This window comes from Megascapheus bottae, chromosome 26 (assembly GCF_031878675.1).
Source record: "Megascapheus bottae isolate mThoBot1 chromosome 26, mThoBot2.hap1, whole genome shotgun sequence".
Taxonomy (NCBI): domain Eukaryota; kingdom Metazoa; phylum Chordata; class Mammalia; order Rodentia; family Geomyidae; genus Megascapheus; species Megascapheus bottae.
The window spans coordinates 394897-537554 of NC_143534.1; the positions used below are offsets into that span (position 1 = coordinate 394897).

The window sequence follows — 142658 nt, forward strand, 5'->3', positions numbered from 1 at the left end:
TCCTAAAGTCTATCTACTGAAGCGGCAGGTGACCAGGTGCTTTGTTTTGTTTTATTTGGTCATTGGTCTGTTGTTTTTGTTTTCAGAGTAAAAACTTCCAGCATAGAATAAGCTAGATCACCTGGGAATAGTGAGATCCTTTTTGTCTGCTAAACTTTTTTTTGAGAACTAGGGTTTTCAGCTACATTCTCAAGGAAGGGTTCTCCGTGAGCCTCCCTGCTGCTGTACATTTCTCCAGCCAGGCCTCTGTCTCAGGAGCAGAAAAGTCATTATTTCTGTTACCAGGAAAATGGAAGAGAGGGGGGGGGAGGGAGGGAAGGAAGGAAGGAGGGAGGGAGGGAGAGAGAGAGAGAGGGGGAGAGAGAGAGGGACAGGGAGAGGGAGAGAGAGAGAGAGAGAGAGGGAGAGGAAGAGAGAGAGAGAGAGGGAGAGGGAGAGAGAGAGGGGGAGAGGGAGAGAGAGAGAGGGAGAGGGAGAGAGAGAGGGGGAGAGGGAGAGAGAGAGAGGGAGAGGGAGAGAGAGAGAGAGAGAGAGAGGGAGAGGGAGAGGGAGAGGGAGAGAGAAGCTGCATCTCATAGCCACCTTCTCTCTGGTGCAGAAAACTCTGGTGTCACACACAAACAGCATTAAATTATTGAAGTTTGTGTCTGCAAAGCTGAGGAGAGGTGAGCATGAACACCTCCGTGACCATTAAATCCACTTTGCTGCGGGCTGTGACTTCATTTTCTTAAATTCATGGTGACGTGCTGCTTTGAATCATGCAGGTAGCGGGCACGCTGCTTTATGGGGTCCTTTCCTGAGTCCAAAATACACGGGGGATTCTGTGGGAGGACGGACAGCAGAAGAGGGCTCTATAGCCTGCAGAGAGCGGGAGGGAGGGAGGAAAGGAGGGAGGCAGCGCCTCGTTGGTGCTCTGAACAGTGTGCTCAGAGTGGGCTAAAATGGGAACTTTTATGTATTGTACATTTTAATACCAAACAAAACAAACAAAAACAAACCATTCTTCTCAGTACAAAGTCAAGGATTTTGCCAGAAACAGGTCTCCCAGACAGTTTCCCGGACTGCAGTTTGCTGCACTCCATCGTCTCTGCAGACATCAGCCTTCCTTGTCTCCCCAGATGCAGGTTCTCCTGGATGGGTCTCACTGTGGGGCCCCGACAAACTCCAACTCTCCGCTAGGCGACCGTCTTTTTATTTTTATGGTTTGTGCCCTATCAACTTATTTTGCTCAATGTGCATATCAATTTATTCCTAATTCCTTGGACAACTTTGTTCTATAATTTTAGAGCTTAAATTTAAATCTGTGGCCCATTCCCCCCCCCTCCCCACATTTTCGGCAGTACGGGGGTTTGAATTCAGGGCCTTTTGTTGCTAAGCAGGTATTCTACCCTTCAGTCAAGCCTCAGTCTTTCAGCTTTACTTCTTTTTTGGATAAACACAAAACTAATTAATTTTGAAGCTGAGTTGCCAGATTCCTTTTGGCCAATCTCCTCTTAACTATTCTGAAGCAATCCCCCAGACTTCCCACTAATTGTAGTGCTTTTTAATTCAGATATCTTTAATTCCTTGCCCCATCATGTCTGTCTTTAACTCTACCTTCTTGTTGGATTACTATATTTACAATACCACTTAATATTCTAACCTGGGCCTGTTTCTATTGCCAGTTTTTGGACGTTGTGGAATTCACTGTTCCTGATGTTAAGTATTTGGGTCCATTTCAAAAATGGCCGGCAGTTAGGTTCCTGGGTGCCATGGCGCTTTGTCCGGGGCGGCCCTGTAAGCTTCTGAGCAGCAGCCTTTGTCTTGGGCCAGTTCATTCAGACCTCTAAGGTGGCACTTCTGGAAGACAACACCCATGTCCTGGGGGCGGGATGGGGGCTGGCACTCCCAGAAGACCTTGTCTATGTCCCGGGACTAAGGTGAGGTGGCACTTTCCCAGGATGGCGCCTGTGTCCTGGGGAGTGGATGGGGGGGGCACTTTCCAAGGATGGTGCTATGTCCTGGGGCCTACAGTCTGCCCTCCTCACTGCTGGGACACGGATGCTCCCTTCAGTTAAGGAATGGTCGCCTTAGCTTTGCAGAGCTGTTCCCTGGCCCTGTGGTCCCCTTACACACAGGGTGGGTCTGTGTTCATCAAAAGACAAGTGCTTCCTGTGTGGACATCTGGCACTCTTTCTCTGGACAGCTCAGCTCTGTTTTTTGCTCTCAACATGCCATCCCAACAGACCTAACCACCTTGACTGTGTGGAGCTCAGACAGAATCTGGGACCCTTTTCTTCATAGTGGAAAAGATGCTGCTGGATGCAGGCGAGAGAGGACGTGCAAAGGACAGAAGCTTTCTGAGATCAGGACTGTAGAACTGGCAGAAAGTTTCTGGAAACCATTCCAGTGACATTTCCTTTCTCTGCGATGTGGTTAAAAATGCCATGGGACACAAGGACTAAGTGTCCAGGCTGTGATTCATAGGCAGCTGGAGGAGGCGGGAGTGCGAATGGACCTGAGTGGGAGGAGGCCAGGCTGCTGGGACCACGGGACTCAAATCACAGCTCTGTGAAGAGGCCAATCAAAGAGAAGGGCAACAGAAGCAGTAGCTGTGTATGTCTGATGTAACACCCTGGCCTGTCTCCACCCCTCAGCAACTCAGGCTGGTGGGCCTGGAGCACTGCTGTCTTGCTTTGGGCACTTAACTACTGAGATCTAGGTGGAATTGAGAGCAAATGCCAACGGTGTGAGGCACTGTGTCTCCAGCCCATTGCCAGGTCCGCCTGTGAAGCCACCCATGACTCTATAGCTCCCTTAAGCAGTGAAAAAAGAGGCCAGTTGTGGTGGTACATAACTGCAATCCTGGCTATGTGGGGGTAAAGAGAGGAGGGCTGTAATCCCAGGCCACGCTGGGGAAAAAATAAGGGAGCTAAGGTACAGCTCAAGTTGTAGAGGTGTAACAGGTGGAAAACTCTGGGTTCAAAGCCCAGTTCTGCCAGAAAGGTGGGCAAGAAGAATAGAACAAAGGGGTCAGAGGCATAACATAGTGGTAGAAAACGCTGGTTCCATCCCCAGCACTGCTCAGACACATAAATATAAAGGAAATAATGGAAAAGGACAGGGAGGGAGGGAAGGTGAGAGGAAGGAAGGAGGGAAAGAAGGGAGGGAAGGAGGAGGATCTCATCCAGTTAGAATGATTATTGAGTCTTGTCTGGAATTATGGGGCAGCACTCTACCCCCCCTGGACCCCAAGGAGAGAGGTCTGTGGCCTCTCGTGCAGTCTCCTTGTGCCTACAGAGAAGCCACTCAGGGTTTGCACTCACTGCCGCGGTAGAAATCATCTGATGATATCACAGCCTCCAAGCCACTGCTTGACTCACCCTGAAGCCCCTAATTTGTCCACAGAACACCTGACCCAGGATGCAGGAAAGAGCCTGAGCAGCACAGAGGGTGCCCCAAGTTGTCTCCAGATTGGCCCTCGACCCCACTTTGCTCTGCAGAGCTGGTGTCAAGTGGGAGATGTGAAACCACGTAGCGTGTTGCTCTTGCCCAGGCCAGCAGGACACAATGGCCAGCACAGAGGTGGGTGGGATGCATCCACACATCAGCAGAACACGTGTCCAGGACACCTCTCACCAGCCGTGACCTACCTGTGGGGCCAGACGGAGAGCGATCCCCTGTGGGATTCTGTGACCCTGGGATGGCAGCCTGGTGTGTCCCAGCACTGGTCCATGGCTCATGCTGTTTCTCAGAAACACCTGGGTTGTAAGTGAAGCAGAACTGTAATTAGATACATGGAAAGAAGAATAGACTTCACCTCGTTAGGTAAATGAGGTTGCATGTTTACTTTCTAGTTCTTGATGAGACGGGCAGGCCACCTCTTCATATGGAGATTTGACTGGCATCCTGATCTAGGCTGCAAAGCAACCAGCAGGGACCTAGCACCCACATGGCTGCGAGGGGTGGTGAGTGACACAGATGGCTGTTCTGAGCCTGCTTTTGACCCCAGGGTGCTCCAGCCACAACCTCTCTCTCCTGGAGACCCAAGCGGCTTTGACTGAAAGGCCAGATCAAAAGTAGTAGGATTAAGGCGAGGAAGCCTCTTTCCACTGAAGCTCCAGGCTTGTTCTCATCATCACCTGCCCTCTCTCAACCATCCTGTCCCGCATTTGCTACTGTATGTACTGCCTTCTATTCCGTTTCCCTGGGTGTCCCAGAGGGCGAGTCCCTTCAAGGGAGATGCTAGTCTAGAAAATGACACCTTGATTAGAACTCCTCAGGAACAAGGCTCAAAGTCAACTGTGCTAAAAAAATTAAGCATACCATCTTCATAAATCCTTCCATGTAGAGCTGCCTGCCTAGAGCTGCAGGTCAACTATGCTAACACATAGTTTGTGTCTGCCTATTTTGGCCAACAGGGCTATCACAGGGGGATCTGGCAGTCCTGAGGTTTGCCTCAGCTTCCCCATTCTCCATCTCCAGCAGCTCTGCTGGGAGGCCTCTGGAAAGGTGCAGAGCTCCAGCTCCCATCCATAGAGCTCCTACAGAGTGGGTGGATCTGGGAGGCCGTCCATCCTTTGTCTTTGCTGGTGAATTAACTCTCCCTCTGTGGGGTGATCTGCATTCTTGAGTTGTCCTAAGCCAGAATGGATACTGGACACAAGTACTCAGTAGTAGTCCTGCAGCCTGTGGCTGTTTTCTCAATGAGCTGTATCTTTTAAGAACTTTATCTTCAGCTGTTGATAAATGTTCAGGAATTGTCTCCCATCTGTGCATTTTTTTTTTGCCAGTCCTGGTGCTTGAACTCAGAGCCTAGACACTGTCCTTGAGCTCTCTCAAGGCTAGCACTCTACCACCTGAGCCACAGCACCACTTCCAGCTTTTTCTCTGCATATGATGAGGAATCGAACCCAGGGCTTTGTCCACGCTAGGTGCGCACTCTACCACTGGGCCATGCTCTGGGCCCCCATCTGCGTATTTTTAAGGGAACATGCTTCTGAAATTCCAGTCAGCTTGTTAGAGTGACTGACCATGCATGCGGCTGGGCTCATGTGCCTCTGGAGGATGCAGCTCCTTCCTTGGCACAGGACACACTGTGGCAGGGCCTGTCTCATCAAGCCCACTCCAGCCTCTTTTGTCCAGGGCTGGCTCCAGTCATTCACCCAGCAGAAGCACAATGGTTTTTCCCTTGCCCTTGACTCCGACCCCCTCTCCTCTCCCTTCTAAGTAGCTTGTCTGGATACACCACTTCCTGCTGGCCCTGTTTGAGATATGATTTAAGGACTTGACTTTGTAAAAAACCTCCTCTTTCTGGCATCCTCTAACATGTTGGATCATTTTCTTCCTGGCTTTCTGGGAAGGATATTCTTCCTGGGAAAGAAGCCTGTTTGCTAACAGAAATGTGACTTTGGTGCTGTTTTGGAACCGCTCAAGGAATGCTCTCCAGAGCAAAAACATTTCCATGGAGCTGAATCTGACCATCAGCATTTCAAGAACAGGAATCACTGGTGTACATTTGTTTCCTTTTCAGTATTTGTAGACTGTTGTGGCCCAGTGCAGGCCTGGAATAAACACCTGTTGAACGATTGATGGACTGATTGACAGACAACTAGGCGATCTAGTCTAGTTGCAGCGTCTAATTCTAATTATATAGCAATATTCTAATTATTTTCACTGCAATCATTCATCAGATTTCTCTTATTTTGTCCCTTAGTTTTCTTTTTCACTTAGGAATGGTAAAATAATACACAAAAGTCAAAAGGAAGGAACATAATACACCACCAGGCTCTACACCAGGACTCAGCCACAACTGTTGCCCATATCTGTTTCTTTCTTTCTTCCCTTTTTCCCAGTCCTGGGCTTGAACTGAGGGCCTGGCCCTGTCCTTGGACACTTTTGCTCATGGCTAGCGTCCTGCCACTTCAGCCACAGCGCCATTTCCGGCTTGTGTATTGATACTGAGGAATTGGGGCTTGGTGCATGCTAGGCAAGCACTCTACCACTAGGCCACACTCCCCGCCCCGCACATCTGTGTTCTCCCTTTCTCTCCCTGTGTCTACGTAATATTCATAACTCTATACATGGGTGTACTTTTTTTTCTGGGCCATCTGAAAGTGAGACGCAGACATGAAGGCACCTCAGGCCCGAGTCCAGCAGCACACAAGAGGTCCTGCACACCTGAGCGCCTTCTCCCTAAAGCTGACTCAAAACCTGGACATCCCGCCGGGATGAGGCCCTCAGACGACCTTGTGTGGCGGAAGGGCGCGGAGAGGCAGCCTGTCCCCAAAAGGCCGCGCTCCGTGCAGGCATGGAAGTGTGCCCGCGAGGCTCCTGTGACCGGCGAGGCTCCTGTGACCGGCGAGGCTCCTGTGCCCGCGGGGCTCCTGTGCCCGATGAGGCTCCTGTGCTCGATGAGGCTCCTGTGCCCGATGAGGCTCCTGTGCCCGCAGGGCTCCTGTGCCCGATGAGGCTCCTGTGCCCGATGAGGCTCCTGTGCCCGCGGGGCTCCTGTGCTCGCGGTGCTCCTGTGCCCGATGAGGCTCCTGTGCCCGATGAGGCTCCTGTGCCCGTGGGGCTCCTGTGCCCGGCGGGGCTCCTGTGCCTGCGAGGGTCCTGTGCCTGATGAGGCTCCTGTGCCCCAGAGGCTCCTGTGCCCGATGAGGCTCCTGTGCCCGATGAGGCTCCTGTGCCCGCGGGGCTCCTGTGCCCGGCGGGGCTCCTGTGCCCGGCGGGGCTCCTGTGCCCGATGAGGCTCCTGTGCCCGCGAGGCTCCTGTGCCCGATGAGGCTCCTGTGCCCGATGAGGCTCCTGTGCCCGCGAGGCTCCTGTGCCCGATGAGGCTCCTGTGCCCGCAGGGCTCCTGTGCCCGATGAGGCTCCTGTGCCCGATGAGGCTCCTGTGCCCGCGGGGCTCCTGTGACCGGCGAGGGTCCTGTGCCCGATGAGGCTCCTGTGCCCGGCGAGGCTCCTGTGCCCACGAGGCTCCTGTGCCCGATGAGGCTCCTGTGCCCGCGAGGCTCCTGTGCCCGATGAGGCTCCTGTGCCCGGCGAGGCTCCTGTGCCCGCGAGGCTCCTGTGCCCGATGTGGCTCCTGTGCCCGATGAGGCTCCTGTGCCCGATGTGGCTCCTGTGCCCGCGAGGCTCCTGTGCCCGATGAGGCTCCTGTGCCCGCGAGGCTGTCACCTCCGTCCCGCTCTGAGGCCTGGAAGCTTCGAGCGCGGCCAGGGCGCGGGCGCGGGGGCCCCCGGCGCGCAGAGCCCGGCGCAGCAGCCTCCTCCCCGCTTCAAGCTGGGCTACAGCGCCCTCCGCCCGGCGAGCGCGCGCTGGGGCCGCGAGCCGGGGATCCGGCCCGGGGGCGGCTCCGACGGGCGGCGGTGGAGGGCGGGCAGGGCGTCCGGGCAGGCGTGCGCGAAGGGCCCGCGCCCGTTCCCACCGCGCCCGGGCCGCCCCGCCGAGCCCCGCCGAGCCCCTGCCGCCCCGCCAGACACGCGGAGCGCGGCGCGCTCGAACCCAGCCGGCCCGGGCGCGCCCGCGCGGCGGCCACCTGCCACTCACGCGGGCGCCGCTGCCATGGAGACGAGGCCCCGCCCCGCGCGGGCCCCGCCCCTCCGCGCCGATTGGTCGCCCTTTGCTCCCTGACCCCGCCGCCGGGGCCGTCGCTTCCTGCCGGGCGCGAGCGCCGCCCGCCCGCCGCGTCCTCTCGCGTCGCCGCGCCCCCGCCCCGTCCCGTCCCGCGCCGCCCGCCGCCGCCGCCGCCGCCGCGCCGGCCAGGCTGCGCTCCCGCGGCCGCGCCGAGAGGGAGGATGCGGCGGCGCTCGCGGATGCTGCTGTGCTTCGCCCTGCTGTGGGTGCTGGGCATCGCCTACTACATGTACTCGGGGGGCGGCTCCGCGCTGGCCGCGGGCGCGGGCGGCGCCGCCAGGAAGGTGAGTGGCGCGCGGCCTGCGCGGCGCGGGGCCGGAGCCCGGGCGGGCCTCGCGGCCGTCCCGCGGCGGAGTTCCGGGCCGCCCGGGGTGCGGGCTGTGGGGCCGGGCGGGCGCGGGGCCCGGCGCCAGGTGTCCCCTCAGCCGCGCCCGAGACTCCGCGGGCCGAATCCCCGGGCTCGGCCCCGCCGGCGCCCCGCCTCTGGGGTGAGAACGGCCGCCCCGGAGCTCGGCCCCGGCCCCGGCCCGCCGCCCGGCCGCCCGCAGGCGCTCTCCCCGCCGCTGGCCCCGCCGGGCGCGGGGGCCCGGCGCCCACGGATGGCCCCGCGTCCCGGGCAGTCCCGCCGCCGCCCAGGCCGGACGGGTCGGGCCACCGGCGGCTCCTCGGTTGTGAAAGCCGTGCTCCGTTTCCAGACTCCCGGAGGGAGCCCCGTTACCGGGCCAGTGAGAGCTCCCGGGGCGCGCGGCCGCCGCTGGCGGGGAGGTGGGGTTCGGGGCAACCTTCTGATAGGTGCAGCCGGCCGGCCGGCGAGGGAGGAGGGAGGCAGAGGGGTCCTGGCGGGACCTCACACACTCGCCTCACTCGGAGCAGCACCCTCGCTGGCCTGGCCCGCCTTGAGCCGATGTGGTGTCACAGCTGCGTCTCCGGACTGGACCGGCGCGCGAAGCCGCTGCCGCACCTTGACCGTACAGCCCGTGGAAGCGCTCTGCGCGTCCTGCTTTTTGTCGTGCGGTTGAACTCTAGGCCTGGGTGCTCAGCTCCAGGCAGGTGCTCCACCATTGGAGCCACACCGGCCACTTCGGGTTTTCTGGTGGTTAACTGGAGATGAATCTCACAGACGTGCATGTCCGGGCTGGCTCTGAACCCTAATCCTCAAATCTCAGCCTCCTGAGTAGGATTACAGGCGTGAGCCGCTGGCACCCAGCTAAGCAGTCTGTCCTTTGAAAACCAAAGTGAGTCGTACAGAGTTTGCTTCCCAGTAGACCAATCCCTGGCATGGCTTGGGAACCCTCTGGCATAGTGAGTGAAGCCTGGCGAAACTTTCTGCCTATCAAACGAAGCACCCAATGTGGCTGCTGAGGTGGGTGCAGGTGTTGTGGAAGGCCGGGTGGCACCAGTTTTCCCAGAGGATGCTTCATTCCAGGGACTTCAGCTGGTTGTCAGTTGTTGGGAAGGTCTCTTCGTTAAGTCTTCAGACACCTGTCAGTGATTATGATCTTGATCTTTAAAAAAAAAAAAAATCCAAGACCATGTAGGGAAAGTGGGCAGTTGAACAATTGGTGACCCAGGATCCTGTGGGTGGACCATAAAATGTAATCCTAGCTGTTAGATTGGCTTAATTTCTCAGTGGAAGAAATTGTAGAAGTCACATTAATCTAGTGATTATTTCTGATACAAATAAAATCCAGAGGGAGTAAGCCCAACTGCTAGAGGAGGTGAATAGAACCCTGCCTAGAATTCCTAATCTGCTTCATCTCCTTTTCTGGATTGTTTCCATGGATTAGACTCTAGAATTCTTTACACATTTAATTCATCATGATAAAGGAATACATTTGGCTTGTAAAATAAAGACATAGAAAGAGTGGGGTATGAATGTAAAAACAATATAAGCACTATAGTTTTTTAGATGTAATGACTTACATTTCTGTGTTCTGTGCTGCTCACATTCTAGCCCATGTTCATTCTGTTTCTCCCTGCATTGACTGTTTTCATGGGCCCCGGGCTTCTGTGTTAGGCTTTGGGGATTGTCTGAGAGAGCTGTGCTAAGATTTCTGCTGCTTCAGCAGCCCAGCCCTTCCCCTCACTGTGTGCCCTGCCTGTTAAGTAACTCATCTCTAAACGGTTATTCTCTGGCAAAACCCAGAAATGCAACTCACTTGGGATTGCAGATTTAGTAAACTAAGGAGGGACTGCTGCACACAGACCCTCCCCCCCATTCTCCAAGCTGTTGCTGAGCTTGTGTGTTAAAGCAGTTTATGCATGCCATTGTTTAAAATTATTTTGTTTACATTTGTAAGTTAACTTCCTTTATTTTGCTCTTTCTTAAATGGATGATTTGCACTTCAAGGTTGCTTTTCCTTTGAGCACAATGCTTTAAATTTTAATCACACGAAGTCTCCCTGGGGTCTTGGTACCTGGGCAGCGGATGCAACTGCCTGTTGATGGAAGTATAGCTGTCTGGGGTGCAAAGGAAAGGTGCCCAGTAGGAGAACTGTGAGTGTTGCTGACAGTCCAACACCCTGCCCTTGCTTCCTACATCCGCAGGTTGGAACCCAGGGCCCACATCATTGCTCTTCCTGGGTACTGTGACTGCTTTGGAGTCTGAGTGGAGGGGTTTGAATGGGGAAAATGGAATGAGAAAACCCTACAAACTTCTGAGAATAGAGTGAGCCAGAAGTGTCATGTGTTGTCTTGAATTCTGGGAAACTGAGCCCCTTTATCCCTCATTTGTACTTCTGAAACTGAACTGATTGGTTCTTCTGTGGCTTGCATAGTGAGCCTTGAATGCCACACATGACTGATTTTTGGAACATCGTCTAGGCACTCTGCTAGTGCTGTGCCCAGCTGTGGTGTCACAGGGAGTTCCCGTTAGCTGTCAGCAGAGAAGGTTGATGTGGTGTGGAGCTTGCCTGGGGAATAAAGTCCACAGTGGTGGGGGTACTGGTGGATGTGCTGGAGCAGGAAGTCTTGGGGAGGGTTCTTGAGTTCCCTGAGTCTCCTGGGGTTTCTTCTCCCCAGGAGTGGTTGTAATTGCTGGAAGCCTCATGTTTGAGGCTGATGTAAGGCTACCACTTGAGGTCAAGTCCAGAGTGGTCCTGTGGGTAGAATAGGGGTTGGGTAAGGGGGCGCCATTCTCTGCCACCTGGGATCAATTTGCAGTCCAGAGAAAGTTCATTGGCAATTGGGAGTTGAAGTGCAGTGGGAAGACAGTAGGAGAGTACCCTGTGGCCTCATTGATCAGAGGGCACTGAAGCCTGCCTCTTTAAGGAAAATAAAGCTCTCTGTTCTGTGATGGCTGCCTGTTGGCACTCAAATACAATACGAACAGATTGTGGCCAGTAAACAGTGCGAAAATAATGAGTTCAACCCTGGGTCTTCCAGCAAAAGTGAAAATGAAGCTGCTGTACCCTGGAGTGGGGTCAACCTGCTCAGCCTGCTTGGCTATCACACTGCAGGGTGGGGTGGGAAGCCCTGGAAGCTGATCAGGGTTTTCCCAGGCATCGGACCCTCTGTTGTCTTTCCAGCCTTGCTCCTGGCTGGGAGAGCGGCGGCTCTTGGACAGAGGAAGAGGTAATTGGAGGTGGCGAGCAGAATAGCTGGAGAAGACATACACACAGGGTGGTTTGGGTGCTTTCTCATTGCTGTGTTCCTGGCTCTCAGGTCTTTGTGGAGAGGAGTCCTTTAGGAAAGATTTCAGCCCCAGATGGGGTGAGGCTGTGCCCATCATGTCCCCAGGTAAGGAGGTGGTGTATGAGGCTGCCTGGGCAGGTTGGAAGGCTTTGGTGGAGGTTGGGGAAGGTGTTCCTGGGAAGAAGTCTCCTGGTAGCCCAGAATCCACAGAAGTTGCCTTCAGCCTTGGCTGGCCACTCACCTCCCATGGGGAAGTTAGTTATTCCTTTCTCCTTGGGAAGCTAGAGCCACAAAAGTCTGGCATTGAGTCCTGTTCACTGTGCCAGTCTTTTGAACTCTGAGGCTCCACCTGTCTTTTCTCTCCTTGGCATCCATTTTCATGTTTAGCAGCTAAAGGTGAACTGCCTGGATGGCTCTGGACCTACTTCTATGCCATGTGTAGGAGTTGGTATAGGTGTGCGCCACTCTGCAGCAGCCCAGAGGTTGGGGCCTCATCCTTATCCTGAAAGATACCTTTCCTTGAACGAGTCACTGGCCCTGTGTTACTGCTGGGAGCAGTCATCCATGGTGGCAGTCTCTAGCTCCTTCCCCATGGTTTCTTGAGGAGGAAGAACCACTCACTGTGTTCCCATGCATATCTGAAGGGTTCCAGGACAGGAAGGCTTGGTGGGGCACTGTGCTACAGAACGGTTACTCCAGATGCATTGAGTGAGCAAACTTACCAAGTGACATCTTGGTAAGTTGCCCTCAGAGGGCAACTTGACCTGTTCTCTAGGGTGTAAATACGCTCTGACCTATGGCCCTGCATCTGAGCTTTAGGATTAACCCCATATGGGGATTTACCAGGAATGTGTAGCTTAGTCAAGCCTCCCCCATTCTTCTCTGTAGACCATGTACCCATTTTCAGGATGCAGAAAACCAAGCCACAGCACTAATGTGCCTTTGCTGCTGGGCCTCCGTTTCTCAGGTTTCAGAGCAAGGCAGGTGACTGGTCCAGCCTCAGTATGGGGTGAAATGCTTTTTGTTTTTGCACTTAGTCACATCTACTAGTGTGGACTTGGGAAATGTGTGTCATTTTGTACAGATCAGGTTCCTTACTGAACCTACATACTGAAATGTAGACCAGTGATTCATCTGGGCTGGATCTAGAAAAAACAAACCCTGTGTTACATAGTCTCACTCATGGGCCTGTAATTAAAGAGTGTTTGCGGCCTTCCAGGTATAGGAGCCCTCCATCTGGTGGAGTCCACTGGTTATACCGTGGAGGGTGACTGCCTGAGGCAGGCCATGTCGGCTACTCACGGCCCATCAGGCCTTTGGAGTATGTGATGTGTTGGTGATCCCTTTTGTCCCTGCCTCTCAGGAGCACCCATTAGTGGGCTCTCTTACCTCTCCTGCTGCCACCTGGTCCTTCAGGGATGACAGCTTCCTGTTCCTCTCAGGGAAGAGTGGCTTTTCTAAAGAATTACTAGGTTTCTAGAGCCCAGATTGAGACTTGCGTTTTGGCAGAGACAGAACACTTAGAGACAGTAGTTGTCCTAGTTTAGGGTTTCTCAGATCTAGCCCAGGTGACATTTGTGGCTGGCAGTTTCTCTTTGTGGAAGCCTGTTGGATGGTCTCTGCCCTCTCAGGAGAGCTCCTCTGGTCTTAAACATATGTACATGTGGGGTGCAGAATAGACTGTACTACTGCAGGCACTATCAACAGTTGTTCTTCTCTCTGTGCCTGTTCTGTGTGTTTAGAAATTCTCAGACGGAAACTGCTGCTGTGTGGTTGACAGGCCCTAAGAAAAGTCATGGCTTTTACTATTTTAAAGGTAATAAATGCTTGCAGGACATGATTGCTTTTAAAGAGTTTTACAGATTGACTCCCTGCTCTCCAGAATAGCTCTTTACCTTTCCCACAGTATCAGTGAGAAAGCTGCAGAGAAAACTGGTAAGAAGGTGGAGAAATATGCTGGGCTGCAGAGGCAGCTGTAGTTGAGGGCATGGCTGTCACTCCCTGGGCTTCCTGGATTCCTTGCTTTGGCAGTGCTCCTATCGAATGTGTTGTTGGGATGTCTGGAAGGCACCCTGAAGCCCATGCACAGTCACGAGTGCTGTGACAGTAGTGTTTGACTTCTGGGCCTGCTGGTACTTTCTCTCCCAGTTTGGAAAGGTAGTTGATGGCAATGTGGATTATATCCAAGCTTTGATCTGAGGTGTTTGTGGGACGTGACAGGGAGCTGCGGCTCAGGAATGTGGTTGCTGAGGAGAGGTATCAGTGGGAACTCATAGGCTAGATGGAGCCAGGTGTATGGCTAGCTGTGTTCTTAGGCTGGCAGCGCCATACAACATCCATATGGTAGCCAGGAATCACTTGGCCTGAGCTAAGAGTGTTGTTGAGATTCCTTGTTCATTTCCAAGGCCAAGTGCACTGAGCTGCTCTGGAAAATCAACAGGCATTAGGTAAAGGTCTACTTTCTCAGCTGATTTGCCCCATGGAAGCTTGAGAAGTTGGTGTAAATTAAAGACCTGTGTTTGGAGTTGCCCCTAAATTAAGCACACTGCTGTTAAGAATAGAGTAAGTGAAGACACTTGCATTGGTTGTTTGTCTGACTGCCATAGGTACTAGGCTCGTTGCCTAGTGTGGATGCATTTAAATCCTACTGTCCTTGTACTTCTCATGTCAAGGCCTTTCCTTTGACCCAGGTAATGAGCCTTTGCCCTCTGACCCCTTTCTCCCATCCATCCTGCTTGTCCCATGTGGTGAGCTCTATGACTGTTTGCCTTCTCAGCTTTATTTTGGTCATCACTAATTGTGTCTTCCCTTCTGATTATTCATTTTTATGAACTCAGATGTCACTTGATAAAATACTCTATTGTTTTATATACTGATAGGAAAGAAAAAAATGCTTCCATTGAACCAAATCACAGTGGTTTCTTAGCAGCTAACATTTTTATTTTCTGCTGATTGAAAGAGCTCTTTCAGACTTAATTAGACATCGATTTTTCCATGTATTACTTTGTGCACAAATACAAAGAAAAATAAAAGTAGGTAAGATGCTCCTAAAACTTTTCAGAGTTGACCTGCTCTGAGTCATGTTTTCCTGCTTCTCAAACAGTTGTCTACTGGGCCACCAAGAGCTTTTATATCATTTCCTAAGAAAAACCATTAAAGCACTAAAGGCTATTGGTCTTTCTGGACCCTTTAGACAGCTTGTCAATTATGTAGTTAGCCAGCCTAAGAGGCTGTGACCTGAAGAGGCCTAAAGTCAACATCTGTCCTGTCCCACATGATTTGTTTTCTAGGAATTTGAGGTTTCCGTCTAAGCTTGTGACATGCTTGAAGCACAGTTAGATGTTTGTGTTGGAGATTATACATCGTGGCCCTTGTCTTGACCTATGACATCTTCAGGTACCATTGGGAGATGTGTCTCAGTTTCTGTGATAAACTTTGGCAGGCAGCTTAGCACCTTGTCCTCAGCTGCATGAGTGCCAGTGACAGTCCCTGTGTCTGTCAGGAAACTGACCCCTTTGAATGTGAATGTCAGCTTTCACCATTCCTGTTCCTGGAGTCATAAAAAGAGAAGTAGTTTTCATAGCACCTGCTGGGCTTGCACCCATTCAGGCCTGTTTGGGTCATTTGGTCATTTGCTGGTCACTCTTCTGCATTGGCAGAATCTTCTCTATTCAGGCAGTTCCCACTCACTGCACAGGCCTACAGGTTTTCGTTTGTTCGTTTGTTTTGTGTTTTTTTTAATTTAATGTTATTTTTTTGCCAGTCCTGGGCTTGATCTCAGGGCCTGAGCACTGTTCTTGGACTTTCTCAAGGCTAGATCTCTACCACTTGAGCCTCAGCACCACTTCTTGCCTTTTTCTATGTATGTGGGACCAAGGAATCGAACCCAGGTCTTCATGCATGCTCGGCAAGCTCTCTACCACTAGGCCAAGCTCCCAGCGAGACCTGTAGTTTTTGAGAAGAGACTCGAGTGGCTCTCAGCCACACTGGGTGCAGATGGTCATCTCGTTGGTTCCTGTATGTTCAGTGAATGGTCTGGTTCTTTCCTTGGCTTGGAAGTACTGCAGAGGATTATCATCTCTTCCTACGGAAAGAGGTGGAATTTCTTGCAGGTTGCTTTCCAAGCCTCATAAGGTCTTGACAGGAAAACATCATTTGTTGGTTGCTTGTAAGAATTTTCTGTAAGAATTGTTTAATTGCTTTGCATTCCTCTCTGGTGAGTGCTTTTAGGGTAGAGTGTGAGTCACCAGGGTAAAGCAGTTCTCAGACCTTCACCCATAGGTCTAGTCATAATGTACAGTAGTCCTGACTATGCCCTTCTTACTACATGCCAGACATCTCTTCCTTGTCCTCAGTATTCTTGCTTGTGGTCACAAACTACACTCTAGAAGACATGGGTGACTTGGAAAGCAGCAGTGGGAGACATAAATATATTTGACCCCTTTTTGCTGAGGATCTTACCGCAGACCCCCATGCATTGCGTTATATTTGTAAATGAGAGATTTTGCAAGGATACCACCACTGCATTATTTTCTGTAAGGTGTAAAAATTCTTGTTAACTTGAGTTTCTATCATCTTTGTGTCTGCATGTTTACAAGGCTTAGAGTTACTGCTCACTTACCCAGCTTCCCAGGCGGGATGTCAGGTAGGCATTCTTTCTCCATTCCCAATGCAGTTTCTGGCAGACCCTCTGCTACCAGGTCTCCCCGAAAGTACTATTGCAAAGCTGTGCTGGAGGTTGAATGTTCTACCAGCTACTGGAAGTCTAACCTGGCTCCCTGGCTTTCCAGCCTGTCCCTGACCATCCATGTCCAAATAGCAGGCTCCTGCTGTGGATGCAGAGCCAAAGCTCCAGACCTGGAAGGTGCTGATTAGGGACCAGTGATCATCTACTTCATCAAAACTGCTAATGTAGGCTTGAAAGAAGTTGGGAGCCTGCAGTGGAACCGTCTGGGTTCTTGGGTGGTCTGAGCTTCAGACACAGGGCCTGGCATCACAAACAGGCTTCCCGAATCGTTCATAGGGAACTAAGTGCAGCAGTGTTGCTGAGATTGCTCTGTGTGCAACTGGGTAAGAGGATGCTGCACACTGATCTGCATTTGCCCAGGAAGACTTGAATCAGATAGATGTCCTTTGTCTTAAAAAGGAGACCAACACAGATATCCCCAGAATGGGGATAAATATTACTTCCATCTGTCATCATTGCAGCAGTCTTATTTTAAGGAGCTTTTTTCCCTAATAGGTGGTGAAGGGCACATGGCTTTGTTTGCCTGCAGTGGCCCAGAAAGGTGTGTCTGATGTATCTGATTGGATAGTATGCTTTTTTTCTCTCCCAGTGTTGGGAGGCGCCAGCCTCATGCCCAGGTGTGTCATATTTGTTTGGAAGCATAGTGGTCATTAGTGCTGTGGGTCCTTTTGTTTTAGGGGAGTGCAGAAAGGAGGAGGGCTGTTCATTCAAGGATGGACCTGTCTCCAGAAATCCCAGGTGCAGAACCCAGGTTGAGTCAGACCTCAGGCTCTGCTGGGAATTCCTCACAGTTTCCAAGTGATTGCTTCGCCACCAGGCCACTAAGGTACTGTTGTGAGTGGTAGGTCCCAGTGCCAGAGGGTGCCATGGCAACTGTAAAGACAGTTGTGGGCCGTTTGAGAGAGTTTTGCCTCTTCCTGTCTTTGTGTCCTGATAGTTGTAGAGCTGTGCATAGGAACTCTTAATTATACAGTTGGCTCTAGAATTTTCTCCAGGGAAGGTGTGGAATTGAGGTCACCGAGTGCAGGGGCTGGGCTTGGACTCTCGCCAGGCTGCTTGGGTGTGAATTCTGGTTTTCTGGGCAGTGTTGTAGCCTCAGGAAAGTCACATAACCTCCTCTGTAGCTTCTTTACTATCGTGATGTGTAAAGTGCTCTGAGTGACACACTGTGAGTGTTAAGGTGGTGACTGCAGCAGGTGGTAGATACTGATGTAGGAAGTAGACTCCCAGCCTTCCCCGTGCCAGGACCTCTGCCTCCATCAGTCTTAGCCTCTGCAGTGCTAGGCAGGATCTCCTCCTACATCAGTCTCAGCTTTCACAGTGGCAGGACCCCCTGCATCCTGTTTCCTCCTTCAGGTGAGGAAACAGCCAAGAAGGGCCAGAGTTCCAGCCAGCTAGGGTGAACTGCCTGTTTGTCCCTGGTCTTGATGAATTGGCTTGAGCCCTTTCCATCCTATCTTCTTCTCTGGTAGTTTGTCTGAATAGTTATATCAGGATGTGGTCTGTATCTGTGTGCTGTATAATTGATATTTAAATCCTGATTGACAATTGGTTTCTCAACATCTTGAGCTGTTATTATCTGAACTTAGCATGTTATTTGAAAAACTTCTTACCAAGGTTTTAATTCGTAAACATTCTTTTAGATTCATTAGTTGAGTTTCTGGCTTGTAGGTGAGTGACAGAGAAGACAGAGTAGCAGTTGTGGCAGCAACAAAGCCCTCACCTGCAAGGCCTGAGTCCTGGCAGTGTCAGGGAGCTTAGTGTGAAAGTAGCTTCCCACAGGCCAGGTTAATAGCTGCACCTCTGGTGATGTTCGGAAGAATCATCAGGGAAAACCCAGTCATTTAGTGATGATGACTGGTATGAGGCAGGTGGTCACCTAGACCTTGCAATACTCCTGGTGGCTGGAACTTTGTCCCCATGGAAGGTGTGTAGGGCATCACCTGGCTGACAGGCTGATACAAAGGAGGCCCAGGAGGCCCCTCCTCCTGCTGCTTCTGTGCTTGTTCTTCCCTTACCCTGCCATTCTGGCTGCATCTTCTCCCCTGGGCGGGTTGCTGGGAGCAGGGCTGGTGCACTCAGCAGCTCTGGGAGGGGGTCTTCCTTTCTTACCTTTCATTCTTTTCTGTCTCCCCCTCTCTTTGGTCTTGCCTTGGATCTAGGAAGACCCCTGTTCTTGGCAAAGGAGAAGCTGAGGCACCGAGTAAGGCCAGAAGCATCCCACATAGGCTCCATTTAAAGTGCTGTAATGAGTCCAAGTGCAGTGTATGGTTCCAGGGGCATAGTGGGCAGCTGAATGAGCTGGTGGGGGGGGGGTCACTGTGTCTGGCTTTCATCACCTTCCAGGTTCATAGACACCCAGGCCCCAGGAGCTGGCCCACACTGAGCTACCCCACTCTCCATTTCCTCCCCAAGTGCCATCATCACCTCCAGCTCCTCTCCTAGTTCCTTGCAGAGCTGAGCTGGAGAAGTGTCTGGAGTGTGATGGTTTTCAGTCCCTCTCAGAGCTCTTCCCACGTAGAAGTAGTATACAAAGCTCAAAACTCTGGCCGGTGTTCAGTACACAGTTAGGAATCCCTACACAGGGACATGCATGCTGAAGTGCTAGCTTGGCTTACAGGGCAGAACAGGAACTGTGGTGACTTTTAAAGGCTGCCTGACCTTCTAAGCCTACGCTATGTTGAAATGTTTCAAGATTTAGAATCCTCATTTGGAAGCATTGATCTGTCCTTTAGAAAGCAGCCTTTGCTGTCCAGCAGTGCTCAGGGGGAGTTGAGCGGTAGACACCATTCCTTGAGAGAGCGGTGTGTCTGGACAGCTTGGGACCAGCTGTGATTGTGTGTACTCCCATGGCCTCAGTCTGTGTCCCCTGACCTGTGTTTGAGATAAGGGACTGTGCTTGCTGAGGGGGGCGGGGGAGGGGGCTCTGCTCCACCCTGTGGGATCTGAGTCAGTTTTGCCTGTTCACTTTGGACTCTGCATGCTTAGTCTCAGTTGGTCCTCATGGCCACACAGGCATGGCAGTTGCATCCTTTCTGGGTGCTGGCTTTTTCTCCAGGTGCAGCAGGAGTAATTAGGAGATATAGCATCAACTTTGGTCTAGAAATTCCACCTTGCCATTTTGGCTGTTTATCCTTTACCCTGAAGTCCTTGTGCTTCCATAGGGAGATGTGCTGTTCACACCTCAGGAGTGTGAAGATGGTGCACCTGTTCAGCTACATAGGGTGCCCTGCTAGACCCCGGATCAGGCATTCTAGGGTCTTTTAGTCATTACGTGCAGGCCTTTGGGCTCTCCTGTTGACTGGTTATTCTAACGTTGTGATCCTCTATGGAATTGTTGTTGTGCTCCTGACTTATGGGATAGAAAGAACTTCTGGGGCTTTCAGACAGGATGGAGATAGAGTTACATCTGAAATGCTAGGGACACATCCAAGGCTGTGTGTAGAGCTCCCTGGGTTCATGCCCAGCCAGTTCTCTTATCAGGGTGGACACTGCATGCAAAAAGCAGTGCTGGCAGTCTGTGGGGCCTATAGAGCCGACCTACTGAGTTAAGGTCAGAAATGTGTTGAAGGGGGCCCGGGAGTTTGGCCTAGCGGTTAAAGTGCTTGCCTAGCATGCACAAGGACCCGGGTTCGACTCCTCGGTATCCCACATGCACAACCAAGCCGGAAGTGGCAGAGACGAGACACAACCAAGCTGGAAGTGACAGAGACGAGACTGCAACAAGCGACAGAGAGTGAAAGCAAGCCGGAGCGAGCGGGGCCAGGAGCGTGAGGGAGCGAGCCTGACCGGAGCGAGCCTGACCGGAGCGAGCGGGGCCAGAAAGAGAGAGAGAAGGGGGCCAAAAAAAAAAAAAAATAGAAAAAAAAGAAATGTGTTGAAGGACTCTGCCTACCTTCATGAAATACAAAAAACAAATGAAGAATATCAAGTATTAGGATTTATCCCAGAGCATGTCCTTGATCATGTATGAGTTTGCAGTTATGGGTCATAGAGACTCCTGGGCGGAGGACTTCTGGAGTTATTTGACCAGAATTTAGGGAGATAGATGGTGGCAGATGTCACCAGACTTCTAGTTGCGAGGGTGCTGCAAATTCTCTAGCTGGGGAGCGAGATGTATGGGCTGGAATGGAAATGTGTCTGTGGAGGGCAGGCAAGGAGGACAGTGAGGCCAGAGACAGGCCCACAGAGAATTTGTCATCTCTGGTTAATCCTGGCCTCCAAGGAAAGCAACTGTGGAAGAAGTCATTCTCTCAGGACACGAGTGGCCGACACATGTAGTCCTGGTTACTCAGGAGGAAGAGATGAAGATCAAGAGTCGAAACTAACCTGGACAGACAAATCCAAGAGATTTTTATCTTCATTTAATGAGCAAAAACCCAGAAGTGAAGGTGTGGCTTAAGTGGTAGAGTACCAACCAGCCTTGAGTGAAAAAGCTATGTGGGCAATTGAACCCCTGAGTTCAAGCACAAGTGCTAGGGCAAAAAGAAAAAAGGGGGGGGGGGAGTCCTTTCCAGTGTATTGAGGGACTTTGTTTTGCTCTGTGTTCTGCCCTGCTTTGGGATCCCTTGCTTGGAGGTAACTTTTGCAGAAGGAAGATTCCCATTGCGGGCTGACTAATCTCCACTCAGTCTTCCATTAGGATGATGTGATTACATAAGGAATCAGATATAATGAGCTGCACCATGTTTGTCCTTTCATGACCTGTTTCACTTACCCCAGTGTCTTTGAGGTTTATCCATTTAGCATATGGCAGGATTTCCTTCTCTTTCAGGGCTAAATTCCATTGTGTGGACATACGTCTTATTTGTTCACCAATTGATTGACGGCTGAGTTGTTTCCACTTCTTTGCTCCTGTGATAATGCTGCTGTGAACATGCATGTGCAGATCTCTCTTGAGACTCTGTTTTCACATCCTTTGGGCACGAATTCAGTGGAATGAGGTATCATAGTAATTCTACTTTCAAGATGGTCTACAGCACCATCTTAATTTCCACTAACACGGGGCACACGTTCCTGTTTCGCTTCATCCTCACCAGTGAGTATTACCTTTTCTCTTTTTTCCTAACAGCCTCCTAATACATGTGCTGATGCCTCATTTCTCTGGAGTCCTATTGAGGGGAGGAGGTTTGACCCCATGGGTGAGTGATCATGGTGTGGTAGATGTAGTGCCCAAGGAAAGACTCCTGAGATCTTCAGGCGATCCTCCTTGGAGATGCCCAAGGAAAGACTCCTGAGATCTTCAGGCGATCCTCCTTGGAGATGCCCAAGGAAAGACTCCTGAGATCTTCAGGCGATCCTCCTTGGAGTTGCCCAAGGAAAGACTCGTGAGATCTTCAGGCGATCCTCCTTGGAGATGCCCAAGGAAAGACTCCTGAGATCTTCAGGCGATCCTCCTTGGAGTTGCCCAAGGAAAGACTCCTGAGATCTTCAGGCGATCCTCCTTGGAGATGCCCAAGGAAAGACTCCTGAGATCTTCAGGCGATCCTCCTTGGAGATGCCCAAGGAAAGACTCCTGAGATCTTCAGGCGATCCTCCTTGGAGATGCCAGCCCCAGTCAGGCAGCTCTCTGGGTGGTGCATTGTCCTGCCCAGCCTTTGCAGAGCACATTCTCTGTAGCTGTTAATCATTTGTATCAGAAAAGCAGAGAGGTGAGATGAGGTATGGAAGTCCCTTTGGTCCTTGGCCTTAGCTATTTCTCTGCTGGGAGAAATGGTCAGATTAGGAAATGCTAGTGGGCCTGTCCAGCAAGCCGAGTCTTCATTCACACTGGACTGGTGTATGTGGCACATTTAAAGAAGTAGTGGAGGCTTCCGTTAGTATTTTCTTCAAGGGACCGGTTGTGTTTTTAGTAGGTTCATTACTGGTGGTCAGAACTGCAGTGAGAGGGCCTTTTAGGCTGCTGTGGAGCAAGCGCCAGACAGACATTATGGTCTGGGGTCTCCCTCAGTTGTAGAGATTTAGAAACTCAGTCACTAATTCTACTGTTATCAATCAAGGATTGAGGTTCACATGGGTCCAAACTGTGTGATATTGCTGACTGAGAAATAACTTTTGACTGATAAGATGTCCTCTGAGGGGCTCCTGACTTGGGGGTGAAATCTCAGCAGTCCACAGTGTGGTTGGGTGAGCATCTACTTTTTTTTGGTCTGTTTCTGTTACTTCCCAGTTCTGGGGATCTTTATATGTTGAATCAGTAATTCCTTCCTTGAGTAATGGTGAATACTCATTTTTCAAATCTCTGGTATACAGTTTATCATACCAGTGTCTCAGCTCCAAACTTGTCTGTGCCTGCAGTGATGAGGAACAGATTGCCTTTGGCATTACCATACCCTTCTGCCTGGCTCCACTGTAGAGGTCTGGAGAGGGACCAGAGAGGTGGAAGCCCAAAACAGGTCTGTTTTGTCCTCCATCCAGGCTGCAGTTTTCCCAGTACTGGTTGATCATGCTCCTTAGCCTTTGAAGGTGCCAGCACCAACTGAGCAGCATCCTGGGGACCCAGGGGTCCTGCACCAGGGGTTTCTACTCTATGCTGCAAAGGCACATAAGCTCAGTCTTCATCCTTCTTTCTCCTCTTCCTTTCTTCCCTCCTTCCCTCCCTCTCCCCCTCCTTCTCCCTTCCTTTGCCTCTGGAGGAAGCTGGCTCTCTGATTCCTCTAATCATTACCTGGTTGCTAATGAATTTACTTGAATGCTCCTGTGTTGGAAAGTTTGCATAGGTTCTAGATTCTGAGTGGATCTGATTGATTCATGCCATGTGCCTTGCAGTGCTGCAGCAATCAGGGAGCAAGAATATTTTGGAGGTCGGGGGAGGAATACTTTGTGGTTGAAGTATCATTCTTGATTAAGTCAAAGTTTCCCTGATGTTCCTGGAGCTCTCAGGCCCCCTGAGAAGGTTGTAGGTATGTTTCTCTGTGGGACATTCTCTTCTCATCAGCCACATCCCTGAGTGTTCGGCAGGATTGATCCGTGTCCTGGAAGAGTCATTGCAGAAGGCTAACAGCATTCGTTCTGCTGGTCTTCTGGCTTTGTTTTTAGAGGGTGATGCTTCCAGTCTTATCCCCACAGTTTCTGTCTGTTAATGAAACTGTGGATGGTTGCTACTGTGCTTTTAAGCTACGTATATTCCTAAAAAGATGTAGGCAGCTTATTAGAAACAGTGTGTGTATGATGTGTAAGTACAGATATGTTGAAGAGTTTAAAACTGTGGGGTTATGTAATTTGGGCAGTGAGGATCAGGAGGAGAATACAGCAAAGAAAGAAGTGGACAAAAACAGTGACGGAGAAGAAACAGAGCACTTTGGGCTGTTCTTGGCCAGTCATTTCTGATATGTGTTAGTTCAGTGCTCCATGTTATCCAGCTTGATAGATTCCTGATGTCTCCAGGAGCCACTTGTACATCTGTATGTCAGCTAACACTGTTCAAGGAAGTACCTTCAGTTAAACATAGGATGTATCCAGTGTCCAAAGCCAGAGAGGACTCAGATGAGCCATATACTTAATTTCCTTGGGAAGACATTTGGTTAGCCTTCCAACTTGGTGAGAATATAAAATGGTTAATGTCCATGAGGGCAGTTAGACTTTTTTTTTCTTGCCAGTCTTGGAGCTTGAACTCAGAGCCTGGGTATTTGGACTTCTCTCAAGACTAGAGTTCTACCACTTGAGCCACAGCACTACTTCCGGGTTTTTTTTGTTTTTGTTTTGTTTGTTTTTTTAGTGTATGTGGTATTGAGGAATGGAAACCAGGTCTTCAAGCATGCTAGGCAAGCACTCTACACTAGGCCTAACTCCTGGCCCCGTGCGGGCAGTTAGAAAAGCTAGGTACAGGGGTGGGAAGAGGGAAATGGGGACCAAGACATGAGGGTATCAGTGTTTATGAAGTAATGCACCTTCTATCTGGTGAATATAATGTAACCCTTTTATTAATTATAATAACATATATGGAAAGAAAAAAGTCAGGTGCAGATAAACACAGGGTGATGGTTAGAAGTCTATACCCAAAGCTACTCCATGCTGGGGTTAGGCCTTGCTTCAGTCACCCAGGAAGACTACTTCATGGGCTTCCTGGGGACTTTGGGCAGGTGTAAGGGAATAAATTGAGGTGTGCTTTATGTCCCCGGAACTTTACTCTCCCATTTCCCTGGACAGGATGAAGTGCAGAGGCCCTGAGCTCTGTCCCCAGCACTGCCTCCCAGTTTTTGGGGCAGCATAAAGTGGAGCTAGGATAGTTGGCTTTGGTGAGCAGCATAGATCAGTCCTGCATTGTGTATAGGCTTGTCAACTTAGTGTCCAGGCCTTAGCCTCTGCACTTTCTATTAGATGAGGAAGTAGCATTTTGTTGTTTTTACATCTCTAAGTTTTTATGCTTGTCCATGAACCTGTTTGGCCAGAGGCAGGTGATCTTCCCTTTTCACAGGCAGAAAGCAAATTTTACTTCAGATTCTTAACTGTATTAGTGTGGTCAGAGTTCCTCATGAGATGATCTGGACATGCAAAACCTTACATAGACTAAAATGCAGAGGCTACCAGAGGCTGGCCCTTTATGTGTTTATGGAGCAGAGAGCTGGCACAGAGTATAGGCAGGAGACTGTAGACAAGGGTGTAAGCGTGTCCATCTGTGGCATGAGTGGACTTTGGACATGCCATCCAGGCAGGGATCCATTCCCATGCACACTTCTTCTCGGTGCCTCCATTAATCTGGGCCTGTCCAGTGAAAAATCAGCACACTGTAGGTGTGGCACTGAGCCTGTGCAGCCCATCTTCGCCGTCCAGAGCCAAGCCCATTGCTCCATTGAAGAAGGAACCTATACAGGTCCTGCAGGACAAGTCTGGGTGGAAGAGGCCAAGACCTTATTTCCAGCAGCCCAAGGCAAGGTACCTAGAGGACATGTAAGGACTTGCTTAAGCCACTGTATTTGGGGAGGACTTCCTGCAGAAATCATCACTGAGCTGCTAGCTCTGGGCTCAGTCCTGCAACTGAACACCCTGCGGCCCAGGTTGTGTAACAGAAGCTTGTTCAGCCATAGCATAGCCACAGGAACTTCTCTAGGGCTCTTCTCAGGACCAGAAAGCTGCTTGGGTGTTTTGGGCTTTAGCAAGTCAGCTGCCTTTGTCTTCTCATTCTAGCACTAGCCAGGTTTGGAGAGAAAAATTTCCCTTTTAAGAAGGGTCTAATTACTGAGCTGAAATATTAACAAGCACTTATCTATGGTAATTATGACTAAAGCAGTCTTATCAGTCGGGCTTAGTCATCTGCTTAAGTGGTTGAATTGTATTTGTTAATAGCACATCTTATCAGGGGAATGTGGAGGGCAGGGCAGATGGTAGAATGGACTCTGCTGGGAGACCTGTGCCTCTCTTTCTCCCCCTTCCCCCTTTGTAAGTCTGCATTTGATCACCATGAGCAATCCACCCTTGGCTTCCCAGTTTATATTAGTTTATATTAGTTCTGTTTCTCTACCCCTATCCACCCTTGTCCTGGACACAGGCAGGGAGCTAGTACACTCAGCCAATATGCCCAGTATCATCTCATTGATCTCTGCTCAGACACAGCTAGTTTGGTAATCTATTGTGATTGATTTGGTGGCCTGAACCTACAAGTCAATTTTTCATTGAGTTTGATTCACATGGAGGTCCTGGCCCAGCCTTTTGCTGGGCAATAGCTCCCTCAGTGACAGAAAGTAACTATATCCTGTTTCCTGTAGCGCCACTAATCCCTTGCTTGAAGCCTAAAAGGTTTGTTTAGAAGCAAACAAAACTGCTCTCTTCTGTTACTGGCTCTCTTTCATATTATTTGCTTTGTCCTGAGACTTTCAGAATCACACTAAATTGCTCTCTAGGTAGTTTTTGGGGAGGAGGGCAAGTGATGAAAAGAGAAAGGGCTTATTCAACAAAATTCAGATTCGGTGGAATAGGTAAGCTCAGTAACTTTAAAAAACTTAAGTTACTGGGACTTAAACCCAGGGCTTTGTATCTTACTTGGCCTTTTTGGTTCAAGGCTAGAGCTCTACCACTTGAGCCTCAGCACCACTTCTGGCTTTTTTCTATGTATGTGGTACTGAGGAATCGAACCTGGGTCTTTGTGCATGCTAGGCAAGGACGCTACCACTAGGCCATACTCCCGGCCCCTTTCCTTAATTTTTAAAATCTCCATTTGTAAAAAAAATAAAATTGTGGTAAAATGTATAACAGAGTTTATTTTTATTTTTTTCTTTTGCTGGTATAGGCATTTAAATTCAGGGGCAGGAACTATCCTTTAGCATTTTTTTGGCCAAGGTTGGCACTCTGCCACCAGAGCCACATCTCCACTTCTGGCTTTTTCCTGATTAATTGGAGGTCAGAGTCTTAGAATCTTAGCCTCTTGAGTATTTAAGACTGTAGATTTGAGCTACCCACACCTGGCCTTAACCATTTTTTTAAGTGTTCATATTGCACTATCCACCTTAGAACTTGCATCTTCCCAAAGGAAACTTGGCCCCATTCCTCACTAATTGCCCCTCTTCCCTGCAGTCCCTGGCAACCTCTATCTTTTTGTCTTTTGAATCTAGCATTCTTGTACCTCTGTATGTAGAATAACAGCATTTGTCCTTTGCAACTGGTTCATTTCACGTAGTGTCCTCAAGATTCTTGTATGTCAGAGTCGTCTTCTTGTTGAGGATGAGTATTAAGGTATAGTTATTTTGTTCATTCCTCTGACTAGCACATTTGCTCCTTATTATTCTTAAGTTTTTAACATTGAAATAAATCATTGTAATTTATATTTGGTATCTTTAGATATTTAAAAAGTTTCTGTTGGTGGAGAATTTTGTACCAAATATACATGGTATCATTAATACTTAAGTGGTTAGCAGTTTGGAACATATTTTCCAAGTCTTTAGATTTGGCCTTTATAAAGTACTTTATAATACAACTAATTGTACTTTGGTTTGGGGAATCAAAATGAGTCAGTATGTATGAATGTACTTTGTAAAAATAAATATATAAATGTTTATATTTGGTATCAGATAACTAGATGATTAATTCTGAATATTAATACCAGACCATAAATTGTGATTTTTTGTTTGCATTCTATAAACATTCACAGTGAAAGTTTGGCATGATTTAATTCTTGTAGAATCAGCAAATACTTTATACTCTATTAGCCGTGGCCTGAACCATAAGAGGGCTATATGTGGCTGTAAGGACTGTGTGTGTATGTGCACGTGCATGCATGCACCAGTCCTGGGACTTGAACTTAGGGCAGCCTGGGTGCTGTCCCTCAGCTTATTTGCTCAAAGCAAGGGCTACACCACTCCTCAGATTTCAGCCTCCTGAGTAGCTAGTGTAGGTATGAGCCACCATACCCAGCAGTTGTGAGTGAAAGCTGTATCTGAGTCTTGTATAGATTCCCTGGTCATTAGAGTGACTTTGTTGTCTCATCTCTCCCTCCCTCTGCTTGACTTAACCCGTTTTCATAAAGTACAAGGTACATTCTGAGGAGTAGCATTCTTTCTTAGACCACATGGACATGAATTATGTAGTTCATAGATTTCTTCCATCTGGTTTTAGAAATGTGTTCATTAAGTGTTGAGGTGCTCAGGGCTGAGGTGAGGCTCAGGGGAATTTAGCCCACACAAAGCTGGAGGTTGGCTAGATACCCCAAACGACAAGGTTCTGCACCAGCTAGACCAGTTTAGGTATTCCTGACTGTACAGAATCACACTTGTGAGATACTGAAGTCAGAGCCCTAGTAGCCTCAGAACTGGACTTTTAGTTTTAGTTTTATTATTTTTTGTCTTAGAAGAGCTAGCTTTTGGCCTCCTGTACATTGTGACATTGGCAACTCTACAAAGCACACATTATGCACACATGGTGTGAGTTTTGCAATTGCTCAGAGGCCTGGAATGTCATAGTCCCCTGCCTAGACTGACTTTCCTTGAAGTCCTTTCTCTGGTTGCCATTCTCCATTTATATGCACGGGGTGTTCCTGTTGTTGACCAGATTCTGGGATCCTGAGCCCAGGATGGACAGAGTGGCATAATTATGATGCACACTTGGTCAGATGTCTTCTGGAGTCAGGTATAAGCACTGTTGATGCATACTCCTCTGTGGATGTGTTTCTTGAATCTCCATCGTGGCTACACAGCTCCTCCACATATCCCAAGATGCTCTCCTGAGAAAGGCCAACTGGGGATACTCGTTGGAGGACAGTGTGTGTCACGTTGCCATGCCTTAGCATTAACCTTGTAGCCACCACACCTGCCTTCAGGTCTCCATGGATGATGTACCCATTTTAGCTTTTGATTCTGTCGGAATCCCTCTTTCCACTACAGTTCAGAGATAAGCGCCAGGCAGTCACTCCCCCTGGGGGATGTGGATGGCATATGGCTCTGCAGACAGTATGGCCAAGCCCAAATGTGCTCAGTCCTTCCCTTGAGCCCAATGTATACAAGAAGGCTGATCTGGGACCCTGGGACCCTGTCTACACTACAGGGTTATAAGATGCTCCCAGTCTAGAATTTGCTTTCCCTGAGTTTGATGTCCCCTGTGCTTCACAAGTGAGTAGTCAATGACATGTTCCTTCCCCATTGGACCTCGATGCCTTCAGGGCCAAGGCTGCAGCTTACCTGCAGATATATTCCCAGCACTGCAGTCTGTAGCACAAAGCTGAAAGCCCATAGTCTGGTCCGTGAATGACTCAAATACAGAGTTGAGTCCTAGCAGCAGTTTTGCTTAGCTACAATCCCAGATGACTTGCCTACAAACTCTGTTTTCTAGATTTTACAGTAGCCCTGGCTTTGGCCACCTGTGCCTGTTGTTGTACATGGTACATGTACCCAGTGCTTGGGGCAGAGTATATGCACAGACCTGAGAGGCTCTTGCCATTCATATTGAGTGTTTCCAGTGTGACAAGTAGGGTCTGTAAGAGGTTCTTGATGCAGTCCTCATGGCCCTAGTGGCTTTCAGGCCTTGGGCAGCCAAGCTCTTGGCCAGTGTGTTTAATGATGGCAAACAGATGGCATTAGGGGTTGTCTGTACACATAACTCTGTACACACAACTACTCATGTTTCTCCTGAGACTTTTTCTTTTCCTCTTGGGATATGCAGCATTCCTCTTCCCCTGGCAGTTTGTGCCATCGGAACTTTTTATTTTCTTTTCAGCTTGTTTTGTGCTTAGATTTCATCCAGGACCATGCACCAGCAGTGAATATCTGTAGGACATTTTCTGTGTTGTGGGCATGAGCAAGAATGTGTGTGTTGCTGTACTTCTCATTGCTCATTGGGCTGAGCTGAGCTGAGCTGCAGAAATCTGGCTGGGGTGGCATAGTTTGTCAACACCCTTGTGAGTCTTGAGTGTTTTTTTCACATGGGGTGGCGTGGGCACCCGTTCATGTTGTCTTCTCACCTTGTGCTGGTCACTGTGCGTGAAAAGGACAGTCTTGTCATCCTGAATGCTCACAATGCGGTGAAAGCCTGTGGTCTATCTGAAGGCCTGGGTGTGACTGGGTAGAGCTCTTGGAGGAACCGGCTCTGAACCCAACCTCAGGATGAACCTGGGGTCCCTAGCCCTTCTTTTCAGAAGGTCTTCCTCTGCCGGAGCCACAGTGTTGGAACATGACACGTAAAGTCTGCGATGAGTGCCACGTAGAGTTGGAGGTGAGGCATGGCGATGGGCCCGTGGGGTCCTCTTGTCTACCACGGGAAAACCAGCTGTGCAAAGAGACTGGGAGAGGCTCTAGCCAGAAATGACTGATTATAAAAGGAATTGTAGGACTTTTTGAGCTCACGATGAAGCATAATTTAAGTGTGATGTAAGCATGGTTTACATTTTGTTGGAGAAGAAATTTTGCAGGGTGGGTTATGTGGATCATTAGGTTGAAAAATCTTCCTGGAATATGTTCATTAGATTTGAAATGTTCAAGTTAAAATCCAGGGTTAGGGAAGAAAGAAGCAGGGCCTGGCAGTGTCTTTGGAGTATCAAAACCAGGCTGAGGTTTCCTTACATGGGTTCTTCACTAGTTCTGAGTCACCCTCTTGCTGTTTGGCAGGGGCAGAGCTGGAGCCCTGTGCTTTGTGAAGGTGCACAGAGTTGAATATCACCACTGTGAGGTGACTGGGGGTGGCAGAATGGGCAGACTCATTCATAGAGCTGGTTCAAGCCCTAACACTGTCGCACATGCACTCATGTGAGCGTGTACATGCACACACGCACACATACACAGATGTAGGCCAAACTCCTGGCCCCCAGGTTTCTGTTTCTTAGCATGTTCTCTTTCCTGCCCTATAGCTTGTTGGCTACTCAGTGAGAGAATCCATATGGAGCTCTGTAGAAAAGGATAGACATGAGTGGCCTATAAGGGCCACATGCACTGTACTGGAAAATTTCTACTTGATACAGAGCACTGGGCTGAAGGGGCATGGACAGCCCTCAGACCACAGCTCAGTAGTGTGACATTAGCTCTGTATATCCTTATCTTAGGGACAGGCAGCACTTGCCCTCTGGGATTCTCTGGGTGGCACAGCTGTAGAACTGCTGCCTCTGAATGTCATTAGAGCCACCCAGACCCATGTGCATGGCCTCAGTGTTGCTCCTCATAAGCTGAGCTGCAGCAAAGAATCCCTGAAGCCCAGGGAGTGGCCCGTAGGCACTCTGGGGGGACTTGGTGGTTCTCATGGCTCACACACGGGCCTTCTCAAACATGTGGAGGCCATTCTCCTGCCCCCCTGCTGCCATGCATCTTCCTTCCATAAGTGAATCCTGATTAATGTCCTTGTAATGGGGGACTCAGCTCTTCTGCCCTCAAAGACGTGGCCTAATGTGCCTTCGTACATCAATGGTGTTTTCTTTGCCCACATCAGTCAGAGCACAAGCCACTGTTGCTGAGTTAATTGAGTGGCTACAGAATAGCACTTAAGGACTCTGGCTGTTAGAAACAAGTTCAATACTTGCTTCTGGATGCTGCTGGGTCATGCCAGGGATGTGTTACGCCTACCTGTGTTTGGAAGCCTGCCATTTACCCTTGCTGTTGGGGTGAGGTACCTTAGGACACCAGTTGACACAGCCATTTGGGGTTCACCGAGAAGACAGCCAGTGAAATCACAGCATCAGGACCATGAAAGGCCTGAACTCACCTTTGTGGGTCCCCAAGAAGGACATTGTCTAGCAGGACTAGGGCTAGTAACCAGGAGCGTCTGCAGAGGGACTCCTGCTACTTCGGGAATTCATACATCGGCACATCTGGAAGTCTCAGCAGCCACTCCTGTATGTTCAAAGTCAAGCTGGCTGACCTTGGATAACCCATTCTTACGAGTTTACCGAACAGCAGCAAAGCAGTAGATGGAGTTGGGATGGAAGGCTCTGGGGGCTTGGAAGACAAGGGATCCAAAATGGGAAGAGAATGGGTGCTGAGGGGCTGAGGCTGAAGCCACAGAGGGCTGCCTGTGCCAGACTGCCCCGCTGCTCAAAGGAGCAGGAATGGGGAGGGGAAGCCCTGGCGAGGAGGAGACCAGAGATCTGCAAGTAACCTGCTGTATCAGAGTAGGCTAAGACCTAAACCCCGGATGACCCAGACTCCCTAGGGAGAGTCTCCCTTGTTTCCTGGCTGGGTGCCCAGGTCTAGCTGGTCCTGGACTGGCTGTATCTGCAGTGTGTTCTGGCTCTCTGGTGTTACACAGGGCTTGATCTTGCTGATGCATCTGAGATCTGTAGCCATAAAGAAGGGACCATGGTGGAATGATTACATAATGTGCATACTGCTTCTGGAGTTTGTTTGGAAAGAAATGGAAAATAGTGAAACTTAATGAAAAAAGCCATCAGTACAGTTCTTAAAGCAGGTAGAAACCAGTGGTTGCAAGAATTACAGCAATGTTTCATTGCTTTTGTGCATTTTTCCAAATAAAAGTCTACTAAATTACCAGATGCCTATTATGTCTGAGGACCCACCCTATTAGAGTGCTAATACTCAGAGGTGGGGAGCAGAAGGAACAGAGAGACGTAACAGATATCCATACCACAGAGCAGCATCCCAGGCATGATTCCAGGGTCTGTTCGCCTTGATTTTAATATACTTGAGATAGTCATACACTACTGGCTTTTTTTTCCACCCTGAAAAACTTAACACTGCCTTATAAGTAGTGATCTTACATGATCAGGCTTTTGTTGACATTTATTAACCCCATTGTGGATTTTACATTTGATTTCCTTAATTCCTGACTTCAAGAGCTTCCCCTATGTGCTTTCTGATCTCATAGCCAGACTTTCTCATCATTTGACCTTGGCTGTTATATATCCCTGGTCTATTTTTAGCAAAATTTTTACGAGAGGACTTCTTCTTCTTCTTTTTTTTTTTTTTTGCCAGTCCTGGGCTTGAGCTCAGGGCCTGAGCACTGTCCTTGGACTTTCTCAAGGCTAGAGCTCTACCACTTGAGCCTCAGCACCACTTCCGGCTTTTTGCTATGTATGTGGTACCGAGGAATTGAACCTGGGTCTTCGTGCATGGTAGGCAAGCACTCTACCACTAGGCCAAACTCCCGGCCTCCCAGACTTCTTTTTAAACAGGGAAACCTAGCTTTATAGAGATCATTGCCTTTAATCTTAGAGCCTTTTTCAGAGCCTGGAAGTCAGAAAGTAGTATTTATTTTTGTTATTATGATAATTGGTTGGTTTGTAGAATTCTGTGTAGTAACTCTTCATTTGTCTGAATTGCTAAATATTTTTGAGAACTGGAGGTATGGTTAGTTGGTTGTTCATTTATTTTGCCAGTCCTGGGCTTCAGCTCAGAGCCTGAGCACTGTCCTTGGGCTTTCTCAAGACTAGAGCTCTACCACTGGAGCCACAACACCCATTTCTGGCTTTTTTTTCTATGTATGTGCTACTGAGGAATCGAGCTGGGGTCTTCATGCGTGCTAGGCAAGCACTCCACCACTAGGCCAAACCTCCCAGCCCTGGTTGGTTTTAAACCCCACTCCTCACCCCATGTGTAACATTATTCAGATGTGAGAGGCTTTGACAGAGTACCCTCCCTCTAGAGTGGTTGTATCCAGTTATCCAGCTGTATTCAACTATCCTAGAAAGGGCTAGGAAGCTGTCCTCTGTAATCCATGCCCTTTCCCTGTGGTGCTCCGGGCATAGTGTAGTGTGACCTTTGCTCTCTGCCATGGCTAAGAGGAGCTGAGTGTGGTGGGGAGCCCTTGAACACGCCAGATCCCTGACAAGCTCCTCATTTCCCTGGTCATGTGCTGTGGGCCTAGTGCTTGGAAAATCCAGAGGCTGGATGGCGCTGCCACTTGTTGAGACGAATCTCTGGGCAGTCTGCCTTGCTAGCTTCTCTGATTTTATGCAAGTATGAATGGTAAGAACTCAGTCTATTTGGCTTTCCTGCTGTACACCTTAAATGAGACGGAAAGGGAGCATTCAGTCATCTTGAGTGCTGGATCATTTCAGAGCAGTGCTGGTATTAATTTGAATCTCAGGTGTTAAGAGCTTGGATGACCTGTCACTTCCTCTCAAGGGAAACGAATGTCCTGTCACCTTCATTTCAGAGAAAGCGGAGAGGAGAAGCCATGTATTCTGGGCCCACTGGCTGGTAAGCAGCATCTGACCTACTATTTGTGAGGGTGAGAATGGATGGAGGCGCGGGTACCCAGGCACCGGCGAGGACCATCACTGATGTCTCATGTATTGTCTCACAGTACAGTCTTTATTTGATGCTATGCCAAAGGCTTGTTTGTTTGTTTGTATAATTACATTTTTGTGCCCATTGTCTCACTTTCTGATTTCTGGTATGTGACAGTTGCTCTGAATAGCTCAATTGCTTTTGACTTCTCTTCCTGTGAGTTGTGAGGCCTGAGCCAACAAGCTTTGGGACTGTAGTCTTCCCGTGGAAGTTGCATGGGAGATAAAGCATTCAAAGCATCACAAGATGTCCAGATCTTCCTGCTTCCTTGCAGACAGGCGAAGGGCCTGACTTCTGCCAGGCTGGCCTTCCCCTGATCACTTGTGAAACCTGAGCCCAGGGCCTCTTCTGTCTTGGGTGCTCTTTCTTTGCAAGGTCCGAACAGTTGTGTTCTGTGCTCTGTGTTCATAGCCGCCAACAGATAGTCAGGGGACATCACTTCCTTTACTCACTCAGGAGGAAATTCAGATTCTGACACCTCCAAAAATTAAGAATCTGAATGAGTTCATTGGAGCAGAAGGGTGCTGGGAGGCCCAGGCTTCATGGAGAGACTTTTCCTGTGTTGATGTCTGGGACCCATTATGGAGCTTTATGCTGGCTGGGGCCTGGTCTGCAGGGAAGGAAGCCTAAGAGACCTGGTCTGAGTCATGCTGGTGTCAGGCCTGGTTTCTTGGATAACGAGGGCCCCTGCTTGGAAATGCCTTCAGCTTGGGCCACAGTCTGGCTCCCTCACCTGATGCCAACAGGGGCTGTTCTGCTGGGCATTGTGGGTGAGAGAATAGGGCTCAAGGGGTATACGTGAGTCACTTCGTAGGGGAGGGTGGTGTGCGGGACTGGACAGACTCTTCTGTTCTTGCTACAGGCTTCTGGAGGAGTCCGCTCTATTGCAATCCCATGAACTGCCCACACTGAGAAGGAAAATTGAGAGGAAGGAGGATTTGGCCCAGGAGTAACGTGTGTGCTTTAGCCTTTATTTTTTCATTAGGAAAAAAAAAGTTTAGGTGTACTTTCTTTGTATTTCTGTTGACATTGGAAGTAAAGACTCCATTGCAAGGTTCCCTTAGTACTTAGTTTTGATTTGCTTTGAAAGCATCTGTACTTACTCTGTTTATTCCCTCACAAGTCCCCTTTACCTTTTTCTTTTTGGATTTTGCTCACCACCCAACCTGGGAAACAGTGCCCAGCATCTGCTGCCGAGGCCTCACAGCCTAACTAGGCCCTTGGCAGCCAGCCGTCATCCCTGCTCGGCCCCATCCTCACACGTGGGGGGTCTGCAGATTTCCTCTCCTGTGCATTTAAAATGTTAAATTTCGGGGTGAGAACAGTGGATCTGAAGAGTCCTGGTTGGCAGCGCAGAACCCTTTCTTTCCACACATGGCCCTTCTGTTGAGTGAGAAAGCACTTTGTGGGTCATGGGCAGAGAGGTATGAGAGCCAGTCACCCTGAGTTGCTTGTGGAAGCAGACAGTGCCCCCTTTCTTCCTTAGCTGCTGTGGGAAAAGCTTGGGATCCTGGCTAGATCTGTGCCACAGGCTCCAGCCTTCCCGTGCCAGCCACCTCTGATCTAGACTGCAGCCACACGAGCCAAGGAAGCCAAGGCTGAACCTGTTCTTGTTTAGTCCTGTCCTCTTGGAAGCTCTACAGACTCCTGGTCAGTCCAGGGCCAGGTCCTTCCAAGGACAGTAGCGAGAAGGGAACAACAGGTTTCTCTCTCTCTCTCTCTCTCCCTCTCCCTCCCTCTCTCTCTCTCTCTCTCTCTCTCCCTCTCCCTCTCTCTCTCTCTCTCTCTCTCTTTCTCTCTCTCCCTCTCCCCCTCCCTCTCTCTCTCCCCAAATAGAACCTAAGAAAAAAGCCAAACACCTACGTGTTTAGGAAACTTAAGAGCTTCTTCCAGCTGCTTTGCTACGCAGGTTTCTGGAGAATAGCATTGTTTTGGATCTGAGTCTCCTCAGCATGAGGCTCTTTAAGCTTCTGAAGCCCTTTAATTGTTCAAATACAGAATGGCAGAGTGCTGGAAAGAATCTGTCCTAGACTTGTTTAAACATGGGGTAGGCACACAGACCAGAGAGGCCTGTGTCTATGTTTGGCCACTGTGTCAGAATACAGAGAGCCATTTGCTGGAGCTTGTCCCGTAGGACCTCTCTTCTCACCAGACTTTCCTTGCCCCTGTCTCCCCACTCCTTTTAGTCATTAGCTGCCAGGAGGAAGAAGGCAGGCCCACACAGTAGCTGGCCCTCATTCCGTTTACCCAGGTAAACAGAGTGACCAGTCCCTGTAGGGAGTATGTCAGTAAACTGTGTGGCCAAGAGGTTTGGCTAAGGCCTTTGTTTGATTTCTGTTACCGCCATTGTCTGGCTGTGCCACAAGTACACAACTCACCTCTGGACAGCAGTACTCAGGTGCTCAGTCCTAACTGACTCTGCCTTTCTGAGAGGATTGTACATGGCCGTAGCTCCCTGATGAAGACAACGGCCTATTGCTGTAGAAATTCAGAATTGAGTCTGAGAGTGTGGGAAGATTCCCTCATTCTGCTTCCAGGCTGCCCTGGGGCTTTTATTAATGGACCCTAGTTTCACTCAGGTGTCCCTGCTTTGTTCTGTTCTCCCCATCCCAGGGCCTGCCTAGGTACCTTTCCACATTATCGAATTGTCTTAAGTCCTTCAGCACAACAGAACAGTAGCTCTCAGCGGCATGTGTCTTTACACAACCCAGTTACAGGGTTTTCTTGTGTGTGGAAGATCCTGCCTCAATTCCAAGATGTAGTGTAAAGGGAAGAAAGCTGACTTTTGTCCTGGTGCTGTCCCCATGGTGGCCCTAACAGAGCCTTGTCCTTTGTCTATGGTTCTGTGTCACACACACCACAACTGAACAATACACGGCAGTGTTTGTGTTGATGCTTCAGACCCTCCACAACTAAAAGGGCCTGAGAGTCTCCTGCAGGAGACCAGAATGAGCTAAGTAGTTTGGAAATATTGGCCCCATTGGGAGTCCCAGTAGAGGTAGAAAGAGAGGAGATACCGGGTGGTCATTTCAGACATAAAAGCAAGTCAAACTGGTTCTGATCTGGCCTCTGCTGTGTTCCTTTTCACTTTTCCTGCTTTATTAATTTTTAAAAGTTGTAGTAGAGCACATCCACCATGAAATTTACATATTACTCATCTTCAAGGATGTAGTTTAGTGGCATTAATCATATTTCCATTATCTGTGTCAACACAGCCGTCCAGCCACAGAAATAGCTTCATCTTGCAAAACCGAGGCTGTGTTCAGTGAAGAGTGGCTCTTTCCCCTCCAGCCCCGACGTCACTCATCCCACTTCCTGTGTCTGCCTCCTGACTCCCTCAGTAGGCGGGATCATCTCTCCTGACAGGCGTGTTCGACTTTGCAGTAGTATCTTCAGTTCCTCTGTTGTAGATTTCTGTCCTTTTTCAGTCTGAGTAATATTTTACTGCATGGCTGTGCATATTTTGTCTACCCATCTCTGCTGAGGACACTATTTTGAGCACACCCCCCCCCACCTCCCTGCCCAACACACAGTAGTAAGAGAAATATAGATACAAGAGTTTTAGGTGGCTTTGCTTGCTGTCATTAAACCTTAGATTAGAGTAACCCCTTCCAGGCATTGGTAAGGATTCAGGTGGTTGGAGTTAGGGCCCCACACTCTGTGCTTGAGCAGGACTCTGGCTTTGTGTACCTCAGTAGGTGGAGGAGACAGCTGGGGTGTGTGTGTGTGTGTGCGTGTGCGTGTGTGTGTGTGTGTGTGTGTGTGTGTGTGTGTGTGTGATCAGCAGGCCTGAGGGGGTTCAGCAGATCCCTTAGAGGGCTGTAGAGGAGCTGTTTGTGGGGCTCTATTCCTGAGGGGGACCCCATTGTCTTAGGGCTTTTTTTTGCAGTGTCTAGAAAGACTGTCTACTCAGTGTGTAGACCAGACAGCCTTGAGGCTGAGAAAGTGTGATGGTGCTACGCAGGGACAGTGGTATTAGCTACAGCAGTGGCCCTGCTTTGTCCCTGTGAACAGCAGGAGAGGGGCTCCAGGCCTGGCCACTAGAGGGGTGGTGAGTGTGTACGCATGGTTCTTAGAACATTTTAATGTGCCAGTGTCCTACAGCACTGGTGGCCCCAGCAGCCACCCTGTTAGTCGTCACAGGGCCTTCCCTGGCTTGTGTCATCATCTCCTGGTAGGCTCTGTGAACACAGAAGATGGTATTTTTAGAGCAAATCCAGAGATGGTTTTCTTCTTACAGTGCTTGCCTCCAGATTGCTCCTGTGTTGGTATTCCTGCAAGAAGAGAGGTGTGGGAGAATTGGGGCAGGGATGGCAGGGGGACAAGGGTGATGAGAGACTTGGGGTTTGAGAGAAGGAAGGTTCCAGGGCAGTTGCTGATGGGTACTGAGGCATGCTGTTCCGGAAAGGGGGCTTTCAAATTAAGATGGGAAGGATGGCTTGTCTGTATATCTTTGGAAGTCTTCAGTGATCTCCAGATCTTGAAGGGAGATTTCTAGAGGAAGTGAAATTCCTTATTTGCCTGGTAATCCTCAGGTGCTAAGTGTCCAGGCCTCCTTTCAGCACCCTCAGAGCTCAGAGCTGGGCAGGCTACATGTTTCTGGCTGCCAGTCCCTGTGTGCGTGACAACCAGCACATGCAGCCTGTGTTCCATGTTGTCCTTGTAATGTGTGCGTATGTGCGCGCGCACACACACACACACACACACACACACACACACACAGCTGGCCTTTGGCCCTCTTCTCGTAGCATCAGTGTGGCTTGTTAGCAGGCCGATTCCATTTCTCACTTACTCAGAATCACTTACTCAGGGACCAAGCACACCTTACCCACCCACACCTGGGCCTGGCTGTGCTAGAAGCTAGGTTCAGGTCCTCCTCGTATCTTGCCCTGGACCCTGAGTCTTCTGTACCCTTGGGCCCCTCATGTTGGGTATTTGAAGCAGCCCCCCAGGGTCCCTCTGATTTGTTCTTTAACACTGTTCCTAGTTGTGGGTGTGCTCCAATCCTTGGGAGGCTTAGGCCTGGTGTCTTATTGCTGGGCTTGGATAATTGCATGGTTGCCCTTTTGTTTTTAGAGGCATTCACTCCTGGTAGCTTCATAGAGAACCAAGGCCAAAACCCAGGCCTTTGTCTTGCTCTGTGGGTGCATGGGCCAGTGGTAGGCACTTCAGGCCTGGGTGGAAAGGCCATGGTATAGCAGACAACTCCGAGAAGAGGCTGCAGATGGACTGGGCCTTGCCGTGTCTGAAGACCTCTGTGGTGACTTAATTGCAGAGAAGCAGGCTTGAGACATCTGCTCTCACCCCACATGCCCAGCCTCCAGGGAATGTCTTGCAGTGTCCTCTGCATTTTGTGTCCTTAGGTCACTGGGAGAGTGGGCATGTTCCACCTGTGTTGGGGCTGCTGTAGCCAGTGAGCGGCGTGTTCTGCCACTCCTGAACTTCTGTCTCATGAGGATTGTTTTTCTCCTTTATTCCTGTTGATCTGAAGACAGGTATTTTGGGTTAGCTGAAAGGATAGTCTCTGTGCTTTTTTTTTTTTTTTGCCAGTCTTGGGCTTGAGCTCAGGGCCTGAGCACTGTCCTTGGACTTTCTCGAGGCTAGAGCTCTACACTTGAGCTTCAGCTCCACTTCCGGCTTTTGTCTATGTATGTGGTACCGAGGAATCGAACCCGGGTCTTCATGCATGCTAGGCAAGCACTTTAACCACTAGGCCAAACTCCCAGCCCCAGTCTCTGTGCTTTTGATGGTTGGAACTGGACATGAGAAACTGATGGGCTCAGACAGACTGTTCTTATCCCTCATTTGTGTGTTGCTAGAAAGTCTGATTCAGACCTGAAGGAGTCCAGAGACCAGAACAAGGTTTTCCACATGAAACAATACAGGAGAATGGTATTACAAGTCAGACAGGAGAGAAAGGACCAGAACATACCCCACATGGAATAGTGTGAAGTACATGCAAGGTCTGTGAGGCTCATCCTGTGCACACAGGTGTCGATGGCAGGACAGGACTGGTGGGACACACCTGTCTCTGCTGCATAGCAGGTTGTAGGCCAACAGGAGCTGTGTAGTGAAACTGAGTCTCACTATACAAAAAAAAAAAAAAAAAAAACAAAGCCACCATAACAACTTGCCTTTCACTGTGCTCTTGGGCCAGGGAGATAAGCCTGCCCACCCCTGTGTCTTTGTGTGACAAGTGGGTATGGTGGTGTAACTCAGCTGTGGATTCACAGGCAGCTCCCTCTTGGGTCCGTTGTCACTCGAGGGCAGGATCATGCTTGTCCCCTGCTTAGGATGCAAGCCCGGGAGGGCTGATGCTCACCTTGACCTTCATCCACGCTATGTCAGCTTTGGCACCTTTCACCAGGCTGGACTTCAGTCGTGTCCCCCTGTGTTGCAGCATAGTACTTGGTGCTTGAGTAAGCTGCCTTGAGCCCTCCAAGTCCATTTATTTAAGTGGGATCGCATTGGTTGGGATAATAGAGATAACTGTGCACAGAGGGCCATCATGATTTTCTGGGTCAGCCTGGACATGGGCACAGAGCAGGCATTATGCAAACCTTCTGAAGTGTTAGGGGTTTGCCTTATCTTTTCTCCTTTCCACGTCCTCCTCTTTCTCTCTATAACACTACATTTCCATGTATTAGAGAAGGAGCAAAGGGGACCCTTTGAACACTGTCTATGTAGAAATAAATGTTACAGTGGCTTTAGTGTTCATTTTCCCAGTCCTTCTAAGAAATGACTCATGGGCAGCAGCCAGTTTTGTCTGAGGACACCTTTCCCCACTCGCTGCTCACGCGTCCCTGTCTCTATCCTCAGTCTCCATGCCTCCCTTTCTCACTTCCTCTGTGAGCTCAGTCTATCTGGGGCCCTACCCCCTGCTCCCACCCTGGGAGATGGATTGCAGCCTTTGTTCTCCTGGGCTCCTGGCAGGCCATTCACTGTGCCGCCTTCTTCCTGAGTCTGGTGGAATTGATACGTTAATAGAAGCCACTGGTGCCCAGCCCCCTTTACAGCTCTTGTGCAGATTTGTTGTGTGGGTCTGTCTGCCTGGGTGTCTAACTTATAAAGACAACAAAATGGCTTCTTTTTTGCCCATTATTTCAGGAGAATAATATGTCTCTGTCAGATTAGTTTCTGGGGGCTCCACTGTGCATGTGTCTGTGGAGCTCTTACTCCAAGAGACACCTCATTGTGCAGCTGAAAAGTATAATCTGCACGTTTTAAACATTTCTCTGTTCAGTCCTGTCAGAAACAAGCCACAGTGAGCCCCATGGGTGGGAGGATGAAGACATGGCAAGCCCAGGCTCACAGAGAAGCAGGTTCCTTCAGCTCCCACACCTGCTTCCCTGGCTGGCACCGTTCAGGCCACCAGTCACTTGACGACCTAGCAGCCAAGGAATCCCTTCTGTTTACAACCTGGCCTCCAGAGACATGTGGGACCAGGGGTGGTAGAAAGGCATGCCACAGCCCCAACCTCCCCCATGTCAGACGGGCCTTATTTGGGAATAGGGTTCTCACCGGGGAAAACTAGTTAACGAGGCCATTGGGGTGGGCTCTAATCAAGTATGACTGGCATGCTGGTGTACAGGGAGACGGGACGGGGCAGGGTGGGGGAGAAGGCAGCCTCCTCCAGGCCAGGAGAGGGGGCTTTCAGGGACATGACTCCCAGAGTTAGGAGGGACTTGTGTGCTCTGTGAACCTGGCGCTGCCAGGGTCCTTTCATGGCAGTGCTAGCAAATTTACTTGTAGTGTGTAGACAACAGGCTGCCCCCCCCCCCCCATCTGGTGTGATGGGAAAGGTGTGCCTTACAGGCTGTACCTTACAGTCCTGTGACTGTTGTCGAACCTTGGTCTGGGGCTTTGTGACCAAACACAAGGGCTCTCCAGGGCAGGTGAGCTCCACCTAATGTTTTTATCTGTGGAGCTCTTCCCAGCTCCTGAGAATCCTGTTCCCATCCACCTACCCTCCTGCAGGGACTTACGGAGGTTCACAGAGGCTCTGCCTTGTGGAGCCTCCTTGACTCTGGAGCCCATCTTCCTGTCTGCTCTGGGCTCACCTCCCAAAGCACATCTTATTTCTTTACCCCTGTCATTACTCTGGGCTGCCTTAACCAAACATTGGAATGCAGTTCAGGTGTTTTGTCAAGACTTTAGAAGTAAAGGTAAACAAAGCAAAAACTGCTGGGACTTGAGATATTTGGACAAGTCTTCCTCCCCCAAACAGCCTCCTCTCTGTGACCAGTAGACTCCCCTAGAGCAGCCTCATGGGCAGATCGCTTCGCACATCATTCTAGGAGGAAGATGGATTATCAGCCCATACTGTGCTCTGAGTAAGCAGCATAGATAAAGGAAAGCAGCGCACAGGGGACATTCCAGTCTTGACCGGAAGTGAGGATTGAATTTAGGGCAGACAGCCCTTACGGAAGTGCTGATTGTCTTTGGTGCTTGCGTCAGAGTGGCAGCCCCTTGGCACAGGGCGACCCTGCTGCACGGCACAGAGGTCCCATTGGGACTCATTGTGGAGCCCGGTGTGGCCAGGCTGCAGCCTGCGGGTGACCATGGGGGAGATGGAAGAAGAGTTCATTTCTGGAGGAGAGGTTAGGTATTGAAATGCGGGTGGACCTGGGTGGTAGTAACTTTGACTGGAGAGTGGGTAGAGAGGAGGGCTAGGAGGGGCCTATCAGAGACTGGGACGGGCTGCCCTGTGGCCTTGTCCTTTGGGCGGCTCTAGTGTTTATGGGGTTACACTTGCCTAGTTCCAGAGACCATTTTTCTGGCAAAGCCCTGGTTTATGAGATTATCTGTTGAAGTAACCGTGCCCCTGGCAAGGTGTTGAGACCATGTTTCTGACTGTAGCCCTGTTTTGCTTGGGTATCTGTTGAAGTGACCGTGCCCCTGCCAAGGTGTTGAGAGCACATTTTTTATGTTGGCCCTGGTTTGTGTGGTTATCCAGGGAAGTGAGCAGGCCCCCAGGGAGACTCTAGTAGGGCTCCTGTGCAGTGCGGACATAGCCTCCTGAACTTCCGCTACCTCCCTTTTCAGCAAGCATCAGCGTAGCAGATGAAAACAATGTATTATACTAATAGGTGCCTGGTGGAACAGTTTTGAAACTAAAAGCAAATGTAACCACAAGTGCTGGTGGGGATGTGGAGGACGTTAGTGGGGCTAACACTGGTACAGGAGGAGGTGCAGATGACTCAATGGCTGTGGGAGACAACTTGGCAGCTTCTTGCATAGCTAGGCATTTGCTCACACATAGCCCAGCAGTCCCACCCTGTGTTTATCCAAGGGTCATGGAAATTCACATCCTTGTGGAATTATCAATAGCTTTATATTTTCCCAAACTAGCAGTGGGTAAATGTGCCCAGCTCCTGGCAGTGAGCATGAGCTGTAATACATAGTGGCTGGCTCTTCGATCTGCCTGCATAAGAAGCACATCAAGAAGCCGCAGGCTGAGTGATTCCCTTTCCACTCTGGAAAAGGTAAACTCAAGAGAAACATAGGAGATCAAAGGTTACCGTGGTCTGATGCACGTGAAGGTCTTTTGAGGGTGGAGCCATTCTGAATGTTGAGTATAGACATATTTGCACAACTGTATGCAACTATCAGAACTCAGTTCTGTGCTGAAACAGTGGATATTACTATAAGTTATTGTAGTTAAAAAGTAGGGAAGAAATAAGCCAAGTCCAGAAAGTGAAACTAGGTGTGTCGCGTGCAGAGCTGTGGTGGAAGAGGCCACAGCCGAGCAGCTCCACGGTTGACCTAGCTAGGTAGACGAGGACCTGGAAGCCCAGACAAATATATGACTTGTGTGAGGGATGGAGAGCATGAAGGAGTAAGAAGCTGTACTGTACAGATGAACTCTGGGTCCTGAGAGACCTTTTCTTAAGAGACAGGGACACTAAGTTTTGAAGTCACAATTTTTATTTCAGAAAAAATACCAAAAGTGGGGGTAAGCAGCTGGTTTCCCGAGGACCTCTGCCTACGCCCGCCACATTGCTTCATACCGGTCATCTGCAGAATGTTTTCATTTGGGGATTCTTTTCCATGAGATTTGACTTGACTTAGCTGTGTAGCTAATAGGGCTGCAGGCCTGGGCCGGCCTTGGTGTCTTTATCATTTGTCTCAGGACCCACTGAGTCAGGTTTGTGAGTCAGGAACCTACACCTCTAGGTGGGTTCCATGCTAGTCTCAGATGAAGCCTAGATGCAGTCTGACTTCAAGTCAAGCAGTGACAGCTGTTTGAAAGGCTTTTGTTCATTTCATGGGTGTGAGTGGAACAATCGGGAGGACGGGCCAGGCCTTTGAGGGGTGTTTCTGAGGACTGCCCTGCCCTACCAAGCTTTAGATCTCTGCTGCCAGGGCAGACGGTCACCTGGTGTGTAAAGAGGACAGGCTGACTTTACTTTTGGATGAGGCAGAGTACAGTAGGTGAAATAGCCTTTAAAAAAGCCTCTGTGTCACCTGTAGCCTGCACACGCTCCTCCGACTTTGCCTGGCCTGGAAAGGATGCCTGTGTTCCACTGTGACTGCTTCCCTATGCTGTTAGCCAAATGTCTATTTACCCAGAAATCAGTCTCTAGTTTGTCACTAGTGGTTTCTTCCTCCATGGACATTAATGCCACTTGACTTCCCATCTTGGCAGACAAGGCACAATCTTTTCCCTTGAGACTTTCTTTTTTCTTGAGTTTACTACCACCTGTAGACCCTGTCTAGCCACAGTGGCTCTCCGCTTCCTTGAGTTGCCTTTTCATGGGAGAGGTGTCGGGTTGGGGCCAGGCCAGCTTGGCAAGGTCCTTGCTGAGTCTCTGGAGAGGTGGGCAGTGGGCTTTCAGAATGAGGGATGAGAGGGGAGCTTGCAGTCTTCATCTTGGACGTGGTGCCTTTGAGCCCACACCCACCAGGTACTTACCACTGTCCCAGGACCAGCACTGTCATCTCCTAATCCTCCTCCCTCACCCCTCTCATCCAGAGCTTCTGCAGTCTAGCATCCATGTCACAGCAAAGACTGCTGTTTGTGTCAGGTTTCTGCCGTGTGAACCACAGTACCTGGCTGCAGTGGAGCTGGACAGGTGCCATGTGTTAGACATAGTCCCAAGAGCCTGCAAGAATTCCGTGCAGTGACTACACCCCCCGTCTTTCGTCCTTACTTTGTTGCAAGAGACCCAGGTCTTGTAGGGTTGTCTTGAGATGTCCGTGACCATTGACCACACCTCATCTCTTCAAATTGGAGATGGTGTGCATAGCTCAGAGCTATTTGAGACCCATTCCTGGTCTCATGAATGTATCAAACCTGGAATGGGGGCTGTCAGCTCACGTGGCGTGGCTGGCATTAGCCTTTCCTCCACACAGTCTGTCTTGGCAAGTCCCTCTTCCTCTTGAAGCTTAGGGCTCTCTAAGCAGCAGCCCCCTACAGTTTAACCCCCCTGGGCAAGCAGCTCTGATTGACGATTGCCTGTCTCAGTTATCTGTAGTCACCTCACAAATGAGCCCAGACACGGTGGTTTACAGCAGAAGTGCTTGCTTGCTTGCTTCTTGAAGCTTAGGGTGGTAGGGAAGTCGTTGGTGGTAAGAGAGCGTCTCTGAGCCCCCAGTGTCTGCTGGCTCTTGACTGGTGCCTCAGGTTTCCACCTGCTTCTCACCCCACAGCCTAGACCTGCTTCCACGGAGCTGCTGGCCTCTGTTGGCCACAGCAGCTCAGCTCCCACTCCAGCTGTCCGCTGAGAAGTGGACAAAACCCTCTGCTCTCCAGAATTAGATCTCTGGTTGGGAACTTACGACTTTGCGTGACAAGAGTGTGGTTCTGTGGCTCAGGCAGTTAGCGTCTTACCCTGTGCCAGGCTCTGCTGGCCTCGTCATACATGGTCTCCTCCTTAATTCTTCAACATTGCCGTGAATGGAAACATGGCTTCTGTGACTGTGGCTAGAACGGAAATTTGATTTTACCTCACAGTCTGAGCTCCTTGCAGCGGGTCTCAGCCTTCTTAGTAGAGTCCAACAAGACCAGGAGAGCACGGGAGAAGCAACATTTGTAAAGAAAGAAAGACTCTCAGAGTTAGAAGAGATAAGAGGAGGGATGGGCTGTGGCCGTTTGCTTCCTGAGTAGCTGTGGCTGTGGCTGTGGCTGTGGCTGTGGCTGGATCGTGTGGGCGAGCTTAGTGAGTATAACCGTGCTGCTGCGTGCCTGCCCCATCAGCCAGGCCTGCCCAGCCCTGTCCTGTCTGTAGCTGGAATCTGGACTCAGGGCCATCTGGCCTGCAGTCACTGTTTATGTACCCCTGATTCTATCACTTTTCCCCTGTTTTAAGTGGGGTGCCATCATTGCTCCTTGGGAGTATGGTAAAATGAAGAGGCCCAGAGGTTTGGGCAGGAACTTCCACAGCCTGTGGGATGGCATCACTGCTGTTGAGTAGTGGTGAGTTGCCTTCTGGGAGTGTCTGCCGTCTGTGTGCACACGAGTTTGCATGCGTGCATGCATGCATGTGTGTGTATATGTGCGCACAACTTCCCAGGCATCAGTACCCAGGGATGACTTTACATTCAGTCCAACAATGGCCATGAGGTCCCAAAACTTCAATGTTTGGCCAATTTCTTGGAAAAAGTACAGAAACAATAGAGAAGATGATGCACACTACTGTTAAAGACTCTGCTAGTGCCAGCCTCCTACCCAGTCCAGCAGAAACCTCTTTGTAGTCTAGAATTCCTGGGGGTAGAGGAGAGGCCTTCCGCAGCTGTAGAGTAGCCTTGAAGAGTCTCAATTGGCTGGTCAGGAGCTGGAGGCCAGGTTTGGCAGACTGTCCTGATGCATCAATGATTGAGGACTGCATAGGTTCATATTCCAACCATACAGTGTCTATACTAGAGTTTAAAATTACTCATGCAGATAATTTAGGAATATGAAGCAAAATTGGAGTAGAAACAGAACCCAACATTCTCACTCTAGCATTTTTACTTCCTTGCATTTCATTTCAGACCAATCCATATGGGTACATATTTTATATAGTTGCTTCATTGTGTACATAAATATCTTCTGCATTTTCATCTAACAAGCATCTTGCATATGCTATGTTATATTTATCATAATTTTTAATGGCTCCTCTTAAGGGGGTGTAACATAAATTAATCTTTTCATAGAGTAATATTTTAAGTTCTGTACTTTTGTACATAATGCAGTATGTGCATAGAACTTAATCTTTATTCTGAGTTAATTTTTTGTGATAAATTCACAGAAGACCTGGGGTAGAACTGGAAGGAACCAGGCCTTGTGGCCCCCAGCTCCCTGGAAAAAGCAGCAGCTGCCTGCAGTGCCAAGCTGCCATGTTTGGGGTGGCACAGAGGTGCTATCCAAGTAGATGTCTCCAACAGCTCAGTGCTGCTGAGAGGCCAGCCTCTGTGTGGGGCACTGGCTCCCTGTCTTTCTCTGAGCACTTACTCATGTATAAGGCACAGATCTTCTGTGGAAAAAACGAAGCGCTTACAGAAAAAACAGACTTAGCTGGTAGCGGTTGGATCTGCGCATCTCGAGAGCCGACGGTGCTCTTTTAATTAGCAGAAGGGACTGGGCTGCGGCTTACTGATGCCCGGGCGGGTGTGAGAACGCTGGGTGCGCATTGCTGGGTCCTGTCCCAGTGCTCACTGTGCCTCTCCTGTGGTTCCTGTCTCTGCAGCTTTCAGCGTCTTTCTGACGGGCCCTTGGAGCCACCCTTCGTTTTCTTTTTCACTAGGACAGGATGTGCCACGGGCTTCTTTCACATACCTCTTTTCTCAGCCTTTGCATTGCACAGCCTTGGCCAGGTTGCAGGTGTCATGGTGGCACATGATGAAAACGTGCTACAGTCTCTCCTGTCACCACCAGGAGACAGTGCTTAGAAGAGGCCAGATATCTGGTGTGGGAGGGGGCTATAAGTGGGCTACAAAATACAAACTATTGCTTAATTGAAAGTCTTCCCCATGCTTCTCAGGCAGCTCGATGGTCTGCTGCTCTGCTTTTCCATACAGTCCTGGTCAACGGCTGATTCTGCTACTCTTACAGCAACCCAGATGTTGCAAAATCATTGCCAATTATAGCTTAACAGTTTATAGCCAGGTAATCTCTAAAACTAATTACAAGCATCTTCTCAGAATCTTCTTACATCAGGAAACACGGAACTCAGGGCCTTGTTTTGCCTAGCAGGTTCTATCACTTGAGTCAAGCCATGTCCTCAGTCCTTTTGCTGTAGTTTGTTTTTCAGTATAGTCTCTCCTGCTTTTACCTAGGCCACTCCCAGACCTCAATCTTTCTACATCTGCCTCTTGAATAGCTGAGGCTGCAGGTGTGAACTCCTGACCAAGGAAACTGTAAAGTTGGAAAAATGTATATGGTTAAGTGCATTTTTTCGCATATGGGATAAGAACGTGCTGGGGGGCTGGGGAGCCTGAGTGAGGCCTCGTGCTGGTAGGAGTTTCCCCCTTGCAGTCTGGCCCTCTGGCTTCCCATGCCTGGCCCCTGTGATAAACACAGCTGTACCGCCCACTGCAAAAGCCACAGGAGGAAAGGGGAAAGGCTGCGCCAAGAGTGAGAGATCAGTTCTTTTCGTTATTGCACTTCTGGGCAGCATTGCCAAATGGACAGAGTTGTACTCGGGAAAGATGTGTCCTGGGAGTTACTGTCTTTCCATCTCTTTATCCCCCCCTTCCCCTCTTCTTTTCTTTCCCTCTCCTTCCCCTTCTTCCCCGCCTACTCCTTCACAGTACTGGGTCTTGAACTCAGGACCTTGAGCTCTCATTTGGCTTTCTTACTCAGGGCTGGCAGTCAACTCAACTTGAGTCACTCCTTCCTCTTCCCCCTCCCCCTTCCCTCTTCCCCCTCTTCTTCCTCCTCCTTCTCCTCCTCCTCCTCCTCCTCTTTCTCCTCTTTCTCCTCCTCCTCCTCCTCCTCCTCCTCCTCCTCCTCCTCTTCTTTTTCTTCTTCTTCCTCCTCCTCCTCTTCCTCTTCTTCTTCCTCCTCCTCCTCCTCCTCTCCTCTTCTTTTTCTTCTTCTTTCTCCTCCTCCTCTTCTTCTTCTTCCTCCTCCTCCTCCTCTGTCCTCCTTCCTCCTTCTTTCCTCTTTCCTCCTTCCTCTTCCTCTTCCTTCTTCTTTCTTCTACAGAACTCTGGGCCTGGGCATTGTCCCTGAGCTCTTCAGGTCAATGCTAGCGCTCTACCACTTGAGCCACAGCACCACTTGCATTTTTCTAGTGGTCTCATGGACTTTCATACCCTGGCTGGCTTTGAACCATGATCCTCAGATCTTAGCTTCCTGAGTACCAAGAATTACAGGCGTGAGCCACCGGCACCTGGTTTTGAGCCATACTTCTAGTCCAACATTTTGCTAGCTGACATCAGGTAGTGTCTTGGATCCTCTGATCATAGCCACTTGAGTAGCTAAATCACAACCCCTGCAAGATTGCCTTTCTTGAAGGTCTCGCTTCATATTTTAAAGAGCCAGCAGAGGTTGCTAGCCTGGTCCTGAGAGCTAGCTGAGCCCCAGGGAGTGGCCTTTGCTGTCCAACATCCTAATCACATCTTCTCAGGAAATGGCTGGTCTCTAGTAGTAGACCCATGGGACGCTTTTGATTTGTATTCTGTGTAGAAATCGTTCTTATTTTATTCACAGAAACCAGATTCAAAGAGGGTGGAAAACGCATCTAACTCTGTGGTTGTTTAGAGCTGTTACTCAGTTTGATTTAACGTTGATGAAGTAGAGTAAAACATTTCCCCAGATGAGTGGGATATGTTCCACCAGAGCTTGTGTCTTGCTGTGGTTTGCTTTGCAAACCTATGCCCTGCCAATTCACTCCCTGGCCCTAAAGAAGGCTCACCGCCACCCACGCTGTGTGTCAGACACCCAGACTTAAAGCAACCACTTGGGAAGCTCACAGGACCTTTGTGGATGTCCTGAGTTGTCTCAGAGCCACCTTTGTTTCCATGACCTTGACTGCCAAGGAACATCTTCTGTCCAGTCCACTTCCCTACTGAAGCTCTGGGGTCCAGGGCAATGCCCTGAACACATGCAGCATAAAGACAAGAGGGCAGTGCTTTCCAGCAAGGCCACCCCACACTGCTCTGTGTTCTGCTCTTATAACCATCTGAAGAGGGCCCTTAGGTGGGAATTCCGCACTCCCCGTTCCTGGCATGGGCTGATTGCATTGCCATGTATGAAGACAGCATGTGTGTGGAACTGGTACATGAGGGTACCTCAGTATCAGCCAACTCATTTGGTGTCTTTATTCCTTCAGGAGGACTGGAATGAAATTGACTCCATTAAAAAGAAAGACCTGCACCACAGCAATGTCGATGAGAAAGCACAGAGCATGGAGACCCTCCCTCCAGGTACTGTATCTGGGCCCAGTCGCCAGAGAGCCATCTTTCTTTGCCTGAGTGACTGAATGAGCTGAATGTGTTGCTTCAAACAAGTGGTGGGTAGGTGATGGTTCTCCTAAGCTGGCAGACACTGCCTAAGAGATTTCCCTTCTTATTCTGTTAGCTCCATTGTGGTGGGGAGTGATAACCAAAATGAGTAAAAGAAAAAATAGAATTAAATAGAAACCGAAAAATGTGTATTTAAAAATAGATGATTTTTTTTTAGAGCAGTTTTAGATTCACAGCAGCAGAGTTTCCTTATCCCCCCTCCCACCACACACAGACACAGCCTGTCACTGCCAGAGTGGGACGTTTGTAACAACCCACGATCTGCTGCTGCCCAGATTCACGTGGAAGGTCACTCTCTTGACCTTGCACGTCCTGTGAGTTTTAGCAACATGGACTGGCCATAACCTCCGCCCCAGCATTCACACGTCCCACTGTCCAGTCCTGCATTTCCAACCTGACCAGTCCACAGCTGCTTCAGGACAGTTTCTTTTACTTAGTGCTATGCATTCAAGGATCTTTTGTGTCTTTTTGTAGCTTGGTAGCACATTTCTTTTTAGTGTTATACAATATTCCACAGCCAGGGTATACCATAGTTTATTTTCCCAATACGTACTGAAGGGCATCTTGATGGCTTTCACATTTTAATTATTATGAATACAGACTCTTGTGCAGGCACAAGGTGTCAGCTCATTTTAGTAAATACCAGCAAGCATAATGTATGGACACAAAGTAGGACTATGTTCAGATTTGTAAGAAATTGCCAGACTGATGTGGGCATTGTGTCACATGCTTGCAATCCTATCACTTGGAAGGTAGGTGAAGGAGGGTTGTAAGTTTGAGGCTAGTCTGTGTTACATTGTAAGACTTAGTCCTCTCTCAAACCAACAAAACAAACCCCAAACCAATCACCAATCACTGGTCTCCAAGTCACCTTGATTTTCTCCCTGTTATGTTCTAGGAGTTTTATAATTTTGTGTTTCACATTTAAGACTAAGCCATTTTGTGTTTTGTGTTCATTTTTGTGAAGGAAATAGGTTTGCTTAATGGATTTGCCTGTGGGTGTCTCATTACTTCAACACTATTTATTGAAAGTTGTATTTTTCAATTGTATTTCCTTCTTGTTGTCATTTGTTTGTTTTAGTTACACATCAGTCGCCTGTATTTCTGTTTCTGAGTTTTGTATTCAGTTCAGTTGATGTATTTGTCTGTTCAGGCCAATGCTACGCTGTCTTGGTTCTGTGACCTTATAGTATGTCTTGAATTGGTCATTGTCCCTTCTAGATCTTCTGTTCCAGATGAAGTTTTGTATCAGTGTGTTGATATCCCTAAAATGACATGCTGGAGTTTTCATTGGGTTTGCATTGATCTGTAGATCAAGCTAAGAAAACTGATGTTTTTAACTATTGTGTCTTATCTGTGAACATGGGATATCTTTCTATTCAATTCTTTAGTGTTTTTTTAAAAAAAACAATCCAGTTTTCTTCATGCATATATATATATATGCTTTGTGAATATATGTATATGTTAGTGTTGACATCAATATGAGATTTTGTTGTTGATTTCTTACATTAGCTTATATATATATATTTTTTTTTTTGGTGGAATGGGTTCTAAACTTAGACCCTTGCACTGCTAGGCAAGCACTCTTCCACACAGAGCAGAGCCAGGCCTGAGAGAAGGAATGTCCATAGACCTTGACACATAGAGCCAGACAATGGACAGTGGGCTAAAAACCGAGTATTGGTATTAAAAATAAGGATGTCAGTCCTGGAGCCAGGAATCAGGACCTGGGAACAAGAGTGCTAATCCAGGAACCAGAGGTCATGGCCTGGGGTAATATAAAGACACCAGTCTAGGCTGGGAGTTTGGCCTAGTGGTAGAGTGCTTGCCTAGCATGCACGAAGACCTGGGTTTGATTCCTTGGTACCACATACATAGAAGAAAGCCAGAAATGGTGCTGAGGCTCAAGTGGTAGAGCTCTAGCCTTGAGAAAGTCCAAGGACAGTGCTCAGGCCCTAAGCTCAAGCCCAGGACCGGCAAAAAAAAAAAAAAAAGACACCAGTTTGCCAGTGGTCAGAGCCAGGAGGAACCAGCAACAGTTATGAGCCAGAGGTCAGGTCCTAGAACAAGGACACTGGCCTGGGAGTCTAGATGTCTTCATGCCACTGACTCTTTGGCCTTAGAAGTCAGAAAGGAGTTCCATTTTTCTCCGCTGTAGCTCTGAGATCTCGAGATTCTGCCACTTTCCTGTCTTCTTAGTTTCTCTAGTGTCTGGATCTCAGTGACAGGCTGCCCTGTCTTGTTGCTGTAGAAGAGTAGTACTCATGATTCACACAGCTCACACCAGTTTCTCAGTCTGCAGTGGCCTTGCCCCGCCCCAGAATCCCCTGGCCTGGCTTCTGCCTTCATATCATGCCTTCCTCTAGGAGCCTCTCCCATGGTTCAGCCAGCCTAGGTCTTGAGGCATCACCTTCACACGGGCCATGGCCGTTCTGGGACTAGCGCCAGCTTACCAAATGTCAGCTGAGCCAGTGATTGGCTTCAAATTTTGGACATCTATCTGATGGAGATGAATCTTGTATCTTCCCCCTCTTGGTTTGGAAAATGAATTTGTATGGAAAACAAGCTTCATCTGGTCCTTCTTGCCTCCTCTTGCCTCCTGAGGGTCTGTGCATCTGGGAATCCTGTGTTCACCTAGCTGGTAGCAGAACTGACACTGAGAATAACCACAAGGCAGGCAAGGCCAGCCAGAACTGAGATTAGGGCTGGGTGAAGCCAGTGGGCTGCAAGGCCAGAGCATCTTTTTGGACAGCTGGTGATGTGGTTTCAGTTAAGGTTTCATCCTTGGTCAGCATGGTCTTTCACTGCAGATTTTCTTTTTGCTTCATGCACGTTAGTGCCATTCTTGTTTGATTCCTAGTGTAAAGAAAGCAAGGCTCAGGAGAGTGGAGGAAACAGGGACCTCTGGGAAAGCCTGGCCTCCACCTCTGGCCCTCACTCTTCCTGCTCCCTCCAGACTGATGACTTCTCAGAACAAAAGCCTGTGGCTGAACAGAGCCACCTGTCCCTAGGCAGGCACACTTCCCTGCAGATGAAGAGTCTCCTCTGCCCCTTCTGAATACACTAGGTCCTAGCCTGTCGGGCCTCAGCCTTTCCATGTCTGGAGTCAGTGCCTGGGGCTTTGGGCCTCTCTGCCCACAGTCCCTAGAATTGATGCACATTCAGAGTTCAGTCTTTCATGCATTCCTGCAGAAAATTTATAAATCATTCATGGAGAGGACAGGCCAGGTAGGAAGTGCGCTGGGGTTCTGGTAAGGGGGGGGGGGGAGGGAGTGGGCACACCAGGTGGGAAGTGCACAGGTGTATGGACCTGCTTCTTGAAGTTTCACTTCTCTTTTACTCAGGTGAGTTGTCAGGCTTGGTAGAAGAAACACAGGTTGGCCAAGAAAAATCTGGGTTTGTCATAATGCATTGGCTTATTTAACTCTGGAGCCTTAGCTTCCCAATCTGAGAGTTGGGAGCTAAAGTAATAATATGTTCTGTGAGTTGTTGTAGGGGAGGTTTTCTCATTTGAAGTGGCCTCCAGGATGCCACTGTGTCCCTGTCCTTCCCATCATTCCCTTCCCATCTGCAGACAGAGTAGAATCACTTGATATTTTGAGTGACATTTGGAATAAAAAGGATCTTGGTGGAGACCTTGAATAAGTTGAATATAGTTCGACATTATCACACATAGAAGAAAAATGAAGATCATTTTTTTCAAACTTCAGAGGAAAGCTGGGCATGATACTGTGTTCCTGCACCCCCAGAATCTGGGGTACAGAGGCAGGAGGCGGATTTAGAGCTTAAGCTTATCTTGGGCTTTGTAGGGAAAACAAAAAACAAAAAAGCATTTGAAATTCAGAGATCTAGGAAGATTCATATATGAAAAATTTGAACCTTGGTAATGAAATGAAGCCTCTCTTACACATTATCATTTAAAACTGTTTCAAGTTTATTTTAGCTGTGTTGATAACACTGATTCTTTAGAAGAAAGGAAAAATACTCCTGTAACTTCAGGTATTCTCTTAGACTTTTAGGTTATTTTTTCATCACCTTTTGAGTTTCCTGGGGCCTTTTTGTCCTTAATGATGAATTGTTTAGAATTCCTTATTTTAGAGGACAGTTTCTCACGGGTGAAGAAAATTTCTTGTCATACAAGATATCCAGTGACAAATACAAAGTATTGCTTTCATGCCTGTGTTACTGAAACGGATATATTTGTTTGTAATCCTGGCCTGGCCTCCTGGTCTTTCCTTTTGTACTATGGCATCATGAGCTTTAGAGGGAGAGCATCAGGAGGCTTTTCTTTTAAGTGCAGAAAAATTACATTCAATTTGAGATCAACCAAGAGGTTAAAATAAATCTCAGAGGCTCTTTGGTTTTAAAACAAGTTTCCTTTCCTTCCTTGGCTGCTTTCCCAGAAGGGGAGGTGGCTCACTGCACAGAGTGGCCTGGCCTTTGTTTGCACTGTCTCCCCCCAAGGCAGACACCTATACAGAATCTAAGCCTCCCACAGCTTGGCACTGAGCCTGACTCAGCTCTTGGGTTCCTGAGCCTGGGAGACACCTGTCCTGTATGTCCCTCCAGCTACTTGCAGTGGTGGAATACCCAACTAGTCCCAAACAGATGGGTCAGGGTTTCCACCTATGATATTTCTTTTTTTTTTTTTTTTTTTTTTTTTCCAGTCCTGGGCTTGGGCTCAGGGCCAGAGCACTGTCCTTGGACTTTCTCACGGCTAGAGCTCTACCACTTGAACCTCAGCACCACTTCTGGCTTTTTGCTATGTATGTGGGGTACCGAGGAATCGAACCCGGGTCTTCGTGCATGCTAGGCAAGCATTCTACCACTAGGCCAAACTCCCGGGCCCCGCACCTATGATATTTCTAACCTTACGACTTCATGTGTGTTCTTGAGTGCTTGTTTCCTCTGTGTCACATTAGCTCTGAAAGTTCAGAATCAAGTGAGATTAAATTGTTGTTTTTCCAAAGTGTGAAGTTTGTTAAAAGCAAAATTCTTAATAAGTAGCATTGTTTGAAAATGTGGAATTACTCTCAAAGTTTACTAACACGAGTCATACAGAGACAAGAGAAAAACTGCCACCTCCTCAGAGGCTCGTTGAGTGCGGGTTCTTTAGTGCTTAAAACTTGGTGGAGGGCTGAGTGGCCCCAAGGATCCTTCTGGCCCAAGCACACTGTGTCTTGGTTGCGCAGGCCCCAAGCAGGCTGCATCCTCCCACATTGCTGGCTCACCTGGCACTGGGCTGAGTGTGCCCTTAAGAGCCAAAAGACTCTGGAAGGAGAGGCATACCTGAAGAAGTAGCTGTTGAGTTGGGGAAAGAAGCAGCATTGGACACAGCAGACTTTGTGCTGTGACAGGACAGAGATTCACCAGGGAAGTCTCGGGTGAGAAGGATGGGGAGGCCCCTGAGGGAAGAGGGTGGGTGGTGGCGGGGGCAGGACACTGGACCCAGTAGGCAGCAGGTAAGTATTTTCTTCACAGCACCAACCTGAGGGTCGAGGCCCTTCTAAGGGCCTGGTGTGGATTTATCAAACTCGTGAGTTCTCTTCAGTCCCTTCTCTCTGGAGGTTACAGTGACCTTAGTGGTCCCTTATTCTGGGACTTGTTTTTGTGACTACAGGTTGTGAGTACTGCCTTGTAGACACAAGGCAGCCTACACTGGAAGGCCTCAGACTGGGCTTCTGGTGATGGGTAAGGAGCACTCTTGCTTCTAGCCAGGCCTCTCCCAGAATGGCCTCTGCAAGCCATCAGAGGTCAACAGTGACAGAAGGACAGAGAGGAGAGCCACATTCCCTCAGTCCCTGTGCCTTGTCTCTGGGACTAGGTTCAGGGTGAGCTTCCCTGAGAAGGGCTTCTCAGCGTGTTTTGTCACTGACCATGCTCCACTGGGGGTTGGGGGTCCCAGGTGGGGCCTCTGCCTGCCATGGCAAGGAGAGCTGATACAAGCACTGCAGCCGTCCGAGGGTGTGAGTAGCACAGGCAAGAGGGACAGCATGGAACTCTCTGAGAGGGTGCAGAGCCCCTGTCCCCTGCAGGCCTGACCTCACACAGCCCACCCACAGCCTGACGCACTGGATGCAAACCATTTCCTGAGCGCGTGAGAGAGGGCTTTCCATGAAAGTGTCCTGGGACCAAACGAGGAATTCCGGAACCCAGCCAGCACTGGACTGCCGAGTGGTTGGAGGTAGGCTCAGTGAGCCTCCAGCAGGTAGGCAGGCACTGTGCTGAGTGGCACAGCAGAGTGGACGGTACGTTCTGGCCTCCTGTCTTCTGATGCGCAATGTCTGCTCTGCTCTTTCCAGGGAAAGTCCGGTGGCCGGACTTCAACCAGGAAGCCTATGTGGAAGGGACCATGGTCCGCTCAGGACAGGACCCCTACGCCCGCAACAAGTTCAACCAGGTGGAGAGCGACAAGTTGAGCATGGACAGAAGCATTCCTGACACCCGGCACGACCAGTAAGTGCTTCCACACGTACCCCTGCCCTCGGGCACTCCGGGGCGGCCTTCCCCTGTGATGCGGGGGCTTCCTGTGAGCCTGGGCGCTGGGAGCAGGCTGGCCCTGCCCAGTGGTGTCCAGGGAGCTCCCAAGGTAAGAGAGCAGAACTGCTGTCTATTGTAAATGGTTCTGCCCTGGGGCTGTGGACAGAGGCCACAGGCTGCTGGCCAAAGAGGACTAGAAGGGGAAAGTTGCACGGGCCCTAGGTTTGCTGGCGGGGTGAGGTGGGGGGACTGATTTACAAAAAATAGAGAATTTCCTGTTCACAATCTTGAGAGGAAGAAAAATCTAAAGTCCTACTTATTGGAACTGTGTGTGATGAAAATGTTTGGAAACTAAAGAAAGGAAGCTAAGGACCTAGTAAAATCAGGGTTAAATCCAGCAGAAAGGTAGCACAGGAGAGACCCAGGACACTGCCTTCCTCTTGCATCCTGTTGTGTTGGTACTGAAGGAAAGGGTGTGGTTTGTTTCCTGCTGTGTTGGTACTGAAGGAAAGGGTGTGGTTTGTATCCTACTGTGTTGGGAAAGGATTCAGTTTGTGTCCTGCTATGTTGGTACTAAAGGAAAGGGTCTAGCTTATGAACTGCTGATACCTGAAGCTGGGTGGCACTGGAGCCTGCCATTCTCAGCTCAGCACCTCTGCAGGCTCTGTGAAGGTTTTATTACCTCTTACTGAGTGATGATACAGCCCTCACTTTCCCTCCACACATAGCACCACAGTGGGAACGTGGTGGATTTTGTGGTTGGTATCCTGCTTTGTACCTTCATCGCACTAGAGTTCTTGATCCCTCGTTCATGTTCACTGAGAAGTGAGGCGCTACCCTAGAGGGTCTTCCCCCTTGCAGAGCTGCTTTGCAGAACCACTGGTTGCACACTGGTAGTGTGTGGCAGACTGCACTCCTCCCAGGTACAGCTTTCCTGGTGGTCCTGGGTGTAGGGGTCTCCACTGCCCTGTCCCCCACACCTGCGCTTGAAGGCCCCTCTTGTCCCATGACAGAGATGCGAAAGTCGACTTCATGTCTCAGGGTGAATGTCAAGGCACCTGGAATGTTCGTAACCACTGCCCCTTCAGTGGTCTCCGACTCCTGTTGTTCCAGGTGAAATGGCTACTGTCCAGCTGTCCTGGTCTTTGTTATTCGTTTTGGTTACTTCTTAAGACATTTCTCTTTGTTTCTATTTTTCAGCAGTTGTACTATAATGTACCTAGGTGTTGTTTTTTTCTGAATTGAACCTATGTAGAGTTTGTAAGAGTTGGGAGCCTGTAGCTTTTCTTTTGTGTTCCCGAGTTCCTTTTCCTCTCTCCTATCCCTATGGGATACTATACTACTTCTTCTTACATCTTTCTACATGTCCTCTGTCTTCTTGTGTTGTCTGTACTTTATTTTTATTCCCTGGGTAACAGTGTGCATATGTTTCTTGAGGCCTACTTCCTATTCACAAACCCCTCCCCCCAATAATCTAGATAATCTGTTTTAAATCTGAGTTCTTACTTTCAGTATTTCGTTGTGTATGAACAGATAATTAAAGGCTGTAATTGGTGTTTTTATACTACAAAGGGGCTTTAAAAATTGCAGGCAGATAAAAATATTAAAGTTTTCTTTTGCTGATAGGAAATGGCCCTTCGAGATTGGATGCCTGGAGAATTCATCTGAACACCATTTTCTGTGTAATCGCTGACTTGGGTTCTGGCCTCCTTAGGCAGTGGCAGTGGAAGGTCTTGAAGTCTAGCTTGGCTTTGAGTCTAGAGGACACCATGTGATCAGCCTCTTGGCTTTTACATGTGAGGTTCTGGGAGAAGAGGACAAGTGCTGGCCTTGTCCTGGTGCTTCTCTCTTCCCAGATGTCTCTAGTGCCTTTAAGCAGGGCCTTTGTATTCATCCAAAACCCACTGTTAGTCAAAGGAAGAAACCTTACCTACTGTCACTGAAAGCAGGAAGGCACCTGAGTGTTTCACATGGAGTCTAAACTCTATCAATTTTCCCCTGAACAAGTGGTGGACACTGAAACTGGGTGGTGTAGATTTTGTTAAGGACTCTGCCATTTACTGCTCTCAGGGAAGGTCATGAAAATATGGGCAGGAGAGGCATGCAAGGGGGATGCATGTGGGGAATGCAGTGTGAGCTGCCAGCCATGGCCCCAGGAGAGGAGCTGCATTGTGAGGGGTACTGACAACACCCTGTCTGCTGCTGTCACAAGATGCCCCAGCCTCAGTAATGCCTTCTGAGAGTAGAAGGCATTCCTCAGTTCTAGAAGCTCACAAAAGCTAAGCCAGTGGGTTTACTGCCTAGAAAGTACTTGATTTCTCTTGCCAGGATGGTACCTAGATACTGCAGTCCAAAGAAGAGCAGAAGATAGCAGAGGCAGGAGGACCTCTTCCTAGAGTAAACTGTGGCAAGGACAATGGCACCTCCCGCTGTTCACACAAAGATTGCACAGTAGTGGCCCTGCCTACTTAACCTCCTCAGGCTTCTGATGCCTGTGTGCTCTGCCAGAGAGACCACATTCTGCAGACACACACATCTTTATACAGGACAACCCCCAGGTCTTCTCAGTGGAGACCCTGACACTGAAGACCCAGCTTATCTCGCTTCTTCAGGAACCACCCCCACTAGCCCCACACAGACTGAACACATCTCTGATTCCTTACTCAGCCTCGAGGGGATTCAGATTTTCTTTAAAATCCAGATAGATATATGGTGAAATCACAGTACGTAATATTTTTAATCCCAAGGAAAGGGATTTGTATGTGCTCTGACGCACTAATACTCGTGTGGCAATATTCACATTCACACCAAGTAGGATAAATAAGCACACAGGCATAGTTCACCTGGAGTTAACTGCCACACAGATTCAATCATCAGATTTTGTCACAACACGTGAAACCTAGCTTTCCACCAGGCTTACTTTTTAAAGATAATATTGTTATTGTAGATTACCCCAAGTGAGTTTTTAAAGGTGATGAATTTCTCAGGAGTCTGCAGTTTGGCTTCTGCAAGGCCTGTGGTTCTGAAGTCACCTTGAGGTCTATTGGCCTCTTTGATCGCCTCTGGCCCTCTCTGTCACCACCTACTCTGCAGATCTAGAGCATTCTTGCTGAGGACAGCAACTATTCCCTTTGTGTACAGGGTGCCCCCTAGAGGCCAGAGCTTGGTAGTGCTAGCTTGTGTCTGCACCTGAGCAGGGCCACCCCCAGGAAAGGAGGTGAGATGGTAGCCAGACCTTACCAAGACAGATGGCAGCCAGCTCCTGAACACCAGTGTTCCATGTGGACCACTGGCTAACCTGTGTCACAACCTCCTACAGCCTCTTTATTACACGTGGTTTCTTACACTTTTCTTTTGAAAGTAGCTTTAAAAAAATAGGTACATGCTGGGTTGGTGTCTAATGTTTGTAATCCTAGCCACTCAGGAGGCTGAGATCTGAAGATCATGATGCAAAGCCAGCCTGGGCAGAAAAGTCCCCGTGAGACTCACATCTCTGACTTACCACTCAAAAACCAAAAGTAGAGCTGTAGCTCAGAGTAGTAGAGTGTTAGCCCTGAGTGAAGGAGCGCAGGGACAGTGCCCAGACCAGACCTTGAGTTCAAGCCCCATGATACCTTTGTTGTAAACAATAAAGGAAGGAGCTCACCCTTCCTGGCTTGTCCATCCTCCAGTTGTTAGATGCAGGAAGTTTACACAGCCAGCTGTGTACCATCCAGGAAATACCCTAGGTTGCTGATAAGGCTTTCTTTCTTTCTTTTTTTTTTCCTCTCCAGTCCTGGGCTTGGGCTCAGGGCCTGAGCACTGTCCTTGGACTTTCTCAAGGCTAGAGCTCTACCACTTGAGCCTCAGCACCACTTCTGGCTTTTTGCTACGTATGTGGTACTGAGGAATCGAACCCGGGTCTTTGTGCATGCTAGGCAAGCACTCTACCACTAGGCCAAACTCCTGGCCCAGGGCTTTCATTCTTAATAGCCTTTACATTCCAGCTCAGGTTTATGTAGCTACTTGTCTGGTAATGGACCTGGATGTCCTTTTTTTAAATGTCAACAGCATTGGGATGAATATTTTATCATATCTGCTCACTGGCTTGAAAGAAGATATAACTTGCAATGAGCGTATATTATTTGGTTCTGATAATGTACCAAAATTTATTCTTAATATATGACTGGGTTTGGTGGCTACTCTTAGGTTTAGTTTGAAGATCTATGAAACACCTGTCTGTAGCCTGCCTGCTGTCTCCTTCACATCTTTCTTCTTTCACAAGGCTTTGGTTTCATGAAGGAATTTTAGAACAAAGGTGCAAGTCTCTTTAGATGCTTAAGAAACATTGAGCCTAATATGGTCTACTACACTGTAATCTCAGCTACTTGGGAGTCAGAGATAGGAAATCGTGGTTCAAGGTCAACTTGGAAAAATGTTAGACCCTATATCAAAATCAAGCCAGCTGGGCCGGGAGTGTGGCCTACTGGTTAAAGTGCTTGCTTAGCATGCACAAAGACCTGGGTTCAATTCCTCACTTCCACATACATAGAAAAAAGCCAGAAGTGGTGCTGAGGCTCAAGTGGTAGAGCCTTGAGAAAGTCCAAGGACAGTGCTCAGGCCCTGAGCTCAAGCCCAGAGCTGGCAAAAAAAAAAAAAAGAAAGAAAAAGTCAGGTGTTGTGGTACATACTTGCCACACCTATGAAACCCTAAGTGAAAACCAACAGCAAAAGGACTAGGTACGTGGTAGAGCAACGGCCTGAGATAATACCCTGAGAGCAAGACCAAGTACTACAGAAGGTGGGATCTAAGGATTGCAGCTGGCCTGGGCAGAAAAGTCCTCGAGACTCTTAGCACCAGTAGACGACTCAGAAAAAGCAGGATGTGGTACTGTGGCCCGCGTGGAGAGCATTAGTCTTGAGTGCCTAGGCCCTGAGTTCAAGCCCTAGTACCCACAGAATAATAGGAAGAGAGAGAGGAGAAGAGGAGAGAGAGAAAAAAGAAGGAAGGAAAGAAAAGAAAAGAGGAACAAAGAATTAGATCAGAAACTGGTGGCTGTTGCCTGAAACCCTAAGTTCTTTGAATGTGGAGATCAGGTGGATCATGGTTTCAGACCAGTCTAGGCAAAAAAGTTTGCAAGTTCTCATCCCAGCAGAAAACCATGGGCGTGGTGGTGTATGTTTGCTAGCCTAGCTGTTGTAGAAAGCGTGAAATAGGAAGACTTGAGATCCAGGATGGTGCCTGTAAAAGTAAGATCTCAAAATTAACCAAAGCAAAAAGGATTAGAGGTGTCTCTCAAGTAGTAGAATGCCTACCTAGGAAGCATACAGCCCTGAGTTCAAACCCCAGTAGCCAGAAAGGAAAAGAAAAATTAAATTGTAAAGGAATATTTGTGTCTTAAACTTCATTTGCAAAGGTCAGGTAAACCTAGAGCTATTTTAGATTTTAACTGAAGCAGTCCTTCCATGACTGGTAAGGAGGTCTCTAATGCTGGCAAGCTGATCCGTGTTAATGGATGCTGGGTCAGGAGGTTGGACGAGAGTGGGAAGCACAGGTTGGGCACCCAAGTTCCTGTGGCCTGGGTGCTGCTCAGCATGATTCGCTTTGTGGGGGGTTCCAAAGCTTGTAAAGCACTGCGGTGGCCAGCAGCCAGTGTTGATTCAAGTGAATCAAGATCGCCCGTGTGAGCATGGAGATCAGGTTTCCAGGCCTCATCCAGCCCCACTTTTCAGAACGCCAGCGGCTGCAGGAGTCAGTCGCCTGCTTCGTGGGTGAGTCTGATTCTCTTTATAAACGGTCCAAGTTTTGTGATGGCCAGAAGTCCGTGACTCTCAAGCAGCCACTCGTACCTGAAGCCTGCTGGAGTCCTCAAGGGTGTTATGCCGAGTTCATGACCAGCAATCAGCTGCAGCCTCGCAGGAGCCTTGTCTGCAAGCAGAGACAGAGGGTGCTATAACCTCCTGTGGGGATGCCGTCATACAGACCCTTCCTCTTTCCTCCCCTCCTTTCTTCCTCCCTCCTTTTCTTCCCCCTTCTTCTCTCTCCCGCTCTCTCTCCTTCCTTTCCTTTTTTTCCTTTCCTCCCCTCTGCCCCCTCTCTCTCCTTCCATCCTTATTTCCTTTCCCCCCCCTTCTTCATCCCTCCCTCTCTCTCTCTCCTTCCTTCCTTCCTCTGAGAAAGAAATGCTGGCATGCCTTCAGTGGGACAGGGAATATGCAGCTTAGAGCCTACGTGCTTCCCATGTCAGCAGCACCTCACCCTCACTTCTCCATACAAAAGCAATAGAACTTATTTTAAGATTCTTTTAAAATTATTAAGACCTTTGGCCCCTGAGCATATGGCCTGGTTCAGGGCAAGTGTAGAGGAGGCGGAGGTTGAGCCATTGAGTGACTGTGGGGGCTCTGTCTTTCTTTGCTTAGCCATAGGAGAGCCCCTCAGCATGAGATGGCAGCAGGAGTCTCCCCTCGCCTTTCCAGTCACTGCCCCTGCCCTGCTGTGGCCTCTGTCTGGACCCACAGTCACCTCATCCTTACATAGACCCACTTGGGTCCTCTAACAGGAAAGAAGGGCTTGATAATTGTAAGAGAAGAACCGGTGCCTAGCACGATGGAGCAGAGAGGGTGATGGAAACTCCCACTTTAAAAAAGTGTTCTCTGAGGACACCAGTGAACACAATTAGTGGAAAAAAGATTAACACGAGAAATGAAAAGGCAAACATAACGAGGATTATAAAGCATTTCAAATAGTCTTATGCAAATAAATCGGAAACTTAAATGGAATGAGTAATTTTATAGGAAAATGCGAGTACCAAAAATCACTAAAAAAAAAATACCATCAAAAGAAAATTTCGGCAATCCAAACGTTTTATTTTCCAAGGCTCAAATGGCTTTGCAGAGGGTGAGGACTGTTTTTTTTTTTTTCCATATATGTTTTATTGTAATTAATAGAAGGGTTACACTATATTCATCAGAGAGAGGGTGCATTACTTCACATTGAAACCCTTTCTCATGTCCTGATCCCCATTTCCCTCCCAGGGCGAGGACTGTTTTATAGAACAGCTACTGTTCCTTAAGTAGTATCTCACTGTGAAGCTGGAAACGCAAGACCAGTCACATTCAGGATTAGATGTTCAGAAATCTAAATCATATGCTGTCAAATCTAATATAGCACTCTTCTTTTTATTTTTGTTAAAAAAAAAGTATGTCCAAAAAGAACTTAGAAATATAGGAATGAATATCAGAAAGTTTACTAGTATCACACCTCATCAACTAAACGGAAAAAAGTTAAGTGATCATTGAAACAAATGTATTTCCCTAACACCTTGAGAGGACCTGTGAAGACCCATGCAGACACAGCTCAGTGTGGAAGTCTGGCGGGGCCCTGAGTATCCCTCCATGTCCTCAGTTTTGCTTTGCATCATGAGCCATAACCTGTGTGTTCTGTGACAAGCAGCGTAAGACAGAAAAGATGCAAAGGTAGAGGATTTGACGAGAGATAAGTTTATGAGATCTTGCAAACTGACTGCCAAGACTAGTCAGGGCTCTTTGGGGTCCCAGTGGACTCCCTGTGGGACTGGATCCCATTGTACAGGACTGAGTCCCTGCAGATGGGGTCCTAGTAGGGTCCTGTACAAACCAGAAGCAGCAACAGCATGGAGGAAAAACATAGATCTCGCTGCAGCCTGCAGAGTACTCTAGGTGCCAAGGACCAATAAATACATGAGGCTTTATAGGTAGTAATAATCAGAGGCCATTTTTTTAAAGTAGTAAGATTAGTCCTCTTTAGATTAACCTCTCTCTGGAACTTAAAAGTGCTGGTCCTCAGATTCATAAGAGAAAACAATTGTACAGCCTGGAGGGGCAGTGTGTAGCCAGGCAGCAGGCCCATCAGACAGGCTTCCTGCACGGCTGTAGCAGCTACGGGGACAGTGGGAGGCCAGGGTCAAGTTTGTGAAGAAGACAGTCAGCTCGTGCTTACGTTAACTCCTGAGTAATCACCCATCAGCAGTGGAAGTCCCATCATGACAATGGGACAGTGGGTTGTCCACAAAGAAAAACACAGAAGACATATGCCATTCGTAAGAACAAATGCAGGCAGGGGGCATTTGTAAAAGTTTAAAACATTTGGAAAGCTATCTGTATTTTAATATTCTTAGCTTAGGAAAGCTGTTCATAAGCATTACCCTAGGGCCAGAATTGGAAATTAAAATTTTTCAAATATGATAAACATGTAGCATAAACAAAAGTAAAAGATCTGTCACAGACGTGGAGATTTTCCCATACATACAGCTGACAAAGCAGTCGTCTCGCAATGGATATGGCTGCTCTGGGCTTCTTTCAGGTGTTTGTACTGACAGGCGTGTGGATAGCGTCACTCTCTCCCTCCCGCCCTCTCCCCCTCCCCTCCCCCCCACCCTCTCCTCTTCTCTCTCTCTCTCCCTGCATCCCCCAGTGTGTGCCTCTCCTATGCCTGTCTTTACCTTCCCTGAGCTCTTTCTACCTCTAGATTTCCAGAGAGCTGTCCACTCCCATCTCCACATCAGGATGACAGCCCCATCCTCACAGCCAGCTGCCAGGTGTGAGTCAGACCTGTGCTCATGCCATACTGAGGTGTGTTCTATATTCTGTGCCCTTTTCATACCTGTGTATTTCTCTGGTCCTCACACAGGATCATCAGAGTGCTATGAGCTGTCTCAGAGTGCACAGTTGTTACCCAGAGGGCCTTTTTCAGAGACCAGGAGCATTGTCCTGGGTAGGAAGAGCGCCATGTCAGGGGAGCCTCATGCTAGGTGTGGTACCTGAAGAGTTTGTCTCACCCTCCCCGTCCTGCCTCTTTTTTTTTTTTTTTTTTTTTTTTTTTCCAGTCCTGGGCTTGATCTCAGGGCCTGAGCACTGTCCTTGGACTTTCTCAAGGCTAGAGCTCTACCACTTGAGCCTCAGCACCACTTCTGGCTTTTTTCTATGTATGTGGTACCGAGGAATCGAACCCGGGTCTTCGTTCATGCTAGGCAAGCACTTTAACCACTAGGCCAAACTCCTGGCCCCCATCCTGCCTCTTAACCACATTGTGAAGAGCCTGTACTTGACCACCTTCACTGACACGTTGTCCCCACCCTGACAGCTGGACACATCATGTTTAGTTGGCCCATGTCCAATCCTAGCCAGCTGAAGCTGGCTGCTGGTATCCTGTACACTCAAAATTAGGATACCTAAAGAAGAATTTTTGTTTTTAATTGTTAATGCGTCTGGGTTTTGAAGTCTCCCACAGTGACCACTGTGGCAGCAGAACTCTGGAGCCTCCAGTGAGCTGGTGCCTAGGACCCCTGGCTCTGTGCACCGCCTCCCTCCAGCAGTCCTCTGGAGAAGAACACTGTCGACACAAAAGCTGCCCTGCCGAAACCTCTGCTGGACTGTGTTCCCTCCGTCCTCAGTTGCCAGCTCCTGTGAGCTGCTGTCCCCTGGCTCCTCCCTGCTGCCCTGGTTCAGGTAGAACTGCTTGGCAGAAATAAAACTCTTTCCTTTTCCTTGAAGTTTTCCTATCCTACCTTCTTGGACCAGTGTAAGGTTTATCTGAATTTCTCAGGTACAGCATACGTCCACAATATGCTTCAGCTTTTACTTGTTATTCCTCTGCCTTCGGCATGGCACCCCTCTGGCATTCATGATTACCAAATCTTAGAAAATCTCAGTGCTTTGAGATTATGTAAAGGGATTTTCATAAATGGGCTGAAATTAGCAAATCGTTCAATTCTGGAAAATATTCCCAGAGCTCCGTGAGTCTTCCAGATACTCATGGAAGACAGACTTCCTGGGGAGAAGAGGGAAAGGCAAGAAGGCTCCATTGAATTGGGTCTGTTTACTGTAATTTAAGGATGAAAAATGCCACCCTGTGTCTATTTATTGAGCTCTCATTGGGCTGTGTACACTGTTAAGGCGTTGCTTAGCACAGGCCTGCTCACTGAGCTCTGGTTCAGTGGCACCTGACTGCAGAGGTCAGGCGTCTCCCAACGTGCAGGTCCTTATTGCCATAGAATTACAGATTGAGTTCAGGGAGTGACATTATTTGGTAATTTGTTTATAGTTGATGCCCTGCAGGTTCTTGCTTCCTTAATTCAACAGTCCACAAGCTACTTATCTGTCTTCTTGTCAGTAAAGGCTTTACTATAATGAGATTGAATATTAATTGCAGAATGCATTTCTCCCAAAATGGCAGTGACTGATACTGTTTCCTCATAATTAATTGCAGTAAGGTTGCTGCAGTAACTCACATAAAGGAAAATGTGATGCCAGCCTAATTACTTTGTAATTGCATTGTTAATTCTTGCTCATGTTCGAAATCTGCTTTTCCGGGTCATCTTCTAGGTCCTGAGGGGAAATGTGCCTACCCTCTCACTCTTAGAGTGGCCTCATTGGTCACTGTCCAGCAGCTGTTCACTGTCCCCTCCTCAGTGACTGTGTGGCTGTGTAGCAAAGACGGTTTTGGTTTTCCATCATCTTTCCCCACTGAATTCCCATTCAAGGCAAATGCTGTCTTTAATCCGGGAGTAGATGAGTCAGGCTGGGAAAAGTGCAGTAAGTGCTAGGGATTAAACCAAGGGTTCTTCAGCCTCGGTCTTACGGAAGGTGCTGTGCCACGCTGCCCACACAGTATCAACAGGTGAGGAGTGCCCGCCTCCTTGGGAAGCCTCAGGTCGCTGCTCTAGCACCGTTCTGGACTGTTCAGACTCTGTTTACCTCCCCATACTGGTGTCAATAGTGTACTTTAGTAACTTGCTGCCCTCAGCCACAGCTGACAATTTCCTCTGGTCTTGTCAGGACCCTGCTGCTCTTCGTGGGGACCTTAGTCTCCTGGCTTTGAGGGTCATTTCTTACGTCAGTCAGGAGGCTGGGGTCTCAGGATCTGGGGCAGCTTGCTGTACAGTCATCTCTCCAGTCAGCCAGATTCTAGGATTCTGCGCTGTATTGGCATCTCTGAAAACTCATATCTGCCCAGAAGGGCACCTTCTATTGGTTCCTACCTTGCTGATTATTTGAACCATGTGATGTCTTCAATCTAGAGCTGTAAGAGTCCTAACTTAAAAATTAGTTTTCAGTGCTCTCCCAGCTGTGTGTCTCTCCATACAGAGTAAACCTGAGGGTGACACTGCCCAGTGCTATGGACTTGTGTTAAACAAGGGAGGGAGCATGCCGGCTTGTTTCCCTCTGGTCACTGCCCATGGCACTCAGGTTCTGAGAGACCTGGTAGTTAGAGAGGTGCAGCTCTGCCCTTGGGATGAGGGAAGAGCAGTCAGCATGTTCACCAGGCTGCCAGTCCAGCCAGCACCAAGCCTGTTGCACACAGGAGAAGGTAGAAAAGATGAACGGTGGCCAGCCTGATCTCTAGCCGTTTTTGCCTTGGGTGTGATGAGGCATTATTGGAGGTGTGTCTCTGTGCAAGTAGAAATGATTCCACTGTTTTAAAACATACATTTTTGTTTTACATGTAAGAAAGATGTTCTCAGTTTGGTGCTGTTTGCCAAAATCTCTTGTCTCTTAAGCATGACTCTGGTTGTGTTTGCCGTCTCCGTGTGGTCCTTGGAGCTTGGTCTCAGAGCAGGCGGGTGGCTTCCAGCCTGTCCGTCCTGGCAGCCTGATCTGCTTGTCCCTGGGGGGATGAGCCGTGGACAGCTGCTCCCATCATTTGTAGAATGGCCTTTCTTTCTCTTAGGTGCCAGCGGAAGCAGTGGCGAGTGGATCTGCCGGCCACCAGTGTGGTGATCACATTTCACAATGAAGCCAGGTCAGCCTTGCTGAGGACAGTGGTCAGGTGAGACCAGCAGACTCTATCTGTGACAGCCCATGGGAGACATCATCTGCCTGGGACACCAGATACCAGGAGGGTCCCAAGTATTGTCAGACCAGTGTGTTTTCTGGGGGCTGCCATCCAGGTCACTCGAGCTCTTGGCACCAGGCCTGTGGCTACCCCAAGCCCCACCTTCCCAGGGCCCATAGCCTTTGTTCTTCTGTCTTTTCCCAGTGTGCTTAAGAGAAGTCCACCCCATCTCATACGAGAAATAATCCTGGTGGATGACTACAGCAGTGACCGTGAGTACTGGGACTTACCCACCTGTGCGTGGGGTGGGGGTGAGGGCAGCACCAAGCAGTGGACAGGCCAAATGTCAGAGCAAGGCGGCAGGTAGGTGTGTGTGTGTGTGTGTGTGTGTGTGTGTGTGTGTGTGTGTGTGTGTGTGAGAGATCTGAATCCCCAGAGGGAGGGTCGGCTCGTGGATGATGGGAATACTCTGTCATAACATGGAGACCTGTGAAACCCAGCAATCCTTTCTCTTCCTAGCTGAGGATGGTGCTCTCCTGGGGAAAATCGAGAAAGTTCGGGTCCTTCGAAACGATCGTCGAGAAGGTAAGGACACAGCAAGACAGCAGGACCTCTGAGACAAACAGGAACAACCCTGGCCCAGGACATGGATTTATGTTACCCAGAATGTCATGTTCCACCGTGGAGGAGTTGACCTGACCTTTGATGCTCATAGAGCAAAAGACAGCAGCAAATGACTGCATTTATAAAGACATTTGCTAGAACATGCATGCCTGAACGCCACAGGGTGGGAGATGTCTTCTCTTGGCTTCAGATGCTCTGACATTCTTAGCTTTAGAGCTGGTAGAAGCTGGTATTCTGCCAAGGTTCACAATACATTCCATGTAAATGTTAGGTCACAGAAGCTTGTGGTAAGGGTGTTAAAGGGACTAAAAGTGGTCTAAGATAGCTGGTTTTAGATCTTCAGTGTCACCTCTCCATAAGCATGACGTGCGAGGCGGGCAGTCGGTATGTAGGATTTTCAGCACAGGCATAGCTTCTTCAGAGAACTTCACTTGACACATGCCTTCTTCTGATCCAGGGGTGTCATGAGGAACTGCTTAACTGAAAGAGCAGTTAGTCGTCTTGTCTGTCCAGCCTAGAAGACACAAAGAACCGTAAAAACTTAAGTAGTTCAAATTGTTTGCATACTACGGTGAATGTTCAAGCCACGTGTCTATTAATATATTTAGAAAATTGGCTCTTCTTTTATTCACAACCTAGGAAATCCCATCAGTCTTTTGACAGCAGTTTCTAGGAAGAACAAAGGTTTATCCATGAGAAGCTTGGTGACTGCTTGCTCTAGTCAGCTGATAAAATAACAGGCTCAAGTTGAACAGCAGAGAACAGTCATTGTACCAAACTCCTCCCCAAGTGCCAGCCTTGAGCAAGCAGCCAACAGGCTCTTTCAAGCCCGTGTCCTCTCCAGGGGAGACTCCCAGGGGATGTGCCTTGTGAGGGACCTGAAAGCTTCACCCCATGTCATTATTCACAGCCAGGCACCAGGCAGTTAGGGAGCTGAGGCCAGGTGCAGGCTCTACTCCTTTCAGACCCTGGAAGCCACAGCTCCGTGGTGTCCTTGGCACACCAGGCAGATGTGCTTCTTCCTACATTGGCACTTGCAGTCCAGCTGGAGTTGAGGAAGGAAGGTGTTCTTGGCAGGAACCTTCCCATGCTATTGCCCCATGGACTGCTGCAGAATTCACCCTGCAGCACAGAAATTCACTAGCTTTTGTTTGTCTGAAATATCTGGGGTTTTTTTGTTATTGTTGTTTGTTTGTTTGTTTGATTGTTTTTTTCTTTTTTCCTGACTAGAATTCTGAGTTGGCCATTCATTTTTCCTATGACATTTTAAAAAATGCCATCTGGTATCTAGACCTGCCCCCTCTCCCATCATGATGTGGTCATTATCATGTCACTCTCCCCTGTGTGTTCACAGCTTCCTCTGCACGTACCAGGTAGAGCTGTTTTTATGCATCCATCTTAAGTTCACTGGTTATTTCTGCTGTCAAGACTACTTCATTAAAATTTCAAAAGAAGCCCATTGCTTCTTTGCTGAGGCTTCCATCTGTTCACTTGTTAAAATAATTATTTTCTTGTAGTTCTTAAAGTTTTGATAACCATTTTAAAATCTTTTATCTGATAAGTCATCTCAGGGTGACATTCTACTGAGTTTCTCTACTTAGGTTTCTTCTGATGTCTATGAATTGTTGTCATGTGACAGACATGGGCATGCTGTAGATAAACAAACCGGATCACATTCTCTTTCTCTAAAGGACTATTCATCTTTGGCACAGTGGACAGTTAAGTCGTGACTGTGGCTGTTTTTCATTATGATGAAGTACCTGAGAAACGCAACTTAAAGGAGGCTTGTCATGTCAGTTTCCATTACATTGGTCTCATGGTGTATCATGGTAGCTGGGGCAGGCAGGGACTGAGGACATGTGCCCTTCCTGGGGACACCCTGTGATGGGTCTCCTTCAGCCTGGCCCCCCTTTTAGTTCCTACCTCCTAATAATTCCATCAAACTGTAAGTCCAGGGATTTATCATTAGAGTCGATGGATTAATCCACTGATGATGTTAATGTTGCCATGGTCCAGTGATCTCTTGGCCCCACCAGCTAAGCCTTAACACCTTAACACTTTTGGAAGGCACTTCATTTCCAAACCATGATACTGCTGATGACTTCATATTTGCAAGTTGTATAGTGCTTGTCTTTCTACTGTGCTCGGCCCAGTACATCCTTGGTGAATTCTTTATTGCTGAGACGGTTGTTATTCCATAATGTGATCCTTGAGAATCACATTATCAAGACGACTCATGTGGTGTCCACTGAATGAGATACGCCAGTGAATACTCCACTCTCTTGACCCATGATTTTCTTGTGAGTTGGCCAAGTGATAGAAGGTAGATCAGCTCTTGCAGTTTCCTGGCTGATGTCGGCCCTGTCCTCCAATACCTTGAGGTGCCCTAGGTAACAAAATTGAAGTGCTGTGGCACCGTGACTCTGGGAGGACACTGTGACTCTGAATGGCCTAGAGGCACTTATCGACTTGGGTCTCACTTCTTGCCCTTGTTGGTTTTCAAGTGCTGAACCCTTTCCCACCTTTCTGCCCTTTTTTCCTATCCCCTTCAGAGAATCCTTCCTTACATACAGCTCTGCATTTGTAATCATTTCAGAACAAGGGTTTTGTGTTTCAGTGCAAACTGTAAATCTTTTTCTTGCTCTCACAGCAGCTCCCTAAGAGTCATGAAAAGTCTGTTGTGACCGCGAAAAGAGGAACTTGCACACACTTGTCCTCACTGGTTGTGAGTGGTATTTCCTTCCCCCGTGTAAGGCTCAGTGTTCCTAGTGAGCTCCCCCCGTGACCCTAGCCCCCAGGGGTAAAACCATGCTCAGTGAGAATCATGTTCCTAACACATCATAAATGCTTGGGTGTCAGTTGTAACACTGAGCCAGTAGTGTCACTAACCCTTTGTGGAACCCAGGTGACGGGTTTCTGTGGATGTGGCTTGCAATAAGCCGGAGAAGACAAAGCTGTTTGCAGCTTATTCATGCTACCATGGCTGCCAAAGCTGATGAGGTGAGGGGTGACCTCTCCTTCCCAGTGGAGTAGGGAGCTGTAGCTGGGCCAGAGGAAAGGGGTGTCCAGGCCACGTGTGGAGGACAAGACCCAGGAGGCCTTTCTCAGAACCCAGCGGTCCTGGGCATGGTCTAAAGCCTGGGCGGAGCCTGCCTAGATGTCTGTGGGCCGGCTGCTCTTACCCAGGCACGCTTCCCGATGTGTTCCAACTCCCCCGCAGGCCTGATGCGATCACGAGTGCGGGGTGCCGATGCCGCACAAGCCAAAGTGCTGACCTTTCTGGACAGCCACTGTGAGTGTAACGAGCACTGGTTGGAGCCACTGCTAGAGCGGGTGGCGGAGGTGAGGCTGGGGTGCATGGCGGACGGGGGGGCTGCGGAGGGGGCCGCAGGGGTGAGGCTGGGGCCCAGCGGGGCAGGGCGGATGGGACATGGTGGGGCGTAGCGGGTCATGGCAGACGTGGAGCAGTGGCAGGTCCTGGTGGACAGGACCAACGATGTGCAGTCCTGTGCCAGCTGAAGGATTTCCAGCGGTGTGCCACTCCTGGGACGTCACATCAGTGTCCCAGGCCGGTCTAGAGACTCCAGATGCCGTTCCAGAGATCCATGGTTGGTGGGTATCTGCCACCCCACCTGCTGCTGGCGGTCAGCTCTGGCGCTCAGAAGGCACAGGGCTAGTGTGGAGGATCTAGGGTGCCAGCTGCCGGGTGACTGGAAGGTGGCCACCGTGCCCCCTGCCCTCAGTATGGACAGGCTGGCTGCTCAGCCAGGCACAGCCTGGGAAGGAGCAGGCTGTGGTGACCATATTGACCTACTGGGGCTCTCGGTGGTGGTTTGGGCCGCCACACTCTCCGTGGCTCCTTCTCCCTTCAGAAGCATCATCACTGATGTTACGTCTGGCTCTGGTTTGTCTGTTGCCTTTTGCTCATCTTATTGACTCACTTTCCTTCCTGCTGTGAAAGTGTTTCATTGAGAGCAATAAAGCAAAGTTAATGAAAGGAAGCGGAAAAGGAACAAGACAGCTCTGCCTGCATCACCACTAGATGGCTGATGGGCAGCGAGTCATGAGAAACGCATGCTCTGAAGCTAGTTGTGATTATGAACATCATCTTCGCAGCCCCCACACTAGGTGCTCCTTGGCTATAGCTCTATAGCAGGTCTTCTCTCTCATGGTAGAGCCTTACGTTGGTGCCTGAGACTCTGCAAGAGCAGGATTCCTTATGTGTTACACAGAGACTCTCATAGCACCTTTTGCACATGTCCCTGTGACAAGGATGTGACCTGTTTCCCAGCCCATGGTATCTCATTCTCCAGGCTGTCTCCTGGAAAACAGAGCCAGGTCCATCCTGCCATAGTGTCAAGGCACAGTCTACCTGCTTGCAGCTAAAGTCGACTGCAAGGTCCCAGCTGAGGACTGGGCCTGCTGTGATTATCCGCTCAGTCATCAGGCTTGTGGGAAAAGGGTATTCTCTGATTTCTGTGCCAAGGCCAGGCTGACCAGGCAGGAAGTTCTTTGCACATCCCTGCTCATCTGCGTGTAGGTGGTATAGGAACATCATCGCCACTGGCTCTGTGGCCAAGTTGTTCTCATGAGCCTTTCTCATACTAACAAGGGCTCTTGAAGTGGCTCAGGAACACCCTCTCACTGGCTTCATTGAGGGCAGAGCTGCAGTCTGTACAGCAGGGAGGGGAAAGGTCCGTTGCAAGCCCTTGTCAGAACATAGCAGTGTGGCCTGAAGAATGGCCTCACTCCACACAGTTCACCTTCTGTGAGGACAGCATTGATACCCCACATCTCTTGCTCACACTTCGTGCACGAGGAAAGACAGATTGTTAGCAGTGAGTCCATTCCCCGGTCTGCTGCAGCTGACATTCAGCACAGCCAAGCTCAGGACAAAAGTGGTCTGAGGTAGAGATTCTGAACTTGATATAGGGCTACTGCAAACTTTATCCTTTTAGCTGAAGGGACAAGTGGCAAAAGCCCCAGGCCCTGCTGTCTCCTGTCACACACCACACTGTCGCCACGTCCCAATGCAGGGCCTCCAGAGGAGGGTTGGGGGTGGGAGCCCGCTCCTCAGGGGCAGGGTGCTGTTCTGCTGGGTTGTGATGATATCCCCCTTCCTCTGCCCATGCTCAGGACAGGACCCGGGTGGTATCTCCCATCATCGATGTCATTAACATGGACAACTTCCAGTATGTGGGTGCCTCTGCTGACCTCAAGGGCGGTAGGTATCAGTTGCCATCTCCTGACAGTCCATCTGGCCTTCTTGGGCCCCCAAGTGCCAGGGTCCCGTTGTTGTAGTGGCAGTAGAATTGTCACTACCTCAGAGCTCTCTCTCTATGCCCATAGCTCCACACACCTGCAGCAGGACCCCAGGGGAGCTGGCCGTGGCTCCACCCTTTTGTCTTCAAATTCACTGCTGCTGTGAGCATGAGACCCAGGGCACTGCACCAACCTTGCCGATGAGACCCTCTGAAGTGGGGAGCCCAGCCGGAGAAGCTCCCATCCTGTGACCCTCGCAGGCAGAACCATGTAGGCTGTACAGCAGAGCTGAGACTCTGTAGAGCGGCCAGACCCTGAGGCACACACTCCACCCAGGCGTTAAAAATACAAGACACCGTTCTGCTGTTGTGCAGGCATTACTTTCGAGGCAGGCTTTCTGTTGAAGGGGAAGCAGGCTTATGCTCCCCTTATTATTTGAGCCCCCACTGCCTGGTCCTCCTACTCCTGCAAGCCTCACTGAGCCTCTGTCTGCAGGACACTTGGAGACCTGCTCCATGTAGAGCTTCAGGTTGAACCATAAAGTTAAGCAGTCCAGGGACACTCGGTGAGCACATGAGGGTGACAGCAGAGGAACCCCGAATCCAGCATGCTCAGATAAATCTTGAGCTGAGCACTGGTAGAGCCCTTGAATAAAAACTCCTAAGCTCAGAGGACTTAGAAGGCAGTGAGACACAAAGCAACAGGTGGCCAGGAGACACTGGGTCTGGAGTCAGGCCCACAGCCACGGCATGCTTTGCCAGCACTGGCAGCCTGCTGGCATGTCCGGGGACCTTTGGCAGGGAGGGGTGCGTCGGTTCCAGGGAGTGTGGATGCCTTGTAGCAAGAGCACTACCCAGCCATGGGAGCCGGGCCTCAAAGCATCTGGAACCCTATCCAGGGCAAAGCGCAGGCTCAGCCAGAGGAACTGAGATGTGCCACTTCCAGAAATCAAAGTTCATTGTGCAGCTTCGCAGCTTCCGCTGACCCGTTTTCCTTTCACTCTCCATTCCACTCTTGCTCTGAATTACCGTTGATAAAGGAGCTGGGTGTGTAAGCTAGGGAACGGCCAGTGAGTGGCCCTCCCCACCGGCCCATCCACAGGCACCGTGGAGGCACACAGCCGGTCCCGCTGCTCTTTTCTCCCTGAGCCCCTCATCTGTGCAGTGGTGTCCCTCACATCCCTGTCCTCACTTCACATTTGTTCTCGTATGTTGTGACACTGGGAAAGCCTGCCCCCCTTTCCTTGAGGGGCTGGGGAAGGTTTCAGGGCCCCCCACCCCGCGCACACCAGCATGCATGCCCCGCTCTGCAGCCTCCTCATTTACTTGGTTCTGTGTGTTCTGTACATGTGTCAAACTTCTGTCAGGCAGAGGGGAACCAAGACCAAAAGGTGAGTGTTTTCTCAGCACGCCTTTCTTCCTGGCTGGCAGGTTTTGAGTGGAACTTGGTGTTCAAATGGGATTACATGACACCTGAGCAGAGGAGGGCTCGCCAGGGGAATCCTGTTGCCCCCATAAAGTAAGTAGCAGTTTGGGCAGAGCTCAGTCTCTGGCTAGCCTCTATGGGTGTCCATGCCGTAGGCCTCTGGTCAGTGTGCACGAGGTGGGCCTCATGGGGAGAGCCTCGTCTCTGGTCGGCATTTTCTGGGCCCCTGCAGGCCCTAGATGCCTTGGCATGTGGGGTTTCCCCATCCTGACCTTGTTCCTGGACTTAGCTCAAGGTGAGGACCTGTCACCAGGTCACACACGAAGGGCTTTCCTTTCCTCAGAGTACCAGGCTCACCATGTAACTCTGCTGCTTGGTGGTGACGTAGAACATGTTCCATGTCAAGATAAGGCTTTCAGTGGTGTCAGGAGCCTGGAGTGCATGTTATTTTTTGTAATCCTCATTACCTGTAAGGAAACTGGGTCATAGAAAGGCTTAGTTTCTTGCCTAGGGCAGTGTCCATGCCCCCAGTGTCGCAGCCCCTGTGATCAGCTGGTTGTAAGGAAAGCGTGGTCCAGCTCTGTCACTGTGAGGCCCCAGGAAGGGAACAGAGGAGGCATTTGAGGGTGGCAGCATGGAGAATGCATGTCAGTTTATAGTAGCAGACCAGGCCTGCTTCTGCAGAGGGTCCTGGCAACTCTAACCGTGGTCCTCTCCCTCTCCTCTCTACTTCTTCAGAACTCCAATGATTGCTGGTGGGTTATTTGTAATGGATAAGTTCTATTTTGAAGAACTGGGAAAATACGACATGATGATGGATGTCTGGGGAGGAGAGAACTTGGGTATGTATGAACTTCCTACCTCCAGATCGAGAACCCCCGCTGGGAACTGTTTGTGGAATGTGGAGTACCGGTTTGAAAAAGCATTTGAGAAGAAGGTTCCAGAGTGGCCATTCAGTCGTCGGGGCTGGCCCCTGCCACACATTCTGGGAGTTGATGAGGAGGCCTGGTCAGAGGCCAGGACCAAAATCTGCCCTGTGGTTTGACCAGGGACTTTCAAAATACACCTATTCAAAAGTGGAGGGAAGGAGCCTGGCTCCAAGGCCATAAAGAGCCGTGTGGAGGGGAGCCAGGCCATGAGCTGTGTGGAGGGGAACCAGGCTGTGAGCTGTGTGGAGGGGAGCCAGGCCGTGAGCTGTGTGGAGGGGAACCGTGGTGTGGTAGCTAGAGAGTTGGCGGAATCCTAATTCTGGATGACACATGAATGGGCCCTGTAATTTGGTACCTGACTTTTCAACTACTTCCGTGAATGGTTCCAGATTTTCTTTTCTTATTTTGCCTGTCCTGGGACTTGAATTCAGGGCCTGAGCACTCTCCTTGGGCTTTCTCAAGGCTAGCACTCTGCCACTTGAGCCACAGTACCACTTCCAGCTTTTCTATGTGAGTGATACCAAGATATCAAACCCGGGTCTTCATGCATGCTAGGCAAGCACTCTACCACTAGGCCACACTCCTGGCCCCAAGATTTTTTAATTTTAATAGCCCATGCAAATTAAGGACAACAAAACTGAATAGACTGGACTGTGAAGGTGTCTGTCTCATTTCCTGCACAAAAGGTAAAAGTCTAGTATATAACTTTGTTTGATTACAAGTGGTTGCAGTTCTGAGATAGTTGGCCCTGGTTACCAAATAAGAAGTTTCTTTTGTCCTTGGGTAAGTGTGCCCTGGGATGGAAAGAAGGCACGGGGAGGGGGAGAAGATGACGCTGCTGTCACTTGAGTAGTTTTTCTTGTGACAGAAACTTTGATAGTTACCTGTAAGCTTAAAAGAACAGAGTTGTCTTGCCTGGTTGGTTCTCTGTAATGTTTGATGTTGAAGGTGGCAAAGAGATCACATCTCTGAGGATGCCTCCAACTGGCTTGATGATGAAAGCTGCTTTCAGCTCAATCTCTTCTTAGGTGTATTAGACTGAGTCCCTGAGCCATGTCAGACTCCAGGCTCCCGTGGCCACGGCTCACCTGTGGGACTCTGCCTGTGAGCCCTGTAGGCTGTGTCACAGGAGTGGGGTAGTTCTGAGAAGTGGCTGGTGACAAGGTGGCAGCCAGCACTGTTACACTGTACATTGTACACTGTACAGTCTTTGTAGGTCCCGAGAAGACAGAACTCACTGTAATGAGCTGACTTGCTGTTATTTTGGCACTTACATTCCTTACATAAAGGCCTAAGTGGGCTGAGGAAGGTGGGGTCCTGGTAGGAACAGCTCCCTACCAGGAGAGCTGGTGTTGTTTTCTCCTGGCTGGTGCTCTGGGAGGACTCTTGGCAGAGGCTAAGCAGCAGGCAGTTAGAAGATCTGTGGTGTGAATCATGATCTCGCCAGAGCATGGCTTCTGGACCCTGGTTCCAGACGCTGTGCATTATGAGAGGTAGCCATGGGGATGGCTTTGAGAAACCCAGACCTCGTCCTCACTTTCCACTGGGAAGAGAGGCCCTGCTTTCCTGAGGAAAAATGGATTGCTGCACAGCGCAGGGGTCCTGCCTCTTGGCTCCAGTGATCCCAGAGCTCCAAGATCCCAGAGTGCTCATGTCCATGCTGCCTATGTGCAGTGTGAGGCCATGGCCAGGGGCCGGGTCAGGGTACAACCCCTGGCTGCCACACGTCCTCCAGGCAGTGCACAGGAAGGGCTCAGGAGAGGTCAGAGTTAAGGACAGTTTTTGTGGGCCCACTCTTGAGCCCCTCCCTCAAACATTCGAACAGCTCCTTCAGGCCCATAGACCCCTACACCAAAGCCAGTCTAGTCTTTAAGTGCAGCAAAAGTGTATTTAAATGATCCTGAAATAGAACGTACTACAAAGCTACACACGCTTTGTAGGACACGGGATGAGTTGAGACCCGCAACTCCATTTGCCCAGATGGTGCAGACCACACTGTATTCCTGTGAAGAAGTGGTTCCCTAGAGGAGATGCCTTTCCCATGATGGAAGAGCCCCTGGGCAGTGACGGGTCCCCTATCACTGCAGCACTCACACAGGCCCACGCCGCCCTCTGGTGGTGTGAGCATGGGTGGGGGTGGGAAGCCCGTCCACAGGGGCCCTGAGGGCCACCAGTGGTGAGGAGGGTACACACGGTCATGGAGGCCTCTGCTCAGCGGTCAGAGGTGACCTTCACCTCAAGGTTTCTAGTCCAGACACAGACCTCCTGTTGGGACTGTGGAGTCTGCCCATCTGAGCTGCTTCCCGCGTGCCCATGTAGAGAACACAGGGCTCCTGGGTCTCCTTGGCAGCTGAGAGTGTGGCGGGCAGCGAGGACGTCTGCACGGGGCAGATCATCACCAGGTCTCCTTCCTGTCTCAGAAATCTCCTTCCGAGTGTGGCAGTGTGGCGGCAGCCTGGAGATCATCCCCTGCAGCCGTGTGGGGCATGTGTTCCGGAAGCAGCACCCCTACACGTTCCCCGGGGGCAGCGGCACCGTCTTTGCACGGTAAACAGGGGAAGGTAGACGTGCCCTGGGGGGTGGAGGGCTAGCCCATGCCGCCCTGGTGCCCCAGGGGCCTCCACTCTCCCCACATCGAAGAAATGGTGCTGGAAGGGATGGGGCCAGGTGGTGGCCCCAGGATAGAGTGGAAGGTGACAGCTGGGGACAAGGTGAGGTGGATTCCATGACAGTCACACAAACCACATATGGATAACCCGAGCTACAGGGGCTATGGGGGAAATGTTAAAAGAGAAAGCTTATTCTTAAAATCTTCTATACTGTTCCTAGTACAGTTAGACCACAGCTGCTTCTACTTGCTGTGTACTGCCGTGTAGGGCGCCACAGTTGGCGTGACTCACGATGCAGAGGGATGGAAGTCCAGTCTCAAGGTGCTGACCTCACTCATCGTGTAGTGGAGACGGGGCCTGGGCCCCAGCCTGTCCCCTGTGGGCAAGGGCCCCTGTCCTTCTCATTGCATTTCAGATAGTCTCGTGTTTTTGCCCAGGCCTCCTCCTTGCCCTCTTAAATGTTTAGGATTACAGATACACCATGCCCAGCTTACTTTGAGATAGAATCTTGTTCATCTGTCTCCTAAGTGCCTGAGATGACAGTGGCGTACCACAGTCCCAGCCTCTGGGGTTGTTTGGCTATCATAAACAGTGTTAAAATAAGCAGATGTTTGTCTACATTTTCATTCCTGATCGTGGAGGTGAATTTCCAGAGAAGGCATTGGGTCAGAGTGTGGGTGTGTTTACATCGTCTGCATTCCAATTGGGCTCTGAACTGCAGTCTTTCACCCTTTCACAAGCTGCACACAGAAATTACTGTAATTATGACTTTCAGACAGGCTTACCATTTAAGACACCTTTCTGAAAAAAGGAGGGGTGACAGTGGCCTCTCGGCTATAATTTCTTTGGAAGAACAGAGTGAGCACCCCAGGTGCTTCTGGAGGGCCTGTGCCCTGGGAGGGGAACGGGATCTGGGAGCAGCCACAGCCCTCTGCCCATCACACATCCAAGAGCTTCTCTGGGTCCTCACAAGTCACACGCAGCTCCTGTCACTGAGAGACTTGGGCAGGCAGTCCTACCGTTTGTGCACTCATGCAAGCATGAGTGTGGCACTGAGGCCGCTACAGAATTACTCCTGGTCCACATGTAGCCATCCCTCAGCTCAGGTCCCCAGAAGAGGGGAATTCAACTCTCTCCCGCTCCACCTTGCTCGCGTCTGGTGATGCTATGAAGGCTGAAGCCAGGAGCGCCTGGCCACAGGCTCAAACGTCCCTCTTGTCCCCCGTGGCACCTGCTGTGCCAGTGAATTCCAGCATGGGTTCTGCTCTTTGCTAATCTGCTCTGAATGACAAAGCTGTACGTGGCCCCGGTGGTCCCTGGTGAGCACCAGCCCTGCACAGCTCTGCACAGCTCTGCAGTGGAGCCCGCACACAGCTCCCCTCGGGCTCAGGGAATGGTGCTGGGTAAAGAAAGAGCTTTTGCCTCAGGAAGATCTGTTTTGTCTCTAGCAATACCCGCCGGGCGGCAGAAGTTTGGATGGATGAATATAAAAACTTCTATTATGCAGCGGTGCCTTCTGCCCGAAACGTGCCCTATGGAAAGTAAGTAGCACCCAGAGATTTCATGGAACAGAGAAACTGGACGAGCCGGGGCCCACTGTGGCAGGCAGCAGGCACAGGCATGGGAGTCCGGTGGTCCCTGCTGTCCCCGCTGTGCCTCTTGCCCTGTCTCATGGCACTGGCTGGTGCTCGGATCTGGTGGAGAGTACCATCCATTCCTGAGTGTAAAAGAGTCTTGTTTCCCTGAGTCCAGTATTCAGAGCAGACTGGAGCTGAGGAAGAAGCTGAGTTGCAAGCCGTTCAAGTGGTATCTGGAAAATGTCTACCCAGAGCTGAGGTGAGTCCCCAGTCCGGGTTTTACTTTGTGAGGCCTCAAGAGAAAGATGGCAGGCAAGACCACAGGGAGCTCGCGCCACAGGCAGGACTCCACGCGGCTCCAGGGAGAGTGCGTCCCCACCCCACACGTGCCCCTGCCCCTGGGAATGAGCTTCGTGCACTTTGCAACTGTGCCCTGCTTGGCCCCCCAGACTTCCTGATGCCGCAGAGGCCTGGGAGGGGCCCAGGGCTCTGTACCCAGGCCAGCAGCCCCAGCTTCTCTGAGTGCACCTGTGGAGGTGACCGGCGTCCAGAGACCGAGGAAGCCGCCCTGCTGCTTCCGCCTTGCCTCCGCTTGCAGGGTGCTGCTGGCCCCTGCGGCCTCAGGTGACCCGGTCCCATGGCAACTCAGAAGGGACTGGCCTCCTCGCACAGGCCAGCCTCGACCATGGCAGAGGCCCCTGGCAGCAGGCGTGTCCGATTTCGACACTGGGACGCCCTGAGCGTGGTCCTCGGGGGTGCTGCTGCTCAGGACGCCTTGTACTCACACACGGACAGGTGCATTGCTGCCCCTTTGCACAGTACTTGAAGTTACGGAATAAAATGCTTACAGCACCTCAGTGCTTGTGCTCTGGGTCCACCCTCGAGCCTGTTGCAGCAGGACACATCTCCAGGACAGGGAAGGGGCGTCGGCAAGCGGGGCCGGCATTCTTCCTCCTCCTCCCTCTCTGCAGTGATGGTGGTCAGCAGGGTCCCCCCCCACTCCCCTGGAGGCTCCACCAGGAGCGGTGGCATGGGGAGGGGCCCAGACGAGGAGCAGGCTCCCCTGGGAGACACGAAATGTCCCTAGGCCTGTGCACATCTCAGCATTCAGCAGCTCATCCAGGGAGGTCTGCTTCCTGCTTCCACACGTCAGATAGTTACCCTCCCAACCCGTGAGCCAGACCGCGGCCCAGGGCCTTAGAAGAGCTCCTCCTGGAATCCTTGGGACAGACCCACTGGCTGGGTTCCACACAGGAAAATAGTTGTGGAGAGTGATCCCTCCCTGGTCAGCCCCACAACCAGGGTGAGCTGACGCCTGGCCCCTCACACACAGGCTCTTGTGTCTCACCTGTGTCTTTTGGGCCACTGACAGCCACGCAGACTCCTTCACTGGACTGCAGTCTCAGAAAGTTCAAGGCCAGTGGACCAGACCCTGCTGAGTAGATTTCTAAGTGACGTCTGACAGCTGATACCTTTCCTTCCTGGCAAGCTCGCCAAACAGACTGGGACTGTCTCCCACGAGGCCGGCCCTGGGGCTTGAACGCAGGGCCTGGGTGCTGTCCCTGAGCTTTGCTTTTTGTTTGTTTGTTTGTTTTTGCCCAAGACTAGTGTTCTACCACTTGAGCCTCAACACAACTTACAGCTTTTTAGTGGTTCATTGGAGATGAGAGTCTTGTGGACTTTCCTGCCCAGATTGGCTTTGAACCACAAGCCTTCTGATCTTGGCTTCCTGAGGAGCTGGGATTACAGGTGTGAGCCACCAGTACATGGTTCCACTTAGAATCCTATAGCTAATCCAGAAGTTCAAGACAGGAGGCTCCTGCTGCCTGGGAGAAGCCAGAGGTCAGGTGGGGCTCCTGCCACAGCTGAGCAGGGCTCTGTTGGTTTTCAGGGTTCCAGACCATCAGGATATCGCCTTTGGGGCCTTGCAGCAGGGAACCAACTGCCTGGACACTTTGGGACACTTCGCAGATGGAGTTGTTGGAATTTATGAGTGTCACAATGCTGGGGGAAACCAGGTGGGTGTGAAGAAAGCTTATACCACATGGCCAGGGAGGCCGGGAGGGTGAGCGGACAGAGCTGGCCAGCCCAGCCACCATCAGCGTCCTCCCACACGATTCCCAGCCCTGGCCACACTTGTGCTCAGACACTGGTCCCGTGTGCTTCAGGTAATAAGGCTCCCACTCACCCGAGGATGCCTCACCCCGGGGGGGGGTCCTTAGCCTGCGCCCCGTCTCAGTACTGTTCAGTGGACTTGTGGAACTGTTCTAGGCCTAGCTGATCCCCAGGGCAGCCATGGGCCACATGTCGCTATGAGAAGTGTTACCAGCGAGCATTAATTTTGTTTGATACCCCTGGATTTGAACTGGAAGGACCACATGAGCCTGGTGGCCCCCACTCCAGGTGCGTGAGGGACCTGGGGGTGGAGACGGCGCCCTCTGCTTCCCGTTGGCTCATTGTGACTGTGGCTTTGTACTGAGAATGGGGTCGCTGAGGCAGTGCTGGTGAGGAATGCAGGAGGGCAGGCACAGGGCATTGCTAGTGCGGGCAGCGCCTCGGCAAGTTGTAGAAAAGAAAATTAACAGCTCACAGAAGCACTTTTTAAATATTTATGAGCCGTACTTTACAAATTGGAGCATTGCAGGGAAGTAGTGTGGTCACAGCAGCTCCTGTGTTTGCATGCCCACATTGGATTCTCTGGAGTTCAGGCTATCATCTGCCTTCAAATAACAAAAGATGTGGAGGCACCAAGGTCAAAGCTATTCACCTGTGACCTTCACCCTCGGACTGCAGACATCCCAAAATCTGACACCTCTGAGAAGTCTGTCCAAACCCTGGTGGGGCCCAGGCTGCTGTCCCCATGGCTGTCCACCCTGGCGGGACCCAGGCCCACTGTCCCGGTGGCTCCCTGCAGCCCGAAAAGGTGCACTCAAGCCTGTCATGTGAGCCGTCCCTGGAGACAGTGCTGTCCTGGCCCGCTTAATTCCAAGAGCCCTGTGCTTGAACTTCCGCCTGGGAGCCTCCCCAGGCAGCTCACAGCCCAGCCTGTGCGTGTAGATGGCACAGGGCCACCTCCAGGCTGTCTCCTGCTCTGACCAGCTGCTATGACCTGGGCATCCCTGCCTGCCTGCCCTCCCCAGGTTCAGGTCAGTGGTGTGAAGACTTTCCTTGTTGACAGCCGGCTGCCGGAGAGTGGACAGGGCGTGGGGGCCAGGGAACCTTAGAACCTTGACCTCAAACTCCTCTGCCTCTTGCCCCTCCACTCCTGCCTTGCTTCTGCCTCCTGCCATTCCTGTCCCCTCAGCCCCCTGGGTAATTTCTGTCTTCTCCACCCCCTCCTCTTCAGATGGAGGTGGGGGGAGGCCAGGCTGTCAGTACAGCAGCCTCTAGACCATGCGTTCACGGTGGCACTCGGCAGCCCTGTACCTCTCACTGCCATCTGCAGCGAGCCCTCACACATTTGCTCCACATCACAGAGCTGTTTCCAAACCGGAGCCGGGGAGGGCACCATCTGCACAGGAAGACTTCAGCAGCCGGCCTCACCATACCAGTTCTCACACCCCGGCCCTTGTGCGCCGGCCAGCAGCCCAGTGTCCAGTCCTGGGTGAAGCTGCACCTTGGGTTATAATGAGCCTGAGGCTGGAAGAGCTCCCTGGCAGAAATGGCCCACAATTCCTGGTGCACTTCCCAGCACCTCCCCTTTCCTCTGGGGCCTTCATTTCCTGCCCCATGAGAGACCTCTGTTCCCCGAGTGACCTTGACCTCTGACTGTGCTCTGTGTTCCCCAGTGGCCTTGACCTCTGACTGTGCTCTGTGTTCCCCAAGTGACCTTGACCTCTGACTGTGCCCTGTGTTCCAGGAGTGGGCGTTGACAAAGGAGAAGTCAGTGAAGCATCTGGACCTGTGTCTGACAGTGGTGGACCGGGTGCCTGGATCCCTCATCAGATTGCAGGGCTGCCGAGAAAATGACAGCAGACAGGTGCGCTGTGGGCCTGGAATCTGGTGCCATGGGGCTGGGGCAGTTGTGGACCCTGGGACCTCCTCATGCCCAGAGCGGGGCCTGCCCGGGGCCCCTGGGTGTCTGCTCGCATCCTGTTGAAGCGTGTGTCCCCCCACCCCCCGCTTTCAGGGCTGTCCTCATTCTCCAGCCGGGCAGAGTAGACCGGGTGCGTCACAAGCCGGTTTCCTCTGATAGATCCCAATGGAAACTCGGCAGCACCCTGTTCTGTAGCCCCAGGGAGGTCGCGGGCATCAGGCGCCTGGGCCTGCAACGTGCCTATTGTGCAATGACGCCTCCCGTCTTCCTGCAGCCTCTCTTTGGACAGGGAATCTGCTGGGGTAAAGCTAGACGCTTCTAGTTTAAAACAGATTTTACAGAAGGGGAGCCGAGAACCACACCAGCTCCACTGGGAGGTGGGGCCGAGGTCAGGGCCCAGTGGTCAGAAACACTTGCAAAGCCCCCTTTCACTGGCTGTGCCTGCCTTCCCGTTCTGCAGAGCCCCAGCCTGTGCTGGCGGGGCGGGGGGGAGGGGTCACTGCTCCAGGACACACCCCCTCTGTGTGATAAAACGGAGGGAGGCTACCATTGTGACAGACTCACGTGAGGAAGGGGCTGGTGAGGCCAGAGGCCAGGACAGGGTAGAGGGAGACCTCTCCTGTCTCACCCATTGGTCATCACTCCTGGTGCATAAGCAGCAGGGTGGGACAGAACAGGGCTAGGCCCCTCCCTGAGTCTCTTCTGTCCAGGTGGACAGCTGTGCTGTCTCACCAGCCAGGTTTTGACTTTTAGGATTTCAGGCATGTCCACCTGAAATGTGTGTTGTTTGCATTTACAGTCAGAGAGATAAGAAAATGTAATTTCATGGTGTCAGGGGGATTTGCAAAATGCGGAAAGAAGCTTTAGTGCATATGGTATAAAAAAATTAATTAGCGCTACAGTCCCTGTTAATGAACGGAGAGCTTTGGGGTGAAAAAAAGATGCAGCACTTAAAGAAAAATAAGAGATTTTTAATGGGTCCCAGATTTCCTGCAGGCTGGTGGGCTGTGTGTCCCAGGCTGCTGGCTGGCCGCTGGCCCGCTGGTGGTTGTGGCTTGGTTCTGGTGCCCGGCTCAGCAGGGCTGTTGCACCGTGTACCCTGGGGTAGCTGAGGACATCCCTTGGCCTGGCTGGGCAGCCGCAGGCTCTGGGGTGGTTGGGCCAGTCTTGACCCACACCTCCCGTGCCAGCAGAGAAGGCAGCGAAGATACAGGACCACCAGCCTCTCCCTTCTTCCATTGGCCTGATGCTGGGGTGCTAGCTGCTCACTCCCCTGTGGGAGCAGAGGCTGGGCCCGGCAGCACCCCATGGCCAGAGCATCCTGTGGCCTCTCCCTGGGGGAGCTGTCTCATAGACCTCCCCGGGACCCTGCAGGGGCTCATGAGAACCAAGGAGTTGGTACCTGGGCCCCTGGACTGGGCTGAGAGAGGTTCTGAGTTCCCCACAGGGACTCCTATCCCCCTGCTCAGCCCTGTGCCGTGCTTGCTGGGTCTGTGCCGCCTGATGCCCTCAGGAATCAGGGACTCAGCTCTTCAGACCACTGGGCCTTGCTGTGGGCCCGGCTGGCCTGCACAACCTCTCAGGACCTCCTCTCGGGTCTCCGGCCTGAGCTCTGTCTCCAGGCCTTGCTGCCGGTCTCCTGCCTGCACTCTCCTCAGGCCTCACTCTTGTGTTTTGCAGAAGTGGGAACAAATTGAGGGCAACTCCAAGCTTCGGCACGTGGGCAGTAACCTGTGTCTGGACAGCCGAGCCGCCAAGAGCGGGGGCCTGCGGGTGGAGGCGTGCGGGCCCGCCCTCTCCCAGCAGTGGAAGTTCTCTCTGAACCTGCAGCCGTAGGATCCCAGCAGTGCTGCCGTCTTCCCGCGCCTCCGCCCGGCCTGATGACCCACTGGTTATGGTTCTTAAACTTTCTGCGAAACTACATACCTCAGTGTTCCATCCTGGTCTGAAAGTGGAAGAGCTGGAGCGGAGCGGGGGCTGTGCTGACCGTGGTGGTGGTGGTGGACAAGAGGCCAGCTCGGTGCAGCAGCCCCCGGGCCGCATCTCTGCCCCACCCTCACCCCCCAGCCTGGCCTTCAGTTTCCTGCCGGCCCTGCAGTGCAGAGAAGGGGAAGCAGGGGTCAGGAGAGACACCACCTCACAGCCAGAACTCTTGAAACCTCTGTGTTTATCCCATCAAAATCATGTGCGAACTAGGAGTGACGCCTGTGGTCCAGCGCTGGGGAAACTGAGGCAGGAGGCTTCTGAATTCACAAGCAACCTGGGCTACAGAACCAGACCCATCCGTCTTAAAACAGAAAATCATGTCACGTGGTTTCCACAAACCGACCCATGCCGTTGGCAGGTGTCTGGTCCCTCCCTGAGCCTCTAGCCCCGTGGCCCTCCCAGCTGTCCTCGTGCCCCGCCCCCACCCTCCCACCCCCGATGTGCTTGCCGTGTTCAGACATGAACTTTCCCAAGGCGGACATCAGGTACAGAGAGAGAGTGTACGGTTTGTTCCCTGGGGTTCCCGTGGGCCTCCCTCTGGAGAATCCCACGGTACAGGCTGATGGCGTGCGGAGCGCAGGTCCAGCTCTCTTGAGCACAAGCTCTCCTCGTTCCCCGAGGCCGCAGACCACTGCCATGGTGTATCTGCTGCCCTTCCTGTGAGAACTGGGGCTGTGCGGGAAAGTCAGCCTTGTGTTTGTTGGAATCTGTAAACCTGGAGAGGTTATTTATTTGGGCAAGTTTTGCTTTGGGTTGTTTTAAATTTATTATTCAGTTTCTTTTCTTTAAAAGAAAGCCAACCCACAGCTCCTACTGAGAGCCAGCGCCTCCCACCAGCGACTGCCCGGCAACTGTGCCAGCCACACTGCCCCAGGTGCGGCGGTCTGACCTGCACGGTCGGGCGTGGGAGCTGGGCGGGGTGCCGGGCCCCTCCGCCTGCCGGTGGACCCTGTGTGCTGTTGACCTGGCGCGTGCAGTTCAGGACAGGTCAAGCCTGTCAGGCACGTGCTGAGGCTGGGCCAGGAGCTGCAGCCTGGGCCCCTGTGGACACCCAAGCAGAGGCAACTGGGCCTAGTAACAGGAAGAGGCACCACAGGCATGGCCACATGTGTCCCAGGCCCTGAGTTGTAGATCGGGGAGCCTGCCGTGGCAGGAAGGGGTGCTGTGACACCTTCCCTGGCTCAGGAGTCCCACAGGCGTCCCCACCTGGCCCAGGTCCTCAGCAGAGGCAAGCTGAAGAGCTAGAGCATGAGACGGGGTGGCTGCGGGGCTCTCTGGCTGTGCTCGTCCAGCCTGTGAGGGCGCCCGAGGGGGCCGCTGGCAGGCAAGGCCTGTCTGTGTCTGCTGAGCTCTGGTCTCCACTGCTCACCGGCACACTTCTCCTGTCAGCAGAAGACATGGATGGGAAGCAGGGCAGGCCGTCCAGCCAGTGTCACAGGTCCTGCCATTACCACCTTGGTTCCACCCGGGTGACTGTCTGGCCCCTGGTATGCCAGCCCTGAGTGGTAGGCGGCCAGGGGGCCATGTTTACGTGACACAGAGTGCCAAAGTGACTGTGCTTGCGTTGTTTCGTGTCACCCAGGCCATCCCACCCCCCTCTCCTGTTTTTAAAACTGCAGACTGCCCGCGCCCTTCGGGCAGGCGGACAAAGGCCGTCTTCTGTGGGGTCCTTGTGTCTCCATCAAACCGAAGCAATGGTGTCTGTGCGTATGTTTTGCAAATTTAAAATATAGTTTGGTAATTTTTTTTCCAGTTGATTTTTAAAAAGAACTGCTGTACAGAGCTTGTACTTTGTCCATTTTATAGATGGAAACCATCCTTGAATTGTTTAACTTAAATAAAGAGAAGATACTTTATAGATCCTGCTGCCCCCTGGTCTCATGGACATTTCGGGGTGGTGAGACCCCAGGCGCCTCGAGCTTCTGGACCAGCTTTGTGGTCTCCATGCTCTTACCACACTCTGAAGCTGTCCGCTGCTTTTCCTACTGCCCCCCCCCCTCCCGTGGAGTGGCCCAGCCTGACAAGCATGCAGCCCTGGAATGAGCTGGCATCTTCAACCTCTGGGGCTCTGACCTGGAAGCCAAATCTTTGTGCAGTTTTCAGTGTTACTAAAGTGCAAGGGGGTGGGCACACAAGTCCCTGTAGAGCCCCACTAGTGCATGGCCTTGGCTCCATCCCCAGCTCTTTGGAGAAGCAGACCAATGGACTGGGCTGTGTGGGAGGAGTGAGGTGGCCCCGAGAAGCCTCACATTAGGCAGGGCTTTCACGCGGGATCACATCTGCACCCTGAGTCAGTCACGGAGCCCAGCCTGGCATGGGCCCTCTGCCAACTTTGCAAGATCAGAGATGCAGTGAGAAAGACCCACAACCCCTGCTGCTCCCCCGCAGGCAGCAGCACAGGTGAGAGGGGTGGAGACGGGACTGTGTTTCGTGGATATGCAGGGTCGGGGTAGGGGGCAGAGAATTCTTGCAGCCTGTGCTTGATTCAGCAGAGGCCAGGGCAGACAGCAGGGCCGGACTCCAGGGCCAGTAGCTCTGCAGGCCTAGGGTGAGGAGGGAAGGTGAGGGCCCCTCCATGTGGAGCAGGAGGTGCTTTGCCTCGGGGCTGCTGTGGGCTGCAAAGTGGGACATGCCAGGCCCCCTGCTCCTTTTCCCCTCTCTCACCCCAGGGCCCCCGTGGAAGCTGACAGCTGCCCCTGAGGATGGAGGATAGAGTAGAGCCAGCACTGTGGATGCACCTTGTGTTGACCAGTCAGGGAGACTAGAACAGTCGTCACCTCACCATCCTGCAGTAATGCAAGGGCCAGGAGGCCAGGCCAGGCAGCCGGTGCCCAGGGCTAGCAGGATGCAAGCTTCACCATGCGGGTCTCGTGGCTGCCTGGCGACACTGGGCCCCACTGCTGGTGTGGGAGCCACAGCACCTTTCAGACGGAAGCTGGCAGGTCCACACTGCCAGGTCCAGGCTGGCCAGACCCTCCCAGGGGCCTTGTGGGCAGCCACCACATTGCCTGCCCACTGGTGGGCTAGGCGACACGTGCCAAGATGAGGACCTGCACCCGGGCAGGGGTCTGAGGACACCCAGGGAGGGCCCGCGGGCTGGGCTCTGGAAGCCCAGGTGGACTCCGGGCTGCTGCTCAGGCTGTGGAGCCCTGTTCCCTCTCCAGGGCTTCTCCCGGGGCTGTGGGGCACCCTGGGGTGCTGAGCCGTCCACCCCCTCCTCTGGGCACACTGGACCTCCCGGTAGCTGACCTCCTCCCTCGTGGCCTTGCCCACCCCTGCCCCTGCTCTTCTCCCGGGTGGAGCAGAAGCATGGAGTGGCAGGGACCTTCCTACTCCTAATCTCTCCAAGTGCCTGGCAACACACAAGCCAGGAAACAGCCGGGTGAGCAGACGTGCGGCCCCTCCCGCCCTGACAGCGCTGGGGTCCTGCCGACTCGCTCAGCCCCCCCCCCCCCCCACGGTCCCCACCCCTGTACCCAGGGCCGACTTTGAGACTGGAGCCCGTTTGAGGGAAGCCAAGCGTGCTCTGCCGCCCTCTGCCGGGAGCCCCGGGAGCCGCCCACGGCCGCCGGGCTCTGCCGTCCTCTGCCGCCCTCTGCCGGGAGCACGGGCAGTCCGTGCTCCGGAAGGTAAGCTTTAAAACTGCATACAAGCCTTTCCTGGCATGGCCGGTCTTAGCAGAAAGACAGCTTTAAACCGTCACATGATCTACCTTGGGCCCATGGAAGGTTCCGGAACCAGGGTGTGGCCACAGTCGGCGGCCAGGGTGGGCCCTTGGTACCACCTCTCTCTGCAGCCCCACACCTTCCCTCCCCACTACCAAGGGTAGGACAGGTAAAGACCCAGTGGCCCCACGCGCTTCCCATGGCAAAGCTCAGTGCCAGCCTGCCGGTGTCACGAAGGCTGTTCTGGAAAGCAGCAGCAGGTCAGGGGACGCCACCCCGGGACTGGCCCAGGTATTGGTGACAATTCAAAAACTTCACCAGCCTGGAACGAGCGCCCAAGCACACAGCCCTCATCCAGCAGTGGCCAGGCCTGAGGGAGGGTCCCACCACCGGCTGGCGTGACGGCACCGGGAGGGGAGGAGGGGCAGAGAAGGGCGCACTCACAGCGCTGCTTACCCCCGGGCCGGGCCAGGCCTGGTCTCCTGGCTCTTCCTCTTCACCAGGGCAGCCAACTCCACAGATGGGCGAACTGCTCCGGTGCCTGGGCCCCGCCGTCCCCGCACAGGCCCCGGGGTGCTCTTCCCCCTGCTGGAGCTGCTGCCCGGGCGTGCGCTGAGCCTTCACCTCCCATGCTGTCTGGAGACCCTGGAGCCAAAGTCATGCCAGGGAGGCCAGAGGCGGTGCCAGGCCCCTTCTGAGCTGGTGTCCACTATGTGCAGCCCATTGCCCCCTTCACTTGGTTTCTGCACAGATTCCCCCAACCCCTGCCCTGCAGGACCCCAGTTGTCCAGTCTGGTTCCATGGGATCAGGACTTACCCACTTGTGAATGTCATGACGACACTACTAAGATGCCACACCACACCATGAGACGCCACGACACCATAAGCATGCCACAGTACACAACAAATGACACACTGTGTCACGTTATGTCATGGTGAGGAGAGAACCAGTTAGTGGTGAGCCCTCACTGCCCATCTGGGAGAAAGCTGAGATGGAGGGGGCTGAGGACGGTAGGCACAGCACAGGATGGGTGGAGCAGGGCCGAGGCCCACAGGAAACGCTTCTGTGAGCCTTGCACCGTCCCTTGGCCCTGAACGAGCTGGCAGATGGAGGTTCTCTCCTCCAGAGGCCCACAGGCCTCCCGGGGGGGGGGAGGGGGGAGAGCTGCAAAAACAGAGCGTGGGGCCGGTGCCAGTGTGAGGTCAGTGAGGCGAGGCCAGAGTCGGGCACGGGCCAGGCACAGACGGGCTAGGCACGTGGGAGAAAGGCACACAGGAAGGGCCATGGAAGCCAGAGACAGCCACCCTCGGGGGCCCATCACACCCGTGTGTGTGTGCAGGAGCCCCAGGGCAGCTGGGAGCCGGACATCTGCTTCCAGAGCCTGGAAAAATGAGTTGCTTTCACCAAGTGCCCAGCTTCAGGATTTGATGACACCATAGGAAATCGAGTCTCAGAGTAGTTATGTCTCAGAGTTTGGAAACAAACTCACATATTAACAAAGAATCAACATCTAAATAGACTTATTTTTATTTTACTTGTTTGGACAGAAAAGAAAATTCATCAGCCTTCATTAGTCTCCCTAAGTGTTGGAAACACATTAACTCAGAAATAGTGGACCCTGTAGAAAAGCATCACAAATTAAAAATATATTTCTTCGTGTGGTAAAAGTGCTTTAATCCAATTAAGGGGCACGGCAAAGGTGTCTGGAACACAACCTACGCTTTGTGACACGGAGTCGGGGCGTGCTGCCAGCAACAATAATGGGTGGGGCGAGGGAGAAATGTCAGCCTGAGTGGAACAGATTCTGCATCTGCAGGAAGGAGGCATCTCCGTGGGCTGGATGAGGAAGACCGGCCACCCACGGCAGGGCCTGAAGTGACTGACCCAGCGGAGGCCGAGGGGGGCTGCGTGAAGCTCAGGCGGGAGGAGGGGCTGCTCCCCGGGTCTCTAGGACCCAGGTCAAACGACAACCACAGAAGTGGTGGCTGAGCCATAGGCCAGGACCTTTCTGAGGGGTTGGAGGGTCACTTCACTTGGAGAAAAGACAACTGGCAAATGGTTCTCAGTGGAGGGTTTTGTCTCCGCTGTGCCACACATTTCTCACAACAGGAGTTCTGCCCAAGCCATGCCTGCGACAGAGCTGGCCACCCAGAGGCGCCCTGGAAGCCAGGGGCCTTCCCGCCTGCCCCAGGTCAGACACAGCACTGTGATCATGCAAGGGCTGAGAGGGTGAGGGACGGAGAGAAGGGAGCGCCTCCCCTTACAGTAGACCTTAAGCAACAGTAAGAAAATAACCTGAAGATATAGTAAAAATAAAAAATAGCCTCACCTTTGCTGTACCCCCAGCAGGCCCCTCCCCGTCTACCCACCCGCCCTCCCGAGGGAGGAGAGAAGGGCCAGCAGTCAGCGAGGGCACCAGCTGTTTCTGCTTCCAGAACGGCTAAGGTGCTTGTCCGGGAGGGACAGGTGCCCCGCACCTCCACCCTGCCAGTCTTGCCCGTGTGACCTTGAACCGTCAGTGTCTGGGCAGAGGAGCTCCTCTGAGCGTGCTCAGGGCCTCAGTCACCTGCATGAAAAGCCGCCGGACGCAGGTCCCAGGTCTTTGGGCTTCACACGGGGCCAGCAGCCCCGCCGGGGATGCCATGTCCACATGCCCGTGACCACACAGGCCCCCGGGCCAGGCGCCGGGCAGGCTCCCTCCTCTTCCCTGCCAGGCCCAGGTGGCCGTGCAGCCTCAGGGGGCCGGGGAGGCCCCCTCCAGACCCAGCAGCTCCCTGACCAGTCTCTCCCCAAACTGCGCCCGGCTGTACCTCTTCACGTGGTAGGCGTCCGACATCTTATACAGAATGTAGGCGTTGTTGACGGCGATGCTGATGGCAAACCAGAACACCTGCTGCCAAGTCTTGTTCGGCTTGTGAGAGATGAAATACCTGTGGGCAGAGAGGACGAGACAGCTGACCTGGGCCCAGAGGCCCGGCCTTGCGGCCTGCGGACGGTCCTCGAGGGAGGGCTCGGGACAGCGGGGGCCAGCTGGGCGCTCTGTCACAGCACACTTCACTTGTGACAAAAGGAAAAGCACCTGTCAAGGGACCAGGAGGGACGGCAGGTGTCCTCGATCCGCTCTCCAGCCCTGGCCCCGCACAGCCCGCCGGCCCACGCCTGCTTCCCGAAGCCCCTCTCCACGCCCCACAGCCTCTGGTGTCCTCAGGGGGCTGCCAAGCGTGGAGCGGCCTGAGGACACCCAGCACAGCCCTCCTCTCAGTGTCCGACTCGCGCCTCCCACAAGGCGCTGAGGCCAGGGTCCTCAGGACGCCGTGCCGGGCAGCCCCACCCCACTGCAGCCCATGGAGCCTGTGCGGCCAGCACTCTAGAGGGCCAGAGTGGAGCCACCTGTCAGGGGCGACGCCGGCCAGCCCGGCCTGAGCTGGTGGAGAGCCAGCCCAGGGCCGAGGCCCGGGGGTCCACGCGACGCGGGGCAGCAGGGGGGCTGTGCATCCACAGCAGCCGTGGGCTGCTCACTGCACCCAAAAGCGAGGGCTCTGGGTCTCCAGAAGGGGACACAGGTGAGGGCTGGGCTGTGTGCCGGGACACCGCGACTGAGGTCTGGAGCGGCCAACAACTAGGCAGGCAGAGGTAGGGCAGCCAAGAGCCTCCATACCCATCTTCACCCTTGAGACCTTGATTGCTGTCCGGGGCATACCCACTGCCATGCCTCTGTCGACTGTGCCCGCCCTGCCCCGCGGACGGTGCCCGCCCTGCCCCGCGGATGGTGCCCATGCTCACCTGCTGTACTTGTCATCATATCTGCAGATGTAGCTGAGGTGGGCAGCGAAGGCCTCCACGGCCAGTGGGCAAGGAATCTCTCCACTCCGCCTCTTGACGATGACCCCTGTGGGGAGGCAGGGATGGGATGGGGTGAGTCAGAGAATGGAGGATGAGACAGGAGAATGCAGAGATGAGACAGGAGAATGGAGGATGGGACAGGAGAGTGCAGGGATGAGACAGGAGAATGCAGGGATGGGGTGGGGATGAGAGGGGAATGGAGGATGAGACAGGAGAATGGAGGATGGGACAGGAGAGTGCAGGGATGAGACAGGAGAATGCAGGGATGGGGTGGGGATGAGAGGGGAATGGAGGATGGGACAGGAGAATGGAGGATGGGACAGGAGAATGCAGGGATGGGGTGGGGATGAGAGGGGAATGGAGGATGGGACAGGAGAATGGAGGATGGGACAGGAGAGTGCAGGGATGGGACAGGAGAATGCAGGGATGGGGTGGGGATGAGAGGGGAATGGAGGATGGGACAGGAGAGTGCAGGGATGGGGTGGGGATGAGGGGAATGGAGGATGGGACAGGAGAATGGAGGATGGGACAGGAGAGTGCAGGGATGGGACAGGAGAATGCAGGGATGGGGTGGGGATGAGGGGAATGGAGGATGGGACAGGAGAGTGCAGGGATGGGACAGGAGAATGCAGGGATGGGGTGGGGATGAGGGGAATGGAGGATGGGACAGGAGAGTGCAGGGATGGGACAGGAGAATGCAGGGATGGGGTGGGGATGAGAGGGGAATGGAGGATGGGACAGGAGAGTGCAGGGATAGGGTGGGGATGAGAGAAGGGAATGGGGGGATGGGAGTAGGAGGGGTGGGGTAGGGTGGGGTGGAGGATTGGGGGACTGAGCCAGGCCTCTGTCTACCTCTGTGATGCTCAGACATCTCCATACACTCATTTACTCCACTGAACTTATCCAGGGCCACAGCACAGCACAAGTCAAATGCCCCCAGCAGGGCCTGGAGCTCCTTTTCCCCTCCCTCCCACTGGAGCGGCGCTGACCCAGCCTCTGCAGGCTAAGAAGATGTGGAAGGGCACTGACCTCCCAGCCACAGTGCCGGGAGGCTACATCATCCCGAGAGCCCCACTGGGGTGCCCGTGGGTGACAGGCCACGGCTCCCGAGGGCCACCGCTCAGGCACTAAGGTATCAGCTGGAAGGACCATCCACACTCAAGTTAAAGCGGAGCCCACCTTGCAGGGCCCCGGGAGCTCTGCCTGGTCTTGAGCCTGCACTGCTGTGGGGACACAACAGGGTGCAGGGGTGCAGAGACTGCCTGCACACCAGAGCTGGGGAGCACTGTTCCCCAGAAACAGTACCGTGTGACATGAAGGAACCCCCAGGCTGGTGACACATGGCAGCAACCACTGGTCATTGTGGAGGTACCACATCTGCCAGCTCCATGTCCTTCCCCATGACAGCCTATCCCCCATGGGCATGTCTGTGCAGCAGAGCTGTGTGCTCAGAGCTCAGGGCTCTGTGCTCAGGGTAAAGGGCTCTGTGCTCAGGGCTCAGGGCTCTGTGCTCTCTGCTCAGGGTTCAGGGCTCTGTACTCAGGGTTCAGGGTTCTGGGCTCTGTGCTCAGGATTCAGGGCTCTGTGCTCAGGGTTCAGGGCTCAGGGCTCGGGGTTCAGGGCTCTGTACTCAGGGTTCAGGGTTCTGGGCTCTGTGCTCAGGATTCAGGGCTCTGTGCTCAGGGTTCAGGGCTCAGGGCTCTGTGCTCAGGGTTCAGGGTTCAGGGCTCTGTCCTCAAGGTTCAGGGCTCTGTACTCAGGGTTCAGGGCTCAGGGCTCTGTGTTCAGGGTTCAGGGCTCTGTCCTCAAGGTTCAGGGCTCTGTGCTCAGGGTTCAGGGTTCAGGGCTCTGTCCTCAAGGTTCAGGGCTCTGTGCTCAGGGTTCAGGGCTCAGGGCTCTGTGCTCAGGGTTCAGGGCTCTGTACTCAGGGTTCAGAGTTCTATACTCAGGGCTCAGGGCTCTGTGCTCTCTGCTCAGGGTTCAGGGCTCTGTACTCAGGGTTCAGGGTTCTGGGCTCTGTGCTCAGGATTCAGGGCTCTGTACTCAGGGTTCAGGGCTCAGGGCTCGGGGTTCAGGGCTGTGTGCTCAGGGCTCAGGGCTCTGTGCTCGGGGCTCGGGGTTCAGGGTTCAGGGCTCAGGGCTCTGTGCTCTGTGCTCAGGGTTCAGGGCTCTGTGCTCAGGGCTCAGGGTTCTGGGCTCTGTGCTCAGGGTTCAGGGCTCTGTGCTCAGGATTCAGGGCTCTGTGCTCAGGGTTCAGGGTTCAGGGCTCTGTCCTCAAGGTTCAGGGCTCTGTGCTCAGGGTTCAGGGTTCAGGGCTCTGTCCTCAAGGTTCAGGGCTCTGTGCTCAGGGTTCAGGGTTCAGGGCTCTGTCCTCAAGGTTCAGGGCTCTGTGCTCAGGGTTCAGGGCTCAGGGCTCTGTGCTCAGGGTTCAGGGCTCTGTACTCAGGGTTCAGAGTTCTATACTCAGGGCTCAGGGCTCTGTGTTCTCTGCTCAGGGTTCAGGGCTCTGTACTCAGGGTTCAGGGTTCTGGGCTCTGTGCTCAGGATTCAGGGCTCTGTACTCAGGGTTCAGGGCTCAGGGCTCGGGGTTCAGGGCTGTGTGCTCAGGGCTCTGTGCTCGGGGCTCGGGGTTCAGGGTTCAGGGCTCAGGGCTCTGTGCTCTGTGCTCAGGGTTCAGGGCTCTGTGCTCAGGGTTCAGGGCTCGGTTCTGTGCTTACCCTGCTGCACAGGAGAGTAGGCGTTGGTCAGGAAGCGGAAGTGGCCCTTGTTGTACCAGCAGATGAGAGACATGTTCCCCTTGGTCTTGATGTGGTGCTGGCCCCGAGCCGGGGGCGTCGTAGGGTTGGTCAGCATGGACGGTGGGAGGCCTGTGCAGTCACTCTTCCTGCAGCTGAGGAGGCCACAACAGTAGATGCCTGGCATTGGAAGCAGAGCCACATGAGCCTGTGACGGGAGCGACCGTGGAGGCCTGACAGGTGAGGCCCTCACAGCCCTGGTCGGCAGTGGCTGAAACCCTGCCGCTGGGTCCCAAGTGTGCAGGCCACCACAGTGACGACGCTTCCAGCAGCCCATCTGCTCCAGAGTCTCCGCATCATGAGGTCAATGCATGGGCATTGAAGGAGAGGACCCGAGGCTGGTCAACCCCAGGCCAATGGGGAGGGAAGATGCAGTGGCCTCACGAGGCCCAGACCTGGAGACTTCAGGTGGCACAGCAGAAACCAGCGTCCCCGGTCATGGCAGAGGACACATGGCACTGTGCAGGGGGCTCGGGAATGTGGGATGTTTCTGAAAACAGACGCTGAGATCGTTTCACAGACCTAACTCAAATCCCTTATCCCGTCCCTTCCTCCTCGCTTGCTGTGTGCCTTCTCTAGAAGCCCGAGTGTCCAGGCCTTGGGGCCCCAGCCGGAGGGCTCAGGCTGTGCTGGGCACCCAGGTCCTCTGCTCTGCGGCCTCCATCCACCAGAAGGCAGCTCCACAGCCACACAGCCAGCCCCGAAGGCTCTGCGGACGCTCGGCACACAGGTGGAGAGGAACAGACGGAGGAGCACACGACAGACACGGAGCCCGCACGCTCCCCGGCTCCCACAACAGTAGGACGTCTCTCACCGCCTCCCTGCCACGTGCCTCACACTGAGGCAGTGAGAGGGCCCTACCCCTGCCACACAGGGTGCAGCCTGTGCTGCCCAGGCTCTGGAATGCCTGCCGAGAGCCCCGTGAGAGCCGGACACCGGCTCTGCAGAGGAGCGGAGTGCCTGTGATGAGGGGTGGTGGTGGATCGAGTAGCCCTGCTGGGCTGAGAGGACACAGCTACTCCTCCGCTCCGGGAGAAGCCCAAGGAGCCACGCCTGCCCAGCTGCCACTGCTCGGTCTCTGCTTGGTCTCTGCAAGGGCACAGAGCTCCAGCCTTTCTTGGGCCCAAGGCCATGCTGAGGTCACTGTGTCATTCTGACCACACACGCTCACTTCCAGCAGGAGTCTCACGGGAGGGAGAGCTGGCTCAGCCCTGCCCGTCCCCCCGGGGTGTCACTCGCATGACACCTGGGCTCTGCACGGCCTCAGCCTCATACAACAGGGAACTGGAAGATGGTCAGAGCTCTGTGCCGTCCATTCCCAGGACTGACCGAGCTTCCCTGTCCCCCGTGCCCAGCGGGGCCTGTGCTGGCCACCCGGCGCCCCCGCCCACCCTCACACACCTTGCTTCTCAAACTCCTCGAACAGCGTCAGGCTGGTGATGCTCGGCCCCGTGAAGATGATGTAGTTCTTGCCGGCTGCGTTCCGACACAGACTCCTGGCCACCGTGCCGTGGAGCTGGGGTTTGTTCTTCAGTGCATCCAGGCTGTCCGGACCCCCTCCCTCCTTCAGGTGAACGTAAATCTTACAGAGAAACACACAGGTCAGGGCGCTGGGGCCAGCAGCAGGCTGGAGTTCAGGCTACAGGATGCGTGCACTTTCTTCATGGTCTGAAGCCAGGGAAGACCACCCCAGCCCCCAGGCCCCCAGCCCTCTATGGTCTCCCCAGGCCCCAGTCCTCCATGGTCCCCCCATCTCTCCAGCCCTCCATGGTCCTCCAGACCCCTCAGCCCTCCATGGTCCTCCAGACCCCGCAGCCCTCCATGGTCCTCCAGACCCCACAGCCCTCCATGGTCCCCCCCCCGTCCTCCAGACCCCGCAGTCCTCCATGGTCCCCCCCTCGTCCTCCAGACCCCGCAGCCCTCCATGGTCCCCAGCCCCCCCAGTCCAAGCAGCCAGTGACTTAACCCAGGTACATTCCTTTGAAAAAAATTCAAAGTATAGAAGGAAAGTAATGACAGTGACAAGCCAATACAATCCTGGCCCTGGGGTCTCAAACCACTGAGGCAGGCCTACTTTCACCATGAACAGAAGCAAAGCTACCTCACATGTTGGGGTCCACCGTGCACAACTGTTTAGTTGGCTCTCTGCGTCCACCTGGAGGGCAGGCAGAGCAGGGAGCGGCTCCCTGCCTCACTGTGGTAAGCAGCTGGAAGGAGGTCAAGACTTTCTCGGGACCTAAGCCAAGGCTGGAACTGTGTGCATTCCCTTCCACTATTCTGCTGCTTCCTGACGGCCGCCAGAGGACAGACAGGGAGAGAGACGGGCTGTGCACCCAGCGCAGCCCCACCTGCAGCGGCCAGGAAGGAATCCCTAAGGCACTGGCTGGCATCCTAGAGCAAGCACTCTGGAGTGCCCGGGCCTCTGCACCCCTTCAGCTCTCCGCGCCTGCCCTAACTGCAGGTCAAGAGGACCCTGGAGGACCCGACAGCGGGGGCTCAAGTCCTGGAGACACACAACTGAGCACACCAGGCGACCATCAAGACCCTAGGTCAGGGATACGGTCAGATGACTGCGTGGCTCACCTGAAACACTGTCCTGTCCCTGCCGTGGCCAGTGCATGCAGCTTGGGCATCAGCTGCCACACCACAGAACAGGAGAAGGTGCTGAACCGGCTGCCCCTCCCCACGAGCACCCAGAACAGGGCTGCAGCCAGCAAACATCACCAGGACAAGGCCATAGCCACCAAACTGGAGCATTCGTGACGGAAAGTAGCACATGTGTAAGTAGAACCCAGAGGTCACCACTGACATAAAGCACATAAAAGCATGGCCTCAAAGATACCGCCAAAGGATGTGGCCTGGGGAGGCCCTAGGCTAGGCAAGCTTCCTCCACAGGGACGGGGAGCTGGCTGACCCCGGGGCCCGGACTGACGACAGCGACCACAAATGCCTACCACAGCCACCAGCCCTCGCTGGTGTCGTCAGCCCTAGTGCACACACAGGAACCCAACCAGGGCCCCGAAGAATCACAACACTTCTGTGTTCTCATGAAAGGAGCCCCAGACACACCACCACACGCGTGTTCTCATCTAAGGAGCTCCAGACACACCACCACACGTGTGTTCTCATCTAAGGATCCCCAACATACAACACCACACGTGTGTTCTCATCTAAGGAGCTCCAGACACACCACCACACGTGTGTTCTCATATAAGGATCCCCAACATACAACACCACACGTGTGTTCTCATCTAAGGAGCTCCAGACACACCACCACACGTGTGTTCTCATCTAAGGAGCCCCAAGACACACCACCACACGTGTGTTCTCATCTAAGGATCCCCAACATACAACACCACACGTGTGTTCTCATCTAAGGAGCTCCAGACAAACCACCACACGTGTGTTCTCATCTAAGGAGCTCCAAGACACACCACCACACGTGTGTTCTCATCTAAGGATCCCCAACATACAACACCACACGTGTGTTCTCATCTAAGGAGCTCCAGACACACCAACACACGTGTGTTCTCATCTAAGGAGCCCCAAGACACACCACCACACGTGTGTTCTCATCTAAGGATCCCCAACATACAACACCACACGTGTGTTCTCATCTAAGGAGCTCCAGACACACCACCACACGTGTGTTCTCATCTAAGGAGCCCCAAGACACACCACCACACGTGTGTTCTCATCTAAGGATCCCCAACATACAACACCACACGCGTGTTCTCATCTAAGGAGCCCCAGACACACCACCACACGCGTGTTCTCATCTAAGGAGCCCCAGACACACCACCACACGTGTGTTCTCATCTAAGGAGCCCCAAGACACACCACCACACGCGTGTTCTCATCGAAGGAGCTCCAGACACACCACCACACGCGTGTTCTCATCTAAGGAGCTCCAGACACACCACCACACGCGTGTTCTTATCAAAGGAGCTCCAGACACACCACCACACACGTGTTCTCATCTAAGGAGCTCCACACACACCACCACACGTGTGTTCTCATCTAAGGATCCCCAAGACACAACACCACACGTGTGTTCTCATCTAAGGATCCCCAAGACACACCACACGTGTGTTCTCATCTAAGGATCCACAAGACACAACACCACACGTGTGTTCTCATCTAAGGATCCCCAAGACACAACACCACACGTGTGTTCTCATCTAAGGAGCTCCAGACACACCACCACACACGTGTTGTCATCTAAGGAGCCCCAAGACACACCACCACATGTGTGTTCTCATCTAAGGAGCTCCAGACACACCACCACACGCGTGTTCTCACCTAAAGAGTCCCAGACACACCACCACATGTGTGTTCTCATCTAAGGAGCCCCAAGACACACCACCACACGTGTGTTCTCACCTAAGGAGTCCCAAGACACAACAACACACGTGTGTTCTCATATAAGGATCCCCAAGACACACCACCACACGTGTGTTCTCATCTAAGGATCCCCAAGACACACCACCACACGCGTGTTCTCATCTAAGGAGCCCCAAGACACACCACCACACGTGTGTTCTCATCTAAGGATCCCCAAGACACACCACCACACGCGTGTTCTTATCTAAGGAGCTCCAGACACACCACCACACGTGTGCTCTCATCTAAGGAGCCCCAAGACACACCACCACATGTGTGTTCTCATCTAAGGAGCCCCAAGACACACCACCACACGTGTGTTCTCATCTAAGGAGCTCCAGACACACCACCACACGCGTGTTCTTATCAAAGGAGCTCCAGACACACCACCACACACGTGTTCTCATCTAAGGAGCTCCACACACACCACCACACGTGTGTTCTCATCTAAGGATCCCCAAGACACAACACCACACGTGTGTTCTCATCTAAGGATCCCCAAGACACACCACACGTGTGTTCTCATCTAAGGATCCAGAAGACACAACACCACACGTGTGTTCTCATCTAAGGATCCCCAAGACACAACACCACACGTGTGTTCTCATCTAAGGAGCTCTAGACACACCACCACACACGTGTTGGCATCTAAGGAGCCCCAAGACACACCGCCACATGTGTGTTCTCATCTAAGGAGCTCCAGACACACCACCACACGTGTGTTCTCATCTAAGGAGCTCCAAACACACCACCACACGTGTGTTCTCATCTAAGGAGCTCCAAGACACACCACCACACGCGTGTTCTCACCTAAGGAGTCCCAGACACACCACCACACGTGTGTTCTCATCTAAGGAGCCCCAAGACACACCACCACACGTGTGTTCTCACCTAAGGAGTCCCAAGACACAACAACACACGTGTGTTCTCATATAAGGATCCCCAAGACACACCACCACACACGTGTTCTCATCTAAGGAGCCCCAAGACACACCACCACACGTGTGTTCTCATCTAAGGATCCCCAAGACACACCACCACACGCGTGTTCTCATCTAAGGAGCTCCAGACACACCACCACACATGTGTTCTCATCTAAGGATCCCCCAGACACACCACCACACGCGTGTTCTCATCTAAGGATCCCCAAGACACACCACCACACGTGTGTTCTCATCTAAGGATCCCCAAGACACACCACCACACGCGTGTTCTCATCTAAGGAGCTCCAGACACACCACCACACATGTGTTCTCATCTAAGGATCCCCCAGACACACCACCACACGCGTGTTCTCATCTAAGGATCCCCAAGACACAACACCACACGCGTGTTCTCATCTAAGGAGCCCCAAGACACACCAACACACGTGTGTTCTCATCTAAGGATCCCCAAGACACACCACCACACGCGTGTTCTCATCTAAGGAGCTCCAGACACACCACCACACGTGTGTTCTCATCTAAGGATCCCCCAGACACAACACCACATGCGTGTTCTCATCTAAGGAGCTCCAGACACACCACCACACGTGTGTTCTCATCTAAGGAGCCCCAGACACAACACCACACGTGTGTTCTCATCTAAGGATCCCCAAGACACACCACACGTGTGTTCTCATCTAAGGATCCCCAAGATAAAACACCACATGCGTGTTCTTATCTAAGGAGTCCCAAGACACAACACCACACGTGTGTTCTCATCTAAGGATCCCCAAGACACACCACCACACGCGTGTTCTTATCTAAGGAGCTCCAGACACACCACCACACGTGTGTTCTCATCTAAGGAGCCCCAAGACACACCACCACACGTGTGTTCTCATCTAAGGAGCCCCAAGACACACCACCACACGTGTGTTCTCATCTAAGGATCCCCAAGACACGCCACCACACGCGTGTTCTCATCTAAGGAGCTCCAGACACACCACCACACGCGTGTTCTCATCTAAGGATCCCCCAGACACACCACCACACGTGTGTTCTCATCTAAGGAGCCCCAGACACACCACCACATGTGTGTTCTCATCTAAGGAGCCCCAGACACACCACCACACGTGTGTTCTCATCTAAGGAGCCCCAGACACACCACCACATGTGTGTTCTCATCTAAGGAGCCCCAGACACACCACCACATGTGTGTTCTCATCTAAGGAGCTCCAGACACACCACCACACGTGTGTTCTCATCTAAGGATCCCCAAGACACACCACCACACGTGTGTTCTCATCTAAGGATCCCCAAGACACACCACCACACGTGTGTTCTCATCTAAGGAGCCCCAAGACACACCACCACACGCGTGTTCTCATCTAAGGATCCCCAAGACACACCACCACACGCGTGTTCTCATCTAAGGAGCCCCAAGACACACCACCACATGCGTGTTCTCATCTAAGGATCCCCAAGACACACCACCACACGTGTGTTCTCATCTAAGGATCCCCAAGACACACCACACGTGTGTTCTCATCTCAGGATCCCCAAGATTAAACACCACACGCGTGTTCTTATCTAAGGAGCCCCAGACACACCACCACACGTGTGTTCTCATCTAAGGAGTCCCAAGACACAACACCACACGTGTGTTCTCATCTAAGGATCCCCAAGACACACCACCACACGCGTGTTCTTATCTAAGGAGCTCCAGACACACCACCACACGCGTGTTCTCATCTAAGGAGTCCCAAGACACAACACCACACGTGTGTTCTCATCTAAGGATCCTCAAGACACACCACCACACGCGTGTTCTTATCTAAGGAGCTCCAGACACACCACCACACGTGTGTTCTCAGCTAAGGATCCCCAAGACACACCACCACACGTGTGTTCTCATCTAAGGATCCCCAAGACACACCACCACACGTGTGTTCTCATCTAAGGAGCCCCAAGACACACCACCACACGCGTGTTCTCATCTAAGGAGCTCCAGACACACCACCACACGTGTGTTCTCATCTAAGGAGCTCCAGACACACCACCACACGTGTGTTCTCATCTAAGGATCCCCAAGACACACCACACGTGTGTTCTCATCTAAGGATCCCCAAGATAAAACACCACACGCGTGTTCTTATCTAAGGAGCCCCAGACACACCACCACACGTGTGTTCTCATCTAAGGAGTCCCAAGACACAACACCACACGTGTGTTCTCATCTAAGGATCCCCAAGACACACCACCACACGCGTGTTCTTATCTAAGGAGCTCCAGACACACCACCACACGCGTGTTCTCATCTAAGGAGTCCCAAGACACAACACCACACGTGTGATCTCATCTAAGGACCCCCAGACACACCACCACACGTGTGATCTCATCTAAGGAGCCCCAGACACACCACCACACGTGTGATCTCATCTAAGGAGCTCCAGACACACCACCACACGTGTGCTCTCATCTAAGGATCCCCAAGACACACCACCAAACGTGTGTTCTCATCTAAGGATCCCCAAGACACACCACCACACACGTGTTCTCATCTAAGGAGCTCAAGACACACCACCACACGTGTGTTCTCATCTAAGGAGCCCCAAGACACACCACCACAGGTGTGTTCTCATCTAAGGAGCCCCAAGACACAACACCACACGTGTGTTCTCATCTAAGGAGCTCCAGACACACCACCACACACGTGTTGTCATCTAAGGAGCCTCAAGACACACCACCACACGTGTGTTCTCATCTAAGGAGCTCCAGACACACCACCACACGTGTGTTCTCATCTAAGGAGCTCCAGACACACCACCACACGTGTGTTCTCATCTAAGGAGCTCCAAGACACACCACCACACGCGTGTTCTCACCTAAGGAGTCCCAGACACACCACCACATGTGTGTTCTCATCTAAGGAGCCCCAAGACACACCACCACACGTGTGTTCTCACCAAAGGAGTCCCAAGACACAACACCACACGTGTGTTCTCATCTAAGGATCCCCAAGACACACCACCACACGTGTGTTCTCATCTAAGGAGCTCCAGACACACCACCACACGTGTGTTCTCATCTAAGGAGCTCCAGACACACCACCACACGCGTGTTCTCATCTAAGGAGTCCCAAGACACAACACCACACGTGTGTTCTCATCTAAGGATCCCCAAGACACACCACCACACGCGTGTTCTTATCTAAGGAGCTCCAGACACACCACCACACGTGTGTTCTCATCTAAGGATCCCCAAGACACACCACCACACGTGTGTTCTCATCTAAGGATCCCCAAGACACACCACCACACGTGTGTTCTCACCTAAGGATCCCCAAGACACACCACCACACGCGTGTTCTCATCTAAGGATCCCCAAGAGACACCACCACACGTGTGTTCTCATCTAAGGATCCCCAAGACACACCACACGTGTGTTCTCATCTAAGGATCCCCAAGATAAAACACCACACGCGTGTTCTTATCTAAGGAGCCCCAGACACACCACCACACGTGTGTTCTCATCTAAGGAGCCCCAGACACACCACCACACGCGTGTTCTCATCTAAGGAGTCCCAAGACACAACACCACACGTGTGTTCTCAACCAAGGATCCCCAAGACACACCACCACACGCGTGTTCTTATCTAAGGAGCTCCAGACACACCACCACACGCGTGTTCTCATCTAAGGAGTCCCAAGACACAACACCACACGTGTGTTCTCATCTAAGGATCCCCAAGACACACCACCACACGCGTGTTCTTATCTAAGGAGCTCCAGACACACCACCACACGTGTGTTCTCATCTAAGGAGCCCCAGACACACCACCACATGTGTGTTCTCATCTAAGGAGCCCCAGACACACCACCACACGTGTGTTCTCATCTAAGGAGCTCCAAGACACACCACCACACGCGTGTTCTCACCTAAGGAGTCCCAGACACACCACCACATGTGTGTTCTCATCTAAGGAGCCCCAAGACACACCACCACACGTGTGTTCTCACCTAAGGAGTCCCAAGACACACCACCACACGCGTGTTCTCATCTAAGGATCCCCAAGAGACACCACCACACGTGTGTTCTCATCTAAGGATCCCCAAGACACACCACACGTGTGTTCTCATCTAAGGATCCCCAAGATAAAACACCACACGCGTGTTCTTATCTAAGGAGCCCCAGACACACCACCACACGTGTGTTCTCATCTAAGGAGCCCCAGACACACCACCACACGCGTGTTCTCATCTAAGGAGTCCCAAGACACACCACCACACGCGTGTTCTCATCTAAGGAGCTCCAGACACACCACCACACATGTGTTCTCATCTAAGGAGTCCCAGACACACCACCACACGTGTGTTCTCATCTAAGGATCCCCAAGACACACCACCACACGTGTGTTCTCATCTAAGGAGCACCAGACACACCACCACACGTGTGTTCTCATCTAAGGAGCCCCAGACACACCACCACACGTGTGTTCTCATCTAAGGATCCCCAAGACACACAACCACATGTGTGTTCTCATCTAAGGATCCCCAAGACACACCACCACATGCGTGTTCTCATCTAAGGAGCTCCAGACACAACACCACACGTGTGTTCTCATGTAAGGATCCCCAAGACACACCACCACACGTGTGTTCTCATCTAAGGAGCCCCAAGACACACCACCACACGCGTGTTCTTATCTAAGGAGCCCCAGACATACCACCACACGTGTGTTCTCATCTAAGGATCCCCAAGACACACCACCACACGCGTGTTCTCATCTAAGGAGCTGCAGACACACCACCACACATGTGTTCTCATCTAAGGAGTCCCAGACACACCACCACACCCGTGTTCTCAACTAAGGAGCACCAGACACACCACCACACGTGTGTTCTCATCTAAGGAGCCCCAGACACACCACCACACGTGTGTTCTCATCTAAGGATCCCCAAGACACACCACCACATGTGTGTTCTCATCTAAGGATCCCCAAGACACACCACCACATGCGTGTTCTCATCTAAGGAGCTCCAGACACACCACCACACGTGTGTTCTCATCTAAGGATCCCCAAGACACACCACCACACGTGTGTTCTCATCTAAGGAACCCCAAGACACACCACCACACGCGTGTTCTTATCTAAGGAGCCCCAGACATACCACCACACGTGTGTTCTCATCTAAGGATCCCCAAGACACACCACCACACATGTGTTCTCATCTAAGGAGCTCCAGACACACCACCACACATGTGTTCTCATCTAAGGAGTCCCAGACACACCACCACACCCGTGTTCTCATCTAAGGAGCACCAGACACACCACCACACGTGTGTTCTCATCTAAGGAGCCCCAGACACACCACCACACGTGTGTTCTCATCTAAGGATCCCCAAGACACACCACCACATGTGTGTTCTCATCTAAGGATCCCCAAGACACACCACCACATGCGTGTTCTCATCTAAGGAGCTCCAGACACACCACCACACGTGTGTTCTCATCTAAGGATCCCCAAGACACACCACCACACGCGTGTTCTTATCTAAGGATCCCCAAGACACACCACCACACGTGTGTTCTCATCTAAGGATCCCCAAAACACACCACCACACGCGTGTTCTTATCTAAGGAGCCCCAGACATACCACCACACGTGTGTTCTCATCTAAGGAGTCCCAATACACACCAACACACGAGTGTTCTCATCTAAGGATCCCCAAGACACACCACCACACGTGTGTTCTCATCTAAGGAGCCCCAAGACACACCACCACACACGTGTTCTTATCTAAGGAGCTCCAGACACACCACCACACGCGTGTTCTCATCTAAGGAGTCCCAAGACACAACACCACACGTGTGTTCTCATCTAAGGATCCCCAAGACACACCACCACACGCGTGTTCTTATCTAAGGAGCTCCAGACACACCACCACACGTGTGTTCTCATCTAAGGAGTCCCAAGACACAACACCACACGTGTGTTCTCATCTAAGGATCCCCAAGACACACCACCACACGCGTGTTCTTATCTAAGGAGGTCCAGACACACCACCACACGTGTGTTCTCATCTAAGGAGCCCCAGACACACCACCACACCCGTGTTCTCATCTAAGGAGCACCAGACACACCACCATACGTGTGTTCTCATCTAAGGAGCCCCAAGACACACCACCACACGTGTGTTCTCATCTAAGGAGCTCCAGACACACCACCACACATGTGTTCTCATCTAAGGATCCCCAAGACACACCACCACACGTGTGTTCTCATCTAAGGATCCCCAAGACACACCACCACACGCGTGTTCTCATCTAAGGAGCTCCAGACACACCACCACACGTGTGTTCTCATCTAAGGATCCCCAAGACACACCACCACACGTGTGTTCTCATCTAAGGATCCCCAAGACACACCACCACATGTGTGTTCTCATCTAAGGAGCTCCAGACACACCACCACATGCGTGTTCTCATCTAAGGAGCCCCAGACACACCACCACACGTGTGTTCTCATCTAAGGAGCCCCAGACACACCACCACATGTGTGTTCTCATCTAAGGATCCCCAAGACACACCACCACACGCGTGTTCTCATCTAAGGAGCTCCAGACACACCACCACACGTGTCTTCTCATCTAAGGAGCTCCAGACACACCACCACACGTGTGTTCTCATCTAAGGAGCCCCAGACACACCATCACACGTGTGTTCTCATCTAAGGAGCCCCAAGACACACCACCACATGTGTGTTCTCAGCTAAGGAGCTCCAGACACACCACCACACGTGTGTTCTTATCTAAGGATCCCCAAGACACACCACCACACGTGTGTTCTCATCTAAGGATCCCCAAGACACACCACCACACGTGTGTTCTCATCTAAGGATCCCCAAGACACACCACCACATGTGTGTTCTCATCTAAGGAGCTCCAGACACACCACCACACGTGTGTTCTCATCTAAGGAGCCCCAGACACACCACCACACGTGTGTTCTCATCTAAGGATCCCCAAGACACACAACCACATGTGTGTTCTCATCTAAGGATCCCCAAGACACACCACCACATGCGTGTTCTCATCTAAGGAGCTCCAGACACAACACCACACGTGTGTTCTCATGTAAGGATCCCCAAGACACACCACCACACGTGTGTTCTCATCTAAGGAGCCCCAAGACACACCACCACACGCGTGTTCTTATCTAAGGAGCCCCAGACATACCACCACACGTGTGTTCTCATCTAAGGATCCCCAAGACACACCACCACACGCGTGTTCTCATCTAAGGAGCTCCAGACACACCACCACACATGTGTTCTCATCTAAGGAGTCCCAGACACACCACCACACCCGTGTTCTCAACTAAGGAGCACCAGACACACCACCACACGTGTGTTCTCATCTAAGGAGCCCCAGACACACCACCACACGTGTGTTCTCATCTAAGGATCCCCAAGACACACCACCACATGTGTGTTCTCATCTAAGGATCCCCAAGACACACCACCACATGCGTGTTCTCATCTAAGGAGCTCCAGACACACCACCACACGTGTGTTCTCATCTAAGGATCCCCAAGACACACCACCACACGTGTGTTCTCATCTAAGGAACCCCAAGACACACCACCACACGCGTGTTCTTATCTAAGGAGCCCCAGACATACCACCACACGTGTGTTCTCATCTAAGGATCCCCAAGACACACCACCACACGCGTGTTCTCATCTAAGGAGCTCCAGACACACCACCACACATGTGTTCTCATCTAAGGAGTCCCAGACACACCACCACACCCGTGTTCTCATCTAAGGAGCACCAGACACACCACCACACGTGTGTTCTCATCTAAGGAGCCCCAGACACACGACCACATGTGTGTTCTCATCTAAGGAGCACCAGACACACCACCACACGTGTGTTCTCATCTAAGGAGCCCCAGACACACCACCACACGTGTGTTCTCATCTAAGGAGCTCCAGACACACCACCACACGTGTGTTCTCATCTAAGGAGCCCCAGACACACGACCACATGTGTGTTCTCATCTAAGGATCCCCAAGACACAACACCACACGTGTGTTCTCCTCTAAGGATCCCCAAGACACACCACCACACGTGTGTTCTCATCTAAGGATCCCCAAGACACACCACCACACGTGTGTTCTCATCTAAGGAGCCCCAGACACACCACCACACGTGTGTTCTCATCTAAGGAGCTCCAGACACACCACCACACGTGTGTTCTCATCTAAGGAGCCCCAGACACACCACCACACGTGTGTTCTTATCTAAGGATCCCCAAGACACACCACCACACGCGTGTTCTCATCTAAGGAGCTCCAACACACCACCACACGTGTGTTCTCATCTAAGGAGCTCCAGACACACCACCACACGTGTGTTCTCATCTAAGGATCCCCAAGACACACCACCACACGTGTGTTCTCATCTAAGGATCCCCAAGACACACCACCACACGTGTGTTCTCATCGAAGGAGCTCCAGACACACCACCACACGTGTGTTCTCATCTAAGGAGCTCCAGACACACCACCACACGTGTGTTCTCATCTAAGGAGCCCCAGACACACCACCACACGCGTGTTCTCATCTAAGGATCCCCAAGACACACCACCACACGCGTGTTCTCATCTAAGGAGCTCCAGACACACCACCACACGTGTGTTCTCATCTAAGGAGCCCCAAGACACACCACCACATGCGTGTTCTTATCTAAGGAGCCCCAAAACACACCACCACACGTGTGTTCTCATCTAAGGATCCCCAAGACACACCACCACACGTGTGTTCTCATCCAAGGAGCTCCAGACACACCACCACACGTGTGTTCTCATCTAAGGATCCCCAAGACACACCACCACACGTGTGTTATCATCTAAGGATCCCCAAGACACACCACCACACGCGTGTTCTCATCTAAGGAGCCCCAAGACACACCACCACACGCGTGTTCTCATCTAAGGATCCCCAATACACACCACCACACGTGTGTTCTCATCTAAGGAGCCCCAGACACACCACCACACGTGTGTTCTCATCTAAGTAGCTCCAGACACACCACCACACGTGTGTTCTCATCTAAGGAGCCCCAGACACACCACCACACGTGTGTTCTTATCTAAGGATCCCCAAGACACACCACCACACGCGTGTTCTCATCTAAGGAGCTCCAGACAAACCACCACACGTGTGTTCTCATCTAAGGAGCTCCAGACACACCACCACACGTGTGTTCTCATCTAAGGAGTCCCAAGACACAACACCACACGTGTGTTCTCATCTAAGGATCCCCAAGACACACCACCACACGTGTGTTCTCATCGAAGGAGCTCCAGACACACCACCACACGTGTGTTCTCATCTAAGGATCCCCAAGACACACCACCACACGTGTGTTCTCATCTAAGGATCCCCAAGACACACCACCACACGCATGTTCTCATCTAAGGAGCTCCAGACACACCACCACACATGTGTTCTCATCTAAGGATCCCCAAGACACACCACCACACGTGTGTTCTCATCTAAGGAGCCCCAGACACACCACCACACGTGTGTTCTCTTCTAAGGATCCCCAAGACACACCACCACACGCGTGTTCTCATCTAAGGAGCTCCAGACACACCACCACACATGTGTTCTCATCTAAGGATCCCCAAGACACACCACCACACGTGTGTTCTCATCTACGGAGCCCCAGACACACCACCACACGTGTGTTCTCATCTAAGGAGCCCCAGACACACCACCACACGTGTGTTCTCATCTAAGGATCCCCAAGACACACCACCACACGTGTGTTCTCATCTAAGGATCCCCAAGACACACCACCACACGTGTGTTCTCTTCTAAGGAGACCCAAGACACACCACCACATGTGTGTTCTCATCTAAGGATCCCCAAGACACACCACCACACGTGTGTTCTCATCTAAGGAGCCCCAAGACACACCACCACACGTGTGTTCTTATCTAAGGAGCTCCAGACACACCACCACATGCGTGTTCTCATCTAAGGAGCTCCAGACACACCACCACACGCGTGTTCTCATCTAAGGATCCCCAAGACACACCACCACACGTGTGTTCTCATCTAAGGATCCCCAAGACACACCACCACACGCGTGTTCTCATCTAAGGAGCTCCAGACACACGACCACACATGTGTTCTCATCTAAGGAGCCCAAGACACACCACCACACGTGTGTTCTCATCTAAGGAGCCCCAGACACACCACCACACGTGTGTTCTCATCTAAGGATCCCCAAGACACACCACCACACGTGTGTTCTCATCTAAGGATCCCCAAGACACACCACCACACGTGTGTTCTCTTCTAAGGAGCCCCAAGACACACCACCACACGGGTGTTCTCATCTAAGGATCCCCAAGACACACCACCACACGTGTGTTCTCATCTACGGAGCCCCAGACACACCACCACACGTGTGTTCTCATCTAAGGAGCCCCAGACACACCACCACACGTGTGTTCTCATCTAAGGATCCCCAAGACACACCACCACACGTGTGTTCTCATCTAAGGATCCCCAAGACACACCACCACACGTGTGTTCTCTTCTAAGGAGACCCAAGACACACCACCACATGTGTGTTCTCATCTAAGGATCCCCAAGACACACCACCACACGTGTGTTCCCATCTAAGGAGCCCCAAGACACACCACCACACGTGTGTTCTTATCTAAGGAGCTCCAGACACACCACCACATGCGTGTTCTCATCTAAGGAGCTCCAGACACACCACCACACGCGTGTTCTCATCTAAGGATCCCCAAGACACACCACCACACGTGTGTTCTCATCTAAGGATCCCCAAGACACACCACCACACGCGTGTTCTCATCTAAGGAGCTCCAGACACACGACCACACATGTGTTCTCATCTAAGGAGCCCCAGACACACCACCACACGTGTGTTCTCATCTAAGGAGCCCCAGACACACCACCACACGTGTGTTCTCATCTAAGGATCCCCAAGACACACCACCACACGTGTGTTCTCATCTAAGGATCCCCAAGACACACCACCACACGTGTGTTCTCTTCTAAGGAGCCCCAAGACACACCACCACACGTGTGTTCTCATCTAAGGATCCCCAAGACACACCACCACACGTGTGTTCTCATCTAAGGAGCCCCAAGACACACCACCACACGTGTGTTCTTATCTAAGGAGCTCCAGACACACCACCACACGTGTGTTCTCATCTAAGGAGCCCCAAGACACACCACCACACGTGTGTTCTCATCTAAGGAGCCCCAGACACACCACCACACGCGTGTTCTCATCTAAGGAGCTCCAGACACACCACCACACGTGTGTTCTCATCTAAGGAGCCCCAAGACACACCACCACACGTGTGTTCTCATCTAAGGAGCTCCAGACACACCACCACACGCGTGTTCTCATCTAAGGAGCTCCAGACACACCACCACACGTGTGTTCTCATCTAAGGAGCTCCAGACACACCACCACACGTGTGTTCTTATCTAAGGAGCTCCAGACACACCACCACACGTGTGTTCTCATCTAAGGAGCCCCAAGACACACCACCACACGTGTGTTCTCATCTAAGGAGCCCCAGACACACCACCACACGCGTGTTCTCATCTAAGGAGCTCCAGACACACCACCACACGTGTGTTCTCATCTAAGGAGCCCCAAGACACACCACCACACGTGTGTTCTCATCTAAGGAGCCCCAAGACACACCACCACACGCGTGTTCTCATCTAAGGAGCTCCAGACACACCACCACACGTGTGTTCTCATCTAAGGATCCCCAAGACACACCACCACACGTGTGTTCTCATCTAAGGATCCCCAAGACACACCACCACATGTGTGTTCTCATCTAAGGAGCTCCAGACACACCACCACACGCGTGTTCTCATCTAAGGAGCCCCAGACACACCACCACACGTGTGTTCTCATCTAAGGATCCCCAAGACACACCACCACACGTGTGTTCTCATCTAAGGAGCCCCAGACACACCAACACACGTGTGTTCTCATCTAAGGAGCTCCAGACACACCACCACACGCGTGTTCTCATCTAAGGATCCCCCAGACACACCACCACACGTGTGTTCTCATCTAAGGATCCCCAAGACACACCACCACACGTGTGTTCTCATCTAAGGATCCCCAAGACACACCACAACACGCGTGTTCTCATCTAAGGAGCTCCAGACACACCACCACACGCGTGTTCTCATCTAAGGAGCTCCAGACACACCACCACACGCGTGTTCTCATCTAAGGATCCCCAAGACACACCACCACACGTGTGTTCTCATCTAAGGATCCCCAAGACACACCACCACACGCGTGTTCTCATCTAAGGAGCTCCAGACACACGACCACACATGTGTTCTCATCTAAGGAGCCCCAGACACACCACCACACGTGTGTTCTCATCTAAGGAGCCCCAGACACACCACCACACGTGTGTTCTCATCTAAGGATTCCCAAGACACACCACCACACGCGTGTTCTCATCTAAGGAGCCCCAGACACACCACCACACGTGTGTTCTCATCTAAGGAGCCCCAGACACACCACCACATGTGTGTTCTCATCTAAGGATCCCCAAGACACACCACCACACGTGTGTTCTCTTCTAAGGATCCCCAAGACACACCACCACACGTGTGTTCTCATCTAAGGAGCTCCAGACACACCACCACACGTGTGTTCTCATCTAAGGAGCCCCAGACACACCACCACACGTGTGTTCTCATCTAAGGAGCCCCAGACACACCACCACACGCGTGTTCTCATCTAAGGAGCCCCAGACACACCACCACACGTGTGTTCTCATCTAAGGAGCCCCAGACACACCACCACATGTGTGTTCTCATCTAAGGATCCCCAAGACACACCACCACACGTGTGTTCTCTTCTAAGGATCCCCAAGACACACCACCACACGTGTGTTCTCATCTAAGGAGCTCCAGACACACCACCACACGTGTGTTCTCATCTAAGGAGCCCCAGACACACCACCACACGTGTGTTCTCATCTAAGGAGCCCCAGACACACCACCACACGCGTGTTCTCATCTAAGGAGCCCCAGACACACCACCACACGTGTGTTCTCATCTAAGGAGCTCCAGACACACCACCACACGTGTGTTCTCATCTAAGGAGCCCCAGACACACCACCACACGCGTGTTCTCATCTAAGGAGCTCCAGACACACCACCACACGTGTCTTCTCATCTAAGGAGCTCCAGACACACCACCACACGTGTGTTCTCATCTAAGGAGCCCCAGACACACCACCACACGTGTGTTCTCATCTAAGGAGTCCCAAGACACACCACCACATGTGTGTTCTCAGCTAAGGAGCTCCAGACACACCACCACACGTGTGTTTTTATCTAAGGATCCCCAAGACACACCACCACACGCGTGTTCTCATCTAAGGAGCTCCAGACACACCACCACACGTGTGTTCTCATCTAAGGAGCCCCAGACACACCACCACACGTGTGTTCTCATCTAAGGATCCCCAAGACACACCACCACACGTGTGTTCTCATCTAAGGATCCCCAAGACACACCACCACATGTGTGTTCTCATCTAAGGAGCTCCAGACACACCACCACACGTGTGTTCTCATCTAAGGAGCCCCAAGACACACCACCACACGTGTGTTCTCATCTAAGGAGCTCTAGACACACCACCACACGTGTGTTCTCATCTAAGGATCCCCAGACACACCACCACATGTGTGTTCTCATCTAAGGATCCCCAAGACACAACACCACACGTGTGTTCTCATCTAAGGATCCCCAAGACACACCACCACACGTGTGTTCTCATCTAAGGATCCCCAAGACACACCACCACACGTGTGTTCTCATCTAAGGAGCCCCAGACACACCACCACACGTGTGTTCTCATCTAAGGAGCTCCAGACACACCACCACACGTGTGTTCTCATCTAAGGAGCCCCAGACACACCACCACACGTGTGTTCTTATCTAAGGATCCCCAAGACACACCACCACACGCGTGTTCTCATCTAAGGAGCTCCAGACACACCACCACAGGTGTGTTCTCATCTAAGGAGCTCCAGACACACCACCACACGTGTGTTCTCATCTAAGGATCCCCAAGACACACCACCACACGTGTGTTCTCATCTAAGGATCCCCAAGACACACCACCACACGTGTGTTCTCATCGAAGGAGCTCCAGACACACCACCACACGTGTGTTCTCATCTAAGGAGGTCCAGACACACCACCACACGTGTGTTCTCATCTAAGGAGCCCCAGACACACCACCACACGCGTGTTCTCATCTAAGGAGCTCCAGACACACCACCACACGCGTGTTCTCATCTAAGGATCCCCAAGACACACCACCACACGTGTGTTCTCATCGAAGGAGCTCCAGACACACCACCACACGTGTGTTCTCATCTAAGGAGCCCCAGACACACCACCACACGCGTGTTCTCATCTAAGGATCCCCAAGACACACCACCACACGTGTGTTCTCATCTAAGGATCCCCAAGACACACCACCACACGCGTGTTCTCATCTAAGGAGCTCCAGACACACCACCACACGCGTGTTCTCATCTAAGCATCCCCAAGACACACCACCACACGTGTGTTCTCATCTAAGGAGCCCCAGACACACCACCACACGTGTGTTCTCATCTAAGGAGCCCCAGACACACTACCACACGCGTGTTCTCATCTAAGGATCCCCAAGTCACACCACCACACGTGTGTTCTCATCTAAGAATCCCCAAGACACACCACCACACGCGTGTTCTCATCTAAGGAGCTCCAGGCACACCACCACACGCGTGTTCTCATCTAAGGAGCTCCAGACACACCACCACACGTGTGTTCTCATCTAAGGAGCCCCAAGACACACCACCACATGTGTGTTCTCATCTAAGGACCTCCAGACACACCACCACACGTGTGTTCTCATCTAAGGAGCCCCAAGACACACCACCACACGTGTGTTCTCATCTAAGGAGCCCCAAGACACCCCACCACACGCGTGTTCTCATCTAAGGAGCTCCAGGCACACCACCACACGCGTGTTCTCATCTAAGGAGCTCCAGACACACCACCACACGTGTGTTCTCATCTAAGGAGCTCCAGACACACCACCACACGCGTGTTCTCATCTAAGGAGCTCCAGACACACCACCACACGTGTGTTCTCATCTAAGGAGCCCCAAGACACACCACCACATGCGTGTTCTTATCTAAGGAGCCCCAAGACACACCACCACACATGTGTTCTCATCTAAGGATCCCCAAGACACACCACCACATGTGTGTTCTCATCTAAGGATCCCCAAGACACACCACCACACGCGTGTTCTCATCTAAGGAGCCCCAGACACACCACCACACGTGTGTTCTCATCCAAGGAGCTCCAGACACATCACCACACGTGTGTTCTCATCTAAGGATCCCCAAGACACACCACCACACGTGTGTTCTCATCTAAGGATCCCCAAGACACACCACCACACGCGTGTTCTCATCTAAGGAGCTCCAGACACACCACCACACGCGTGTTCTCATCTAAGGAGCTCCAGACACACCACCACACGTGTGTTCTCATCTAAGGAGCTCCAGACACACCACCACACGTGTGTTCTTATCTAAGGAGCTCCAGACACACCACCACACGTGTGTTCTCATCTAAGGAGCCCCAAGACACACCACCACACGTGTGTTCTCATCTAAGGAGCCCCAGACACACCACCACACGCGTGTTCTCATCTAAGGAGCTCCAGACACACCACCACACGTGTGTTCTCATCTAAGGAGCCCCAAGACACACCACCACACGTGTGTTCTCATCTAAGGAGCCCCAAGACACACCACCACACGTGTGTTCTCATCTAAGGATCCCCAAGACACACCACCACACGCGTGTTCTCATCTAAGGAGCCCCAAGACACACCACCACACGCGTGTTCTCATCTAAGGATCCCCAAGACACACCACCACACGTGTGTTCTCATCTAAGGAGCCCCCAGACACATCACCACACGCGTGCTCTCATCTAAGGAGCCCCAGACACACCACCACACGCGTGTTCTCATCTAAGGATCCCCAAGACACACCACCACACGTGTGTTCTCATCTAAGGATCCCCAAGACACACCACCACACGTGTGTTCTCATCTAAGGAGCCCCAAGACACACCACCACACGTGTGTTCTCATCTAAGTATCCCCAAGACACACCACCACACGTGTGTTCTCATCTAAGGAGCCCCAAGACACACCACCATACGTGTGTTTTTATCTAAGGAGCTCCAGACACACCACCACACACGTGTTCTCATCTAAGGAGCCCCAAGACACACCACCACACGTGTGTTCTCATCTAAGGAGCGCCAAGACACACCACCACACGTGTGTTCTCATCTAAGGAGCCCCAGACACACCACCACACGCGTTTTCTCATCTAAGGAGCTCCAGACGCACCACCACACGTGTGTTCTCATCTATAGGAGCCTTAGGATACAACACCACACGTGTGTTTTCACCTAAGGAACCCCAATATACAACACCACATGCGTGTTCTCATGTAAGGAACCTCAAGACACACCACACACGTGTTCTCATCTAAGGAGACACACACACACACCATCCCCTGCTAATGTCCAGCACAGTGACCTGACCCCCAGCTGTCTGCTGTGGCTGTGAGGAAGGAACTGGGAGGAGACAGCAGGCAGACACCCAGTGGGGTGTGGCCTTCTGGGGTGACAGCAGGCCCACAGCCCAGGGCCTCCATGCAGCTTGGGGAGGCACCCAAGTCCCCTGCCTCTGTCTGCTGACACCTAGGTCTCCGGCTCCTGCCTGACCAGAGGGCGGCAGCAGACAGGACGCCAGCAAAGGAATGGGGCCAGGCCTGACCACGGTGGCCCCACAGCCCTGTGGAGGGGAAGCAGCCGTCCCAGCCAGAGTGTGAGTGAGTGGAGTTCGACTCACAGCAGCCTCCACCCACCTGGGGAGCCCAGTGCACCCCGCAGCCCTGGGCTCACACTAACCTGGATGATGAAGCCTGTGGCAGAACACTGCCGGACCCACAGGCTGAATTTCCGCTTTTTCCTCTTCCGTAGCTCTCGCTCGGTGCACGTGGCAATGAACACAGGGTCCTCATCAATTAGGGGTTCATGTAGCACCTGCCAGGATAGAATAAGCTGGGGTTCACGTGGCACCTGCCAGGATGGGAGAAGCTGGGGTCCCTGGGGGAACAGGGGGAGCTCAGCTGCCATCTGCCTCCAGCCAGCTCTGTGGCCTTGGCCAAGCTTCCGCACTCCTCTGCTCTCTACACAACAGAGGCACTCTCAGGGATGCCAGTGCCTAGGGTTCGGCCAGGAAGGGTGGCAGAGCCTCCACACTGACAGCAGGGTACTGGAACTCACTCTTGCTAGTACCTAGTCCCAACTCTCCTGGGCCGGCGTCTCCAGCAAGATGTGGAGGCAGCGTCCTTGGCCCGTGGCTGAACACGCCCAGCAGAGGGCGCCGATGGGCTCTCCAGGAACACTGGAGTCCTGTCTGAGTCAAAATTTACAAGGAACTTAAACCTGCAGGGAAGAAAGCAAGCGCCACGGCTTTCTCTCGACTTTCCTCCTTTGCGTGGTGCTGAAGACCGCCACACCCCACATACACGAGCACCCAGCCCCTCTCTAGGTCCTCCAGACAGCTCACGGCGCCCACCCATTTCTTCCTGAGCTGAACTTCCTCTTCCCGCTGGCCCAGGCCCTGCTGCCACTGGCTCTGTCCCCCAGGCACCATGTCCCCTCTGACAGAGGGTCCCCAAGACAATTTTGAACGTCCTCTGTCTGTGCCGCCTTCTTTACAACACAGTTCTGTGGCAAAATGGCAAAGTAAAGAGAAACAGGATAATAAAATGAGCTACAAGAAGGACTGAATGCTGTTTCTTCCAGCTAATGTTCAGGGAGGCTCCCGGCTATGTTTTAGGATGGGGATACCTCTCTTCTCGGTCCTATTTCAAGAATAATTGTGAATTTACTATGCATATCTGTACTTAAATAAAGGTTGCAGGCAATAATCTGATTTCAAGAACTCTACAGGCACTCTGTCAGGAGTCAGCACACCACAGCCTGGCCTAGCCCACTGCCTGTTTTTATAAATAAGCTGTTATTAGGACACTGCTGTGTTGAACAGCTCAAGGACTTGCTGAGGCAGCCCTGGGGCTGCAGCGGCAGAACTGACATGACCACACCAAGACCACTTGCAGGGAACGTTTGAACAAATCCACCGTCTGAGGACAGTAGTAAATCATGGCTCTCAGTCTGCAGCAGCAGGTGTGGTGAGAACTCTTTTCTACCTAGGCCCGCTTCAGACCTTGATCCTCAGCTCTCAGCCTTCTGAGTTCATTATGATGATGAGCCACCAGAACCCACGCCTGAACTGGGTTGAGTGTGGGTTACACATGCCACAACCACGTCCACATTGGATTTTTGCTGTGGAAGTCGCTGACCAGGTGGCCAACGTGGCCATACTATGCCCAGACCTGAACATCCCAAGCTTCCCTTTGAACCCAGTGAAAAAATCTACATACAGTGGAGAGTAGAGGGTCAGGAAGGCCGGCACAGAGGAGCCCCAGGCCTGCAACCCCCTGCCAGGCCTGCACCTGCACTGCTCCTCAGCCACCTGGGAAATGAATCACCATCCTCAGCGAGCGAGCACATCTCTACCGCACTCTGGAAAATGCACTCTCAGCCACAAACTTATATCAGATCAAAGCAGGGCCAGCAAGAGCCCCCGAGCCTCTGCCACCCTCCCTCTGCGGTCAGCACTAAGGCTGTGCATGAGAACCGGGAGGCACAGACCAGCAGACCCCAAGCTGCACATACCCCGTCCCATGACAAGCTCGTGTGCCAGGACATTTCTCTCACAAACCTGGCTGCGGTTTAAAGGAAACACAGTACCTTCCATTTTGCACTTGTGTGTGACAGTCACACACAGTCATGTTCACACTCTGTTGCTGTTTGTTTTTTCACATTTATTTATTCATTGGCAGTCCTAGCTTGAACTCAGGGCCTGAGCACTGTCGTTGAGCTTTCTCAAGGCTAGAGCTCTACCGCTTGATCCACTGCACTACTTCCAGCTTTTTCTATGTATGTGGTACCAAGGAATCAAAGCTGGGTCTTGGTGCTTGCGAGGCAAGCACTCTACCACTAGGAAATGCTCCCGACCCCTAACCCTCCCTATTTTGATTCTGTCCAGCCAGGGCAGGAGTGCCTGGCCAAATTCCCGCTCCAGGCCTCACCTGAGTTTGGGATGGCCTGAAGGCGGCATCAAAGCTGCTCTGGAGGGAGTCGAGGAAGGGCTGCACCTTGTAGAGCCCATGTGTGGTCTGGCTGGAGCGGAAGGCCACGACGTGGAAGTACTTGAGGATCTTCTCAAAGCGGGCCTGGCTCATGACAAGCGCCAGGCTGCGGTTGCTGTAGAAGCCGCTGCTCCAGATGCTGAGCACAGACTCACAGTGCGAGACGCTGGTGGAGATCACATAGCCCAGGAAGGCCTTCATCTCGGCCAGAGTCACCTCGACCCAGGCGCTGTCACTGCCGAAGCGCTCCTGGAACTTCCTGGCATACATGTTGGTCTGTACCACCATGCTCTTGAGTGCATTGTCTGGGACGAAGAGCTGAAAGAAGTCCACAGCACTGGCTCCAGGGGGCATCTTTCGGGTTGGACCTGAAACCCAAAGCCAAAGCACTCATTTCTGCAGCTGCCATGCCCCAGGCAGGCACAGGTGCTCCCAGCAGCCTGACCCAGCCACCCTTCCCCTCCAGCTTGCAGAAAGGGGAAGAGGGGTTCCAGGCATCATTCAGCTGTGGCATGGCCAGACGCTCCCGTTCTCCCCACCCTGGTCATCCCACCCTCTGGTCCTCCTGCGCTCCAGCCCCCGTCTACCAGATGCCCACGCTCTGCTCTCACCATCCTCTCCCACACCTTCAAAGCTTCGCTCAGGAGCAAGTAGACGCAGGCCTGACGGAGGGCCAAACCAACAAGAGAGACAGCAGATCCTGACCTCAAGAGAAGGATCTAGAGACCCAAAGGGGGCCCTGCCCATGACAGGGTGTGCAGATCCGGACCTTACGAGAAGAAGGATCTAGAAGGCTCCCTGGAGAAACTGAGAGGGGCCTCAAAGGCCACCCGCTAGCAGGCGGCCTGGGGTCTGATGAGGAGCTAGCAGTGGACATGGTCACCAGGATGGCCCTCCTCACATAGCTATGCAAAGCATGCAGAGTTCTCTCTCCCCCCTACTTGGGTAGATCACAGGGGGCCGCTCCTGGCCTACCCTCCCTCCCTCCCTCCCGAGCACCACACTGCTGGTCTTGTGGTCTTGGTGAGTGACTACCTCTATGTACTGAGGTGGCCAGAACTCACTGGGCTCTCACAGGCCTCCACACAGGCAAGGGCAGGTGCTGGCGTCTGCTCGGGCCCTCCCACAGTGGACGGCACAGCCCTGGGATGGAGGCCAGCTGGGGCCCTCTGTCACATCCACACATCGGAAAGGGCAAGTTGCCCGTGAAGACCCTAAATTATGGCCAGCACATGTTCAGGGCAAGAAGGGTGTTTTGGATGAACTAGCATTTCTGTTAGAAATGATTAGATGAGGATCAATTAGCATTTTAAATTAAAGGCTTAAAGTAATTGAATGATTTATCTCCAAATTCAACAAGTATAAAAATTACTGAACTATCCTGTGTCACCACACCAAAAAAGTTTCTTTCCTTTGAGACGCTGATAATTACATTCCATAAAAGGAAAGGCAGAGCCAGACCTGCCTGAAGCCAAGCCCCTGCTCAGAAAGGGGCAACCTCAGCCACATCCAGACTCTATGCTGATGGTACCCCTGGGACAGCGGCGAAGAGGATGTCACTGAGAACCGTACAAACCTGCAGCTGACCAGCACAGGGTGGGTGCTGCACTCTGCCAGCCCCTCCACCACCCGTGTCATCAGGGCATGGCCTGGCCTGTGAATTTGGGCCCAGTGTGTACAGAGTGGACAGTTCTGGGGCTCCTTCCCACATGGACACCCCAGGGCAGGGAGGCCTCCTCCATGAATCCGGTTAGGCCAGCTCTCACCCCTGCACACTGTCTAGCAGGGCAACCCGGCCCAGTCCATCTGCAGTCTCTTGACAGCTCCACCGCCTAGCCCACCTCTTCCCTTCACCACAACGGCTTGCTCCCCCTCAGCATCTGGGTGCTGAGGCAAGGGTCACAACACAGCTGGATGAATGGACAGGATGTGGGCACGGTCTTTGGTGAGCCTATGATCCTTGCACAACCATCTGCCATCACAAAGCAGCTCTTCCAGAAAAAAAGTAGGGCCCCAGTTGCTTTCTCCAGGACGTTAATTACATCCATCTGCTTCCCTGCACCCCCACTCCCCACTGGGAAAGGGCAAAACAAGGGGAGGAGATGAGAAAAGGGGAGCTGGGATGGAGGATGGTCTTGCTTATCAGCAGAGGAATAACGCAACAGCTGGGAGCTGCTGACAGTGTTGGGCACTAAGGGCAAGGGAGACCAGAAGAACACAGGCCAGAGCCTGTGGGCTGGGGACCACCTATGGCCCCAGAAACAGCATGATACGCCCTGGGCTGTGGCCATTTTGATCTACAGCCCCTAGCCCTCCTTCCTAGTTCTTCCTTTCTTCTCAGGCCACACTTCCAGGATAAAGCTCTATTAAGTACAGCCACAAGAAAGGTTTTGCTACTTATTCACACACACAGAGAACTCAGCCCGTTTTTGTATGTAGGTGAGTACTGCTCCACTTCTGCCTGGATTTCAAGCCTATGAGATCTGTAATACGATTAGCTCCAGAGGGTTCAGGGGAATCCCTGAGATTGTACAACTAGTTGGCAGGGGAACCAAAGTTAGCCCCTGATGGCCAGAACCAGGGGCTGGTCCTTCTTACTACAAGATTCTGCCCTGAATTCAGAACTGGAGGCAGAACAGCTCAGCTCACATTTGTCTCACAAGGCTGAGCTCTAGGATCAGCTCCCATATTATAGCCAGCAGGTCACTGCTTAACAAACAGGGGCGGCTGAGTGACACATCCCATACACCATCCATCACTGCCACTCTTTCCTTCTGAGCCTGGGTGGGGCCGGCCTTGCACCCCTGACCAGGGGCTCAGCTCCCACTTACTTCAAAAGCGAGACTTACAGGCATTTGTCTAACCTACCCTGCCCACAGAGACTTCTGGATGGCTAAACACACTCGGTCATCTGTGAAATTTTAAACTGCAGTTTTAGCTTCACAACACAAAAGCTACTCTAATTGTCCCATCTCATGCAATGGTTTTTTAAAGCCTTAAATTATGAGCTGCAGGATGGAGCTCTTCCAGAGATGAAGCAGTAGTGGGACAGGTGTCCTTGCTGAGTGCTGGCTGGGGTGGGTTCCACTCGAGACAGCCAGCTGGGAGTCAGCTCCAGCAAGGGGAAGAACCACCAGCTGGAACCTGAAGTCTAAATGACCCTTTGCTTTAAGAAACAGAGGGTTCGAAAATGTCCCTGTCATAGAATGTTGGACTAGAAGCCCAGAGACAATGCTGTCCTCCTAGTAAATTTATTCAATTGGATTGTCTGTGGAGGAGGACTGATGCTCAGAAAGGGGGCTGACCCTCGGGAAGAAGGGCTGACCTTCAGGATGGAGGACTGACCCTTGGAAAGGAAGCCTTATCTTGTGAGAAAGACCCTGAAATCAGAAAATCACACAGGAGAAAGATGTAGGAAGATCTTGGTCTCAAGGCCAGCTTGCAAATCATGAGATCTTATGTAAAAATCAAGAGTAAAGCCAAGAGTATGGCTCAGATGGTAAAGCGTCTGCCTAGCAATTCAACCCCAGTAACACAATGTTCCTGAAAACACCTTTAGAAAGATTACAATGTAATATGACTTACACCTGATTTTTTTAAAGTGTGGCTGGGAAATCAGAGAACCAGAGGGGTAGGCAAAAGATTAGTGACACCACTCCAGAGCCTGGCAGGGTCACTATGGATCACCAACTTGCCTTTTATACTCCAAAAAGAATGCTATCTGAGAATAATTGAATGTGTGGCTTTTATCTGTAGGAAAAGAGTAGTAATGGGATTTCCTTTGAGGTGCTGGGGGTGGAACTTCAGGCTTCTACTTAGGCGGAACTCGGGATCTCTCTCTGAGCTACATCCCAACCCTGCAAGTGAGTGTGAGGAAGAAGTAGAGGCACACTTCCAGGTAACTCTGGTTTCACAGGTTTATCTGCACCTGCTCAGGCACCAGCGATCCATGCATCATGGCTACCTGCCTTTTCACACAGGAGCCATGAGGGCTCAGGGGAGAGAGCAGGTGTAGGTCCAGCCCTAGGCTTTTAACAGAGCCCAGGACCCCTAGGCTCACTGCCTTTGCCTAGGGGTGAGATCTCTTCAGAGATCCAAAGGCTTTTAGTCTTCTTTTGAACTTCTTCTCCAATACAAGTTTCCAAGAAGAAATAAGATGGCTGACAAGAAAAGCAAACTTCTGGGGACAGAAAGCTGCATAGACTTTGAGGGATGCATTTCAAATGAGACTGAAAAAAAAATTTTAAATCCCCAAAATGTTTCTATGCACTCAGTGATGGTTTGTGCCTTCCATTGGGCATAAATAGTCCTCTTTATAACCAAGGGTATTGTTTACCCTGGGAAGAAAAAGACAGCTGTTAGCAGATGCTGGCACAATGCAAACAGGGGTCGGAGAGGAGGAGCTGTTAGGGAGCACAGAGAAGGGGTCAGTACGCCAGAAAGGCCCCTCACGCTCATCTTCCAACTGGCTGAGCAGATCACAGAGGGAAAGCTGAAATTTTCATGTGGCTTCAGACATACTAAGGAAAGTAAGTAAGTAAGTTGGTCCTCTCCGTTCCCAACGCAAGCCAGTGGACAGTCAGTGTGACCTTGGGCTTTCAAAGACCAAGCTCACCCGACTTCCTCCCCCTAACACATATTCCCCCCATGAAGAAGTAGCAGGTATCAGCAGAGCTTCTCTCTTCATAACCGCCCCAGGGTCAACAGCCTTCACACCCCAGTTCTCCCCACAACCAACAACCAAAAGTGGGTGGGGTGCAGACCCTGGCCCCAACGGCTAGCCTCTACCATGGTCATCTGTGGCTCTGGATCTCCATCTGGCTTATCTGCATATCCCACAGAGGTGTTTGGAAGATAGAGCAAGGACCTGTTGGGATGCAGTGCAGAAATGCCAGATCACCCATTACTGGTCTGACCCAAGGTGAGTCAACTAAGAGGCAGGCCAGCGCGTTAAAGGATGTGTGCGCTCCTGGTTCCCTGCGTGTCATGAAGAAGCCTTTCTGGAAGACAACTGTAGAGAGGAAACGCCTCAGCAAGGAAGAGTCCAGACAGGAAAGAGGCAGCGCCCACACCGAGCCCACAGTGCTCCATCTGCCAGACCAGGTCACCTTCCCTCGGGCTGGGTGGAAGGATTCCTGCAGGCAGATCCAGAATGGTCACACCAAACAACCAGCCACACCGCAGCCTCCTCTGTACAAACAAGCCCAAGAAATACCCTCTGGGTTCTCTCCAGATCGCCCCTTCTCTCAGTAGAGCTGCTTCTAGGCCACTGTGGCCACCATTGCTTCAAATTGTCTTGCCAACCTGAGGGTCCCTATACGCACACCATGCCATGGGCTGAGGCCGGGCACTGTGTCTATACAGGCAGCAGGTGGCACAGCAGATAAGTTCAGGTATGGCCTCCCTGCTGAGGAGCAGCACAATGCCTGACAAGGGACTGGGGCCCTCTACAGACTAAAAAGACTGGTCTGTCACTTCACAAGCGCTTTCTGGATCTTTGAACAATTGTCTTCTCAAGTCAGCAGCAGTGCTGGATCCACTGTGGCTGGTTCTGCTGGGAGGAACAATGAGGCCCTGCCACAAAGACACAGAAAGAGTACTTCGGTGGCCTCTGTGCAGACCATACATAGCACAGGGCTGGCATCGACGAAGCACTCAATAAACAGCAGCTGCGGTGATGGTCAAAAGCATAAGGGGGTGCCGAGGAGCAGAACTCTCCTAGACAGAAAAGGTTCTTTCTGACCCAGGTGCATACAACCTCCAGAGACGATTCCAGACCCCAGGTGCACACAACCTCCAGAAGCTGCTCCTAACTCCAGGTGCACAAAAACTCCAGAGGCTGCCCTGACCCTAGCTGTACACGACCTCCAGAGGCTGCCCTGACCCTAGCTGTACACGACCTCCAGGGGCTGCCCTGACCCTAGCTGTACACGACCTCCAGGGGCTGCCCTGACCCTAGCTGTACACGACCTCCAGGGGCTGCCCTGACCCTAGATGTACACGACCTCCAGGGGCTGCCCTGACCCTACCTGTACACGACCTCCAGGGGCTGCCCTGACCCTAGCTGTACACGACCTCCAGGGGCTGCCCTGACCCTAGATGTACACGACCTCCAGGGGCTGCCCTGACCCTAGATGTACACGACCTCCAGGGGCTGCCCTGACCCTAGATGTACACGACCTCCAGGGGCTGCCCTGACCCTAGATGTACACGACCTCCAGGGGCTGCCCTGACCCTAGATGTACACGACCTCCAGGGGCTGCCCTGACCCTAGATGTACACGACCTCCACAGGCTGCCCCTGACCCTAGATGTACACGACCTCCAGAGGCTGCCCTGACCCTAGCTGTACACGACCTCCAGAGGCTGCCCTGACCCTACCTGTACACGACCTCCAGAGGCTGCCCTGACCCTAGATGTACACGACCTCCACAGGCTGCCCCTGACCCTAGATGTACACGACCTCCAGAGGCTGCCCTGACCCTAGCTGTACACCACCTCCAGAGGCTGCCCTGACCCTAGCTGTACACGACCTCCAGAGGCTGCCCTGACCCTACCTGTACACGACCTCCAGAGGCTGCCCTGACCCTAGATGTACACGACCTCCAGGGGCTGCCCTGACCCTAGATGTACACGACCTCCAGGGGCTGCCCTGACCCTAGATGTACACGACCTCCAGGGGCTGCCCTGACCCTAGATGTACACGACCTCCAGGGGCTGCCCTGACCCTAGATGTACACGACCTCCAGGGGCTGCCCTGACCCTAGATGTACACGACCTCCAGGGGCTGCCCTGACCCTAGATGTACACGACCTCCAGAGGCTGCCCCTGACCCTAGATGTACACCACCTCCAGAGGCTGCCCTGACCCTAGCTGTACACCACCTCCAGAGGCTGCCCTGACCCTAGCTGTACACGACCTCCAGAGGCTGCCCTGACCCTAGCTGTACACCACCTCCAGAGGCTGCCCTGACCCTAGCTGAACACGACCTCCAGAGGCTGCCCTGACCCTAGCTGTACACAACCTCCAGAGGCTGCCCTGACCCTAGCTGTACACGACCTCCACAGGCTGCCCCTGACCCTAGATGTACACGACCTCCAGAGGCTGCCCTGACCCTAGATGTACACGACCTCCAGAGGCTGCCCTGACCCTAGATGTACACGACCTCCAGAGGCTGCCCTGACCCTAGCTGTACACCACCTCCAGAGGCTGCCCTGACCCTAGATGTACACGACCTCCAGAGGCTGCCCTGACCCTAGCTGTACACGACCTCCAGAGGCTGCCCTGACCCTAGCTGTACACGACCTCCAGAGGCTGCCCTGACCCTAGCTGAACACGACCCCAGAGGCTGCCCTGACCCTAGCTGTACACAGCTCCCAGACACATGCAATCCCTCCAGAAACAGAAATCATTACAAGGCCTTAGGCTCCAACAGTGCTGAAGCAAAGTCTTTCAGATAAGGGTGTCTTGGTTGAGGAACCTACCCCACAAAAACTTCTAAATACAAGTGGCTCAACTGGGCAAAGCAAGCATACTGTCACTCCTGAAACCAAGATGGCAAGGGACATTTCGGGACACTGCTTGTGGGCCTCTGTTCCTCATTTCAAATCACTGCACAGGGAAGCACGCCGGCCATCACCTCTATTAGAGGCAGGACTAGATGCCATCAAGTGGCAGCTTTTACAAGCATGTTTTGCTGCCACGGTGACACAAACCACAAAGGAGATAAAACAGCCACCTCACTTCTCAGCATCCAAGTCTCCCCTGCGTGTGAAAACAAGGCTGGCTCTTCCCTGTCACCCCAAGGACCTGGGCACCCAGATAAGAGATACCCACGTGCAGGCAGGAGGCAGGGAACTGGGGTTTCTGGGTGTGTGTATGGTGTGTGCCCATCTCTCTAGCTCCTCTTTGAACTGTACCTGCAAAAACTGTAAACTCTAAGCCTACCCTGCCCTGAGGTCCACACAGACCAGAGTGAAGCCAGGGACCCAGAAGCTTGTCTAATACCTGGATGTGAATGCTGACTCCTGAGCCTCAGGTCATCCTTTCCATAGCACAGGAAGGTGTCACACTGCCTGAGAACCTTTAAAGGCCCTGTCCCAGGCGGTCAGGAGGCCATCTTCAGGGGAGGGGCTTGTATGATACTGCCATGGTAATGCAGGGTAGAGAGCAGAGCCTCAGAACTGATCAACAGTACTCCCATGATATTTCCCTTCACCTAATTACACTGAGAAATCACCCCTGATTCCGGCTCCTAATCCGGATGCCAAATCTGTGTCCCTGGCAGACTCAGGGCATTCTGCCTAACTGTGCAGGGCTCTGGGCAATGCCTGCACTGGTGGAGTCTCCTCAGGATGAGGCCTGCTCTGAGGCTGCCCAGCACCCTCTGCCCACTCTCCAAGCTGAAGGAGGAAAGCCCTTGCTCTCGCTGGGAGACCCCATGTGCTTGCCAAAGAGGGAACTGCACGTCCTTCAGGCCACCTAGGGGCTTCCGGGCACTGCGAAAACCCTGCCCTGTGGACAAACACACAGGACTAGAGAGGAAGATGGTGAGCGGCTGCACCCAACCCGTCCCCACACCCAGACACACCAGCCTCTGCCTGCAGACTCCAAGTCAAAGTTCCACCCCAGTCTGTGCACAGCTCTGGCCAGAGCAGGAAAGCCTGGCGGGGACCGCAAGCTCACAAAGTCAGGGGCAGGGAAGAGCTGCTGAAGTGACCCAGAAATGAGGAAGTTTAGAAAGCAAGCCAGGCACCCTGGACTGAGGGAAGAGCTGCCTGCCGGAGGGAGTGGGTAAGTATCAGATGCTAAGCACAAGTGACAAGGAGGCAGGCACATCCCTGGTGCACAGCGCTTCACAGACCACCGTGGCAGGGCAGCACTGCGCTTCCCGGAGCACAGTGACGGTGCAGTTTCTTGCTTCACAGCTTACAAGCCCCTGCTGCATGGCCTCCTGCCACTTCAACAAGGATCCTCCAACCTAATTATTGCTGTGGCCACCTCGCAGAACAGAACACTGAAGGCCAGTCAGGTGAGGAACTCCTAGCACTGGCCTGAGTTTCCTGTCTCCATGCCCAGAGCAACTGCCCCCCCCCCAGTCACAGCCCAGATTGCACCAAGCTGGCAGCCGACGCTGCGTGCCTCTAGATGGCCTCCTGCTGTGTGGCTCTGGGAAGGCTGTGATCCACTCCATTCCCACTGCTCTGGTGGCTCACCACAGGGGCGGCACAATCACACTGTCTGGGCATGCCAGCCAGAGGCTGGGCAGAGGGCAGGAGAGCCTCACATCAATCGTGGCCAGTATGGTAGAAGCAGAGCTTCCTCGTCAACCAGGAGTTAGCCAGCTAACTCATCACCAGCGTGGTTGCCACAACTCGTTCACTTGCTCACTGACCTTTCATTTTAATTACATAACTTTTCCAGTTCCTCGGTTTTTCCCAGGAAATGACTGGCATTTTCCTTCTTGAGTTAGGAAGAAATCTCTGCATATTTAGATATTCTCTTTTTGGGTTTTTCAAATATCATCCCAGTTTCAAACATGGCACTATGTCTAACATCAGAACACGTTCCAAGGCGGGGAGAGATTTTAAAAAGACAGAGATGCAGGAATGTGTTCACCTCCCTCCTGAGCCTTTTCTCCTTAAACTGAGTTTTTAAAAAAGAAGAAGAATGAAAAAAGAAAACCAAGGTTAAGTTCAAGGTTCTGACCCAACAACTCTAGATCAAGACACGCATGAGCTCAGGCCCAGAGGGCCTCGCCTGGCTTTGGAAAGCAGTTCCCATTACCTTCTATTTTCAGACACTGGAGTTTCTAGAGCATGGGCTAAAAGTGCTTTTTACTTTTTAATAAACCTGCAGTCTAGCAGATCAGTGGCAGCAATGTAGAGGCCTTTTGCATAAAATGGTAAGCTTTCTAAGTGGCAAGCAGAGACGGAGGCGGGGGAGGGCCCCCTGCTCACACGACCTGACTACACTACTTCAGAGCCAGTAAGACACGTGGTTTTACTGACAGCACCTTTCCCTCTGACCCCAGTTCAATTCAGAACTGCAGGACTGGGGGAGGGATGCCTGTAACACTGTGAGCCTCTGACTCAGAGGAGTGGACTGCATCAGGGGTCAAGGCCAGTGTGTCCACTTTGTTTCATACTGAGGACTGGGCTGGGCCACCAGGGAAAGCACCTCACACAGACAGGCTGCCAGAATGCATGGAGGTGGTGGACAGCAGACAATCTGTCTTGACAGTCTCCTGTGCAGTCACGGAATCGTGTGGGCAGGACTCAGAAACAGCATGTGGCACCACACTCCAGCCATCTTCCAGTTTTGCCCTCATTTTCTCCCCTAGGAAGATGTAAGTCTGTTCCCCTCTGCCCACAGGGATTCTGCATAAACAGAACTCAGACTGCATCAGTACACAAGGTACACACTACAGTGCCGGTATTGTGAAAATCCTTTCCAGTTTCAGAAGCAGATAGCTAGAAGAGGCTTTACAGCAGCCAGCCTTCCAAGGTGGGTGCTGATCTTGATACCTCGGGACTAAATGAGCCGCAGGCCTTTAGGAGCAGAAGCAGCCGAGGGGACCCAGCTGTCTTTTGCCTGCACAGGGAGCCAGACTAAGTCCTGCTGGGCCTGTGCTCAATTCAACAATAAGGTTTGAAAAAAGCAGAAGATGAAATAAACTTTTCAGAGCAAAAGACTGGCTTGAGGCTTACTAGGGTGGCAAAGCTATCCTACCAGTTGTGCAAATGAAAAGCCCACTTCCTTTGATTTTCTTTTAAAGCGTGTTCTTGAGCGGCCAGGGGCTGGCTGATTCGCAGCTGGCTCTAGTTCCAGCTGCCTGCCGAGAGGGCAGCCCTAGGCCCATGCCTTAGGGCAGGGCCACAGGCCAAACCCTCCAGGGTACCACTCCTGGCTCTGCCCCTCCTCTCCTACATGCAGCCACTGAGGAGCAGCAAAGCTGAGGAAGGCAAAGAGAGGAAAGCTGGCTGAGAGGAGGCTTTGATGTCAGGCAACCAACCAGGCCCATTTTTAAAAAGCTTCAAAAGTCCCTAGACTCCAGGAGCTCCTTCCTCCTCTAAAACCCCCAGCCCTTCATCATTTTATCTCTGACTAAAGGAAGGTCGGAACCTGGGCTCTCTCCCCGTCCCCCTCCCATCTGGAGCTCTGAGGAAGCCTAAATTGCCATGTCTAATGCTGGACCCTCCCACAGACCTCAGAGACCATGTGAGAAAGCTAAAGAGAGATCACCCCATCTCAGCCCTGGGGGCCAGCCACACTGCTGGCCATCTGGTCTCATCTTTCATCCCTCATTTCTCTGTCACTTTTGCTGGGTTACCATAAGAAGTGCTACAAGTAGGGAAGCTTAAGCAAAATCTCAGTTCTGGAGCCTAGAAGGTTAAGGTGTGAGCAGTTCTAGTGCCTCCTGAGACTGCTGTCCTTGGCTGGAGACACCATCAGGGTGCCCAGCACACCCAGCCGCAGGCCTCCAGAAGGAAGTGTTTGGTGCACTCCTTCCTTGGCTCTGCACTGACACATCCAGCAGGGTTCTGAGCCCTGACAAGACTGGCGTGCGGGAGAAGCAGAGGCAAAGGAAGGGCAGGATGTACAGAATGCTCTTTCTTGCAACTCAGACCTCAGGAAGACAGCCCCAGGGGCTCAGCAGAACCAACAACATCGAATGGCTCTTTTTCGAAGTCAAGTCCTGTTTCTTAGCAACCCCAACAGGCTCCTAGGGAGGCAGGTGTAGCTAGCGAGGAGGAGGGGTGAACAAACACAGCCGCGGTACTCACCAGACACTGTTGAAAATGAACTACTGTGGCGGAGAGGAGGGGAAACTAAAAGTGAGGGAAGGGGTGACACTGTCTAAAAAAATATTCTCATTGCCTGACTTACGTAACTGCAGCCCCTCTGGCTGTCACCTTTATAATAACAATTATTTTTTTTTTGTTTTTTGGGGTTTTTTTGTCAGTCCTGGGCTTGAGCTCAGGGCCTGAGCACTGTCCTTGGACTTTCTCAAGGCTAGAGCTCTACCACTTGAGCCTCAGCACCATTTCTAGCTTTTTTCTATGTATGTGGTACCGAAGAATCAAATCCAGGTCTTCATGCATGCTAGACAACCACGCTACCACTAGGCCAAACTCCCGGCCAACAATTAAATTTTTTAAAAAAGAAAAGGAAGGTCAGGAGTTTGGCCTAGTGGTAAAGTGCTTGCCTAGCTTGCACAAAGACCCAGGTTCAATTCCTCAATCCCATATACATAGAAAAAAAGCCAGAAGTGGTGCTGAGGCTCACGTGGTAGAGCTCTAGCCTTGAGAAAGTCCAAGGACAGTGCTCAGGTCCTAAGCTCAAGCCCAGGACTGGCAAGAGAGAGAGAGAGAGAGAGAGAGAGAGAGAGAGAGAGAGAGAGAGAGAGAGAGAGAGAGAGAGAGAGGGAGAGGGAGAGGGAGAGGGAGAGGGAGAGGGAGAGGGAGAGGGAGAGGGAGAGGGAGAGGGAGAGGGAGAGGGAGAGGGAGAGGGAGAGGGAGAGGGAGAGGGAGAGGGAGAGGGAGAGACAGACAGAGACAGACAGACAGAGAGAGAGAGAAGAGAAGAGAGGGGAGGGCAGGGGAGGGGAAGGGAAGGGAAGGGAAGGGAAGGGAAGGGAAGGGAAGGGAAAGAAAGGGGCAAGAAGTCTCTTCAGAAGAAGCATATACAAAGGAAGAGACAGCAGCTGGGGGGAACAGGTGTAACTTAAATTTTAATTAAAATAATCAGTGCTCAAAGGGACTCACTGAAACACACATGGGAAAAAATCCTCTGGCCACCAAAACAAAATTTCCCAACTCCAGATGTAACTCAGCCTGAAGATTACTTACGCTCCTGACAGACTGAAAGTCTACATTAGTTAAAAGTATATGTGTATTATAAGATATATACATATATGTACATTATAAGAATTCTTTTATGATAATTAAACGTAATAATGTCTGATGGATTTACAAACAAAAAAGAGATCAAGGGCTTTCAAATACATAGATGAGAAATGATGGTGGATATTATAAATATTATGAATCTTGCCAGATGCCTCTACATAGAATATGTATCCCTTCAGAACTGACAGTTAAAAATATAACTAATGATACAAGGTCAAGGGATAGTTTAGAATATATCATAATTATAATTTTTAGAATTATTTCATGTATTAGTTTTCATAAGAGTAACAGCCCATACAAATTTAATATAATTTTATAGTCATTCAAATTAAAACTATTTCAAGAAAAAGTCTGACTTGGGAATTCATGATCTAACAATGATAAAAAATTAAAAGTGGAAAGTCAACTTAAAAATTCAGGAGCAGAGTTGGGGTTTTAGCCCAGTGGAAGAGCACTTGCCTGGCAAGCACAAGGCCCTGAGTTTAGTTCTCAGCACTGGGAGCAAAAAAAAAAAAAAATTCAGGAAGAGTCCCACCATCTATATGACAACTCACAGTCCAGCTAGACCTACACAGAAGACACAGTATCAAGAAAAGAAAGTATAGCAGTGGTACTCACTAGACATTTCATTGAAAATACACAACTTCTGTGGGAATTGAAGGGAAAAACTGGGAGAGAGTGAGGGAAGTGGTGGCATGGTCCAAAAATAAATGTACTTCTTTCCTGACTTAGGGAACTGTGACCCTTCTGTATATCACCTTTATAACAACAATAAAAATGTTTTAACAAGTGCAACAGAGAAATTTTCATTAATCAAACCTTAACAGACTTTATAGGAATGCTACAAGAAGACAACTGCTTGTAATGTTAAATTCTAGAGACTAAAGCTAAATTCCATGTGATTGCTGAAGTGACTGCCACAGACAAACCACCATTTCAGTCACTTAAACATGAAGAATTGCTAGGATTTGCCCAAACTACAAATCCTAATTATTAAGTTCTTCCTATAAAATGTGTTACTAAAACAGAAATTTTCCCAGAAGTAGTATGTTCCTTCTGTATCTTTACAGCAGATTTTGGACATTTGCACATGACAGTCTGACAGCCAGCTGGATTAATGAGGTGTTCAGCCATGCTTCTGCCTCTCTGCCAGCCCAGGGAATGCTGAAAATAGGCCTGATCTGTCAGGGACACTACAGAAGATGCAGGGCTGTGATGAGCCACAGACACAAGACTGCCTTGCCAGCAGGGCTCCTTTCACGACTCCTGCTGTATTCTCTCCTCAGGGAAGGCACCAAAAGTAATGTTCATGTACTGACACACAAAATGCAGAAATTGAGAGATGCTCTTGAAAGGAAAACACACTGCCCCACAGAGACAGTTCTGGTTTTTCTTGAGTGACTGTGGAGAGCAGCAACTGCAAACAGAAATGTCAGAAGTAAAAGCTGTGTCGGGGGTGTAACACCGGATCGGTCCCCTGAGCCATTCCCAGAACACCTTTCAGTGATGTCAAGGTTTGCTTGTTCATGGGTTTGGTCCACAGAATCCCATCATCCTCTGACCAAATCCTCAAGTCTAGACGGAAAAAAAGATAAATCTCCACCTTCAAGAGCCACCACCAGAAAGGAAAGAGGAGGGGGCAGTGGTACCTGGCCCTATCAGAGGGAGCGCAGCCCCAGCTGAAAGCAAACACCCCTTTCTTTGCACAAATGTAGCTTGGGGTACAATCCAGCTACTGACTACACTGTTAATCCTTTCAAACCCTGACTGTAAAAAATTTTAATGTAATATTTTTAAGCAAAACTTCAAGCAGTAATCTTGTATTCTAGGTAGGCCATTCTACAATGGGCTTCATTCTTAAGCAAACATTTAGCTATTTGGACAAAATGTGTATTTAGTGTATCTCGTGCGTGCATTTATGTGTTTGCATATGCATGTGTGACATAAAAGGATAGTAGTTAAATCCCTAGAACTGTGTATAATAAAACACAAAAGGTCTTATACTGGGGAAGCAGGGCTACCATGTTATTTTCCAATGACTATAGGGAAATAGACATTGATGAAATATGGGAAGAGAAAGAAACAGAAACATGATCAAAATGAAACATAAATTACCGTCTCTTGACTTTTGGGATACCTCACAGAGATTCTGAACTTGCCGATGGTTTCTTAGCTGTGACATCAAGAGCATAAGCAGCCACAGGAAACATAAGTGGACAGAGATAGGTGAAAGGGATGCAGCTCTCCCTACGTGTTTGCCTAGCGACTGATACTGGGAATGCCCACTGGGTCTTTATTGCAAGCACCCATCCTTTATGTTTAAAATAATCAAGGCTGTTAGACTGACAGCTGCCTGACTGACAGATGTCTGACCCTTCCCTGGTGCTCCTTTGACGTGGGCAGGGAGTCGTCAAACAGCAGCCCAATGTTTGGAGTCGGGTGGCCCAGATGCTTGGAATAGCTCAGATTCATCCCAAGGAAGCTCCATTCTAGCTTCAGGGAGCAATGGAACCACCCTGCTGCAACAAGCTGCCTTCTCTGAAACCCATGGTGGGCCTGCCTGTTTAAGCACATCCTAAGCATCATCTTCTGGGCACCCAAGCCTCAGCTTCCCTAGGACCTCAAATTTGGCACAGTATAACTGTTATAACAGTATAACTGAGCCACTCCACAGATGGGCTCCAGCACCTAGACTCAGGCTTTCCTCTATTTACCTCTGCCCATAGGAAAAATATTCTCCTCCAAATAAACCAGAAGCAAACTCTATGGGCAAAATAATCATCAGTGCTAGTTTTCAGTGTCATAGCTTCTTGGCTTGCTTCACAAGGTCAGACCTCCCACAGGAACATTACAGGGTTGCTGGCAGGAGACATTTAAACCCCTTCTAAGAAGTCCAGCCTCTAACAGAAAAGGCAAAGGGCCCAATCCCAACTAGCCACAACCAGAGACCCCACAGAACCAGAAACAGCTGCCCGCCCCCCTCCTGCTCCACATGTATGAATCTGCCTGTTCCTTTGGGGCCTGAAAGCCAACCTCAAGACCAGAGAAGAAAACCAAAGGGAGTCGGACCTAGGATACCACTTCTTGAATTTCATGCTCCCTCCAAAAGTGAGTTTGCAGCTGCATTGCTCTTTTGCACAGCAGGTGGGTGAGGCTGATAGTCTGCAGGGCTATTTTAAGGGAATATGCTACAGGTCTGATTAGGATCAGGTCCTGGGCCCTGTGCTCCCAGAACACACTTCAGATCCCATGATACCCTTCCATCTCAGCAGGGTTAAGAGCCTGTCAAACAAGCCTGTAAGCACAGCGAGTATATTCAGATCCTCTGGAGCCAGGGTCCATACCACAAAGGAGGAGGGGGGAAGAGGAGGGAAGGAGAGGGGGCAATGACATAGAGGAGGAGGACCCACCACTGGTGAACTTTAGAGACCTGCTCCAGGAAGCTGCAGATATGCAAAACCGAGACTGGGAATATTGGCCACTGGAGTGGCCGAGATCCTCACTGGTAATTACAAAGTGTACTTTTTAAGTCTGGGTTCCAAATTAGCTCTTCCACTATGTACTCCCCTCACTGGGCCACAGGATGTCTCCAACTACAGCTGAAAAAGGTCCTCAAGTCTGTGTCCTTCCTGAGGACTCTGGGAGGGGCCCTGAGCCATTCGGAGCCCTTCTCTGCTCTAAGTAGCCCAGACAATGGACAGTAACATACAAGAGAGGTACACACATTTGTGTATCTTCACATTTATGTACCTTTGTGCACCTTTTCTTAAAACAATGAACAAGGTAAGTATATCAATCTAGAATCCTCATTAATTTGAACTCTCAGTTACATTTTATTGCAAAACCCAATTACATTCATCACTCGTGAGGCTGAGGCAGGAAGAAAGTGTTCAAGGCCAGCCTGGGCCTTGAACATAAAAGTGAATCAGTCACCAGCCTGGGCTACATAGCAAGACAAACCAACAAAACCCACGCTATCCATGCTGCTGGGCACAAGGAATTTTCTCCAATCTGTGCTTTGCCATCTATTTTAAACCCCCATAAAGCACATTGCATTGTTTCAAGGAAATCTGAACTCAAGCATAATGAGACATCGAGCTTGACCCTCTACATTCTGCCCCGCCCCACCCCTACACACACACATCTCAGATTCTCTTCAGGGAGAGGTTGCTACAAAAGAATATTCTAAATTAGCTCTGGATTGAAAAGACAAGGAATGCCTGCAAGCAGGCACTTTAGTTAAAGGACTTCACTGAGACTCTCTGGTACAGGTACAAACTTGGTGGGCACTTACAGGAAGCAGAATTTGCGCCTAATACCAAATAACACACCATACTACTCTTCATTACTCTGAGGGTTGTACTGGACATATTGAAAGGTTCTGCGGCAGAATTTATCCATTACAGGTTACTGAGAAATGTAATAGTGCTCTACAATGCCTTTCAGAGTGCTCACCCTCCTTGAACCAGCCCAGTCATGACTCTTACTGGTAACCAGCTCAACCTAGTACGCTGTCCCTCTTGCCCTGACACATAAGAGCTTGCTTGCTCCCAGGTGGACTTAGACCTGAAGTGCTCCAAGATAGAATCTGGATCACAGATGCTCACTGCATAAGACTGGCAACCCAGGGCTCTGAACTCGTATAAATCCTTAGAGCCAATGTGGAAAACAGCTGTCCAGGGAAGGAGGCCATTAATGACACTCTGGAAAATATATGCATAAAAAGACTATTTAGGGGCCGGGAGTTTGGCCTAGTGGTAGAGTGCTTGCCTAGCATGCACAAAGACCGGGGTTTGATTCCTCGGTACCACATACATAGAAAACGCCGGAAGTGGTGCTGAGGCTCAAGTGGTAGAGCTCTAGCCTTGAGAAAGTCCAAGGACAGTGCTCAGGCCCTGAGCTCAAGCCCAGGACTGGGGGAAAAAAAAAAGACTATTTAGACTATTTGGTTTGCAAATACCCAAACTCTTAGCCACAGCCCAAATGAGCACACTTTTAAAGTGTGCCCAAAGCAAATGTACCATCACCATCACCATCATCATCATCACCACCACCACCACCACCATCACCACACATCTACACTGCTGCCTGTCCCTCAGAGCCCCCCGTACCCTGCCAGCCCCCCGAGGCTGCAGTGGTGTTCAATACTGCCCTGGGTTCAACCGCCAGTAATAAAATGAGAAGATGGAAGAGAGGAGAGAATGGAGAGCCACAGGAAAAGCCGCATCGTGCCCAGGGCAGCCACTCCCCAGTTCTCAACACTGGCCCAGTGAAGACCACTGCATCTGCCAGAGACCACGGGGAGGGAGCAGCAGTGGGGGGGGGGGGCTGGGGACCAGGGGGCGCAGCAGCTGCGGAGCCCAGGGCTGGAATGAGCCGGGGGCAGCAGTGGGGACGGAGGCTGGGAACCGTGGGACGAATTTGCAACGGGGCGGACAAGGGGTGAGAGAACCCGGGAACAGAGGATCCCCACCCCTCATCCCGGGCACCAGCTGAGCTGTGGCAAGCAGAGATATTTTAACGCCCGGCTCCAGAGGCGGCAGGAAAGGCCTGGAACGGAGGAGCCGCGGGCCGGCGCGTCCTTCGGGGAGGCCGCGGGTCGGGACACCAAGTTTCCCAGGCCAGCCGGGAGCAGAGCGGCGGCGAGGCGCGCGCGGGCCTCGCCCTGGCGCTGACCCGGCCGGCCGCACAAAGGCGGCTTCCGAATCCCCACCGCCCAGGGAGCCCGAGCCGACCTCGCCAGCGCCGGAGGCCGCCCCCAGGGGGGTCGCTCCGAAGGGCGGACGCCAGGCCCGCGCCGGACGCTCCGACGCCGCCGGCCCCGCGCCCCGCCGCCCTGCCCCGCCGCCGGCCCTTTACCTCCGGTGTCCTCGAAGCGCGGGGACGGCCGGTCCCGCAGCGCCGCGCTCCAGCCCGCACAGGCCTCGTCCTCGTCGGGCTCGGCGGGCGCCGGCGGCGGGGCGGCCCCCGGGGGCGCGGGGCGCTCGCGCTCGTCATCCGAGGAGGCGGCCGAGGAGGAGCGCGAGGCGGCCGAGGTGCTGTAGAAGGGGTTCCCGCCGCTGTCCGCGCCCGACTCCCCGAACACGTCGTCCGAGATGTGCAGGCTCTCGTAGCGCGCGCGGGCCGCCTCGAGCAGCGCCGGCGCCCGCCTCCGCGCGCCCGCGCCGCCCTCGGCCATGGCCCCGGCCGCCGCCCGCGCGCCCGCCCCCCACAGCGCCTCCCAGCCGCACGCGCCGGGCCCGGGGCCCGCGCCGCGGCCCGCCGCCCCCCACCAGCGCAGCCCGCAGCACAGCGCCCGCCGCCCCGCGCCCGGCCGGCCCGCCGTCTTGGCCGCTCGGGCCGCGCGCCCGGGATGCGCCTCTGAGCTGAGCGCCTCCGGCTGAGGCCGCGGCGGCAAGGGGCTCCGCCGTGCCAGGGGCCGCCGCCGCCGCCGCCTCGACCACCCGCGCCCGCGTCCGCGCCCGCTGCGTCCCCGCCGCGCCCTCCCCGCGCCAGCTGCGTGGCGCCGCCGACCTTCCCGGGCGCGAGCCCTCGCGCACCTCAGCCGCCGCCAATGAGGAGCTCGGCCCGCGCGGGGCGGGGCCACCTGAAGTCCCGCCCTGCCGGGGCGTGGTCGCAAGTCGCTCCACCCACACAGGCAGCTAACACGGTCGGGCCCGCCTCCGCCCCTCCGCAGTCAGCCAATAGGGAGGCTTAGTCCGCGTGGGGGCGGGGTCACACGACGCTCCGCCCTCGTGCGGGCGTGGCCCCGTGAGGCCCCCCCCAGGGGTGGGGCGCGCGGCCGGGGCAGCGGAAGGGGTGCCGGTACCCCGGAGGTCTCCTCACCCAGCACCGCCGCCCGCACGCCCGCCGCAGCCCCTCTGGGATGCGGGAGAGGGCGGAGCCGGGGCCGAGGAGCCCGGCGGATCCTCCGGGCGACCCGCCCGGCTCGCCTTCTCTGCGCAGTCGCGCTCAGAGCCGGCGCTGTCCGCCCGGCGGTGCTGATCGCCGCGCCCGGGAGCGGCCCCTGCGCGGCCCGGACCCGGTTCAGGCCCGGGCCTGGGATGGTTTTAAAGGTAGGTAAATGGCTTCTTACCGCAGGGATCGTTAACTGGGAAGGCTGACGTTTAAGGCGACGCACGAATAATGCTGAGTAGCGCCTCAGCCAGCGCTTCTTTTTGTTTGTTTGTTTGTTTGTTTGTTTTTTGCCAGTCCTGGGCTTGGGCTCAGGGTCTGAGCACTGTCCTTGGACTTTCTTAAGGCTAGAGCTCTACCACTTGAGCCTCAGCACCACTTCTGGCGTTTTCTATGTCTGTGGTACCGAGGAATCGAACCCGGGTCTTCATGCATGCTGGGCAAGCACTCTACCACTAGGCCACACTGCTGCCTCCCCAACCTTCCTTTCCCCAGGGTTTGAAATCTATTTTTTTCAAGCATGAGATGTTTAGAGAAAAAAATGAAAGTCAAGTGTTCATATTATTAGATAATGAAAAAAATTAAAGCATCAGTGCTAACTCCAATAAACTTTCTATATTGTTTCGTATGTGTGTGTGTGTGTGTGTGTCCAGGCTTGTACTCAGGACCTTGTGCTCTTGCTTAGTTTTTTCTGCTCAAAGATGGTGCTCTGCCACTTGACCACACCTCCACATCTAGCTTTTGGCTGATAAGTTGGAGATAAACAGTCTCAGACTTTTCTGCCCTGGCTGGCTTTGAACAGCAATTCTCAGATCTCAGCCTCTGAGTCGCTCAGATTAAAGATGCGAGCCCCCAGTACCTGCCTCCTCCTATCATTTCCAGCTTTGTGTTTGAGCCAGAACCTTGCATGTTGCCCAGCTTTTGGCCTGGGCTAGCCTTGAACCCAAATCCTCCCATTTTCTACCTCCCCTGTACCTGGAATTACATAAACTATTA

General features: G+C 52.0%; 2 protein-coding genes across 3 annotated transcripts; one reads left to right on the forward strand and one right to left on the reverse strand.

Annotated features, from left to right (window-relative positions):
- Positions 1-7720: 7720 nt before the first annotated feature.
- Positions 7721-88687, forward strand: Galnt2 (polypeptide N-acetylgalactosaminyltransferase 2). 2 transcript variants are annotated; one of them, XM_090318714.1, is made up of 16 exons: positions 7721-7906; positions 49916-50009; positions 56411-56564; positions 68275-68373; positions 68584-68651; positions 68899-68964; positions 72224-72345; positions 74140-74227; positions 75696-75783; positions 76429-76532; positions 79040-79166; positions 80677-80769; positions 80981-81064; positions 82697-82823; positions 84665-84784; positions 86522-88687. In XM_090318714.1, the coding sequence occupies exons 1-16, from the start codon at positions 7784-7786 to the stop codon at positions 86675-86677; spliced, it is 1713 nt and encodes a 570-aa protein (XP_090174840.1). In that variant the 5' UTR covers positions 7721-7783; the 3' UTR covers positions 86678-88687. The 2 variants fall into 2 exon arrangements, with proteins under 2 accessions (XP_090174840.1, XP_090174841.1); XM_090318715.1 differs by lacking the exons at positions 82697-82823; positions 84665-84784; positions 86522-88687 and adding an exon at positions 81255-81720.
- Positions 88688-92958: 4271 nt separating this feature from the next.
- Pgbd5 (piggyBac transposable element derived 5) lies at positions 92959-140946 on the reverse strand. Its single transcript, XM_090318716.1, has 7 exons — positions 140628-140946; positions 121802-122229; positions 119550-119684; positions 98533-98713; positions 97054-97251; positions 94277-94382; positions 92959-93423 (listed from the first exon to the last, which is right to left on the reverse strand). Exons 1-7 carry the CDS (start codon positions 140944-140946, stop codon positions 93228-93230), a joined length of 1563 nt encoding a protein of 520 aa, XP_090174842.1. The 3' UTR covers positions 92959-93227.
- Between the last annotated feature and the right edge of the window lie 1712 nt (positions 140947-142658).

Bases quoted from the DNA above. Each gene is read 5' to 3' on its own strand.
- Galnt2 (XM_090318714.1), top strand. From the start codon at position 7,784: ATGCGGCGGCGCTCGCGGATGCTGCTGTGCTTCGCCCTGCTGTGGGTG. The intron at 50,010-56,410 runs GTACTGTATCTG...TGCTCTTTCCAG, and splicing joins CATGGAGACCCTCCCTCCAG to GGAAAGTCCGGTGGCCGGAC. The intron at 68,652-68,898 runs GTGAGTACTGGG...TTCTCTTCCTAG, and splicing joins GGATGACTACAGCAGTGACC to CTGAGGATGGTGCTCTCCTG.
- Pgbd5 (XM_090318716.1), bottom strand. From the start codon at position 140,946: ATGGCCGAGGGCGGCGCGGGCGCGCGGAGGCGGGCGCCGGCGCTGCTC. The intron at 98,714-119,549 runs GTTAGTGTGAGC...TTTCTCTGTAAG, and splicing joins CCACAGGCTTCATCATCCAG to ATTTACGTTCACCTGAAGGA. The intron at 93,424-94,276 runs GTGAGCATGGGC...CTCTGCCCACAG, and splicing joins TATGATGACAAGTACAGCAG to GTATTTCATCTCTCACAAGC.